Source organism: Pinus tabuliformis, chromosome 9 (assembly GCF_031772625.1).
Source record: "Pinus tabuliformis cultivar Carrire ecotype Pingquan chromosome 9, CPIR1, whole genome shotgun sequence".
Classification (NCBI taxonomy): Eukaryota; Viridiplantae; Streptophyta; class Pinopsida; order Pinales; family Pinaceae; genus Pinus; species Pinus tabuliformis.
Window position 1 is genome coordinate 92146435 of NC_142307.1, and position 144179 is coordinate 92290613.

Consider the following 144179-nt stretch of genomic DNA (forward strand, 5'->3'; position numbering starts at 1 on the left):
ACCTTAGTGGTCAAAGTCAATTTTGATAGAGAGGATTGGATCTCTAGAATTTATCTTTGCTTTAATTATTGTAATAATTAGATCACTATATTATTTTTAGACTAAGAGATAAGCTGTTATTGTAGGTGTGTATCAGAGCTTGAAACTAGGGATTTAATTATCACACTGATAAAAATAGAGATTGAGTTGTCAATGTAGTTAGGATAGGATTTGATTCATAAAAGAGGAAAGAATGTAATGATAGAGAGATGAGATGATCGAGAACAGAGTGAGTAAGCAAGAGGTGTGACAAAGATAGGGTTTGAGATTGAAACAAAGGTCAGATAAAATATTGTAATCGAGTTGAAAGGGACAATACTTTGTAATTTCCATTTTGTTGAATAATTGATTGAAGTGTGGTGTGGATTCACTGTTTTGGTGTAGAAATCCATTTGTAGCTATGTATCAATGTTCTAGATCCTAATCAGGTATTTTTCTCAGTTCATACATTTTATTTATAAATCACAGTCAATAAGTGGTAAGCGTTAATACTGAGTTTAAGTGCTAAACCTTTCCTTAAGCACCTTTATTAAAAGTATGAATTAAGCACGTTGGTGGTATTGATAAGTGGGAAGAGGTATCTCACACACCCTAAAGGTTGTAAATTGTATTCCTAAAATTCACACGATTAACCTTAGTGGGTGACATGTAGCATGGGAAAACCACTTTCCTCACGCGCTCTCGACCTGATATTAGTCGTGCAAGATTTCATGCAAGATTGCATGACAATTGTTTGATTGGACGGGTCACATCGATGGTGGAAATCGTCCAGGTTAGTTGGTGAGCGGACGACACAATATCTATTGGATTTCGAGAAGTGATATCAACGGCGTGGATTGAAACACTTGATAAAAAGAGAAGTCAACGACAGACCGACAGTGATTAATCAGATAAGCGGGACCCTCAACAGGAAAATCCATGTACAAAATATGTTTGTGTGCAGCTGATTGGTTACAAAGTTAACCAATATTCAAATTACAGGCTACCACCTCATTTTCATCAAGAGAAAAAGACAAAAAGAAAAACAAATTTATTTTATTCATTTACATGCACAGTAGTAGAAGATTTGACGGTTTGAATCTGCATGCTTAGGACAATAGGATTGCAAACATGTTAACTTTGCATTCTTTTGAAGCAAAGCCTCTTAGGAGCTATTTATAAAATGGTGGGTTTTAGAATTTTATTTCATTTTCTTTCCTTGTACTTTCTTTCTTGCAATAGGTTAAGGTTCCATTTCGAGAATTTCATTTTATGCCATTAGTTTAGGATTTGACGTCAGTACATGCACTCCCTTATATCATTATAGCAATGGAAGGACACATTGTATGTTGCACATATAGTGTGGATACCTCCTAACCTTGTATGAACCCAGGGTTAATAATTAAAGTCAGTAGCCTTGGGAGTTGCAACATTCTTGTTGCAATACTGAGGCTCATCAAGTGTGAGTCTCAACGAGTTGCCAGAGGACAGGGGTGGAACATGAATAGTCGGCTTTCTTTAGCTAATCCAGCCAACAATGAGATGCTTGATATACAGAATGTCATTCACTAATCCATGCTGACTGCAACTGCTAAGAATTTTAATTTTGGACAGAGCTTTGACATGGTAGTAAGTTCTTCCACAAGTATTGTATCAACTGATCCTCCCAGGTATCTCACCGCAGTGAGTAGGAGAGCACTTAACTCCCCTCTTGAAGAACCTTCCTTTCCTCCCCTTCCCGGGGCATAATAAAATGCTTCGCATAAATCTAGGAACAAAGGAAAGGAATAGTTTTTATGTCCAATTAGAAGGTTAAGATCCTTCTCTCAATGAGGAAGGTGGCTTCAATGTTGTGGACTGATTGTAGAATGCTACAACATTGTCAATTCGATTCTCCCTATTTATTTTATTCTCAAGTTCTATCCTTCATTCAAAAAATTTGATATAAGGCCAGCTTCATTTCTAAGGGCTCTTCTTGGGCTTCTAGGGCAAAAGCATGGATGTCAATGCCTCCTTGCTTGAGAATGTTTCTTCTCTCTATTGTTCTAATCTAGATTATAAAGGAGACTTGTTGGGGTTCTCCTTTATGTCTCTACATGGACCTATAACATTTCCCTCACTAGAGGATCAAATTGAACATTGTGTGAATTCTTTAATTATGCTGTGAAAATCTCAAAGGAAAATACCAAAGGGGTATCAACTGAACACAAGTGTTACCAAGTGGAAAAAAAATGGTCTGTCAAATATGTCACCTTGGTTGAGGACAAGATTGATTGATTTCCTTTCCCTTGAATGTTTTTATGCATAATAAGGTTTTTTATGCTTCAATCTAGAAGAGAATTGTCACTTGTATGCTTCAGCCAATGTGAATCTTCTATAAACTGAGAATAAACGCTGAAATAACATTGATCAAATTCTTCCAAAACTTTTACAATGCATTACAATGCCTGATGTCAAACCATGGAAATGTATGTAATCACGTTAGCTATCAAGAAGCTTCTCCCCGGTTGACCATAATAGTTGCAAAAAACCACAGATGGTATAGTTCCAACATCCCCATACTAGTAATTGATTTGTTGTCAATTTTTTCTTTAAGTTCAAGAATATCTATGGAGTGAATAGTCCTTGATTTTTTTCTAAGTGATCTTCAATTTTAGGTTTGACACTTCTATATAAAATAACATAAGCATTAAATGTCTTTATCCTATCTTCACTAACAGGAGAAATGTGGTTGTCATCAGAGTTATACCACTAGTTCTCCTCTATTAAATTTACATTTTCTATGTAATGGTCACCTACTGTACTTCCATAATGGTTACTCACTGCATACAACTCATAGATATTGGACTCACAAGACACGTTCTTCCCATGAACAATTTTGTTAGGTTGATATCAACTCTAATTTTTTTTCATAAATTGACAATATAAAGACATTTTAACGTGAACAAGTATTAGGTGCTTAGCATAAACCTAATTTGCTAATTAATCCAGAAATTGAAGAAATTTCACTTACAAAACTCCATTTTAACCCATAATAGTCTCATTAAATCTGAGTTCCATAGATATAATTTAAAAGAGAGTATTAAGCCGGAGAATATATAGCATATCGAAGCTGACTTTTAATACAACCAGTATCCCATAAAGTACCTTCCCTCCAATGGAAAGGTATAGAGACAATATGCCAAACTATTGGCTATTAGTGGAGATTGTAAGTGTTTGCAAAACTTACAGTCCTATAATGTGTGGTTAAGTCCTCTTTCTCGTCACACCATATATGAAGCATAAATGGGTTTGGTTCTAGCAAGTGTATGATTGCTAGCTAGTCCTTGAACTGGGAAATGCCATTCAAATTCTTTAAAGCATGGATGCTCAAGGTGATAGCATTATTTTTCCTTGATAGTTTGATTCTCAACGTCCATAACCATATATAAATCTTCTTCTCAGTGGTACCACTCTTGATGATCAACTATTGCAAGGGTTCTCTTAAGTGTTTTTTATGTCTATTATTTCAACGAAGACATACATATACGTGTGTACTAAGATCATTTTTCAAGAATGTTCTTGAAATGTAAATCAATCAACCAAATTCAGATTCAAACAGATCATTCCATTTTTCAAAACCCTTGTCTTAAGAGGAGCATGAAACCTAACCTTGGAACTGAGACGAGAAAGCAATTCAAAGACACCAAAATATTAATTATTACTGATGCCAAGATCTCAACTAACGTCTGGATCACATTAGATCCATCATTCCATATTATAAGAAAATAAACATTTTCCCATCCTTTCTAAATTCTCTTGAGGACAGAGAAACCCTGAAGAGTGAAATCAAACGCTTTGCAAATGATATCCTTTAGAGAAAAGAGGCCATTGATACTAAATATATTCTCAGTAAAGAGAATCCAATGTCTAATCAAAATTTTCCACAAAATATTCCCACTGATTTCCCTAACCGTCTACTTTGAAGCCAACACCAATCATCTGGTCTTCACTGTAAATAATGATTTTACTTGTTTTTCCATAGAGAGAGCACAAACTCTATCACTTTTGGAACTTCACATTTGAATCGATCTCCTCAATTTTGTTCATGGAATTGGTTGTAGATGGTTTGTTTTATATCTTATATGCAATTTATTCTTAACTCTTTCATTAAGCATTTGTGGGATTAACTCTAAACTGAATTAAGTCATGAGACTACAAATTCTCTGCAAATCTTGGTTGTAATAATTTTTTCTTCTTACATTTTTCTCAGTTTATTTCCATTATGTGTGTGTGTTGTAGACATGAAGATATGAGAAATAACACTTTTTCTTCAATCCAAAAGTACTTTCATGTTTTTAAATGTTGGTTTAGAATATAGTATCCTTGGTATTAATCTACATTTAGTAATTGATAGGAAAAAATTTGGTATCAAGCCTCTGCTGCTACAAGTTGAAAGGAAAATTGGTCCTGAATATAATTTGGAATAATATATCTCTTAGAGATCATTTTTTCCCTAGTTTTTTTCATCATTGCTAAACACTTGAAATGTCCAGCCAACAGTTGGAGTTTGAAATTCATAACAATAAAGTGGTTTTGGTTATTTAAGAAATATGGTAGTTTCACAAGTCTCACTTAACTTTTGTGACTTAGCTAACTTAAAATCATTTGGAAACATTATATCTCCTTGCGGGAAGACCCAGGAAGGTCTACAACAAATTATGGACATTTTTCCAGACCGCCAAGTAGAGTTGCTCATGATAGTGAAATTGATCAAATAGCTCCTTATGCTAAGGCATCTTTTGGACATTTGCAAGATGCTTTTCTATCTCCTTTCTTTGCATTTGAAGTAGCAATACTTGAAGGCATGTATTCTTGTTCTTCAACTCCAATTCTTACAAGAGTCCAGGGCCTTAGCGTATAATCTTCACAAACATGTGCATCAACAGTAGGTGCATCTCTTTCAAGAAATCCAACACCATATCCTCAGCTAGTCAAGACAGGGTTAACTAGTCCTTGCTCAACTAAAAAGGTGAGAAAGTTTGGGTTATATGATAATGAAAGAACCGTTAACCATGACTCATTTAATGCATTTTATTCTTATGCCACAAAGTTCTCTACTACTTTGTGAGGCGTTAATTTATCCTCTGATGAAACAACTTCCATTAAGGAGCAAAGCCATGCTAAGTCACAAATACCACAAGAAATTACAGAAACTTAAAAAAACCATTTTCATAACCATGTTTCTTTAAACCAAGATCCACAGCTTTCACATCCCACAAAATCACAAGTTGAGTGAGGAAAGTCATGTATCTTGACAAAGGCAAAATGAAAATCCTTCTCTAGATTCAATTAAAACAATAGAGTACTGGAAAACATGAACATGACCTTAATGACTTCCAAAGATCAAGTTACAGGTACCCAGTTACATTAACAATATGCATCTATTACACCTAAGTTGTATGTTGTCACATTAGTTGTTAGGATTCCCAATGGGAATTTCTCAAATGGGAAATATCAGAGTCCACATATTTCAAATGTATGTACTTCTAATTTTGGTTTGAGTGGATATCCAATTAATGTAACTATTTGCAACCCATGATGTCCAACTTTGCTTCACCTGGTACTTTGGCTCCCACATTTGACAATATTTTTGCAGCTGCTAGCATGGATTCAAGATTTTCTCTTGCTATCCTACCCGGAGGAACATCAAGAGTCAACATAGATCTACAAAACTTATATATATTAAGTGAGACAATGGGAGTTGGAAATCATATGCCAATCATGGATTTGATAAGTGTGCAACAATTGTAGAGAACTGCAAAATATGTTGCATGAATGGCCACATGATAGAGTGATCATTATATATCAAGGAATTACATGGATGCCTCTTATCTTGATTTTCTTGAGTTATAGAAAACTTTCTCGACTGTTTTGCTTGCTCAATAATAGTTGCAATATGGTGTGCCATATTTGGGAAAAGGTTTTCCAGGATGCCATGCTAGTCCTTCCTTTGGCTTTTCCATGCTATGTCCAGCTAGCCAATTGGAAGTCTTGCACTTCCTAGTTCTCCTATGGCATCTATAACTTCACCTATTCGGCATGATGAATGAAACCCTCGTTATTCCTCTAGTTGAAGGACTTCATCCATAGGAGCTTGAAATTCCCTAAAGCCATTTATATCTAGAAATTCCATTGACATGAACTATTATACCAAAATTTTACTGCTTCTTGATATTTTTCTTGAAATGGTTTATAAAACCTTTAGAACTTGTAACAAAAGAACTTTCATGCATTCCCTAAATCCATTTATATGCAGAAATGCCATTGACATTAACAATCATACTTTGTGATTATGATAGATTGGAGCTCTTAGCACAGGCACAAATGTGCTTAGCCAAGTTAGATGAGATACAAAAATCTACTAAAACAAAAGTGCAACTACATGCTGAAAGGGAACGTGAGGAGATGTATTCAAAGTTGAATCCCATGTGCAATAGGCAGAGATAAACAAGATGGCTCTTCTAGAGTTAGAGAAACAACAGAGGGCTTCTATCCAGGGGAGGATGGAACATTCCCTTCTATAATGGATGCTGTAGGAAGATAAAGATAAAAATCACATGGAAACACTTCATGCAACAATATGTCAAAGAATTCCAACTGCAGAGGACAAGATTTTGGGTCTTTTAGAGGTTGAAAAAAATCGTGCACATGTAATAGTTATGTAAGCAAGAAAGGTTAGCAATTTTGTCTATATTCGAGGGAAATGGAGATTAAAAATTTGACGGAGAAGTTGGAAAATCAATTGCAAAGGGTATGTGCATGGTGTAGTTGATTTCAACAATTTTTTTCTTTTTAGTTTCCTGCAACGCATTTGTCCCAATTTAACACTTTCACAGGAAAAACACAAAAGAATAGAACTTTTAAGTAAGATAGGAAGATGTGGAGGCATCAATCATATTAATGACCACAAAATTTACAAGTGTGGGGACTGTCTCTTAAGATAGTTGACTAGGTCATAGTCTAACTTATAAGGGAATTCAAATTTTGATTTTAGAAATGATGATAGACTAATGCAACACTATTTGTTATTTTACGAACCTTACTGAGTTCTTGTTTTATAGGGTTTGGACACAGTTCCAAAATTCAAGATGTACAACATATGCTTTAGCACGAGATTTTGTGGAATGTGAAATCAATCATTCCTATGTTAATTTAGTTCCATTTGAGTAATTTGCAGCTCACATATACTCAACTTCCACCTTATAGGTTGTGAAAGCACTTCTAGTTCACATTGAGCTGATTTTTGGTGTCATAAGCAAGTCAGTGTAATGTTGTGTAGATATATCATTTTCTTAAACTATTATCTCTAGGACATGAAAAAATGTCATCAACTAAAAGTATAGCTACAGATATGGTTGTTTCTCAAGAGTATGTTAAAGGGACAACTAGAGGTCAAAATGTCAAAGGAAAGGAATTGTTAAGGTATCTAGTACATGTCTTTTTGTGTGCCTATATGATTTGGGGTCATCCTGAGTTTGTCTTCAATGGTAGAGGAGACCACAAAATTGCACTTGCAAAAGAAACAACTAGGCTTATTCTAGAATTGTAATCCTTAACAACTATTATTAGATGGGATTTCTTCTAGATCTCTGTCAAGAATTTCTTCTCGAGATGCAACAACTGATGATTGGGGTTCTGAATAACCTCAGACTTTAATTCAACAACTGCCATTTGTAGCTCAACTGGATGCATTTCATGTTACCTCATATTCTTACTTATATCAGTTTGTGTTCTGGAAAGTAAAGGATGCAAAATCCCTTGAAGAGGATTTAGTTAGAGTGGCTTATGCTGCAGAAGTGCAAGATAACATCAAGAGATGAGGATGATGCTAGCCATGGCTCAAAGGCCATTCGCAAGAAGGTCTGAATTACTATTTTATATTCACATGCACTTGATTTTCCCATGTTCATATTAATTGAGTGTATAATTATGATTATTCATCTATGAGGATGCACATGAGTGACTAAAATGTGCATATCTTTTCAATCTTATTTTTTGTGTTGTTGTGCTCTATTTTTTATGATGATTTTTGTCACCTATAATGAGATGATCTTGTTGGCAGATACATATGCAAGATATCTACAAATTTACTAGAAGGATTTATAGGGTCTATTTATATATGTCAATTGGTTTCCATGGAGTTGGGATTGTAAAAGCCACTATCTACTATTAGTACACCTTAGTAACTCAAGGTTATTGGGTTGCTATTAAATTTGGTTTTGGATTTCTTCTTTTGTATTCTAAATTTAAACTTTTGAGAAAACATTGGACTTCTAAAACACACCTCTTCAGATGGTCTTTTTTTATTTGATCTGCCATCAATTAATCCTATTAAGACAAGTTAATATTTTTTCTTAGTATGGAATACCTACTTCAATATCAATAGGTTTTTATTTTGTTATAAAAACCTAATTTGAGTCTTGTTACACAACATTTTGTCATTGTCCCTATACTCCCTATTCCTTGATCCTGGAGGACCTCTATAGTGAAACCCAAATGTTTTTTCTTCATGGAGAAACTCCCATTATGTCCCTCGTCATGAGCAGATCATTTCCCTTTTGCACCATTTCCCTTGAAACTTCTGTTTTGCCCAATTTACAAGACTAACACTGATGGCCTTTGTCTCCCCCACACCGATGTGTAGAGATTAGCACTATTCCCCATGCCAGTCCTGTTATGGAAAGTTTTTAATTAGAGCTAAAGCTTCCATCTCTAGAAGCTTTGTAACGGAAGTCTGGTAAATGGTTTAGACGGATGGGGTTGAGGATGGCAGTTTGGGCCCTTTTCCCCTATAATGATGGAACTACCTCAAGGGATAAGTCCTTCTCCCTTGAGAAGAGGATCCATCTCCCATCCATATTTCCTATATAAACCTCCCTTCTTCCCAAACACAAACTAGTGACTAGTGACTAATGACTAGAGAGAGAGAGTTAGAGTTTTGGCTTAGTGTAAATATACTAAACAAACAATCTATTACTAGTTGTAGCCATCTAGTTGTGCGAGGGAAAAGTGTATTTGGTTTGGAGTGAAGCATAAAGGGAATAACCTTCAAACTATTATTTTTTGAAGCCATCATGAAGTGCTAGCAGAAGTGTGTGGGAACTTGGTCTTGTTAGAGGAAGACTACGATGCCAAGATGAATGGTTGTAATCTCTCTTTGATATTAATATATGCAACTATTGATTGATTTCCTACATATTTTTTAATATTACATATTCGTGCGTTAATGCTTCTTGACTCATTAAGTAGGTTGAATCGCAATTTTTCTATTATCATGTTTGTGTGTTGTTGTTGTTTACTTGTTTCAGGAGCTTGAGGAAAGAAGCGAGAGATTTCTGGAGCAAGCAAGTGAGGACACCATCAAGCAAGATTAGCAACCAAGAGGTAGGCCCTCTTGGTTGATTCTAACCTAAGGAAATCTTCCATAGAATGTATCTGTTGTGGTTAGACCCATCATCAAGCTAGAGGAATTTGTTCGTGTCTACACTTATAAATCTACTTCACCACAAATTGGCGACTATGCTAGGGAGATCCCATCCTTTTGTTTGTTTTGGATTTGTGAGAACTTTAATAGTTTCACGTTTTCCCTTTTTTCTATTTCTTTTCTCTTGCTTACTGGCATAAGTCTAAAATCCATAGTAGTAGATATGGTCCCTGTTTTGAATTTTTTTAATTTTTTTCTTAGTTTTCGTGGACACCACATGTAATCAGCCAACAATCGTTTTGAACAATGTGAATTTCAAAGGAACAATTATGCCGACCCACCTCAGGTTCTTGTTTTTAGTTAGGCAGTTGTGCCAAATATTGTAAGTGAAGATTAGGGCTAGACCCCAATCTTGGCTAGTGTGTTATGCTCTTGTGTTTTTGACCCTATGAGCCTTTTGACTATTTTTCTCCCTGATTAGAAAGATACCTTTCCTTTGGTTTTGCTTTCTTGTAGGCTTGTCGTCTTGTTGTTTGATTGCTTGAGTCATTGAGTGGCTAGCGACACTAGGACATCTAGTTAGTCATGCATTCAGCAGCTTGTGAACTCATCAAGTCAGGTTGTTTGTGTGTCTGCTCCTTCCATTTGTTTTTGTTCCTCTCTATGATTTTGACCTCTTTTGCACAAGTTTTTGAAAAGTTTCGTTTACTAAACTGAACGTCTTTTTTCGACATAGATTACACTGTCGATCTTGTGCTTGGAAAAGTCGACATTTTATTGATTAATGAACTTCTCTTTTCATGTTTTCATCTGCTTGAAGAGCTCATAGTCTTGGAAACTTTTTCATCGAAGGATTATATGTGAAAAGTTTGTTTCATTGTTTCATGAGAAAGTGTGAAATTCTAGCTTGTTGCATCATTGTGATTTGCATCTCTTAAAAAACTAGAATTGCATTAGCATTTGAAAAAAGGAAGATAATTTCTTTTTCATTTGAAAAGGACTAATAGACAAGTACTTGTTAGGAAATTAGGAATTGGAATGCATTTTTCATTTGTTTATTTTTTCTTTGAAAGGTAAAATAGTGAAAAATCATTTCGCTTTCAATTGCTTGATTGTTTGCATTTGATTGAGTAGCTTCTACCCTCTCTAGTGTAAGCATTTCAGGGAATTGAAATGGTATTGTCCCATTTAGTTGCATTTTTAGGTTTTTCGAGTAGCATCGCTAAGACCTAAAAACTGAAACTTAACTCAAGATCAACTCTAAAATGAATTCAATTAACCTAAGGTGCATTTGACATTAACGATCACATCTAGAAGGTCTATGCTAGAGATGTGTTCTGATATCTGTAAACTTAGCAGCTAGCATTAGCTTTGGCATTAGACAATGCTAGCATGGATTTGTGCTTCCTGTACCATCGCGTATATAAATGGAGACACCACTAGGTTGCAATCCTTTTATCCTTAGGAAGTCGAGTCAGTCACCTTGCGAACATGATACACTGAACACAACATTCTAGGAGATCGCCTTCTCATACTTCTTGGTTCACTAGGAGGTATTCTGCAGTTCATGATTGCTTGGTAATCCTATTTACCTAGATCATTTAGAGTAATCATTTGATCCTTTTGACTCATTAAACTTAAAAGATCATTCGAGCACTTTTCCTTTTGAGCTCATTTCCAATCGAAAGCGATAGAGTCATCTTTGTTTCTTTCTCAACTCTTAAAAAATTAAAGAACATCAGTCTTTTATGTGACATAAATAATTGATTTCCCATGATCCAAAACATCCTCTTAGATTTTTGTGACCAAATCATGAGTTCCCTTAAAAGGACATTTTAAAGCCTTGAAGTTATCTATTTTTTCAACTAAGACAAGGTCATCTTGGTTGAACCATCTGGTTCACCCAATTCCTCTTCCTCTCCTCCATCTGAAAGATTGTCCGAGGAGCCACTTCCTAAGTTATCAAATAAATTTGAGGACAAAAATTTTGAACTCATGATTGTTTTGAGTATTCAACCATTATCATCTCTTCCTTCGCCTACTTTCGAATCAGTGTCACCTGCTGATCTTGACCCGTAATCTCTGGATTATCTCATTCGAACTCCAGAGAACTTGCCAACCACTGACAGTCAGCTTGGACTGGTTATATATCCTCTGAAACCTTTATTTGACGCTGTTGAGATATCACCACAATGCCCTTATATTCCGTACGATCAACCTGGTGTTACTTTGGAATTATTCCCCAGTAAACATTCGACTATTTGTCGTTGTTTGTTTTCAGATATGGAACTAGAAGGCGATGCTCCAGTCACCTCTCCGGATGAGTCTGAAGTCTCAAATCCACACATTGTTGAGGGAGAAGAATTGCAGTTGTATTTCCCTCTTGAGGGTTTCCCTTATTCAGAAGGTATTCCTGCTAGCTTGCCACCCAGCGATGTGTCTTTAGGGCACTTAGTTTCAAGAACACCTAGTGCCTCATCACTCTACCATAATCTCGTTTGGGCATCAGGAATCAGACCCACATCAGGTCCATTTGTGATGAACATGACCTCCCAACCAGCTGTTACTTCAGTCCTGGTGCAAACCACCATCCCGAACACTCTTATACCATAATTCCTAGTCACATGTCAGTCGCAACTAGCGGTTTCAAAGATTGTCTCTGCCAGTTCCTCTGTCCTGTTAGGCAGTGGCTATATTTTTCCACCACCTGGGGGGGAAAACCTGAATGTATCCATGGTTTCAGGTGCCTCTACTTTGAGAATTTCACAAGCTCACCTACTTGGTATAAACCATCCCTCTTCTAGTATTGTCTATAACTCTGTTGACCCTACTGGATCAAGTAATGTCTAGTACTAGCAGGTTCAAAATCCCGGTGGTCTGTCTGGATCAGGCAATGTTCAAAATCAACATCCCTATGGGGCCCAGGTCCAGTACCAAAATCCTTGTGTTCCACCTTACACCATCCCATCTGGGCAGTACATCCAGCTTGGCTACAGCCAAATTCAGTTCGGTAATTTCCCTGGCACTGTTCAAGGACCCTTGCAACAACAAGGACAACCTTTACAATAAACAGGGAAGCCTTTGTTACCACAAGGGCAACCCTTGTTGCAGCAAGGGCTCTCCCCGCAACGTCAAGGGAATATTATCCCATAGCAAGGTAACCTGCAACAAACATAAGGTCATCCCTTCCAACAGTTGTAGTAGGTTGCACAACAGTAGATGCAAAATGCTCTGTATACCTCTGAACCCATACCCTCATAGGGCCAACCTTTGCAAACCTAGGGACAAATTTTGTAACTGCAAGGCCACCAGAACCAGCCTGGGCAGCAACAACCCTTGTATACCTATCAACAAGGGCAACCCTTGCAGGGACAGGTTCAAGGTCAAATCCTGTAGTAGTAGGTGCAGAATCCTCTTGTCCAAGGCCAATAGGTTTAGAATCCTGCCGACCAAGGGCACCAGGTACAAAATACTTACGTCCAAGGGCAACAAGCGTATCAATCTCATGCCCAAGGATTGTTGGTCCAGAACCCTCTTGTTCAGGGGCAATAGGCTCAACAACCTTATGTTCCATGAAAACAAGTCCCATATCAGTACATCCAAGGTCAATAGGCTCAGTAGCCTTTTAACCCATACGTTTCCTATCAGCAACCTATTCTTGGACAGTTTTAAGGTGTTCAAGGTACAAACCCTCCTTTTGGTCAAGGTAATCTGCAATGGGGATTACCTCAGATACCCTATCGCCAAAATCCTTACTAGCAAGGATGGCCTCCCCCTTATGGGCCCGCTTATCAACTGCCCATGCCTTTTAACACTTACTTACCATTCTTGGCTACACTTGAGTTGCCAGATGTATCAAATCTTACAAATGACCCGATCCTCCATTTGCCATTTTGGCCTACAGTTCCATCCAAGATATAATCAGATTGCCCAAAGTTCGATGGAAAATCCAAAGAAGATCCTGAGGCCCACGTGATGACATATCACCTCTGGTGCTCATTGAACTCATACGTAGATGATTCAATTCATCTTCATCTTTTCCAACGGACCCTCACGGGTGCCACAACAAAATGGTACATCGAGCTACCTTAGAGTACTTTTCACGACTTCAATTCATTAGCCATGGCCTTTCTCATGCATTTTCAGCTACCGATTCATTATGGAACGGGCATCTATCTGCTCACGTCGCTGAAGCAAGACAATACAATGCACATCTCTAATCATATTGATGAATGGAGACATAGATGTTGATTGATCAAGTCTGAGATAATTGATCAGTTGCTCATTGAATGGTTTACCAAATCGTTCATAGCCCCGATTGTTCGTGATATAGCTATGGGTGGATGCATCATTGAAGAGCAAGCCATCGCTCGTGCCCAGTACTTGGACCTGGTCTACCCTCATTCTGGCACCTTATATGAGTTTTTACCCAATTTTTTGTGACCATCATCTGATCCCACAACATCAAAGTCACCTGCTATCCCTCCCATTGATGGAGTCATTGGTTCGGTATCTGAGGCCCCTGCTAAAAATTCTTCCAAATAGAAGTTGATCTCAAATACTGCTCCCAACAATTCATATGAAAAACGTTTAGGCCGTGGTAAAACCTCAAAGGTCCACATTTTCAAGTCTATCGTAGTGGACAAATCCTCAAAAGGAAAGAAAAAAGGCAAAGGAAAAGCTAAAGCCGATGTCCCGAAACAGGGTCCTCCCAAATCATCTACTGGCAAATCCTCGCAATGGAAACCCAAGTATCCCTACCTCAACATTGAGGAGGATCACTATAGCAAGGATTTCCCATAACGATCTGAAGTTAGTCGTTTGCTTAAAGGGACCCTTGTTGTCCTCAAAGAGCCTTTTCCATCTCAGCAGACTCAGATGGTAAACCAACCCTGATCTGCTTCCTCTAGATCTCAAGTGTTCATGATGAGCACACCCATTAATGTGGCTACTCGATCGAAGGATTATCAAACTCCACCTCCCACAATAAGGAAAGAAAAAGAAGTTCCACCCTCTTCTTCTACCCCAGGTTCTAGCCCTCTGCAAATCAAGTGCCCCAACCCTGATTTCACTCCACGTCCACTCTCTCGAGGTGTGCTACGGAAATCCTCATACAATGCCAATGCTTGAGCCACTCAACACTACAATATTGTTGAAGATTTGGCTCAGGCATCATCAACCATGTCAGCTCTCGAAGTACTCCAAAGCTGCCCATCACAACATAAATATTTGTTTCATTTATCGAGGTTATTGATCCCATCAATTCTAATTTGATCTGTTTCAATCTAGAGAACCATGTTCGAGGACTCCCTCATCATATTTCCTTTCTTGTTCAGGCAATCATTAATGAGAAAACCATCCATCGCACTATCATCGATGAAGGTGCTTCCACTTACATCATGTCAAATGCATCTTGGAAGGCTATTGGTTCCCCTGCAATGAACCAATCTCCAAACACTTTGGAAGATTTCGATGGGCGTGATTCATGACCCTTCAGTGTCTTACCCAACCTTGCCATCACCCTGGAAGGCAAGACAGTGCAAGTCAAAGTAGAGATTGTTGATGCCAATCTCAATTATAATCTTCTACTCGGCCGAAGTTAGACTCATGCCATGCATGCCGTTGCCTCCTCTTTGTTTCGCATGATCCATTTTCCCCATCAAGGGAAGATTGTCAACGTTGATCATATGTCTTTCTTCGCCTCTTCCTCATCAGATGGAAATGTTCCACACATAAAGCACTCTGGTGCTCCCTTTGAGAGTGTGGGGTAGGTCTCTTCAAAGATTCTACCTTCATGGGAATTTTTCCACTCCCACCTCCTCATGCTGCCTCCATCAACATGATCTCAGTAAAATCGGATCCCTAGGTCATACTTGCACCAGATTTGGTTGATGCTTGGGGCGACGTCATGCCGCTTTGTCTCATCGAAGTCAATTACATGGAAATTGTTTCAGCTGCGAACTCTGCATCCTTTGATTCTCATACCTTGAATATTTCTCTCGATATGTATTCTTAATCCCCTTGGCTTGGCACTTTGGAATCATCCGACCCCTTAGCCAAGACCTTCCTTACTGATGAAGGTATCATGGAAATCATGTCTCTCGAAGAACCACCATGGATCGATGCCCATCATCACTCCTCATTCCTACCTCACCCAATGGTGATGTCTACCTATTTAAAAGAGCCTTCTTCTCCATTTCCAAAACCGACTGTTACTCATGAAGTATGGTTGGAAGGAATTTTGGGTAATGTTACCCAAACGATGCCGATTGACATTTCTGTCAAACCCAGTGTCATAGAACATGTTCATATTGGGGTATCTTGTTCTCCGAATGAGATCAAGACATATAGTCATCTTTTTTAGGAATTTCATGATGTGTTTGCATGGTCTTACAAAGAAATTCCTGGTATTGATCCCAACATCGTGGTGCATGAAATACCAACGTATCCAGATGTGAAACCTGTCCGCCAACGGCTTCATCCAGTGCACCCTAGAAAGGCCGCTACTATTAAGGGCAAAGTCAAAAAGCTTCTCAAAGCCGGATTCATTTATCCCATTCCCCTTACAGACTTGGTGTCCAATATCGTCCCAATGAATAAAAAACAAGGCACGATCCGTGTTTGCATGGATTATCGAGATCTTAATCATACGTGTCCTAAAGATAACTATCCAACTCCCCTCATTGATCAAATCATTGATGAATGTGCCGAGAGTGAGATATTTTCCTTTATGGAAAGTTTTTCTAGTTACAACCAGATCAATATCGCACCAGTTGACCAAGAGAAGACAACCTTTATTTTCCCATGGGGTACATTCGTATACAAGAAGCTTCCTTTCGACCTAGAAAAGGTTGGGGCCACCTTTCAGTGGGCAACGTCCTATGCATTTCATGATATTCACAACATTTTCCAACCTTACTTGGATGACCTTGCTGCCTATTCTTGTAAATGACAAGATCACCTAAACCACCTTCAGCAAATTTTTCTACACTACAGGCACTATAACATCTAGTTAAATCCACACAAATGTGTTTTCTGCATGGAAGCAAGATGAATCCCCAGCTTCATCATTTCTAAGGATGGGATTCGCCTAGGTCCACTAAAAGCTGAGGCTATTGTAAACTTACCCCCTCCTTCTTCACTACACCAACTCTAGAGCCTTCAAGGAAAGGCCAATTTTCTTCGTTGTTTTATACCCAACTATGCTGGGCTAGCTACATGATTTACCCGACTGCTCAAACAAGGAACACCCTTTGCATGGGAAAAGATAGCCAAAAAAATATTTCGATGACCTTAAGGTTGTTCTCGTAAATGCTCCTTTGTTGCATCCACCACATTATTATCGAGATTACTTCCTTTACTTAGCTGCAGCCCCTTGCACCATAGCTATGTTGTTGGTTCAAGATGGCGATGAAGCCGCTAAACATGTGATTTACTACCTGATTCGGAATCTCCTCGACACTAAAACACGTTATGCACATGTCGATAAGTTGGCTTTGGCCACCGTCGAGGTTTTTCAACATTTTTGACATTATATTCTCTTACGAATGACTACAGTGATTTCTGAATGCAACCCTATGACCTATATCCTAACTCGTTAGTTGCTAAAGGGAAATTATTCTAAATTTATCATTATCCTGCAAGAATTCGATTTGGTCTTCACTACGGCCAAATCTAAGAAGTCACTTGTTTTTGCGAAATTGATCTGTTCCCTTCCCTCCAAAGCTCTCCCCACTGGTGCAGATGAACAACTCCCAGATGAGACCCTCTTCTTGATTAGCATCCTTGATCCATGGTATGGTGATGTCATCGTGTATCTCGAAACCTCCATGTTTCGGTCTGCGTTGACCAAAGGTGATCGTCGAAGGATTCAGCATCATTCTCAACCCTACCGCATTATTGGTGATACTTTATACTGTGTCGATGTCGATTCTCTTCTTTGTTGATGCATCATGATTGAGGAAGATGAGAGAGTTCTCAATGATTTCCACTCCGGGGCATGTGGTGGTCATATGTCTGGTTATGCTACATCTAAGAAAATCCTTCACACTGGTTATTTCTTTCCGTCCATCTTCAAGGACTACATTCTTGTTGTCCGTAAGTTTCATGAATACCAAATCTACCAATGCAAGATGCGTGCCCCACCTACTCACCTACACCCCATCATTACTATTGGTCCCTTTGCCAAATGGGGCATCAATTATATGACATGTAACCCTTGTTCAGCCAAGGGCATGGCTACATTATCGTTGCTATGGATTACTTGACCAAATGGGCCGAAGCGATGCCTATATATTCGGCAGATGGTAAGATGACAATTCAATTCCTTTTTAACCATGTTATTTCAAGGTTAGGCATACCCCAAGCCATTGTCACAAATCATGGCTCCCATTTCAGATATTACATGATGGTAGAACTGACATCTACATTAGGCTTGTGCCACGATCACTCAACCCCATATTACCCTTGGGCCAATGGCCAAGTTGAAGCTGTGAATAAAGTTTTGGTCACCATAATTCAACATGCTATTGTGATGCACAAGTCAAATTGGCATCTCATGATTTTCTGAGCTCTGTGGGACTACAGAACTTCAACCAAAGACACCACTGGTTTCACACCATTCTAGCTGGTTTATGGCTTGGAAATGACATTTCCAATCGAACATGAGATTCCTTCACATATGTTAGCTATTGAAATCCTCCCTAAAACATCAACTCAAAAGGAGAGCCTCTTATATTTAGAACGATAGGAAGAGACTCATCGTCTCGCTGCCTTGGTCATTGAAGCACAAAAGAAATGGGCCAAATCCCATTTCGACTAGTCGATATCCCCTCACGCTTTCTTTGAGGGTGATTTGTTCCTGCTATACAGCCAAGCTAATGATAAGTTTGGGGCAGGCAAGTTCGAACATATGTGGCACGACCCCTATATTTTAAAATGCATTTTGCAGAAAGGAGCCTATGAACTTATTGATTATGAAGGAAATCCTCTAGATAAGCCTCGAAATAGGATTTGCCTCAAAAATTACTATGCTTAGGTCATCTTTCATGGTTACTTATGTACATTAGTGTGTGATTCATTTCTATATAGCATAGTTTTGTGTGAAAGTTTTCAAACAACCCTCCTGTTTACTATGATTTTCATGCTTTGCAGATGTCTGCAGCTCCTCACGTCGGTTTCGCCGATGGTGCTTGCTGATGTACCCGAAACCTATCATCTATGGCATGGGCTATTTACAACCCTAACAGTGAGTTGATTGAACTTCAAGGTATCTACCTACGTTGTACAACCAACAACATTGTTGAATATAGTGCGGTCATCAAATTGTTATCAGAAGCCATCACTCGAGGCATCAGAGAATTGGTTTTCAACCTGGATTCACATTCTTCATCTCAATGGGAAATATTCCATAAGGAACCCTAAAATATTAAGAATGTATATCCATATCTGTCTGTTGGAAAGAAATTTTGATTATATTACATATCATCATATTCCTAGACGCATGAAGGCATTGACAAATACATTAGCTAATTACATGTTGGATAGATATTTACGAAACATGTAAAAGATTAAAAAAACCACTTGTACCATAATAGACAGGAAAAAATAACATATATACATATATGAGAATGTTTGATACATCAAAACCCCAAAAAATAGCATCGGCGGCTCACAGGCCTCACACATCTATGGCACCCATGCCTCAAAAAATATGTAAGCACTAGACCTAGGAACTACTCTGCATGGTGGTCATGATAGCACGAGAAGGCTCATACTATGCGGCTTAGTAATTGGTAGATCCTATCTGGGACTCCCACTGTGTGTCTCTGGTACTGCTAAGGCATGTCTCCTATTCGAGCATACTCAGGGATACCATGAGTCAACCCTCGAGGTTCCTTGCAATCTCCTCCTCGTTATCACTCCCTTCCTAATAAGGGGTGACAACATTGATAGGATGGGGATAGCGCCAGGCTATCGAGGACATCTCGGTTGACCACTCTGGTGCAACATCTACATAGACAAGAGAAATGTTATAAGCATGCATATACCAAAAACAAATTAAAAAACATCAAAATAAAAAAATTGGTTTACTTTTTACCTTCATCATCAAAGTCCTTCCCATTTGGTGAGGGCATATTCGGGTCTCCATGAAATCAATGCCGTTGTATGACCAGTCCTCCATGACATTTTTTTGTCATCGTAGCCATGAAAAGAATGTTGGTCGGTAGGACATCTGTTGATCCTCAGTGGTCCTAGGTGTCAAATGACTCTAGCGGGCCATCCGTAGATCACGTAGCACAGGAGGATCAACCTCAGTCAACTGATACTAGAACAATGGCACTCGTTCTAGGAAAAAGGTGACAAGTACTGATCTAAAGCCAAATTGCTTAGATTTCCTGCCTTTGCCTTGGACAACTAGTGCTTGATATTCATCTTCATAGCCTCTACCCAGTTGAAGATCGTAGGAGCTGTGTAATCGATAGCGTAAAGGAGGTTCGACTTATTAATCTCATGTTCCACCTAGGACCCCTCCACTCTATTGATAGTCAATAGAAGAACTCTCAGTGTCAAATCCTGCACACTAGAAATCTTGATCTTCCCATTTTTGGATTTCAAGGCCTTCGGACAATGTGTGGCAAGAAGGGAAGATATGCTTGGCCTGACCAGATGTGACCCATACAAATTCACTAGCTCACCTCTGCGAGATAGCCCAGTGATGAAGTAGATGTCTGAAGTTGTCAACTCTAGCTCCTAGTCTCCAATAACAAAAATCTCACAATTGATGTCCTAAAGGCTTATCAAATACCGAAGCAATTCAGGTTGGGCCCGCATCCTGGTGTAAGGAAAACATTGAGGGGCCCACAATCCCTTAAAGCCTCCAGGATATTTGGATCATTCATTGCATGGGTGTCCACATCTTTGTGTTCTATTTCCTTCCAATCCACCATTTTCGGTGATTTCTCTCTTGCAAAAGCCATTTATTTGAGTCAATCATCAATTTTTGCATATAAAAATCAATTTTTAATAGTCAATTCTTGAGAAAATTTGATTTTTCCTTATCGATGGTGCTGGCACACCTGTTTTAGAAATAGTCACACAGAACGATGCGTATGGTCATGCAAATAACCCTCAGCTAGCGCGATCCTATGCCCGAAAATCATGCCGACTGAGAGCGAATTTTTTTTTTCTCAAAAACCTCCCTAAAAATCCAAAAAAACGGTTAAAAGCATAAATAAATAGCATGAAAATGGATCTTAAGGCTTTGGCTATTACCTAGAACTGACAGCTCGTCGATTGACCTCCCAAATCTCCCGCAATCTTCTCTAGAAAAACTAGGGTAAAAGTGGGTAAAGTTCTTCACTGCAAAGATAAAATGGTAAATGGTAAAAATATATTTTTGTTTCCCCTTTCTATTCATATTTTCATGAAAACATCAGGTTTTGTAAATATGTTTGACTTATTTTTCCTCAAGGACTCGATAATACACTTTTCCTTACTTGTGTAGCGACAGGTGATGGATGTTTGATGATGATGATGACTCATATTTCAACTCTTTTCTTGACTCGTTAAACCTGTATGAAAAGATCGCCGAGTATTTTTCCATTTTTTAATCGTTAAAGATAATAAAATGGGGGGTCCGTTTTCACCTCTTTTCTGACCCTTTAGAAATTAAAAGATGGTCGAGCCCTTGTTGTTTCAAACTTGTTAATGTATGTGAAACATCATGCGCCCAGTATAATTTTACCCCTTTTATGGGCTGGGAGGCACTATTTACGAAAAAGGTATTCCTTGATTGACCAAGTGCTTCTCTCAAGTATTATTTTCTACCTTTTTGGGCTCGAGAGACACAAATGTATGAAAAGGGACCATGTGGAGTTTTCTTTTACGTGTATTTTTCAAACTCTCTAAACATGAAAAGGATATCGAGTTACACCTTTGTTGAACTCGTTAAACTATTAAACGACATAGGATTTGTCACCATGATGAACACAAGCTTCTCCTTCCTAGGGCTCGTTAAAATTACTAGGTCGGATTCATCTGAAGGATGAACTTACAGTGCAAGAATATGCTATCCCATTCAAGCTTGCGATTAAAAAATAATTGGGGTACTAGCCAGAAATGGTGGGGGAAAAATTTGGAAATCTATCAGTCATGTCGGCAGTTCACTCTTGAACATGAAACTCTTTTCTTCGTGTCGGGTTGGGACATCCTCCTTTGTATCATTGACCCTCCTAGGTTTGGTCCATTTGTTTTTGCCTTCCATCTGATCTATATTATGTCACCATGACCACCAATCCCATGGATCCAAAACCTGCCAAACTTCTAGTTGTGTCGCCGATATGTTCAAGAGTTGTCCTTTTGTAGTTACAGTTACCTCTGATTCTCTGTATCATCCAAAATCATTTTGCATCCTCTCGTCTCACGTCGATGATGTGGGATTCATTATGGCCCTCCTTTGACATGGTCGCTTTCCGTCAACTTCAACTCATTATTCAAGAAGTTGACCAAGAGACTCCCTTCCAGTACCTTAGAGCTTGCATGCCGTAATGACAAGTTCTTCACACTCGACAACAAGTTCACATCATTGGCTTTCAATCGAGTGATTTCATAGGTGTTTGACTTCAATTTCTGTATTCACATTCAGTGAATTCTGCTGATAGTACGTTAAGTACCATTTTAATTATTGGTGGTTCCTTTTGTGCTTGTTAACAGCTTAAGTCATTGACTAGTAATCAAGTGACTTTCTAGCATGTTCAATGTCAACACATCTATTCACATGCTAGAATTTGTACTTTGATCAGGTCATGTTGAAGTGCAAGACCTTAGACTCAGATCACACAAGTCTAGGTTGCAAAGTGGCGTGACATGTTTTATGATGATATGCATGTCTCTTTGAGATGGTTGGCTGCAACTAGACCATGAGATATAATATGTGATCCTTCTCATTACTGGATGGTTGTGCCCATACCTAGATCCATTTACATGATCATTATTTTGGATGGTTGCATCCATGCCATGATTCATGTATCATTTGGTAGAGATCTCAATTTATGTATATGTATACTTGCTTGCAGGTTTTCCAATGGTAGACCGGTTCACCGCACTAATTTAGAAAGAGTTTCATCCCTCACTCCGATTCGGCCTTCACACTTTGGGGGGCATCTATTACACAATATTTTGTCATTGTCCCTATAGTGCCCATTCCTTGATCTTGGAGGACCTCTACAATGAACCTTGCATGCTTTGTCTTCATGGAGAAACTCCCATTATGTCCCTCTTCATGAGCATATCATTTCCCTTTTACCATTTCCCCTGAAACTTCTATTTTTCCCAATTTACAAGATTGGCACTGATTTCCTTTGTCTCCCCCACGCTGATGTGCAAATATTAACACTATTTCCTATGCTGATTAGTTTGAACGATTTGTGTTCCAGTCGCGCTGGTCCTATTATGGAAGGTTTTTTAAACTAGAGCTGAAGCTTCCATCTCCAAAAGCTCCGTAACAGAAGTTTGGTAAATTGTTTGGCTAGATGGGGTTTAGGATGACAGTTTGGTCTCCTTTCCCCTATAATGATGGAACTACCTCAAGGGATAAATCCTTCTCCCATGAAAGGAGGATCCATCTTCCATCCATATTTCCTATATAAACCTCCCTTCTTCCCAAACACAAACTAGTGACTAGTGGCAGAATTAGAGTATTGGCTAAGTGTAAATATACTAAAAAAGCAAGATATTGCTAGTTGTAGCCATCTAATTCTATAAGGGAGAAGTGTGTTTGGTTTGGAGTGAAGCCTAAAGGGAAGAGACTTCAAACTATTGTTGTTTAAAGCTATCATGAAGTGCTAGCAGAAGTGTGTGGGAACCTAGTCTTGTTAGAGGAAGATTGCGATGTCAAGATGAATGGTTGTAATATCTATTTGATATTAATATACGCAACTATCAATTGATTTCATAAATGTTTTGTAATATTACATATTTGTGTCTTAATGCTTCTTGACTCATTAAGTAGGTTTAATTGCAATTTGTCTATTGTCATGTTTGTATGTTGTTGTTGTTTACTTGTTTCAGGAGCTTGAAGAAAGAAGTGAGAGATTGCTGGAGTGAGCAAGAAGGGACACCATCAAGTAGGATAAGCGACCAAGAGGTATGCCCTCTTGATTGATTATAACCTAAGGAAATCTTCCATAGAATATATCTGTTGTGGCTAGACCCATCATCAGGCTATAAGAATTCGTTCATGTCCGCACTTATAATTTTACATCACCATAATCTAAAATCTCATCATTACATTCATTTGATAAGTTCTAGAAGATCAACAACTTTTGCAAGAAAGGGTTCTTTATTTGAGTGTTAGTGATGGAGCAAAAAGGATGAAAATGGTACTATCAAATGCATGAGTTAAATTTATGGAATCAAAGGAGAATGGATCTCTACCAATGCCATCTCATAGTCCCTCTGATGTCCAAAATAGTGATAATGGAGAACCAAAGAAAGTTTCTCGTCATTATTTAAAATCACTTCAGAATCGAAAACTTCCTTAAGCGCTAAGTCTAACTCCAACAATAGATTGGGAGATGCACTTGAGGAAAAAATGTTAAATGACAATGAAATTATGGTTAATGGTATTCTTCATGATAGAGAAAGATAATTGGTTGATATTATCTATGCAATAAATAAAGGTTCTGATAAAATTAAGGTGAGGATAATTAGAATCTGCTGAAAGGTAAGACTTAGTCCTCTTTTGGATAAGTAGATAATTTATTTCCTTCACATATATTTCACAGGAATAGGTTAAATAAAAAATGGAGAAAGATTTTTGGAATGGTGTTGAAGAGTCCCTTGCATAGGATAATCCTGATTAAAGTTGGTGTAGGTTTTAACCCCCTACATAAATTACCTGCATACGAATTCTAAGACACAAAAAATAAACAATGCGAGAGCATAACACATAAAACACATATACACAAAGATTTTCCCACTGGATCGTAAAATTGGGACTACCAGCTTGATTTTTCAGTATGTTCCTTTCAATGTTACAATACATATTTATACATGTCGAAGAATCCAATACCATGTATTGCAAACCATCACATCCAATACCATGGATCGAAAACCATCGCATCCAATACCATGGACTAAAAACCATCGCATCCAAAAAACATGTGTGAAAATCATGCACAAAACCATAGGTGTGTCCGCCCAACCTAACATAGGTTCTAAAAACAAAATTTTCCGGGGTGCTGCCCCAGACCCCATAAAGTGGGGTCATGGGTAAGCCTCAAACCCCATGTGACCCCCTCTAGCCCCCCAGTTAACTATATGGGCTAGTCATGGAAAAAATATAACACAACCCAACATTCTCTCACTTGTCGTTTTCTTTCCACAGGGGGGCACAAGAAAGCTTAGTCATTTTTCGAGCCTTGAAATGCCCATTGTCTCTCTACACCAAGAGAACCTCTCAGAGCTCACAGATTTTGTCAATGCATCTGCAGTTGATCTGGATTTAAGCAGGAACGCAATAGATTACAGAGATAACCATAAATACAAAGATGTGATAACCATAAAAACAGAGATGTAGCGGAAATAATACTTCATTTCATTAATGGAGAATACTGAAATATGCTTACAAATAGAAATAACCCAGCTAGGGCGATGGTAGCTTATCTCTGAGAAGAGATGTGTCGGCTACATGCCTCTGAACTGTTCCAAACTGTGTTTACAATGAGGCTCAAAGGCCTATTTATTATCGAGAAACAATTGAAAACCCTTCACATTCCAAAACCTAACCCTAGAAGATGAAACGCCAAATTGTGGGCCCCGTTTTGGGGTGAGTTCGACAACCAACTTCCCGGGGTCGCGAATTGGTCATATTATCTCCGTTTGATGCGCATGATAGCCCGTTACAAAGATATCTCCAAGGACTACGACGGAAAAGACAATTTTTATCAAAAAAATTGTTGGCGGTGGATTTCCCAAAAAAAGTCATTTAGGGCCTCAAAATGGCCTCGGAAGTTTAGGACCCGAAAAACTGCTAAAAACAGTAAACTGTGCTATAATTAAGGAAACTAAAAAACTAAAAGAGACATTTGTGGGGGTCCAAATGGGATAGGTGGGTGGCCACCACCATCCACCTGGATCATTCTTCCCCCCTTAGGAAGCAATGGTCCCCATTGCGTTGAGTTCCTCCCTGAGATGAGGAAGCTTCTGCTGAGTTGGGTCTCTGGTGAGCTATTCTGCAATCTCTGATGTGTCCAGAAATGGTGGGGAGCATGGTCAACGACGATCCACATTGAACACTCGGTGCAAGCGAAGGAATGGAGGAATGTTGTGCTTCAAAGGATTATTTCTCATAGCCTTGTTACTGGTGTAAGGACCATATCGAAGTGGTTTGAGTTTCTGATGGGTTCTGGTAAGGCGCTCCCTCTGCAAATGTAACCAAACTTTGTCGCCCACCTGAAACTTGTGCGGTACCCCTCTGGGTAAGGAGAAGTGGTTCATGTGCTCTATCATGACTGTATCCCTCTGTTGCTGCTGCTGCGTGGAGGAACCCTTCGCGAGGGTCATGGATGTAGCAATGATCTTCCCCTTACTTTGGGAGCGAACCAGACAGAAAATAAATTTCCTAGTCTGTGAGATGAGTTTGCTGCCTTTCTTAGCAGTGATCAAAGAGGTGGCGGTAGGTGGAGCTACCTCTGGTATCCTGTATAATTAATTATCCAAAGAAATAATGACAGCACGAGGCCTTGACTCATACACAGCATGTCGCCTCCACAAGTATGGCTGGCCTAATAGTACATCAAAAACATCCAGAGGTGTAACATCACATAATACCTCGTCTGTGAAGGGCTTGATGCTGTAGGGAAGGCGGCACTGCTGGCGAACTTTGAGATCTCGTCCTTCATGAAGCCACCAGATACTGTACGGTTGTGGGTGTGGCATAGTTGGTAGGCCCAACCGCTTCACGACCTCTACTGAAACAAGGTTCTTTTGGCTACCACTGTCGACAATGAATTGCAGCGGTGAACCCTTCACCCACATACGTGAGTGGAAAAGACGTTCTCCCTCCTCTGGCTCTTCGGGCTCATTCTTCCCGATCTTGGCAGTGGCAATAGTGGCACTAGGATCCGCATCAATGATTGACTTCCCTTTGCCATCCCCCTTGTCGGGTTCTGGCTCAGAGTCGGAACATGCATCTGATTCGGAAGCCTTCAACTCGGCCACCAGCGACTGCTTGGTCTGGCACTCACTTGTGTTATGAGTGGGACTCTTGTGGAACTCACACCACTTTCCTGTGTCCTTCTTCGGCTTCATGGTGTTGTTCTTTTGTTGTAGCTTTGAGGGGTTGTCTTGGGTCACCCCGCCTTGGCTTTGTCCTTTGGGCTTTGGATTTGCAGATCCAAAGTCTCGCTTCTTCTGTTTGAACTTTTGCTCGATTTTGACAGTGTATCGGTATGTTGTGCCGAGTGAGGAGATGTTCAAGAACTCCATCTCTTCCTGGATGTATTTATGTAGGCAGCCGCGGTATTTGAGTACCAGATGCAGCTCAGAATCTTTGACATCCAACTGTGTGCGAAGGGTATGAAAAATATTTGTGAACTCTGGTACATCTTGGTCTCGTCCCTGCCGCAGTGTGGTCCATTTGATGTATTTGTCCTCATAGCTTTTGACAGGGTAGTACTGCTCCTTGATGGCATCCCAGAAGTCATTCCAAGTGCGGGCGGCTCAAAACAGTGAGCCTGTACTTTCATCCTTCTGCTCGCAGTATGTTTCCCACCAGTCCTTGACATGGGGGGCTGCTTTGAGAAGAGCGAAAACAATCTTTTCCTGACTTGAAAATTCATGAACAGAAAAATACCCATCTAGCAGATTTAACCATTTATCTACGGCATCTGCGTCTATTTGACCCTCGAAGATGGGGATTTCAAAATTAACTTGTACCTTATACAGTGTGGTGTTTCCAGAGTAGCTGTTGGAAGCTGATGCGTCACCTCTGGGTAGCCGCTGAAGGATCTCCGCAAAGCTATCCATCATCGCGTTCCTTTGTCGCTCGAGGGCTTCTTCGAGCAAGATTCTGATAGGATCTCCTTCCCCCTCGTCTTTCTTCTCATCCGCCATGGGAGGTCGTTGAGATTTGCGAGGCTGGTCTTGCAAAGGTTCGACCAATTCAATCCCTAACTCTTTATATCCCGACCTCGTTGGGGACATGCAAAGAAAAACAGAGAAAAAGCAGACCGCTATGATACCACTAATCCGGATTTAAGTAGGAACACAATAGATTACAGAGATAACCATAAATACAAAGATGCAATAACCATAAAAACAGAGATGTAGTAGAAATAATACTTCATTTCATTAATGGAGAATACTGAAATATGCTTACAAATAGAAATAACCCAGCTAGGGCGATGATAGCTTATCTATGAGAAGAGATGTGTCGGCTACATGCCTCTGAACTATTCCAAACTGTGTTTACAATGAGGCTCGAAGGCCTATTTATTATTGAGAAACAATGGAAAACCCTTCACATTCCAAAACCTAACCCTAGAAGATGAAACGCCAAATTGTGGGCCCCGTTTTGGGGTGAGTTGGACATCCAACTTCCCGGGGTCGCGAATTGGTCATATTATCTCCATTTGACGCACATGATAGCCCGTTGGAAAGATCTCTCCGAGGACTACGACGAAAAAGATGATTTTTATCAAAAATATTGCTGGTGGTGGATTTCCCAAAAAACGTCGTTTAGGACCTCAAAACAGCCCCAGAAGTTTAGGACCCGAAAAAATGCTAAAAACAGTAAACTGTGCTATAATTAAGGAAATTGAAAAACTGAAAGAGACAGTTGTGGGGGTCCAAATGGGATAGGTGGGTGGCCACCACCATCCACCTGGATCAGCAGTATTCTTCCAAGTGTCCACATTTACTAGCAACACCTTTTGTCTTCTATCATATGCCTCACAAAGTGATACTGAACATCAATGTGCTTTGTCTTTGAATGATATGTGGGGTTCTTTGCCAAGAGAATTGCACTTTGGCTGTCACAGTCTATCCTTATAGCTTCCTATACTAACCCCACACTTGAACACAATCTCTGCAACAAAACGGTTTCCTTGCTTGCATGTGTGGCTACCATGTATTCTGCCTCTGTAGTTGATAGTGCCACTACAAATTATTTCCTACTCATCCAACTGACTGCACCTCCAACTAGGTTAAACACATATCCAATTGTAGATCTTCTCTGATCCAGATATCTAGCCCAGTCTGCATCAAAAAAGCCATGAATATCCAACACTCTGTCCAATCCTGGTCTTCCTTGGTAGCACAAACCATAATCACTAGTGCCACACAAATACCTAAAAACCCGCTTCACTACCGTCAATTGCTCCTTCCCTGGTTTTGACATAAACCTGCTCAATACTCCCACTTCATGTGCAATGTCTAGTTTAGTACAGACCATTACATACATTAGGCTACCGACTACACTTGCATATGGAACATGGTACATGTCCTCTTCCTCTTCTTATGTCTTGGGACACTGTTCAGCAGATAACCTCATACCTACAAGAATAGGAACCTTCACCGGTTTGCTATCCTGCATATTAAACCTTTGCAGTATTGTCTCGACATACTTCCTCTGGTTTAACTAGAGCTTCCTCTTTTCCCAATCTCTTTTCCATGCCCAAAATATAGTTTGCAACACCAAGATCTTTCATGTCGAATTTGGAGGACAATTGGGTCTTCAAATCCTGGATAATTTCTTTGTCATTTCCAACCAGCAAGATATCATCCACACACAAGACTAGATAAATAACACGGTCACAAATTTATTTAAAATGTAGGCAATGATTTGCTTTGCATTTGATGAAGCCGAGTCCCCATATAAATGTATCAAATTTCTGATACCAAATCCTTGGTGACTGTTTTAACCCCTAAAAAGACTTCTTTAACTTGCATACTAGCTCTTTCTTACCCTTCACCACAAAACCTTCAGGTTTCTTCATGTAATCTCCTCTTCCAGATCCTGTGAAGAAATCCTATCTTCACATCCATCTATTCTACCTCAAAATCAAAAGTAGTAGCAATAGATCAAATTAATCTAATAGAAGTTACTTTGGCAACAAGAGAAACAATTTCACCAAAATCAATTCTTGGCACCTAGGAATAACCTTTTGCTACCAACCAAGCTTTGTATTTCTCCACTTTTCCTTCTACATTTGTCTTCTTCTTGAACACCCATTTGCTGCTAATGGGTTTCCTTCCAACCGGAAATTCCACCAGATCCCAAGCCTCATTTTTGTGCAAAGATGCCATTTCATCAGCCATGGCCTCTTTCCAAAGTTTTCCATCTACTGCTTCCTTCACAGTTCTAGGATCATCATCTGTAATAGATAAAGTAAAATTTTAACAGAAAGCAGATGGACTATACCTTTCTGGCTGCCTTCTTTCTTGAATTGATCTTCTCACAGCTGGAGTTTATGGCTCTTCATCTTCTGATTCCTCCTCTGCTGTAGAGTCTGATTCTTCCTCCTTTGGCTCAAACTCTATCTTCTTAGGTTCCTTTGGTTGGAATTCATGTTTAATAACATCTTTCACCTTTCTGAACACCACATCTCGGTTGTACACAACCTTCCTTGTTACTGGGTTCCAAAGCTTATAACCCTTTAAACCATCCTTATACCCAATAAAGATGCACTTTTCAAAGTTACTATCCAAGTTGGTTCATTTCTCCTTTGGAACATGTATATATGCATCACATCCAAATACCCTCAGATGTGAAAGAGATGGTTTCTTACCAATCCATACCTCTTGTGGAGTCCTATCCTCCAATGATGATGAAGGTGACCTATTGATTAGGTAACATGCAATCCACTGCCTCTGCCCAGAATTCGTGTCCTAATCTGGCACCACTGAGCATGATTCTTGCCCTTTCCATCAACGTCTTGTTCATTCTTTCTGCTACTCCATTTTTCTGAGGTGTATATGGAATAGTCATATGCCATGCTATACCACACTTCTTATAGAATTCTTCAAATTCCTTGCTGAAAAATTCTCCACCATTATCTGCCCTCAACACCTTTATCTTCTTCTATGTCTGATTTTCCACGAGAGCCTTAAATTCTTTAAACTTTTCAAAGACTTCAGATTTCTTCTTAAGGAAATATATCCATGTATTTCTTGAGAAATCATCTATAAATGATACATAGTACATAGATTTACCCAGTGATGGAACCTTCATAGGTCTAAACACATCACTATGCACAAGCTCTAATATATGTTTCGCCCTCTTACCACCAGAGGGGAAACTCACCTGATTCTGCTTCCCATATACACAATTTTTACAGAAATCAAAATCCAGAGAGCTATTAATCATACCTCCTACCATACCTTTACCATGAAGTATTCAAAGGCCCTTCTCTCCAATATGTCCAAGCCTTTGATGCCACAACATGGTCTTCTCTCCAAAAACCACTAGATTTTCTTCTCCACTTTTAGGAACCACATAATTGTTACACCCATCAACAACAGTGCTAGCTAGCAGCTTGTACATATTTCAAGTTTGAACTCCCTGCATCAATACCAATGCTCCCCGAACCATCTTGCAAGTATCCTTCTCGAACACTGTTTTTACACCTGCATCATCCAACTTGCTTACAGAAATCAAATTTCTAGCTAATGCAGGAATATGTAGAACACCTGGAAGTGTTCTAACCCTTCCACCTTGCAACTTCAACTTTACTTTTCCATGACCAATGATTATAGCCTTCCTGTCATCCCCCAAGAATACATCACCACCATCGTATTTCTCATACTCGCAGAACCACTCTCAATGGGGAGTGAAGTGAAAGGATGCACTTGAGTCAATCAACGATGCCTCATGATCTACATGTGTACTTGAAGAAGCCAAGTACACATCCCCACCTTCATCTGAGGTGGTTTTTACCTCTACAAAAGGAGCATCATAAAATCCTTTTCCTTTATCAGGAGCTTTAGATTTACAGTCCCTTTTGAAGTGCCCTTCCTTTCCACATTTCTAGCACACCACCTTTACAGGTTTTCCTGGAGATTTAGATCTCCCTCTAGATTTAGATCTCCCACTCGATAACTTATTTTTGTTTCTATTCTAGGTCTTTCCTCGTACAGACAAGGCATCATAATTCTAGCTCTCCATATTTTTCTGTACCGTCTCCTCTGTCAGTAAGGATGAGACTATTTCATCAAAATGCAAGGCAGTTTCATTTCTACCTATTGCAATAACTAGACTATCCCACAAATCAGGTAGAGAACACAACAAATTGATGCAGTTATCTTCATTTGAAATTTTAATATCAATAGATGCTAACTGACTTACCAAAGTATTAAATGCGTTCAAATTCTCTGCCAATGAGTCTCCATCTTTCATCCTCAAGTTATACAACTTTTTCCACAAGAACAATTTATTCACTAGAGACTTAGATTGGTACAAAGTCCCTAACTTGTCCCACAAAGCCTTCGCCGTAACTTCCCCTGATACATTCAACAATACTAAATCTGAGACACACAATCGTATTGTGCTCTTTGCCTTTCAATCCAACATCTTCCATTCTTCATCGGACACTCCTGTTGGTTTAGTGCTCAGATCTACCGTGATCCATTGATCTTTATCAACCAATAGATCCTCCATCTTGAGTTTCCACAACTCAAAACTCTGACCATTAAATTTCTCGATCTCTATCTTTCCACTACTCGCCATCTTCTTTTACCACCAAAATCGATCTCGCAGACCTCCCACTAAACAGGGTCTACCACAGGCCCGAGTGAAACCCCTCAGCAACAAAGGCATCCCCTTGAAGCCAAAATATCTCTGATACCAAATGTAGGTTTTAACCCCATACAGAAATTACCTTTATATGAATCCTAAAACACAGAAAGTAAACAATGCAAGAGCATAACACATAAAACACATATACATAGAGATTTTCCCATTGGATCCCAAAATCGGAACTACCAGTTTGATTTTTCATTATGTTCCTTTCAATGTTACAATACATATTTAGACATGCCAAAGTATCCAATACCATGGACTGAAAACCATTGTGTCCAATACCATGGACCGAAAACCATCACATCCAAAAAACATGTGCGAAAATCATGCACAAAACCATAGGTGGGTCCACCCAACCCAACATAGGTTCCAAAACCAAAATTTTCTGGGGCGCGGCCCTAGACCCCATAAAGTGGGGTTACATGTATGCCTCAAACACCATGTGACCCCCCCTCTAACCCCACGGTTAATTATGTGGGCTAGTCATTGAAAGAATATAACACAACCCAACAGTTGGGTTGTCGGACTTGTGAAATAAGTTAGGGATGAGCTTCTTTCAATGATCCCTGAAAGTTGGAAACAAGAACTCCTTGAAAGCATTGATGTGGAGCTCTTGTTTGCTATTTCTTTGGAAGTGATAATGCTTATGTGGCATTGTAATTATTTGTATTCTGATTAACTTCCATATTTTATTTGTTCATCCAGATACTGGAGTCACGAAGCCAAGACATTAAGTATCTTAGCAAACTTTTGGGTTATTCATTAGGTGTTGTATTGAAGCTTTATATTCCAACAAATGGTAAAGTTTCAAAAGCATCCGATGAATTTTTTTCATGAATTATCTAAGATAGTGGTTGGAATGAACAAAAATTCAAACCGTTCCTTTGCACATACATTGGTGAAGGGCTTTCATTTTAAATTTTTCTACCCAATATATCACAATAAGAAAAATATTGATATTGTAGAAATTGTTTGAGGACCTCATTGAGGTCAATTTTTCTAATGTCCTACTTGATTGATACATTATCATATATCAAAAAGGATTTAAATATGAATTAATATGTTTCTAAAACAAATCAGATTCAAATGTTATAAATTAAAAGATAAAAAAAAATGTCAATTCCTTTGTTTGGTTGCTACTTGACTCTACTGTGGGTAGCTTACAATAAATGTGATTGGAAAATGGATGGGGAGACAATGTAGAGCATGTTTTGGATATGATTCATTTGTTTTTAGAGATCCTTAAAGCACCTGAGCTATTGTCTTTGGAAATGTTTCTAGTAGGGATTCCTATGGTTATTAATATTGTGATTCTTTTACCTCATGGTTATTTTGGGCAAACAAATGTTCTAGGAATGCCAGGCACGACATCGGTGGAAAAGTAAACATATTTTTTATAATTGCAATTTCCATTCCATGATATCCTCTCTTTATTGTTTGATTGTATTTTGTACCTTTTTTTAAATTTCGTTTTGTCTTTTAACTATGAAATTGAAAATACTTGGTATCATGTCCATTTAAACGACAACCAATGCTTGAAGATTAAAATAGTATTACATGATATTGATTGGAATCCTTGTAGCTATTTTTTGTTAATGGATTTTCATGACTATCAAAAAAGTTTACTTTCATGTTGTTATTTGAGCACATGTTGTTTATATACTTGACCAAGTTCATATATTAGAAAATGAAATGTTGTTACGAATAAAATGATAAAGATTAAACATCACACCTCAGAGTATTTGTTTTTACAAGTTATCTATAGCTTGAGCTTTTTAGCATTTAATTTAGTTAACATGATTATGATTAAGCTTTCCTTGAAAGTTGAATATTGAGTTACTAAGGTGTTCTTTTTTATGGTGACATTTTATTTTCTTTGTTTATACATGTCATCTGACTACATTATAGTGACAGCTATCGCCTAACTTAAGAAAACTTGTTCGAGTTTCTTACTTGTATGGGGAAAAATGGCTTTGACACTACTAATGCTGAGGAATATGTCATATAAACTCTTTATAGTCTACTTTCGTTTATATTTTCATGTTCAAATTTCTTTCATGTCTTACACTCTGCATTGTATCTTCTTTTGTTTTCAGAAAATGAACTCAATATTGATGGTAAGAAGCGGGAATTGAAGAGGGAGTAGAGTAATAATACTGGAGTGATAAATGCAAAGAGAGAGAGGGAAGAGATCTGGTCTGGCAATACCCTTAGAGCCAATATCCCACATAAGACACACACAAAGATTGATGGTCAAGTTTTCAGAGTTGGTGAATTCACTTGCAATGCCTTGGCAACACAATGATAATGTTTTGAAGTGATGAAACATCATTTTATATGTAAATTGTAGTCCAGTTAAGTTGGAAATATATATTGTAATAATCAAGATTTCATATAATCTAATTTATGTGGTTGAAATTATTTATAATTGCACTTGATATTATTTAGTGTTGTAATTAACATATGCAACTTTGCATTTTCATCTTAGATAAGCATGCACATTGTATGAAATTTTTTAGTTCATACCATTTAATTTATGTTGATTCATAATGAATGCACAAAATCAATATAAACTACTAAATTAGTAGTTTATATATGATTGAATTAGTCATTTATAATGATTATTAGTGAAATTAAATGAAATGAATATAAACTACTAAATTATTCATTTATATAATGAATATGAAACTACCAAAAATTTTAAATGACTACTATAAATGATAAATTTATGAATACAAATGGCGGCTAAATTTTTTATATATATGTCTATTAGTAGCTAATTTACAGTGTATTATAACACGACCAAAATGTAGTCATATTTCTTTGGTCATTAAGTGATTTTCTCAAATGATCATATAGTAATATATTTTGTTATATATTTGGTCATTAATTGTGGCAATTAATGACTAAATCAATGAATAAATTAATAATCAAATTTATGACTAAATATACTACTAGATGATAGAATTGAGACAACAAATTAATGACTAAGCTAAAAATGACTAAAAATTTGTCACGTTATAAGATACTATAAATTAGCTACTACTGGTCACTGACTAAAAAATGGTCATTTCTATGCAAATTTTAGTCATTATTTTAGTAATTAATTAGCCATTTTGTACTAGTGTCCTTTTAAGAATATGTTAAACGTGTTTAAGGATTAATGAGATTATTTTCAAGTTTAAACATGGGGTTTTGAGTGTGTTTATGTAAATTTTATGTGAAAATTAACATAAACAAATGACTAAACAACAACATACAAAAGACATAAACATCACCATAAAACATATCACAGTAGCACATGATGAAGGAGTTCACCCCTCTTGGACTACATCTCCTTGGTCGAACTTCCAATGGCTTGACCTTCTCTATTATGCCAAAAAAATGTGAATACATCAGTGTAAAATGCTCAATACACTCTAAAACATGTTGCAATGGCTCCAAAATGCCAAAAAATCTCTGTGTAGCCTCTTTCTGCTCTTGATTTGGTAAAAAATTGATCAAGTTATGATTTACCCAAATTTGGTTTCTTTTCGCTCTACAAACTCCCCAAAATCTGGCACCTAACACACAATTTTGCCACAGATTGTGCTAACGGAGTGTTGTTTTGCCTAAAATCCAGCACAAATTGTGGGTGCCTTAATTTGGCTTGTAAGGCATTAAGTTCGAAAAATATGGGCACATGGCCACCCACTTGCCCATGGCTAAGGCCAACGCCCTACCTCTGCCGGCCTAGACCCATGCTCCTCTTCGCTGGTGGTTGTGTGCTAGTGGTGCAACCAAGAGCTAGCCACTGTGGGTTGCCCCCTCCTCCGGAATGGCACGCATTCAAATTTAGATAGAACCGATCTTCTATATATATTAGGAGACCATGATATGATGTATTGGTAAACGTATTTGGTCTCTCTTATGAGGTCGCAGGTTCAACTCTCACTGTTGTTGTTCGGACTCAACTCATAATTTTGGTGGATGTTGCACTGCCACCTAGTGGCTTCTAGTTGGTCCACGTGTCAACCCATGGTTGGCCACCAAAAAACCATTAAAAATCCACCAAATTTCCCCATGAGAATGTATCACTTGGCACAACGTGATTCTTCGAGCCTGTTGACCATTCAAAGCACAACATAGACCTGGTTAGTTAGTGCCACGTCAATAGTACAGATTGTTGACTTGGCAATCAATTTTTTTTACAAAAACTCATTTGCTTGGGAATGTGAACAGAACATGATTCTAGGAGAACATGGTGTATGTTTCGCGTGAAATACATTGTGTCAAATTCTAGATGACGAGCACTACGCGATCATCCAGGTTCCACACCGATCCGACAACTTTTAATTTTGAGCTATTTTTTTGAGCACTTGATCACATGACCATGCTATTTGTTTTCAATCAAGAAGTGCACCACCAAACATTAAGCATTATGGTTACCCATATGCATAAAATGATGAGACCCATATTGTGATTAAAGAAACCCTAAAATTCAACATCATCAATCTAGCCAATGTGCTTTTTTTTTCACTAGTGGACATGGTTATAGTCAAGGAAGGTTCATGGGATATGTGTCAATAATATTTTCAAATAGAAATATCTTTATATTCCATATAAGGAATATACATGTTGATTTTCTCAACAAAATATTTATTTTCAACCCCAGCCACCTGAGAAAAACCCAATGGGAAATATGTCAACTATATTAGAGAAACTAATTCCAACCACTTGCTAGGTCTTATAACTATCCATCCATGTGTCATATTTACTTTGACAATAGTCCAGTTCAGTTAAGTTTAGTTGAGAGTTTCACTCCAATGATTAATTACTATTGTCCCTTGTAAAATCTTATTTAACTTTTAGATAATATTGAAAAGAACACTTCACTCTATGTTTTTCATTCTCTAACATGGTATCAAAGCATAGCCTATGTAAGACTCCTTGAGAGCACCAGAAAGCACAATTTCATTTTGCATAATACTCCTTGAGAGAGAAACAAATAATGTGAGAAAATATGAGATAACCATGAAAAAATTTCGTGATGTGAAGAAGTCACTGTTGCAAAGTGTTAGCCTCCTGTTGCAGTAGGTTAATCATCTTTCATGATCGATATTTTTACATGCCAAATATATCGGACTATGCATGCTACACTGCTCCATATTTGCTATAGATGGCCAAAGGAGTGTCCATGAGAGTGTGCTAGTCTCAGTGCCACTGCTGTGCTCCAATTTTGATAAGCAATTCATTTTTAGTTTGAGGCAATTTTCATTTGGAGGACTTCAAGCAAGGCATGTCTAACTCCCCTTCTTCCCCTTTCCCCAAATCACTCACTAACTTCCCCTAAAGAGGTCAATATCTGCTTGATGTCTCTTAGTCTCATCATTCTCCATATCATTTACCTTGGTGAAAATCTGCCTCACTCAAGGAATGTCCATACTGCTTCTATAAGTCATTTTCCCTCTTAATAGCCTAAGATTCACATACTTAGCGCTTTCTCATCACATTTCATATTAACTACTAACTTTATTATGTAGCTCCCTATCTATCACCCCTTCCCCTACTAAAACTATGTATATAACTCCCCTATATACTTCTCCCCTCCCCTGGTTGAAAAATAACCATATACATCCTCGGGAATTCCTAAGTTTATCCGAAACTTAGCAAGAGCCCTCAATACCCTCTCTAACCATCTCCCAAATGCATAAGGACTCATTCCTTTGCATAGTTTCCCTTCATATATATAAAAATCATCCCTTTGGCCTTGGTTTGCCTTTTTAAGGCATAAATCCCTTGTTTGGCCTTAAAACCCTTCTCAAACCGCATAAAATTCCTCTTAAGTGCCTTAGGACTCCTTCCAAGGCATGAAAATCCCTCATATGCATGAAAATTCCTCTTTTTTGGGCTATCAGACCCCCTCCGATGCCTTATAATCCATGCTAAACCCTAAAGGAAGCCCCTCCGAATTCACAAAACTTGCCTTCTTACAAAAACATGGGTCCGATTGGTAATGGGCTTCATTTGGGCCCCTTCCGATGCGATATCGCTATCGGAAGGGGGCAGGCATATGTTTTTTGACTCCTCTGATTGCATAAAAGCCCCTTTGGGCCCTCCCTCTGACGCGATATTGCTGTCGGAGGTCGGGCAGTGTTAAATATTGGCATTATTTACATAAGCGATGGTAAAGCGCCGATTGAATCACAGCTGTCCATCGCCCTCGCCCATTCAATGGCCCTGATCTTGTCGGCGATCACCCATTTCGGCGGTCGCATATATGAGAAACCATGTCCCCGCCGATAGCGAAATGCCGATCTCATCGCAGCCGTCCATTCGGACCCCAAGATCAATGGCCCAGGATTAATCACATCGCTCCTATATGGCTCCGACTAGCGGAGCCGAAAATGATATAAAGCAACACTTAAAGGGTTTCGGGTTCGCAGACTCGTTTCAATTATAAATCCGCCGATATGCGGGTCCCGATGGGTCGAACCCGAAAAGAGATAAAGTGGGCCTGTAATGCATTTTGGGTCCGCCATAATTCGACGATCACATAGATGCTACCCTTCGGTCCCGCCGATCTCCGATATGCCGACGAATCCAGGGCTGTTGGATCAGGCCCAGATTTGACGGTCCAGATCTCATCGCGCGCCTCCATTTCGTTGTGTATGTATATCATATGTTTGCCTGATGGGTGATCGCCGATGCGATATCGGCGATCGGCCCATCGATGGTCCCGAATATCTATTAAGTGCTACTCCAATGGTCCGCCCCGATGCGATATAGCGATATGATCTAGGCCGTTGGATTGGCCTACGCCGGATCCAACGGCAAGGACTTAATCTCAGCTACAGTGTTGCGCCCGCCCAATTTTTCAAAGATTTTCTATGAAAACAGAGCTTTTCGCTCTACAAAGGAAAGGTGACTCTTTTACATTTTATCAGTTCGCTTCCATGTGCTCCTTCTACAAAGGCAGCCCAAAGAATTTTTCGATGGTTTTTCATTGCTCCTAGCTTGATTTATGCCAAAATGCATGGTTTTGCCTCAATCTATCAACATGCATTTATCCTCCATTTCGTAGCATTTTTGAGGATTTAAGCATCATTTTTTATCGACCAATGCCGATAGCATTCGAAAGGCCACAGAGAGCATCAACAGTAGTTATTTCTGCCTTGAAAGGATAGAAAAGGGGCAATTTGACACTTGCAAGCATATCAAGGGAGAGAAAGTGGCCCGATTCAAGTATTAAAGAGTATCAATGTTGCGGCGGAGAGTATCAGTTAAGTGTTTTAGTGGAAATCTTTATTTCCCAAAGCAGGTGAACATTGAATGGCCTCCAGTAAAGTCAAAGAAAGCAGTGAAAGCCCATCAAGGATCCCCGATCATAGTTAAAGCATTTAAAGCCACATAACATCAATGGATCAGAGGCCAATGCGCAGTTATGGCCAAGTAAACAGCACAGAGCCACCAGGACAGATTTCAGCTCATTTTTGAGGCAGCTGCCCAGTGCAGCACTTAGATAGATCATCATTACGCATTTATTTCAGGATAACTTAGATTAGAAAGCACTCATTTCCCTCAGATCTGTTTAAGATATGCTGTAATAAATATTTTGAGATATTTTCCTTATATAAACCACCCTCTGCACTGTTTTATGGGTTGGTTGTATTGTTTTCTCATTCCAGTCTTGCGCTGTAAGCCTGAGAGGTTCTATAATCAAAGATGCTGGAATGCTTGTTTCTGAACTACTGGTTGTGGATTTGATGGCTTAAGAGTATGCTACAGAATTCTGGTGTTTCTACATGACTCAATAAGTCCTTGTTCTTTCTGTTATCAGTTTATATGTGTTTATTCCATACTTGTTTCACCATCTAAATAGCAGGAAAGAAGAATAGCTTAGAATTTGCTTAGCAGCACTCTATGCTCAATTCTTGTGATTTATCTATGTTTTCCTCTGGCTTAGTAATGGATATGAATACTTTATTGATCATGTTTAAGCTAGTTCTCTCATCTCTGAATGTTGTTTAGGAATCCTTCATTGCTCCTATTTAGCCTTCATCCACTTTCCCTCTTTGGCTGGATAAGAGATCCTTAATTGCCTCTCATCCCTTGACCTCCATTTCATCCTTGTTCCAACATTTATCATTGTGCCATGTGTAGCCACTCTATTCTGTATTCGTCTCTTCTACCAAAGAAAACAGACCCATCAGTTCACATTCATTGACTCCATGCCCAATGGTCTGAACTTCTCACCCTTTGCATGCCAACTCTGTCTGAAGCATCAACCATCCCACCAAACATCAAACAAAACCCCTGAACTCAATAACTAGCCTAATATCATCTTCAACAAAGCTAAATCATAAAGAGAGAGCCCTCTCTGACTGCAGGTAGGCTAGGACCTGCAGTCAAAAGCTTGGTTTGTGGTTACCTTGGCCATATCCCTTTAGGAGTCAAAAGGGACAACTTGAGTGATAACATAATGGCGACTCCACTAGGGACCTGAATCATTTGTTTATTACTGTAAACCCCCAATTTTGATCAGTTTTCCTTATTTTTTGGAGAAAGTGTTCCTTTTCTTCAGGGCTATTTTCATGTTCAGCATTGATCTGTGACGGTGGACAGAGATCAGGCACTTCAAGGTTAATTCATCCACCTGGTGACTCCACATCATCCTCATAATAAAGACTCCACTGGAGAAATGAACCCGAAGGAATTATATAAGCAGATCAGGCTTTTGACTTGGATTATCATCCAAGAGATCATGTTCTTTCTCTTCCATAAGATTTTGTTGTGCATATTTGTTATAGACATTTTTGTGCCTTACAGCATGAAGCATGAAATGTCAATAATCTGAGGGATCCAAAGTCCCTAAACATGTTGTTCCTACCCCTAGAGGAACAAGGTCAGCAAACCACAGCACTGAAAATCAGTTCTCCACCTGAAAACACTCAAAAACAAGCTAATTCTGGATCATGTCAACTGCTCCACTGAGCATCTGTGCTGAATGTCAACTGCTCCACTCTGTACCTGCGCTGAATGTCAACTCTAATGAAGGCCACCTACGCTGGGCGAGATTGGCCAAGTGGCACAGTCATTCTGCAAGGTGTCAAATGCCCAGGAAGCTTCCAAAATGACACTTGGATCAGGGAATTCGCCTTGTGATGAGTAAGAGGATCTAGATCTCCAAGTGGAAGCAAGAAACTCCAAGTGGACTCAAGAACTGAAGTGGGAGAGGACACTAGTCAGCTTCATGCCAGCCTCAAGCTGACTCATCCTTTCTCCAAATCTCCTATATATAGAGCTCTCTCATGAGGTCTAGGGAGGCTGGAATTTTGTGAATGTAAGGAAGTGTTGTTGGTTTGTGCATAGAACTATTGGGTGATTTCTTTGAAGGAGGTGAAGAGGAGATTTCTTTCTACTGGGAGGTGTTGCTGGATTGGGCCTCTTATGGTTGTAACACTCTTAGAACTTTACTTCTTCCATTAATAAAGCATTTGAGGTTCTTCTATATGCATGTGTGTATATGGCGAATTGATGCTTGTATATTTGATTTATTCTAATCCTTGAATCAGTTATGGATGTATGCTTCTTGTAGTTTCCCTTTCTTGTGCTTTTGCAGGATCTCTGTGTAGCTGGGCCAGTGAAAGAGCAAGGAGTTGGGAGCAAGCAGCAAAGAGGGAAGATTGGACCAACCATTAGCGGAAGATAACGGTTAGTGGATTTCCTTCTCCTCTCTCTTACATCTCATAAAGAAGTAATCTTGAATAGCTTTGCATTTAGTTGTTGCTGAGGTACTATCACCCTTAGAGTGGGATAGGGTCATTTCGTATTGGATATTTTTCCCTACAACAAATTGGCGACTCCGCTGGGGATCAATCTTGTTGGTTGTTTGTGTTTTTTCTATTCATTTCATAAACAAAGGGAGTACCGAATCGAACTGTATTTGAATCTTTCAAATGCAAAGTAGAGGGCAGCTACTCTAGCTCAGTTTCTGGGCAAGTTTATGATTTGAAGAGCTGATCCACAAGGACTCTAATAAGCTCTTAGTGATAGCTTTTCATCCTCCTTGTCATCCCTTAGTGTGTCCTTGACTGATAGCTTCTGATTTGAGCAAAAACTGTGAATTTTTGAGCAATCTGTGACCCGGAAACCAAGAGAAACGAAAGTTTCGTTCTTCAGTGCAGGCTGTACAAAGGCTGTTTGCATTTCAGCGCAGTTCCCAAAGGGGCTACCTGTGCTGAAGGTGAAACAGACAGTGTCCCACCTACGCTGGACCAATCTTGCCTTGTGCTACTGGGGTTTCCTGCTGTTTCTTGCCCTGTTTTCACTCTTGTTTTTGCTGCCTGTTACCAGTCAATGTGCCTATCTGAAACCAACTTCCCTTGTCACTATTCCGCCTCGGTTGTATAAAGAAACTGTGTTTGTTCTTTGTGTATTTCTTGTACCATTTACAGTTTCCCATAACGAAAGTGAACCAGTCTTGTTGTGGCCTCTTAGATCTAGACCTGTGATAAAGTGTCGTGTTGATCTTAAGAGTTAGTTTGTTTGCTGTTCATAGCTGGTTGAGCTTTTTCTTTCGTCATTTGGTTTGGATTTATATATTTATAGTGTCGAAACAAGTAAATCTTAAGGTGTCTTTCGATTTTGGACAAGCTTGTTTGTTTTCACTTGAAATTGAATTCAAAGTTATACAACAGCTTTCTTTTTGTGTCGCACAAACATTAAGGAAGAGAAAAGAAATACCTGCATTTTTGCATTTTGCATATAAGTTTGTATGTTGATTTAGGGAAAAAGTGCATTAGCGAGTGCTCTTTGATCTGTGTGAAAAGATTTTATCTCTCTTTTCCCTCAGTAGTTAAGATTTTCATAAGTCAAAAAGATTGAAAAAGCTTGCTTCTCATCTTAGACTGCATTCAGGAATTTGTATCAAACATCTCGTGGTGAACCTTGAAAGGCAAACTTTAAAAAGATCAACTTAAAATATACTGAATGAACCTAACAACACTTTGAAACATAACGCAAACATCTAGAGGTCTAAGCTAGAGACGTGTTCCGGCGTCGTTAAACGTAGTGACTGTCGATCTCGACGAAGGTGGGTGATTCCTCCTGAGAGTCGGTGGCACTAATACGGACTTGTGCTCCCACGTACCGTCGCGTATATATTGGGAGACCCCTATAGGCATATATCTTTTATCCTTAGGAAGCCGTGTCGGCCGCCCTACTGATCGCAATGCAGTGAACACAGCATTCACGAAGATCGACCACCCGTACCGTAAAACGTATTCTGTGGTTTTGCGAAAGGTTTGGCACACCCTCTGCCTAGATCTCCAGAGCAGTTTCTTTTGGCCTTTTTCAAACTCTATAACTGAAAAAGTCCAACCGAGCATTTGTCACTTCGGGCTCGTTAATACATCGAAGGAGACTAGAGTCATCTTTAGCTTTTTCTCGACTCTTAAAAAGTGAAAAAGCAAGTTGTGTCTAAAAGCGTCTAATAAAATTCATTCAGTTCGGAAACACCAATTTCCCCTTTTAATATTTTGGTTGATCGAGTAATCCGCAATCGTGGAAGAAAGTCAATTGAAACCCCATCGTTCGCGGAGGCTTACAAGTCAACCGTCTTTGTCTCCGGAATCGAAAACAGTATGGGCAAAGCGAACTCGTTTAACCGGTTCAAAATCTCCTTTGAAAGTTAGAACAAGTGTTCCAACTGCATCTGAGGTTCCGGTTACTCCTAACATTTCTGGAAACCCTGCCTCTATAGAAGAAGTTCAACAGCAACAGAAGGACAGTAATACTGATCCTAGTCTGGGGGCAAATACTTGCATAACTGAACCAGTTCCATCTATAACCGGTCCAGAGAGTTTTGTTCCTCAAACAACTGTCGCTGTCGAAGCAACCACTTCTTTGGCACCAGAAATATTTTACGGACCTGACTGTCTTCCTCTTCCACTGGGTTTGATTGCGATAGAGGAAATTGCAGAGGATCCGCAAGCAAGTACTCCAACTCATTTTGGAGTCGGGGTCACTCTATTTACTTCATCAAAAGTTAATCCACCGCAAGTGGAAGTCCCTGTAGAATCGCTAGGCAATCTATTGGATAGACTTAAGATGTCTGAACAACCGTCATCATCTAGGACTGTGTCAAATGACACAGCGACAGCGGAAGTCCCTGCCGTCACTTCGACGATGTTTGCCGGTATACCAGCTGTCCCAACTAGTTCTCAACAACTAGAAGGAGTCCACCAAGGGACTATTTCGACAGTATGGTCTGTTCCAGTTTGTTCATCCGGAGTAATACCCGGTAATTCTTATGTTGAAACTCGACAGATTGATCCTCATGGAAGTCAATTTGGGCCATCCAGTCCTCAAGGACTAACAATCCCTCTGAGTTCTGGATTGCTACCGTATGGGGGGCAGTATGCCCTTTCATTACCTCCTCCGGGAGGATATCCATATGGCAGTTCTCAATAGTATTCAGGTTATACGGGAATTGCATCAAGTAGTTGGGTACCAATGCTACCTCAACAACCGAGGATTGTATATTCTATGCAACAGTGTGTACCTGTGACGAACATCCCAACCACACCGGCTATTGTAACCGTGTCGCAAGTTCAAGCGATACTTGTTACATGTCAACCTCATATTTCTCAGGTTGTAATGCAACAGTCGCTTGACCATGGGTCACAACCACAATCGCCAACTGGAGGGACGACACAAGTACAAACGGGTACAATTACCCCACACCTTGGTCCAATGGTTAGCATGGCGCAACAGAACATGGCGTCACAACCATGGCTTGTGCAATACCAACAACCGCAGTTCCAGCAAGTGTACCAAGGTTCTGAGCAGCAGATCTTTGCGAACAGTGGACAACCGTATATCCAAAACAGTCAAAACCAACCACTTTACAGTGGTCAAGTCCACCAACCGTATCAGTCATACCAACATCAATTACATTATGCTGCTATGCAAAGGCCCACTACTCAAGCGATTCCATCGTACCCTGGTTACGCTTCGCCTAACCTGAATCAACAGTTACCATTCGTGGCAACTTTAGAGTTACCCGATTTACACCGGTTAACCAACGATCCGATTGCTTATGCCCCTTGGTGGCCAGCGATTCCTCATAAACTTCCATCTGACATTCCTAAATTCAATGGAAATCCAGGTGAAGACCCATCGAATCACGTGATGACTTTTCATCTGTGGTGTTCGTCGAACACCCTAAATGACGACTCGATAAGGCTTCGCCTTTTTCAGAGGACATTGACAGGTCCAGCGGCTAAATGGTATATTGAATTGCCAAGAGCCTCTTTCGACAATTTTAGTTCCCTAGCCACGACTTTCTTAACCCACTTTCAATTACCAATAAGGTATGAAACGGGAACAGAAATATTAACCAACTTCAAACAGACAACTGCTACCCATATATCTGATCATATACATGAGTGGCGTCGTCGTCGTAGGATGGTGAAAACATATGTTCCCGATCAGCTATTAGCTGAATGGTTTATAAAGTCGTTACTTCCGGCTATTACGGAAGATGTGGCCAAGGGGGGAGTCGTAACAGAGGAGCAAGTGATTGCTCGTGCACAATATTTGGACTTAGTTTATACTCAGTCCGGCACACTCTATGACAAAATACCTGACGCCCCTAGACCGGAGTTTTCAATTCCTCCCCCTCCTAAATCAAATAGTGACTCTCATGCCGGTGACGGTGTGATTGGCACGGCAAACGCGAAATCGATAAAGGCTTCGTCAAAGAAAGCCCGTAAGAATTCGGATCAAAATGCAAAAGAGGAAATTCTTGCTTCGGAAGTAAATGCCGTATCGGAAGATAAAGGCAAAGAAACAAATCAACCAGGAAGCAAGAAGAAACAAAACAAAGGGAAGAAGAAGAAACAGGGTGAGTCATCCCCTGGAAAGAATTCTTCAAACCCTCCTGGCAAAGGGAAACAAAATTATCCATGTCTAATATGTGATGATAAGGATCATACCACAAAGAATTTCCCATTCAAAGCTGAGTTAAAGAGGTTCTTTAAAAGTTCCCAAACCTCAGCTGTGTTAACTGATCCATTTCCCAACCCAGGTCGAAATCTGGTTGATAGTGGAAATGCTTCCCCGTCTCAAGTGCTTATGTTGTCGGTTTCGAAACAGCAGGATGATGCTTTGATTTCGACGAGGAACAAAGATTATGGGAATCCTCAGCTGTCGAACGAAAAAGGTAAAGATCAACCAAGTAGTTCGACAACAACTTCATCAGAAGTTGTAACACCTACCATCCCTGAATTAACAATAAAACCGCCAAAGGGTGTAGTCCACAAGTCGACATTTAATCCTCGCGCCAAAGCGGTGCAACATTATAACATAGTGGAAGATTTGGCACAATCGCCATCCGCTATGTCGACTCTTGAGGTACTACAAAATTGTCCAACCCAAAGGCAGGCTTTGTTATCAGCTATTGGTGGGGTTGACCCTAAGGATTCCAATCTTGTATCCTTTGATCACAAGGGATATGATCCTCAGTTACCAGCTCAGCTAGTTTTCCTTATACAAGTGAAAGCACTCAACAAAACTGTTCACAGAACAATAATTGATGAGGGAGCCTCGACATGTATTATGTCAATGAGTTGTTGGAAAACTTTAGGATCTCCAACCTTGTCGCGATCTTCGACGACATTAAAAGCTTTCGACGGAAGGACTTATACCCCTTACGGTATCCTTAGTAACTTGAAAGTTGAACTAGGAGGAAAAACAGTGGAAATTGATGTTGAGGTCATTGATGGAAATCTTGACTATAACATCCTACTAGGTAGACCATGGATTTATGCCATGGCAGCTGTCGTGTCGACTTACTTTAGGAAGATCGCATTCCCATTTGAAGGAGGGATTACGATCGTCGACCAACATAATTTCCTCCCTAATGGTTCACAAGTTACAGGAAGCATTCCCATGATCCATGAGAGCAACCATTCAATTCAAGATATCGGAGTAGGATTATTGAAAGACCCCACATTGATGGGAACTTTCGCGCTACCACCTCCTATTTATATAGGAAATGTACCATTTTTAGAAACCTGCAACATGATATCTTCCACGAAGGTCAACATGGATCATACAATGGTTTTGCCCCCAAGCCCTTTAGAAGTATTGTAGCAATCAATGTTTCAAGCATGGGAGGCGAACCCAAATCAACGCTCGTCAAGCGTTTGGGTAGATAGGTCTACAAAATATGGAACCCCATTAGATCTTTGGTCAAAAGTACATGGGACTGACGAAGGAATCTTACAATCAATGATGATTGAGGGGGCACCATGGAATGATCACCACCATCGTTCCCTTCTTCCGGAATATGGAGAAGATACTCAAAGTGACCTTTATCACCCTTCAGTATTTGAATTCCTAACAAATACTGTAAATACGGTGGATTCCGAGCGAAACTTATCCAATATTGAAGAGACTATAGCCATAAATATCTCGACTAAAACAGATGTTGTAGAGAATATTTATGTCGGCAAAGGTTGTTCCCCTTCAGAACTGGAAATATATAACGCTATTTTTCGCGAATTTAGAGATGTCTTTGCTTGGTCATATGATGAAATGCCAGGCATTGACTCGAGTATCGTTGAACATGAAATTAAAATGTATCCTGATGTCAAACCAGTAAGACAGCGACTTCGGCAAAAGACTACATGATCGTCGGTGATGCACTTTACCATCGTGGTGTCGATACAGTTCTGAGGAGGTTCCTTACCCATGAGGAGGCCGAAAAAGCCCTGAATGATTGTCATTCAGGCGCGTGTGGGGGGCATCAGTCTGGATATGCAACAGCACAAAGAATCTTACGAGCAGGATACTTCTGGCGAACCATGTTCAAAGATTGCATAACCGCAGTCAGAAGTTGCCATGCTTGTCAAATTTTTGATAGCAAAACCAGACGACCACCCGCACCTTTACAGCCGATAGTTGCTGTTGGGCCCTTCGCCAAGTGGGGCATCGATTTCATGCAATGTAACCCCACCTCGACCGAGGGGCATGGGTATATTATAGTCGCTATTGACTATTTTACCAAATGGGCTGAGGCGATGCCTACATTGGATAACACTGGTGAAACAGCTGCCCTTTTCTTTTTCAATCATGTAGTCGCCAGGTTCGGCGTACCACAGGCTATAGTTACAGATCATGGGTCGCATTTTCGCAATCACATGATGGTCGAATTAGCTGCCAAGCTAGGGCTATCTCACGACAGCTCTACCCCATATTATCTGCAAGCCAACGAACAAGTTGAGGCAATCAACAAGGTCCTGAAGCGTATGTTGCAAAGGATGATTGGGGTTCATAAAAGAAGGTGGCACCTAATCCTGTACTCAGCCTTGTGGGCTTACCGAACGTCGGTAAAGAACGCAACCGGGTTCACACCTTTTCAACTGGTGTATGGCCTGGAAGCAGTCTTGCCAATCCAGTGCGAAATTTCGTCGCTTAAACTCGCAATTGATCTTCTCCCCGGAACTTCAGAAGAAGAGGCTCGTTTCTTGGAATTAATCCAGTTGGATGAAACCCGTCGTGATGCCGCCTTGGCTAACGAGGCCCATAAGAAATGAGTCAAGGCTCAGTTCGACAAAAATGTCAAACCCCGTGTCTTCTCAGAAGGTGATTTGGTCTTGCTTTATGACCAAGAATCCGATAAATTGGGAGCAGGAAAATTCAAGTCCTTATGGATGGGCCCCTATATTGTTAAGAGGGTGTTAGCAAAAGGAGCCTACGAGTTAATGGATTACGACGGAATTCCGCTGGCGCAGCCCCGCAACGGGCTGTACCTCAAGCGTTACTATGCTTAAGTAGTAACCTGTATGCTTTTGTTGTATTTTGTTTTCGCTAAAGTGTTTGTTCTGGTCGAGTGATCCACCTTTTTTCGTTCATTGCAGATGTCGAACCTTATGGAGACATGTGTTGGATATTCCGACGGAGCGAGTCGTAGTTCGCGGAACCTATCCTCCGCAGCCTGGGCCATTTTTTACCCAAGCGGCGAGTTAGTAAGTTTCAGAGGTGTATGTCTTGGGCAATCAAAGAATAACATCGCTGAGTATAGCGCGTTGATAGAACTACTCTCTGATGCCATCACACGTGGCATACGCCGACTAATTGTCAGGCTAGACTCACAGCTCGTAATACTACAACTCAATGGTATATATTCTGTTCGCAATCCAGCTATTTATCGCATGTTCCTAAGGGTTAAGATCTTGGAAAGACGATTTGATTCAATTCAATATCAACATATTTCAAGAAACTTAAACACATTAACTGACTCATTAGCAAACTATGTGTTAGATAGACATTTGCAACATTTATAAAAAAGGACACATCATCAAAGATTGTACATATGGATCACGCAAATCAACCAGAATAAAACTCGAAAATCAAAATATATATAAGTTGTTTATAAAGTTCATACATAATGTTCTGTAACCAAGACAAAATTGGTCATATGACCTAAAACTCAAAAAGATGCTAGGGGGCACCCTAGCCTAGTGGTGCTCATGATAGTATGTCACGGCCTGTGCAATCATGCGCAAGAGACGAGTCCATCGTCTAGGCACACCAATAGTATGCCGCTGCAGCTGTAAAGGTAGCTCGTCAATCTGTACATCCGAAAGACCACGAGTAAGGCTCTCAACCTGCTCCTGCACAGCTGTAAGGGTCTCAGTATCGTCAAGATCGCGAATAACAACTCTCCTAGCAGGCTCTGCTGCCGGGGCAGCAACTGGCGATCTCGGACGAACTGCGGGACGAACAGGACCAATATCTGCATGCACCCAAGAGTACAATTAAAAGTCTTGATAGAATAAAGCACAACAACATTATGAATAAGAACAGTAAACAGTAATATGGTCAAGGAATTTACCAATGGCACCCCACTGTTCGCCATCCGGTAACACCAAATCCGGATCACCTCGGAAATCCATACCCACATATGGATACTCGGAAAACGCCATCTCCTGGCGCTCGAACCACCTAAAGAAGGCCTCAGTAAAAGTAATCTGAGGTTGACCAGCATGCCTAGACATGTGATCGACCCACCTCTGCATGTGTGGCTCGGTCGGAGAAGGCAAGTCGAGTATGATGTACTGAGGCTGCATCAGTGGGATTTTCTCCAAGGCGAAGGCAGTCAGAATAGAACCAAATCCAAAGTTCTTCAGCTTCCCGTCCTTTACCTTTTTCAATTGACTTTTCATCTGAACAAGTACTGCATCACACCAGTTGAATACTTTCGGTTGGAGACATTCCAAGGCGTGCTACATATAAGATCTGTTGGCAACATGTAAAGCTGCGCTGCCGGCCATCCTACCAATAGTGAACAGAATGGACCTGAGAGCCCGATCAGTAATCTCACGGATAACAATCTTGCCGTCTCTGCTCGGCTGAGAACCTTCCCTGCAATACTGGCGGACATAATCTCTGGTGGAATTAGTCCCCCGGGCCGTACCTGACAAGGAAATGGGGGCACCTCGCCTTGACAGTCCAGTCAAGAAGTACATGTCCTCTATGATCAAGGGGATGGCCTTTCCTCTAATCTGGAACACTTGGTTAACAGGATCCCAAGTGTCAAGCATGTACTTCAACAAAGAAATCTGTGCTCTCATACTAGAGATACGGAAGAACTTCAGCAGGCCACAGTTTCGCAGCGCGTTCACCGTGACAGGGTCATGGAGGGCAATCATGTCCTCTTCTTCATGTTCTCGTTCTCGCCATGTAAGGGACATTTTGTTCAAAATTCCCTGCAAAGCAAACAAGAGAAGGAGTAAGTTCCTGATTTTGATGAAAAACTGGCGAAAAAATCATCAAAAAATGACCTTAAAAACTCAGTTTTTGAGCCCAGTGCAGGCAGAGAGTCTCCCACTTGCGCTGAGGGTCAGGCTGCCTTAAGGCAGCTTGACCTTCAGCGCAGGTTTCGAAAGGGGAACCTGCGTTGATCCTAGGGTGCCCTGGCAAAACCCCAGGGGCTCAGAAACACTGGAAAACAGGCATGAAACAGGAAAAAGAAACCATGAAAAGAAAGAGCTAGGGTTTAGCTCCTACCTGGTCCAGACGGCGCCGAAAATCGTCCGCAGAATCTCCCAGAATCAGCTGGTGAAAATCAAGGGGGAAGAGGCACCTCCAGAGCTCCAACAAACCAAATGCAAATGAAATGGTAAATGAGAGGTAAAAACACCTTTTAATGGCTTTTTACACAGTTTAAAGTGAAATATTAGGGTTATAATCTCATTTTCATGCAAATATTATTCATTTCTAACAAAGTTTGTTGTAGCAATTGAAAAAGCAGTACTATATTTGAAAAGAGAAAAGCTAATAATGGTAAAAAATCAAAATTTGACCATATGATCGAGCAGTTTTACCGCGGAATTTATGCTCGTTAAAAAATAGAAAAGCGAGATCTGAGCAGTTTTAGCACATAGTTCATGCTCGTTAAAAAATAAACATAAGATCGAGCAGTTTTACCGTGGAATTTATGCTCGTTAAAAAATAGAAAAGCGTGAGAAAGAGTTTCCTCCAGAGTTTAAGCTCATTAAAAAATGAACCTATTCCGGTAAATAACCATTGTGATCGTAAATTTATTAGCCATAAAAGCCTTGGTCGTGTTTGCACCCGCCACCTCCATTCCATTTGGCCAATCGTTCACCTCCATATGATTGTTTACCTATTTTGAGGAACTGCTGCGAAGAGTGATTTCACTTAGCCATCCTTGTGACACTGCCGTGATTGGAAAATTCCAACCTGTACCTGGAATCTGTTGCTATCCCCGTTTATCACTCGTTCCTCAAAAGACGAGTCTTCTTTGAGCTCTTTTCATCTGACTCGTAAAATATGAAAAGTTTGCCGAGTTTTGGCCTTCCAACTCGTTAAATTGACCGGAAGAGCTATCCCTCCTCTAGACTTTAATCTTTTTGGACCTGAGGGATTATTGCACAAAAAGGTCGAGCGCTTGTTTTATTCGGCTCGTTAAAATTATCGAAAACTCATCCCTTCTGTATTGTTTTATACTTTTTCGGACTTAAGGGATTAGATGACGAAAAAGGAATTTTGGAGTTAACTTTCTGTACCTTTTCAGACTCTCTAAAATTGAAAAGGACCGAGTTTTCCTTGTCGTTAGACTCGTTAAAATGATTAAATAGCGACAAACTTGTCTTTAGACGAGAACGAGTTTCCCAATCGCTAAGCTCGTTAAAACATAGCGATGGGCTTGCCCGAAGGGTAGGTTATAGAACAAGCATATGTTATCCTCCTCAAGCTTGACAAAAATAAAGAGGTACTGGTCAGAAATGACTGGGGAAAAATTGGGAGAACCTCAAAGCTTTAATGGTAGCAAGTCGCTCTTGAACATGACACTTTGTCCTCCGTATCACTTCGGGTTGGGTTGTTTCATTCACCGGTCTCATCACCATGGTCCTCGCCAAACCATCCACATTTGGGGTAATGCTACCGATCCATCACATCAGTGTCGTTATATGTTCAAGAGATGTTGTTCAGAAAGAGTCAACCGTGTCCCATCCACTGCCATACATTATCCTTCATCCACCCATGATCGCCACCCTGAATCATATTTCACAGATTGTTTTCACCTCCACTAAAATCATTAGCTCCGTTCCGTGTCACTGATGTGGGATTCATTAAGGCCCTCCTTTGACGGATCGCTTCTTGTCGACTTCAGCTCATTATCCAAGAAGTTGATCTAGGAACAACCCCCTCAGTACTTTGAAGCTTGCATGCCTCAATGGCAAGTTTCTCACTTCCGGCGACAGGTATACATCAATGACCTTCGACCAGAAGATTTTGCGTGGTGTTCGACGCCAAGTCCTTTATTCACACCACGTGAATTGTACTGCAGTACCTTGAGGGTCATTGTCATTATTGGTGATTCCTCTTGCGCTTGTTAACGGTTTACATTATTGACCGGTAAGCAAGCGATGTCTTTCCATGTTCGACTTCAGCGCAATTCTCACATGGATCGACTTGTACTTAGAGTGAAGATTGAACGAGTTTGAAGACCCCGGATCTAGTTTCATCCATCCAGGCTGCGATATATATTCAGGAAATATAAAGACATTTGTTATGTACATCATTGCAGCAGATGATCATCCTACTCAAAGGATGATAATTTCAGCAGAGAATTATCAGTCTACCATCAGACGATCGTCTGTTCTATGTACCAAAATGAATTCATAAAGTTGAGCATGGGAATGCCCGCCTCAGCTAGATCATGAAAGCAGAATGAAAAATAATGTATTGTATTGTATTTTATTACAGGGCACCTCTCAGCGATTGAATGAACTTCGGATCCTCCTGATAAAGCATTTCACCCGATAAACGACCTCATACTTTAGGGGGCAACTGTTATAGACATTTTTGTGCCTTACAGCATGAAGCATGAAATGTCAATAATCTGAGGGATCCAAAGTCCCTAAACATGTTGTTCCTACCCCTAGAGGAACAAGGTCAGCAAACCACAGCACTGAAAATCAGTTCTCCACCTGAAAACACTCAAAAACAAGCTAATTCTGGATCATGTCAACTGCTCCACTGAATGTCAACTGCTCCACTCTGTACCTGCGCTGAATGTCAACTCTAATGAAGGCTACCTGCGCTGGGCGAGATTGGCCAAGTGGCACAGTCATTCTGCAAGGTGTCAAATGCCCAGGAAGCTTCCAAAATGACACTTGGATCAGGAAATTCGCCTTGTGATGAGTAAGAGGATCTATATCTCCAAGTGGAAGCAAGAAACTCCAAGTGGACTCAAGAACTGAAGTATAACTGAAGTGGGAGAGGACACTAGTCAGCTTCATGCCAGCCTCAAGCTGACTCATCCTTTCTCCAAATCTCCTATATATAGAGCTCTCTCATGAGGTCTAGGGAGGCTGGAATTTTGTGAATGTAAGGAAGTGTTGTTGGTTTGTGCATAGAACTATTGGGTGATTGCTTTGAAGGAGGTGAAGAGGAGATTTCTTTCTGCTGGGAGGTGTTGCTAGATTGGGCCTCTTATGGTTGTAACACTCTCAGAACTTTACTTCTTCCATTAATAAATCATTTGAGGTTCTTCTATATGCATGTGTCTATATGGCGAATTGATGCTTGTATATTTGATTTATTCTAATCCTTGAATCAGTTATGGATGTATGCTTCTTGTAGTTTCCCTTTCTTGTGCTTTTGTAGGATCTCTGTGTAGCTGGGCCAGTGAAAGAGCAAGTAGTTGGGAGCAAGCAGCAAAGAGGGAAGATTGGACCAACCATTAGCGGAAGATAACGGTTAGTGTATTTCCTTCTCCTCTCTCTTACATCTCATAAAGAAGTAATCTTGAATAGCTTTGCATTCAGTTGTTGCTGAGGTACTATCACCCTTAGAGTGGGATAGGGTCATTCCGTATTGGATACTTTTCCCTACAACAATATTGTATTTTAAAGATGATTTTATATTAGATTTTTATGATTTTCCTTTGGAAAATGTTGTTGAAAAGCCTCCTTGCACATTAGAACAACAGTCTTCAAATGTTGTTGAAGATAATCATATAGCCAAGGAGGAACCAAAAATAGAGCCCAGTCTTACAGTTCCTGTATATACTCCTGCATCTCGTAAAGTTCCTAATAGATATAAGCCTCTTGTTTTGCCTCCCGTGCTCAATCCTTTACCTAAAAATCATCTTGAGTATCTCCCTAGATTTGATGGAGAGAATGGTATTACTGCCCAAAAACATATCCAGGCTTTTGAAGACTATCTTAATATCTTTGAAGTGGAAGAGGAAGATGTCCGTCTCAGGCTGTTTGCCTTTTCTTTGCTAAGCGAAGCTAGGATTTGGTTTAAAGCATTACCTGAGGCCAGCATCTCGAATCTTCAGCAGTGTCCCAAGATCTTCCTTGATAGATGGATGATCAAAGTTAGTTTCCTCTCGCTCATTCAAGATTATGATGAGTTAAAAAGGCTTCCAAATGAATCTGTTCAGCAATTTTCTGATCGATTCAATCAAGTTTATCTTTCTATGCCTTTGAATATAAGACCTCCCCCTGATTTGGATCTATTGCAGTATCCTAGAGCATTTGACCCAGAGATGGAATTCCGTTTGAGAGAAAGATGCCCGTCCACTTTGAAACAGATGTAGGACGTAGTCGTGGACGTGGAGGCAAATCTAAAGAGGAGGGAAGAACAGCACAAAGCAGAGCGAGAAGAAAGACTTCATAGTGTGCTACAAAAGACAGAGGAAATGATGCAGCTGATCACAATGAAAGTAGAAAGTTTAGAGCACCAGGACACATCTGTTGTGCAAGAGGAAAGTAGTGACATTCACGAACAAACCTGCCACAAAACAGATGATGTATTCATATAGCCATATGTGAAGGAGCAGTCTCCTGATATACTATATGAATATAATAGCTTCCCCTCTTTCAGCTGCTTGCCAAAATACGATGAGTATGATGATGATTATGAGCCTAACGACCAAATCAGCCTTGCAGAGGAATCAGATCCTATTTTGGCAGGAAGCGAAGTTCAGGCTCAACAGCTTGAATGTAATGATCAGCTTGCCCAATTCAGCTATGAAGTAAAGAAGGAAAGCGCAAAGTGCTTCGATTTCAGTGAAGGAACTTTACCTTTTTGTTTCAAATCTTTTCAATTTATTAAGGAGAACTATCATGCAATTAATAAGCAAGTGTCAGCAAGTGTTGATATTGACCGTCTGGAGGATGATCAAATCATTGTTCAAAATGTATTGCCTCTAGTTTTGCAGCCCCAAAGAGCCGTCGAATATCAGATTGAGGAAGACTTAGAAACAGTAGCATATGATCAAATGATCCAAGTGGATCCCTTGCCTCTTTGTTTTCAGCCATCTGAGTTGTTCGAAGAACAAGAAGAGGAGTAGCCTGCATAGATCAGTCAAGTCCTATTCGAGCCAGATTGTAATAAATTGCAAGCACCACTGCAAGTTTTGAATGACCCACCTATTGGTAGGCAGAATGATGAAAGAGATTAGCACTCTTCTCCATTAGTAGGCTGCAAGGCTCAGTATCAAGTTGTTGATGATCTCCCGACTCAAAGGCATGGTAGCAATCCTGAACCTTTGTATAGTTCTTTATTTCAGCCTAGCAATTGTATATATATGTTTTAGGACAGTTTTGTACAGTGTTTAAACACAGCGAAGGAGGTCAATAGCTTCCTGATATTCTCAAAGATTAACAAAGGCACATCAGATTGCAAGATCTCAGTTTTTCTCACCAGCAAGCACAAGCAGCAAAGCCCACTCATGTTTTTATTGCTTAAGTGGCTGCATTGGTTATTTCACTACACCTAACAGCAAAGTAAGTGCTGGTTAGGGTAGGTAGGTAGGTAGGATCAATAAGGCAGCCAGCCAAAGGAAATTTTGCAGAGCACAACAACAACTAAATACAAGGCATTCTGACCTGCTGTTCTTGGATTTTCGCAAGGAAAAGCCATCCCCAAGTGGAGCCACTGTTAGCCTCCTGCTGCAGCAGGTTAATCATCTTTCATAACCAACATTTTTACATGCCAAATATATCAGACTATGCATGCTGCAATGCTCCATATTTGCTACAGATGGCCAAAGGAGTGTCCATGAGAGTGTGCTAGTCTCAGTGCCACTGCTGTGTTCCAATTTTGATAAGCAATTCATTTTTGGTTTGAGGCAATTTTAATTTGGAGGAATTCAAGCGAGGCATGTCTAACTCCCCTTCTTCCTCTTTCCCCAAATCATTCACTAACTTCCCCTAAAGAGGTCAAGATCTGCTTGATGTCTCTTAGTCTCATCATTCTCCATATCGTTTGCCTTGGTGAAAATCTGCTTCACTCAAGGAATGTCCATACTGCTTCTATAAGTCATTTTCCCTCTTAATAGCCTAAGATTCACATACTTAGCGCTTTCTCATCACATTTCATATTAACTACTAAATTTATTATGTAGCTCCCTACCTATCACCCCTTCCCCTACTAAAACTATGTATATAGCTCCCCTATATACTTATCCCATCCCCTGGTTGAAAAATAACCATATACATCCTCGAGAATTGCTAAGTTTATCCGAAACTTAGCAAGAGACCTCAATACCCCCTTTAACCATCTCCCAAATGCATAAGGACTCATTCCTTTGCATAGTTTCCCTTCATATATATAAAAATCATCCCTTTGGCCTTGGTTTTCCTTTTTAAGGCATAAATCCCTTGTTTGGCCTTAAAACCCTTCTCAAACCCCATAAAATTCCTCTTAAGTGCCTTAGGACTCCTTCCAAGGCATGAAAATCCCTCATATGCATGAAAATTCCTCCTTTTTGGGCTATTGGACCCCCTCCGATGCCTTATAATCCATGCCAAACCCTAAAGGAAGCCCCTCCGAATTCACAAAACTTGCCTTTTTACAAAAACATGGGTCCGATTGGTAATGGGCTTCATTTGGGCCCCCTCCAATGTGATATCGCTATTGGAAGGGGGCGAGCATATGTTTTTTGACTCTTCCAATTTCATAAAAGCCCCTTTGGGTCCTCCCTCCGACGCGATATCCCCGACCTCCGACAGCGATATCGCTGTCGGAGGTCGGGCAGTGTTAAATATTGGCATTATTTACATAAGCGATGGTAAAGCGCCTATTGAATCATAGTCGTCCATCGCCCTCGCCCATTCAACGACCCTGATCTTGTCGGTGATCGCCCATTTCGACGGTCGCATATATGAGAAACCATGTCCCTGCCAATAGCGAAATGCTGATCTCATCGCAGCCATCCATTCGGACCCCAAGGTCAACGGCCCAGGATTAATCACATCGCTCCTATATGGCTCCGACTGGCGGAGCCGAAAATGATATAAAGCAACACTTAAAGGGTTTCGGGTTTGCGGACCTGTTTCAATTATAAATCCTCCGATATGCGGGTTCCAATGGGTCAGACCCGAAAAGAGATAAAGTGGGCCTGTAATGCATTTCAGGTCCGCCATATTTCAGCGATCACATAGATGCTGCCCCCCGGTCCCACCGATCTCCGATATGCCGACGAATCTAGGGCCGTTGGATCGGGCCCAGATTTACCGGTCTAGATCTCGTCGCGCGCCCCCTTTTTGTTGTGTATGTATATCATATGTTTGCCCGATTGGCGATAGTCAATGCGATATCGGCGATCAGCCCTTCGATGGTCCCGAATATGTATTAAGTGTTGCTCCGATGGTCCGCCCCGATGCGATATAGCGATATGGTCTGGACCGTTGGATCAGCCCGCGCCGGATCCAACGACCAGGACTTAATCTCAGCTACAGTGCCGCGCCCACCCAATTTTTCAAAGTTTTTCTATGAAAACAGAGCTTTTCGCTCTACAAAGGAAAGGTAGCCTCTTTTACATTTTATCAGTTCGCCTCCATGCGCTCCTTCTACAAAGGCGGCCCAAAGCATTTTTCGATGGTTTTTCATCGCTCCTAGCTCGATTTACGCCAAAACGCATGGTTTTGCCTCAACAATCTATCAGCATGCATTTCTCCTCCGTTTCACAGCATTTTTGAGGATTTAAGCATCATTCTTGATCGGCCAGCGCCAATAGCATTCCAAAGGCCACAGAGAGCATCAGCAGCAGTTATTTCTGCCTTGAAAGGGCAGAAAAGGGGCGATTTGACACTTGCAAGCATATCAAGGGAGAGAAAGTGGCCTGATTCAAATATTAAAGAGTATCAATGTTGCGGCAGAGAGTATCAGTTAAGTGTTTTAGTGGAAATCTTTATTTCCCAAAGCAGGTGAACATTGAATGGCCTCCAGTAAAGTCAAAGAAATCAGTGAAAGCCCATCAAGGATACCCGATCACAGTTAAAGCATTTAAAGCCACATAACATCAATGGATCAGATGCCAATGCGCAGTTATGGCCAAGTAAACAACACAGAGCCACAGGACATATTTCAGCTCATTTTTGAGGCAGCTGCCCAACGCAACACTTAGATAGATCATCATTACGCATTTATTTCAGGATAACTTAGATTAGAAAGCACTCATTTCCCTTAGATCTGTTTAAGATCTGCTGTAATAAATATTTTGAGATATTTTCCCTATATAAACCACCCTCTGCACTGTTTTATGGGTTGGTTGTATTGTTTTCTCATTCCAGACTTGCGCTGTAAGCCTGAGAGGTTCTATAATCAAAGATGCTGGAATGCTTGTTTCTGAACTGCTGGTTGTGGATTTGATGGCTTAAGAGTATGCTACAGAATTTTGGTGTTTCTACATGACTCAATAAGTCCTTGTTCTTTCTGTTATCGGTTTATATGTGTTTATGCCATTCTTGTTTCACCATCTAAATAGCAGGAAAGAAGAATAGCTAAGAATTTGCTTAGCAGCACTCTCTGCTCAATTCCTATGATTTATCTATGTTTTCCTCTGAATTAGTAATGGATATGAATACTTTATTGATCATGTTTAAGCTAGTTCTCTCAATTCTAAATGCTGTTTAGGAATCCTTCATTGCTCCTATTTAGCCTTCATCCACTTTCCCTCTTTGGCTAGATAAGAGATCCTTAATTGCCTCTCATCCCCTGACCTCCATTTCATCCTTGTTCCAGCATGTATCATTGTGCCATGTGTAGCCACTCTGCTCTGTATTCGTCTCTTCTACCAAAGAAAACACACCCATCAGTTCACATTCATTGACTCCATGCCCAATGGTCTGAACTTCTCACCCTTTGCATGCCAACTCTGTTTGAAGCATCAACCATCCTACCAAACATCAAACAAAACCCTTGAACTCAATAACTCGCCTAATATCATCTTCAACAAAGCCAAATCATAAAGAGAGAGCCCTCTCTGACTGCAGGTAGGCTAGGACCTGCAGTCAAAAGCTTGGTTTGTGGTTACCTCGGCCGTATCCCTTTAGGAGTCAAAAGGGACAACCTGAGTGATAACACAAAGAAGACAACTCAAAGAAGTTTAGAAGACATAATCCATCCCTCAAAGCAAGGGTGAAAAATAAGATTAATTTCTAGAATTTGTGAGGAGGATTAGAATGACATAGACCCTAATTTTATAGAGCGGTGTTACTATTGCATTTCACTACCTCAATAAATCACATCGCTGATACCAATTTTTCTCAGCAACAAGTAAGTGAGTTTAGATAATCTTCGGCAAAATCACATAACCAATCTTTTGTCGACGTGTTTCAAACCAACCAGTGTGGTTCATCGTCAGGACAAGTTGAAGAACCAATCCGGCTTAGCTTGTTTAAATAGGGTGTGCAGAGACTCCAACGGCTATATTGCCAACGGCTAATTTAGACCTAATAGTCCTAGTCAAACCTCTAATATTCTTGTTATATCATTAAATTAATAAATTATATTCATATTTATTAAATAATCTCTATATATTATTATTCCAATATTATTTAAAAACAAATAGTATTAAATTACCATTTAGTTACATTAGGTAATTGTATATTTATTTAATGATAATTAATTAAATCTAATGGTCCCTTGGTAAACTAAATATATCATTTTTTTATTTATTATTTAAATATAATGGCCCATTCGAAATCAATAAGTTATATATAATAATTAATATTAATTAAATAATCTATATTTACTTAATAATTCCACCATTATTAAGACTCAAACAAATAGTATTTAGTAAATAACATAGTTAAGGATTGTTAAAGTACAAGATTTTTAATAATTGTATATCTGTAAAAAGAAACTAACACAAACTAACTAATACTACTGGTATATCATATATTTATCAATAATTTTTTCTTATTTATCATTTAAGTCTAATGGTCCAATGGTAAAATTAGATCTCATCTCACAATTTTATAATAAATTTAATAAATAATATTCGTTAATTAATCACTATTTATTCGATACAAATTATTAACTATGTAATTAGGTAAATATATTATTACTTATAAGGTTTAAAAAGGGTTTTTTACTAATCAAATATATAAGAAATTAATTAAAGGGAATTTCAATTCTAAAGGTATAGTAGAAATAAATATAAATGCATAAATAATGAAATTATGGAAACAAAAATCTAATCTAATTATAATATACCCAAATTAACCTATTAATAATACAAAAACCCCATAATAATAGGACTAAACCGTACTAATACTATAGGATGCAGGGATTAACGGGGAGAAAACCCGGGAAAAAAGGGGGACCAACCGCCTACAACAAATCTTAAGGAGAGGGAAGACGGAAACCCTAAGACCTAACAAAAGGGGAATGAGGAGGCTAGGAAGACAAGGCTGGGACCCAGCAACTGCTAATCTTCCAGCCATCATCCCTATTAAGATTGTTCAAGTGAGTGTTAGCCAAGAAAATCTAAAACATGTATGAGTTTGTTTGAAAAAAGTTGTTCAAAGTCTTTTACTTTTTGTGGCTCCTTCTTGTTACTTTTCAGATTTTGAAAGATCTGACTCAGTGCATTCAACCAAAGGAGCAAGTGCGATGAAGATAACGGACTTCAGAAACTAGCAATTTCACCGACCCATCGGAACGCCTATGTCGAAAATCGCGATAACGAGGTTTCAAAGGTTAGTGTTTTCTTAACAATTTTTAGATAGTCCTCATACGAAAGGAGATCACTAAATGATTCTCATAAGTGAGGAGAAGGAGACACAAAATATTCAAAGGCAGAAGGCAACCATGGATTCTACAAGTCAAGATATTGGAGCGCACACAACATAAAGTTTCCAATCTTTCTGTCATGGTATTTCATAAAGAAAAAGATGAAATATTTTTAAAATGCCTTATGAATACTTGAATTAATTATTTTTTAATGCGAAGTGGGATTGGTATAATTTATAAAGGACAAGAATTTATTTACAAACAAAAGGTTTTTCATTGATATTTCTTTTAAAATGGGAACTTTATTCAAGGTTTTTTACAAAGGAATTTTTCTTATTAAAAGAAAATAAGCACTAATTTATTTTCATTAAAGACAACCACTATGTCTACAAGTTGATTTTGTTGTTGAGCCATATTCATCCAGTGCTCAACAAATGGGAAAAATCAAGAGGCTAACAGAGTTAAACTACAATAAGAGTTGTATGAAGTATTTCTGAAATATTTGGAAGTGAAAAGGCAAACTAAGGGCCCCTTCGCATTGAAATTCGTAAAACAATGTGTATATGACAACACTCTTCCCCTCATAGCAAATACAAAGGTGACCAAGGAGGCTTAGTGTACCCTTGAGAGGAGTTTTGGTGTAAGGGGGAGTAATCAAATAGAAGATGAAGAGTTTGGTGAATCCCACTATGCTAAGCCACAAGTGGGTGATGACTGTGAAGGATTTGTAGAAGAACAAAATAGATATCACACATATTCTCTTGAATCTCACTGTGCAGAGCCATAAGTTGATGACAATTTGGTGAATCTAGTAACAATGTTTTTTTTATGAAAATGAAGCTGTCATTGGAGCACTAGTGTTATGGTGAATCCAACAATGAAATTTGTTGATGTTAATCTTGATCAAGAATAGGTAGCCAAAAATGAATGCTTGTAGATGATGCAACAAAAAATTCATATCTACATGATCCTATTTGGTGAGAGAAGCAGACTTGAGACTAAAAACCAAGTTGAAGACAATCTATTTATAGAAACATGGGATAATAAAGAAATGGAAGCTATAGAGACAAAGGAAAAGAATGAAACGAAGGAGGATAAATCTAATATTGCATAGAAGAGAGGAACAAAATTGATGTGGTTCATGTTTTTAAACCTAACATTTATTTTTAGCACATCGAAACATCATGAAGAAGCAAGTTTGAATAATAATTAAAGTTCTTGGAAGAATGGCTTACAACAACATGTTTTGATGAAGTATGTATAGAAGTTGCAACAATGAATGTTGAATACATCATGGATGATGAAATGTTAATGAAATGTTCATGAATTGGAGTCTTGAAGAGATAACTTTTTATTATAGACTTATGTTGCAGCAAAAGATTGATGATGATAAGCACACTATAGAAGATGACACGTGGAAGCACTCCACATACAAGCTGATGTTTGGACAAATCTATAACATGCTAGACAACGTGGAACAATGAGAGAGCTTCAACAACAAATGAAGAATATAAACTTTGAAGCCGACAAAAAAAAGAAAGAGATGAAACATTTGGAGGATATAGGAATTGAAATAAAAAAGGAAAAGGAAATCCAAGTCATGTCAATTTTTTTAAATTGTAAGACTAGTTGAGACTTAGACAAGGAAGCATCTTAGTTTAATTTTTGTGGTTGTAATTAAGGGGAAGTGTTGGAGGAACTAATTCCAACTGCGTATTAGGTGTCATAACTATCCATCCAAGTATCATAGTGACTTTAAGTTTAGTCTACTTCAGTTAAGTTTAGTTGACAATTTCGCTCCAGTCATTAATAATCGTTGTCTCTTGTATAATTTTGTTTAACTGTTTGATAATGGATTTCAGAGATCTGTGGTTTGAGGTTTTTGAATTTTTGACCGGAGAACCCACAGTAATGGAATTTTTACACCAACGTTTTGATTCCCAAATGGGATCCATCATCAGGGCAAGAGAAAGATGAGCACTTCCCTCCAAGTTTTTCATTCTCTAACAAAGAACCAAAGAAAATTTTAAGGATGGAAACTTATCTCAAAGTTTCAAAATATTAGTGAATATTATTAGTCCCTAATATGAAAACAACAAAATGTCTCGTGATGTTTTTGTATAAATATTCAAGTTTATAATGATTTTATATAGTATATATAAATTTTTGTTAAGATAAATTAATTTTATATTATAAAAATTGAGTGAATGATTTAAAAGAATGGATATTAGTGATTTTTTTTGTTTGGAAATGAAGGAAGATTAGCCCATATACAAATAATACCCCCTAAAATATTCCCTATTAACAACAACATAATCTAGAAAAATTAATCAAGTACTGTTGTAAATGATGATTTACATAGAGAAATTTTATTAGTAAGCTAGATCTATGTTGAAGATATCCTGAAATCATGATGAGGTAAGAAGACATTTCTAAAATAACATTTAGAACATATGAAGGTTATTATGAGTTTTTGGTTATGTCATTTTAGATTACCAATATACATTCAACATTTCAAATTTTGATGAGTTTATTTTCAATTTCATGCTTAGAAGATTTACAATAATATTTATTGATGGCATATTAATCAATAATAAATCTTAAGAAGAGCATATACATCATGTTTTTAAAACTATGGGAAGAAAAAAAACTAAAGTCCAAGTGTACTTTTGAAATTTAAGAAATGAAATATTTGAGTCACACTATATCCATTGAAGGTATCAAAGTACCACTGTCAAACCTAAAGCTATTATGTGATGATGAATCCAAAAAAAATGAAGAATCTTAGACGATGAAAAAACACTAATAAAATTATTAGCTTCATGTATGGTAATTAACGGAAAAGAAAATTAAAAGGAAATCTGTGCGTCGAGAGGGCAGATTGGCGCCTAGGGAAATCAAACATGAAGATGTCAAAAGAGCGGAATCTGTGCGAGTTCTTAGTTGAAGAAACCATATAATACCTAATGTTGATAAACCTAGAGACAGTGAAAACCAGGTACTAGGAACATGAATGGAGAGAAACTAGAGACCATAGAGGCATGGACGGTAAGTTGATAATAAATCTAATTAATCTTTCTTGTACAATTTTTTTATCTTTTCCGTTGAAGTATTGCGTAAAACAGAGAGATTAAAGGTTAACTTAGCTGAGGCATCAAGACTATAGGGAAGAATTTGGTTCCCGAGGTTTCAGGTTCAAGTTTTCTTGAACAATGCAAACTAGGTTTAGGGTTTAAGTTCTTTTGAACAATGCATTTACAGGTAAATATTGTATTAACTTTTAAAAAATATTAAGTGATTTGTATATTTTAGTCATCAATGATGCATACATATAATATTTTAATGTGTGTGTATATCTAAAAAAATAACAAATAATAACTTAACCTTAGTATGAAATCATGCACAAGAAAGCTCAAAAAATCATAATGTAAAAATATTCCAACTAGGTCAAGAAGATGATTTTAGTAAATGAGAAAGTGAAGTAAAGGTGAATGCATTGTAAACAAGCAAAATGAGTACATAATATCACATATATATGAAAAGTACAAAAACCTTAGATAAAAATTATATCACTTGAATTTTGTTAAAGTGTTTCAAACCATTTAGTATCCTTGCTATGAACCATACACCATCTAGTGTCTTGTTCGAAAAAGCCTCCACAAGACTCTGATGATGTGATTTTTACAATAAATCTTCTTACTTTTCATAATATGTATGACATAAATGTAACTTCAATTACCACATATATATCTTAATAAAATAGCAGGAAAAAAATTAATATAATATAATATATTTAACTTAATACAAACCAAACTTATTAAGATATTAAGGCTTTCATTATTATATTTTGTACAGGAAATTAATGTTGTTTTAATTGAAAATTAGACTGTTTTCAAAATAGAAAAAATTATAAATAAAAAAATTTATATAAATTCTGAGATATTTTTGAATTGACTCATTAAAAAATAATGTAGTTGAGAAATTTAGAAACCATATTAAAAGAAGCATAGAAATCCAACCAAAACTATCCTTAAATATAGGCTCAACATCTACACCAAACCAAGTCAACCTCTTAGAGTTAGGCAAAATTTATAGTGAGACTAGGTGTCCTCTAAATAAAGCGATTGAGGCTATAATTTTCATTATCCAAACAACATACTGCATGAGTCTTAACAATATTACACTAAAATAAAACAAAATAGAAATCAATATCTACAGTTAATTACTTCTTGGAAAAATAAGAATATGATTAAAGATACCAGAAATCTGAATGGTTCTTTAAGAATTTTGACAGCAAGTGTCAATAATAAGTTGAAAAAATACTTGCAAGTGTATGCAAAAGTATATACTATCTCTCCAACAGAAAATAAATAAAAATCCTTAACGTAAAATTTCTTATCAAGAAGCAAATCTTCTAGCACAGTCCACAGTTTATTGTTGATATTGTCAAATAACACCCCATCAGGCTTAGAAAGTGAAGAAAAGATGATGTTGGAATACTATTGAAATGAATTACATTATTGCGGATGATGTTGACATCCATTTTAAATTTTTCTATAATATTCACTATCCAAAATCCTCCGAAGCTAGCATAAATAACATTTTGAAAAGAAACTAATAAAGGAATTATTTTCCTAAAAATGATCACAAATTTTTGGCATCAATATACTTTTCAAAATGTCGTCAAAATTTTCGAGAAACTGTATGAACCAGAGTTCAACCCTAAAGTGTGTGAGCTAATTAAGTTTTTCCTATTTTATAAGGGTTCATATTTTACTATTTTCATATTTTACTATTTTGCCATTTTTTTTCGGGTTTTCTGATAGATGGATATTTGGGTCTCGGAAGAGCAATGAACCCTAGCTACCTTGTAGCTTTTATTTTAATGCCTCCCTTGGTCTTCTGGTCGACATTTTTTTGCAAGTGATTTAGTGGTGTGTTTTCATGGTTTACTCAGTGATGGATGGTGTACTTTTGGACACCGAGGGTTTCTCTTATGCTAATTTGTTCAAGCTTAGTAGTAGCCTTATTTCTCTCGTTGTTCATAGGGTTCTTACTAGTACTTATGGTGTTTTTGGTGATGAGGTGGCCATGCTTTTCCTTGTATAGCCTTATTTTTCTCGTTGTTCATAGGGTTCTTACTAGTGCTTATGGTGTTTTTGGTGATGAGGTGGCCCTGCTTTTCCTTGTGCCCAATAACCCTATTTTTACTCGGCAGTTTTTTACTTCGTTGTTACGGGTGTCGTTGTCACTCGTCAATGTTTCAGGGATGTCATCGAAGATGATGATTTTATTTGGCAACATAGCCATCCGGGACACTCCTGGCTCTGTTCAGGGTTTCACCCTATTGTTTGCCCCTTTAGGGTTTCAATGGCATAACTTCGCACCTTTTTTTGTTTTTCTTTATATTTCTTTGATAGGGTTTTTTACCTTGCATTATAATGGGGTTCTTTCCTACAAGCCCAAATTTCTTCTGTTTTTAACAAGTCTATTGGAGCATATCTAGGCTTTCCTTTCCAGTCAAGGTATCTTCTAGCACTATTATATGGATAAGCGGTTTCCCATTGTTTGGACTATATATGAGTTTCCCTCTCGGGGATCTTTGAGGGCCTACATTCACGTATCTTGATATCAGTCACATGTAATATGGAGATTATTCTAGCAAATATGATATATCCATGTTTACGTAAACATATTATATCTAATTTAAAATTTTTGTTTTTTCTTTCCTTCAAAAAAAAACTTAATATTTTACCCTGTTAAATTTGGAAAATGAGCGAGAAGGACATTATTCTATAAAATGATCCAGTGAATTTGAATAACACATTTAATCACCTAACTTCACAAAAAAATTTGGGATCGCTACCATTTCAATCCCGTCTTTTCCTGAAATGAAGATAAAAATACATCTTAATATATTTCATATAAACTCACTTTCATATCTCGAGAAAAAAAGCTAAAATTACACTGGAAATTGTAGTAATAATAAGAGTAACTATTCTTACTCCTTAACATCTCATCCACTATTTAGCATCTCGTCATGATTCTTAGGACATCCTCCCTCTCTAAATAAACATTAGGAACAATTAATTGTTGAAATTGAGAAAACAATGAGCAAGAACCAAATTCACTGTAACCAAAGACCTTTAACAACATTAGAAACAATCCATTTCCAAAAGTTAGAAAAAACTAAACAAGAATCAATATTATTAAATACTTATAAAAATTGAACACAATCAAAGACATGTATGTGATGTAACATGTTCCTGCATTAAATATCGATTACAAAGATGATAAAAAATCAGATGGCTTGCAACAAATTTTTTAATTTCTTAAGATGTTAGTTCTTTAATGGTTGCTAATGCACTACTAATTGCTTTTTCCATCCATCACAACAATTTTCTTAGACAAGCCTACTTTAGAAAGCTAATTAGGGTCGAATCCCATTCATTCTTCTACTATTTTAGGTGTATCATTGTTGGCTTGAGAGGTCTTAACCCAGGTTCAGAGTTAGCTCTGCCAACCAACAAAACCATAAATCGCTGGCCCTTTCAGCAACAACCCGCGTAGCACGAGCTAGAGTCTCACCCAAAGCAGTATTAGGGAATGACAAAGCTAGGTTTTTGCATCCAGAGGTCAGTGTGATTGGTTTAAGTGACTCCTAGGGATTGTTTCGACCTTCACGAACCCTAACCCTTAAAATACAGATAATTATGGTAACATGCAGAAATAGAATCTAACCCTTCACTGATTGACTTAAACATTCATGATATCAAGTAAATAAGTAGATATATTACTTTCGTGCATTAATTAAAAATTTCTTTGTATAAATGCAGATAATAGAGTGAATATACAAAAATTGCATAAGTAAATATAAAGGCACAAATAGTCATTATTAGATTCAATTCCTTTTGTTAGAGACTGTTGTTCCCTACACATATAGTTGCAAGGCTTGCGTACTCAGTCTGCAGACTGACTAAGTTCTCCGTGCACATAGCAGTAGGAGCCTTCCCCTTTGCCTAAGTATAGGAAACAGATTTTCCTGCCTTAGACTACTTTCCCATACAATTATCTTCAATTATTAGTTGACTTCCTATACTTGCTATGAATCCTTTATATAACTTCCACTTTTACAATACATGGTTCGTGAACCATGGGAAGGTCACAAAACATCCTATATTTTAACAAGCTAAGGGACTAAAGCCCCTTTTGACTCCTATGAACTTCACACTCTGCTCCCTTAAAATGTGGATAATTTACAACCATAACAAAATTAGCTGCAAAATTTACCCCATGAGACCCTGTCCCAATAGGTCCCCAACACAAATTCGTGATCCGTTCTCCAGTCATTCTGTTGGTGGTGCCTCGATCTTCGCATGCAGCTCACTAAACTCAACCTTTAGCACCAGCAGATCTGTTGTTCCATGCGCAATAGCTTGGTGCACTTCCTCAACCATTTTTCCAGTAGTGGGGCCTTCAACTACAAGGCCCATGGTCCTCTATATTTGTTGCATTCCTTTGAGCTTGCTTTGCATGGACAGAGCCAACTCACTAGCCTCATCTTCCCACGACTGTGTCCTTCAAGAAATGACTACTTCCTTGTGACGCAACTCATCAATCGTGTTTTGAATAAGATTTCCTTCCTGCAATTGGGTGAACCTTTACACTGGTGCTAAGGTTTGCGGTGTTGACCCGATCTCATCAAATTGTCTCTGCTTTTCCCTAATGTCCACTTCGATATTTTGTAGAGTTGGATCCTCCTATAACAAGGTCCATAATTCCATGACTTGTTCGAATAATTCAGTGTAGTGTTTGACTGTAGCTTGTAGGGTGGTCATTTCCTCTTTTATAACATCCTCGTGCTACTCTCGAACTTCTGAGGGCATAGTGGGTTGCAACTTAAGTTGTAACTCTGAAATTTGCCGCTACAACTAAAACTTAACTCTGCCAATTTCATCCTTCAATTCTTTGTCTACAATGACCAACTTTTGAATCTTTTAAGAGGCCACTTCTACTAGGATCTTGAGCTTTGGAAGCTCATTGTAGGCCTATGCAATTGTTGATTCTAGTTGTTCGCTTCTTGTTGTTATCTCTTCCTTTTCTTTGAGTGCTTGTGCATTTACCTAAAAAATATATTGGTTATTAGTCTTGACCTCACTGATGACCAACAATGCGTGTTGCTCCCAAATCCTTAATTCGTCTTACACCCCTTGGTGCAACTCATGTAGAGTCTAAATGGGAAGTTCCATGAGACCAGGGCTTCATTTCTTCATTTTTATCAGGTGTGCCCTTACTTCTGTTGTGTCGACACGTAGAGATCCTTCTGGCAGTTGAACAGTGTGGAGATCCAAGGTCATTTCTGTGTCCAAAACTGACCCACTCACTTGATTCAATCTCGCTTTCTTCCCGCTCACTTATCCCATGCTCGCCTGAAGAATACCTATTTGGACCTACAACTCTTGTAGGTCTTGTTGTACCTTACGCAGGGTCTGTTAGTACTATTCCTCAAAATTGCCCCATAGGTCTGTCATAGCATTGCGGACCACATCCCCAATTTTTTCTAAGTCCCCTTTTGTGAGGAACAAAGCTGTCACACCCGCTAATTTATTGGATTTCTATTTTTTGTGTAGCCCTATGGAAGTCTGCTTCTTCCTCTTCTTGACAATAAAGGGGGATTCCAACTCTGCACCTCCTTCATCTTCCACCTTTGTCTCTTCCTCCACCTGTGTTCTCTCAGTGTCTGACTCGTCGACACCAATTTTTGCATGCGACGTAGTTTTATCCTATTATGTTGCTTTTCCCTTGGCCGATGCTTGTTTCTCCCTTTCAGCAGCTTCTTTCTTCTGCGCAGCCTTTTCCCGAGTGGAATCCTTCTGTGCTTCCTTCTTCTTTTCTGTTGCCATGGTTTGTGACATCGAAACGTCAACAACCTTACTTGTACCTGTACTGACATCTGAAGGGACAAGCTAGTCACTTGGCCACTTGCTAACAACCCCTGCTATATCCTCTTCGACCACCAAGTAAGGCAACCTGTGCCATAGGCCCATGACATCCTTCTTCACGTTAATGTGTAGATTATTGAAATCTGCCTTAAAGTCAACAATACTCTCATAGTGTGCGTGCAATTTCGATGATAACCTTGGTCCTTGGTTGATTACCATCTGTAGTTATGTCTCAGAAAAGGCCCAAAATATCTTGGTCTCTGTTATGTGCGCGGGGTCTTTGGTGGTCCATAGCGAAGAAAACTTCACAGCCTTCGGTAGGTCTGATTCGTGTTGAGGAAATTGATTGTCCTTGGGTGTCCTTCAGGCCACCAATGTTATCAATAGTAGCATTCAGGTGTAGTGGAACGCCTTGCCCTCATCCTGGTCCTCCCTATAATCTTCCAAAAATTCTTTTCACAAATATTGAGCCCAGTTATGCTGATTCCTTTGGCACACTGTGAAATCAGAGAAATACCAGGTGCTAGTATTTCATTCGCATGACACTTTCTCATGATATTACTAGCTAAGATATGCGCAAAAAAATGCATTGTGACATCTGAAATAGATTGGATGGAGTATCCGCAAGAATTCTTCACCAAACCAAAATCACTCTTCATTTGGTCTACAAACTTCTTTTCCTGCGATTTACCTACAAATTCCTTTAGAGGGTCTACTCCTTGGTATGGTAGTAGTGTTATTCAGTGGATCAACATATCAATGATGGGGATGGGTTCTCCCAGCCAGAGACACGCATCACATACCAATGTCAACAATTGGCACACACATATAATTCTGATATTAGTGCGACTCAAGTGTCGTACCCATAGCATATTCAGGAGCCCCGTGGCCCAAATGATAGCCACCCATTTCATTGGCTCCAAACACGTGACATCTGACTCTTAAAAATAAAATTTTGATAGGTATTTGTCCGATGCAAAATTTGGGAACTTCTCATGGTCCCTTAGGTCCCAATCCTCCATCTTTAGAGTCGATATAGAGGTCAGCAAAGCACCCTCAAACAACACATTCTCTGGTAATAATGGCGTGTTGACCATGAACTTCGTGTTGTCTAGATCTTTCGACACTTTAGCAGTGGCCTTTCAGAGTGGGATATACTTCAGCAACTGAGTGATCAACTCAACCTCCTCTGCATCAATCTCTTCTATGCCTTTACGCAATTCTTCCTCATCCAGATCTAGTGTCTTTGTCAGCTATTCTAACCGATCTATCTTCCCTTTCTCATGGATTTCCATCTAACCGATCTATCTTCCCTTTCTCGTGGACTTGCTAAGGCTTTTTTTGCTTCCTATCTCCCACCATGGAAGCAGAAGGCTTAGGCCTTGGAAAGCTAGGTGCAGTATTCAGAAACCTTACAAGTACAAGTTGGGTTGGCTCTGTCTCAGGGCAAGTTGTATTCATTCTCTCAAGGAAGACGTTATGGTTCTAATGAGGGAAGTTTATGAACCTTGGTTGTGAAAGAAGTTCCTCCCAATCTGTCTTATACATACAACCCTTTACTTGGCGCATAACAAGGTGAGAAAACTTAAGCAAAGCTATCATGAAGCAAAGTGTTTGAATACGAAGCTCTATGCCATATTTATTAAATAATTTGAATTCAAATCCAACTGTTCCCTCAAATTCCTAGTCATCAGTGCACCTTTGGTGGAAAATTTCCAAAGATATGCTCCATAAATGCTTTTACCCCGCTCCTCTAAATGGAAACATTTCCATCCAATCAGCTATAGTGCTTTCAACGGTCACGTTTTCACTAGGATGTGTGGGATCCATCCTTCTGGCATAGCTCCCATCGACGCCTCCCTTCAATTTGTCACGCGGCCCCCTCACTTCTAATTTCCAACTTTCGAGTATTGTAGTTTATATTCTCACACTTCCTTGCAGCTGACTAGAGTACTAAGACTATCCCACAATCATATAATTATTGTGCAAGAGTGGGATCACCCCTATACAACTTCAACTAAATTTGTTATGAAACCATCTCACAAAAAGATAGAAAAGAGAGATCCACGCCTTAGAATTCAGCCTCTTCGAGGGGGCAACCTCCTTTACATTACATAAATGAACAATTCTTGGATGATACAAATGACAAAACCTCCTTTCTATATATAGGAGTCTAAGGAGTCACAATATAATCCAGCCGACCTAACAATAATAATATAAAGCCACAAAAATAACAATAGAGGGATTCTATGGGGCACAGAAATAACAATATGGGGGTAATAGGGGCACAAAAATATAAATAAGGGGTATAACTACAATAGTAATGGGGTAATCACTAGTATTATAGGGACCCAACATGCCCCTCTCCTTCAAAAAAGTGTTGTCCTCAACGCTTGAGTAGTTCTGGATACTTCTGCATAAAATTCTCATCCTCCCATGTGGAATCTTCAGCGGATAAGTTCTTCCACTTGATAAGATACTCTGAAATTGATCGATTTCGTAGCTGTCGAGTTCTTGTTTTGTGACTGCTTCCGGTTCCAATATAATTTTTCCTTCCTCGTCAAGTTCTGGAAATATTGTTTGAACTGGGAGCTTGTCGCCTATAACCTTCTTTAAACATGAAACATGGAAAACTGGGTGCAATCGAGAAGCTGCAGGAAGCTCCAATTTGTATGCCATAGTACCAATCTTTTGCAACACCTTGTACGGACCATAATACTTTGGTGATAATTTATTATCCTTCTTAGCTTGCTTTAGGGACATTTGCTTATATGGTTGTAGCCGTAGGAATACCCAATCACCTACATCAAAACTTCTTTCACTGCGATGTTGATCTGCCTGTTGTTTCATTCTATTTTGTGCCAACACGAGGTTATCCTTTAAGAGTTGGAGGACTTGTTGTTGATGTTCGATGTGATGTTCCACTGCCTGAACCTTAGAATTTTCTCTTAAATATGATGTGATGGATGGTGGTTGATACCCATAAAGTGCCATAAATGGGGTCATTTTTGTTGCTGTATGGAAGGAAGTGTTATACCACCATTCAGCCAGAGGCAACCATTTGACCCATTGTGTCTGTTTATCAGATACAAAGCAACGAAGATATCCTTCCAAACATTTGTTTACTATCTCAGTTTGCCCATCAGATTGAGGATGATAAGATGAGCTATGAGCTAACTGAGTACCAAGACAAGAAAATAATTCTGTCCAAAAATTTCCAGTGAAAATGGGATCTCTGTCACTTACAATAATCTTTGGGTTTCCATGTAGCTTTTGAATTGTTTCCATAAATGCAGTAGAAACTGTACTGGCTTTAAATGGATGTGATAATGCACAAAAGTGTGCATACTTGGTAAGTCTGTCAACTACCACCATGATGACACTCTTTCCCTCAGACTTGGGTAAACCTGTGATAAAATCCATTGAAACCTCCTCCCAACGTTGGCTTGGAATGGATAAAGGTTGTAATAGACCCGGTGTCTTAATTGTTTCAACTTTATTTTGTTGGCAAACCAAACATTCTGCCACAAACTTTTGAATATCTGATTTAAGGCCATCCCAAAAAAATTCCTTCTTAACCCTGTGGTAAGTTTTTAAAAATCCTGAGTGCCCTCCTAAGGGAGAAGTGTGCAATTCCATAAGAATCTTTTGTTTTAGCTGGGAATTCTTACAGAGGTATAAGCGATCTTTGTACCATAACGAATCATTTTGCCAGCTAAATGTATCAGACATACTGGAATCTTGTTGTAGCTTTCGAATAAGTGCCCACACTTCTTCGTCATTCTTCCATTCCTCCCTTGCTTCGTTTATCCAATCTGGTTGGATAATAGAAATGGCGCACAACAATGCTTCCACATCCTCATCCTTTCTTGAGAGTGCATCTGCCACCACATTTTGCTTCCCTTTTTTGTAGATGATTTCAAAGTCATAACCCAACATCTTTGTGACCCACTTTTGTTGCTCTTCAGAGGATAATCTTTGTTCTAAAAAGTATTTAAGGCTATCATGATCCGTTTTTACCTTGAAGTGTCTTCCCATTAGGTAGGGTCGCCATTTCTTAAGTGCATGGAGTATTGCCAACATTTCCTTCTCATAAATAGCTTTGCTTAAAAACTTTCCCTTGATTGGACGACTTTCAAAAGCAATGGGTCTTTCATCTTGCATTAGAACAGCACCAATTCCATTTCCTGAAGCATCACATTCCACAATAAAGGTTTTTGTGAAGTTCGGTGTAGCTAAGACCGGTGCTTGGCACATTGCCTCTTTAAGATGTTCAAAGGCCTTTGTTGCTTCCGGAGTCCATGAAAATGCATCTTTCTTCAATAATGTTGTTAGAGGTGCTGCTATTCTCCCATAATTCTTAACAAACTTGCGATAATACCCTGTCAACCCAAGAAATCCTCGCAGATGCTTTATGGATGTGGGGATTTTCCATTCCTTAATGGCTTTAATTTTGCTAGGGTCTACCTTAACTCCTTCATGAGATACAATATGACCCAAATATTCCACCTCCTGGACTCCAAAGAAACATTTGGATCTTTTTGCATATAATTGTTTCTCCTCCAATAGTTGTAGCACCCTGTCAACATGTTCAACATGATCCTTCCAAGACTTGTTGTAGATTAGTATATCATCAAAAAATACTAACACAAATTTTCTAAGGAATGGTTTGAAAATTGAATTCATCAAACCTTGAAATGTTGAAGGTGCATTGGTAAGGCCAAAAGGCATGACCAAAAATTCATAATGACCCTCATGAGTTCTAAATGCCGTTTTGGAATGTCTTCAATCTTCATTCTGATTTGATGATATCCCGAACGAAGATCCAACTTGGTGAAGTAAATTGATCCATGCAATTCATCCAGTAATTCATCAATGACAGGAATGGGGAACTTATCTTTAATAGTGAGCTTGTTGAGCTCCCTATAATCTGGACACATGCGCCATGATCCATCCTTCTTGTGCACCAATACTACTGGAGCAGAGAAAGAACTTTGACTTGGTTGAATTATACCAGCCTCTAGCATTTCTGCAACCATACGTTCAATTTCACTTTTTTGGACATAGGGATATCTGTACGGCCTGATGTTTGGAGGAACACTTCCTGGAATCAGATGAATAGCATGATCATGATCACGCATAGGTGGGAGACCTTTGGGAGTCTCAAATACCTTGGAATGATTGTCCAGGACTTTTTGGAGATCTGGAGAAATAGATGATTCCAATGTGGAAACATCTAGCGAACATAATTGTGCAATTACACCTCTTTGCTCCTTTTTTAGAAGCTTTGTCATACCATTAGAGCTGATTATCTTTCCTGGTTTCCCTGCAATACCCCTTAATTCAACTTCCTTTCCTTCCGTAGAAAATTTGATGAAAAGTTCTTGAAAATTAAAAGCTATTGTACCCAAGGATTGTAGCCATTGGACTCCTAGTACAACATCAACACCTCCCATTGGAATGGAAAGCATTGGGCTAGTCAATACATATTCTCCCATGGATAGCTTGATATTATGGCACTTTCCAGAGCAATTTATTGTTCCTCCATTTGCAATCATCACTTGACACTCTGGTGCTGGATATAGGAAGCAATTCAATTCTTTTGCTACCCTACAATGAATAAAATTGTGGGTGCTTCCTGAATCAATCAACACTATTACCTTTTTCTTCTTGATTTGTCCTTCTATCTTGATGGTTTGAGGAGTGGTAATTCCCGCCAATGCATTACAAGATATGGTCGGATTTATTTGTTCTTCATCTAGGCTTTGTTCCTGGAGTATATCTTCTTCTTTTGACCTTTCTTGCTCCTTTTCTTCTTCCTCTTCACAATCTATGTAGAATAATTTCTTCTCAGCACACTTATGACCTTTAGTGTATTTGCTATCACAACTGTAACAAAGCCCTTTTGCTCTTTTTTCTTCCAATTTTTGTGGTGTCAACCTTATAGGTTGTGGAAGACTAGGGGCAACAACACTTCCGTCTTTATAGTTGTGAGTGGTATGCTTCCTGGTTGCCATAATTTTGCTTTCCATTTTTCTTGCTAACCTGAATGCCTTCTCTAATGAATCAGGTTCCCAAAGGCAAACATCATGTTGGATATTATCCTTTAAAGACCCTATGAACACATCAATCCTATGCTCCTCTGGAATATCTTTTACCCTTATGTTCAATTTTTGGAACTCCTCAATGTGCTCCATTACTGAACCCTTTTGTTTGAGACTTATCAATTGGCTAAAAAAAGTGTTGCTTTTTGTATCTTCATAATGTGCTATCAATTCTTCCGTAAAAATTGCCCAAGTGATAAATTTTTTACGAGAGCAAAGCCATTGATACCATACAAACTGATTTGGTTCCAAATATACAGTTGCCATACGTACCTTTTGTGTGTTTTGCACATTATTGAGATCGAAGAATTGCTCCATCTGTAATATCCATGTGGCGGGATCCTTGCCATCAAACTTCCTCATATCGATTTTTGGAATATGGTGGGTCTTCGATCCAACATTAGAATCTATGGAATCATGATTAACATTACTTTTGTTCACATCATGAGTTTCCTTTACAACCTTTTCACCATTAGTAAGTATTTCTTGTAGAAAATTTGTCAAATCTGTCTTCAAATCTGCCATGTCTGTCTTCAAATCTGTCTTCAAATTTGCCATGTCTTTCTTCAAATTTGTCTTCAAATCTATCTTCAAATCATCCATCTTATCTTCCACGCCATTTATCTTAGATTCCACGCCACTTATCTTAGCTTCTGTTAGCTTTTGTGAGCGTGACATTTGTTGCACTTGTTCTTGTAATTTTGATATATCATGTAGCATTTCTTCCTCTTCTTCATGAGTCATGCTAGAGCTTTCAGGTTCCTTACTAGGTGTTTGCATTTTCTTTCCTCGGGGCATCAGTTACCGATAATAATGCTTTACTATGCCCTTTGAATTCCGTTAAACCAAGCTTACACAAAAATTTAAAAAAAAACTACACACCTTTTTTTCACTTTATAGAAGCTTGATATTGAATCTGATGTATCTCTGTAATTTTGGATCATCCAGTTTTGAAATTGCAACCTATAGTAGCCTTCTGTGTCCTCTTTCCAATGCCACAAGTCTGACCCAAATTGGATTCTCCAAGGAAGAGTTATGTGAAATCTCCCACAGTGACTTGCTTTTAGACTAGTTCAATAGAGCGAACTTGTACGACGTGCCACGAGTCACTGTTTCAACCTTTGAATATGAAACATGCATACAAGAAACTACAGTCCATCCTCTTTCTTTACCTTCTTACGAAATTTCAATCCGATCCCCAGAGAGAAAGTTATGACAATTTTCCCCAGGTCACCTGTTTTGAATGTAATTCAGGAGTCTGCAAAAAGACCAACTTCCTCAGATCATATCTCCGCAAATATCGCGCGAAAAGCTCTGAAATTCGGACCCAAGGTTCAGTACGATCTCTTATCATATGGGTTTCTTTTTCGACTTCTGAAACATCACAGAAAAAAAGTTATAGCGAAAATTCCACGATGACCTGTTTGGAGCAGCGAAACCCTAGAATCCAAAGCTCTGATACCAAATGTTATGAAACCAGCTCACAAAAAGATAGAAAAGAGAGATCCACGCCTTAGAATTCAGCCTCTTCGAGGGGGCAACCTCCTTTACATTACATAAATGAAAAATTCTTGGATGATACAAATGACAAAACCTCCTTTCTATATATAGGAGTCTAAGGAGTCACAATATAATCCAGCCGACCTAACAATAATAATATAAAGCCACAAAAATAACAATAGAGGGATTCTATGGGGCACAGAAATAACAACATGGGGGTAATAGGGGCACAAAAATATAAATAAGGGGTATAACTACAATAGTAATGGGGTAATCACTAGTATTATAGGGACCCAACAAAATTCCATAAGCTTTTCCATGAAATAATTCCCCATTCATCTTTGAGAGCTAAATTTTTCCTATATTTGTAATTTCCTTAACAACATAAGGCCCCTGCCAATGCATTTGAAATTTTCCAGGGAAATGTGTGAACTCACTGTCATATAGAAACATTAAATCTTCATTCTTGAAGGAGCGTTGTTTAATATGGCAATCATGACATGCCCGTTCACGGTCCTTCTACACTTGCTGTTGAAATCCCTCCAAGAAGCGACCCTCTTCTAATTCTACTAGTTGCATGAGTCGTTCCTCCATGATATCACAATCAACCATGTCTGTAACTATTGCAATCCAGAAATTTTTACAATATATTCCATGGGCATTACAACCTCTTGCCCATATACCAATATGAACGGTGTTTGGCATGTCAACGTTTTGCAGGTAGTCCTGTATGACCAAAGGACCGTCGAAATGTGGATATCCTAGTAATTCTGCTTCCCATTTCAAATCTTTGTCAAGACGCTCTCCAAAATTTTGTTGAAGGCCTCCACTGTGCCATTCCCTTAAGGGTGGTAAGGCGTACTCTTCTGATGATATATCTAGAATTCCTCAAGTAGTGCAACAATTGTTTCATTTAAGAAGTGTGTGCCCCTATCACTCATTAAAATCTTAGGGTAGTTGAACCAAGACAAAATATACTCAAAGATAGAATTTGTGGCTATAGTTTCACTACAATATTTTACAGGTTGTGTATCAACCCACTTGGTCAAGTATTCAGTTGTTGTAATGATATATCTAACCCCTGTGTTTTTCCCTAATGGTTGTATTGGTCTCACAAATTCTATCTCCCACTTATCAAACGCCTTGACAATGTCACTTGCAGATTTAGTGGCAATTCATATCTTGGCAATGGTCTTCCCATCCTTTGAAAAACATCACACACCCTACAATGAGTCTTTGAGTCCTTATGCGCAGTAGGCCATCAAAGTATTGCACGTAGGGTTTTCTGCACAATTTCTCTTCCTGCATAATATCCTCCTGCTACTCCTCCATGTGCTTCTACAAGCATACTTGGCCGCTCATACTTAGGGACATATCTACGTAATATCTCATCAGCGCCCATTTTGTACAAGTGTTCAACAATCATAGATAAATCAGCAACCCCGACCGCAAGTTCTTTCTGTTGTTGTGTCGAATACCCTTTAGGAGTTGTACATGTAGATAAGAATTAAATTATATCTGTGAAATGATCATCTGCAACGTGAACAACGAAGAGATTCACATCATGCAACCCTTCCTCCAAATTTGTAGGTTCATCACCATTCTCAATTTGCGAGAGGTGATCTGGAGTAGCATTTAGTCACCCTGGCTTCATAATTACCTTGAAATCATATTCCTAGAACAGAAGAAACCACTTGCAAATCTGCCCCCCCAACACAAGCTTGTTGACCAAGTATTTCAGAGAAGAATGATCTGTATATATTTTAAAGTGCACACCTAATAGATAGTGCCTAAATTTTTGCAGCATGTACACCATGGCTAACCCTTCGCGCTCTATGGTTGAGTAATTCTTTTCCACCTTTGACAAATTTCTACTTGCAAATGTTATGGGATGGTCAATATATCCTTTGCTTGGTTGAGTCAGTACATCACCTAGCACAATGTAGGAAGCATCTACATGAATGTGGAACTCCTTCTTCTAGTCAGGGAACACTAATATGGGCGTGGTAACCATTTTCTCCTTTAAGACATCCAAACTTTTCTAGAAATCCTTGTACCAACAAAATGCCACATCCTTTTTCAAGAATTTTCCATCAGCATAGTTATTTGTGCATACACTCTGATGAACATCATGTAATACCCTGTATGGCTCGACATTGCACACAATTGTTTAACGTTCTTCGGGGTCTCCAAATTAATGATTACTGCAATCTTGGTAGGGTCTACCATCAATCCCTACTTACAAACAACTTTGCCCAAGAGTATCCCCTAAGGTACATAGAATATGCATTTCTTTGGGTTAAGGGATATTTGATCCTTTCAAAAAGTATCCAGCATGAGTCACAAACTAGCAACATGGCACTTTACCAATCCAAACACTATCCAGTCATCAAAGTAGATCTCCAAATATTTATGGATAAATTCCTTGAAGGCCGCAATTACCACCCTTGAGAAGATTGCAGGTGCATTCTTAAGTCCAAAATGCATTACTATATATTGAAAACAACCCCACTCTTCGAAGATGGTCATACTATGATCCTCCAGTGTTATCTTGATTTGATAGTACCCTGAGAACCCGTCCATGAACGAGTAGGCTTCTTGCCTCCTAACATTCTCCTGTACCTCATCTATGAATGTCGTAGGGAATGGATCATGGACACATGTGTCAATCTACTTCCTTATGTCTACGCATATCCGAATTTCACCCTATGTTTTCTTTTCTTGAACCACCATTCGACTAACCCAGTGTGATTCCTCAACAAGTTAAATGATCCTCACTTCAAGAATTTTATCAAATTCCTTACGCGCCTTTTCCTTATACGTGGGATTTAATTGGTAGCGACGTTGCTTTATTGGCTTTGCATCTGGCTTCAAAATGATCTTCTTGACACCTAGATCCCCTACTATCCCTTTTAGATCAGAGAACTTGGTGGGAAACAACTCCTGATACTTGAACAATAGCTCTGCGACTTTATCAATTATATCTTCATCCCAATAGTCACCTATGTTTGTGAACTTCGGCTATGATTTTGATCCAATATTCACCTGCTTGGTCCTTAAAGGATCTGATATATCAGGGATTTCTGCCTTAGGTCCCTCGACTCTACGTTGTCCTTCAGACTCAGGAATATGGATGCTCCTAGGATCTCCTTTGCCATCATCTGTAGTCACATTATACCATTTGAGCGCATGGTGCAGTTGCGTACTCCAATCTAGTTGTACCCATTCAATCAACTCTTCAGGAATTTTGAATATTGCAACATTGACCTCCTTGAGTGCTTCATCTATACATTCAAACCCATCTTCAAAGCTAAAGTTAGTGGAAAACATTCTTTCAAGACATCCCATTCTATGATTCCATGTCGCAACCCAGTTTCTAAATACAAGTTCATCGGGATGGTATCCAAAGTATCATAAAATATATGAGGCCACTCCATCTATGGTTCTTCTCCCCATGCTTTCATCCATTGAGCCAAATTCTCACGCATATTGTCCTTCCCTATGTATTTCTCCATAATGTGGGTATTGGCATACCCAAACCTTAAGTTCATCATTCTTTGGTACTCTTTCCAATCAGAAAAGTTATTTTTATGTGTACCCCACCATTGGGCAAGCATAGCTCACAGTGCAATATCTAAATCTTGGAACCAATGTTCCTATGTTACATCCCTTTCAAATTTATCCAAAAGAAAATTGACATCTTCTAAACCATCATAATAAGGAAGGTCTAGTACCTCAGTGGATATACATCTAATCAACTTGGCAAGCTTGTTGCAGTGTAGTGATTATACTTCATGTAATTGGTTCTACCAATGCTTGAGCTTCTCATCAGAATCTGAAGTGCAGGAACTATCCCTTTCCCATGCGATCCATCCACCTATAGTAGGGTTAATCTAGTCCTCATCTCGTGTAATGATCTTGTAGAACCGATCAATGTTGTCCTCTTCCTCATAATCTCAGATCAGTTCAGTATATCTCACCCCTTTGGCCAGATCCACTGGGAAAATAAACCTTATATCATTCCTTTCGAATGCCATTCTATGATTTTTGAGGTTGATGATCACATTCATATCAAAGGCCCAATCAATGCCCAGTAGCACTAGGTATGTGTTACTATCATCAACTATCTCAATCACTTCAAAATTAGCTATGGCGCTTGCTCCTTCAATATCTACCGTCACCCCATATAGGCACCCATAGGAATAATCTTTTGTTGGTTCACCATTCATAGCTGGATTTGGGACCATTGTAGTGCGGGTCTCCCCATTCTCTCCCATGTTTTTTTAAATAAAATGTTCTCATCAGACCCCAAATCGAGAATTACCTGGTCCATTCTGTATTCTCTGATTTGCGCAGCCAACCTCATTCCATGACCGATTCTCTTCTTGCTTTTGTCCACCTTGTGTAACACACATTGTTCATGCAGGGGTTTATTCTTTCCAGTATAATTATCTATCACTTCCTGTAGCCCTTATACCACGTTTTTATCCCTTAGAAGCTTCATGCAGGTCTTCAAAATTGATGCTAATAATGAGGGTTTTGCGTCCTACATAGATTTCTTCCCCCATAATTCTCTATGTGCATACCTTGGGTTCCTAAAGTAGAAACTTTTTATGAAGCTCTTCTTATCCTCCATAAAAGTCTCCTTTGCTTTACCTAAATCAAACCCAACTTCTCTATTAACACCCTTGCATACCCATCAATTTGCTTCTGGTTGCTTCCCCTTATCTTCTCCGATAGTTATACCACTTCGCGTAATGATATTGACACTAGGCTCAACTTCGCAAGGCTCTGACCTCATCATTTGGATGTTCTGCATAGGTAGCTGGGTCTGAGTCTTCTTTTCTTACATCTTCGCAATAAGTATTGGGAAATATTCTATGATATGGTCAAACTGCCTACAATATTGACAAGAGGGGTGTGTTGGATTCTAAAAATCACACGAAAAATGACCTACTTCCCCACAGTTGTAATAGATTATTTGTCCACAACCACTTCGAGATCCTCCTCCTCACCCTCTTCCTGGGCCTTAGAATCCTCCACACACTGCAGTTGTACCCTGGTCTTGAGGATGAGTCTTTGCCTCGACTCTATATGTAGGCATCCTCTCCATCATCAGTTCATAACTCCGACAATGGCTCTGATCATGGCCTACATATTTGCATAAAGTGAAAAACAACTACTATGGAGTTTGTACGAACTTCTGCAGTCAATGACAATTATCTATTGCATGTTGTTCAGAAATATGACAAATAACACACCATAGTAATACTCCCGTGCTTGGCCTAGCTATATTTTTTGTCTTTAGGAGGAAAGGGCCTCCCCCAATAATATAATTTTGATATACTAGGGAATGGTCTGTATTGTGACCATGGCCTTTGCATTTCTGATGAGGCGCAGTATTGAAAGAAGTATACTACAACTCCCAAGGTTATCGACTTTAATTATCAACCCGAGGTTTGTATAACCTTAAGAGGTATCATCACTATATGTGCAACATACAATGTGTCCTTCCTTTGCTATCATGATGTAATGGCGTTCATGTACTGAAGTCAAATCATAAACTAATTTTAGAAAATGAAATGTTCAAAATGGAACCTTAACCTATTGCAAGAAAGAAAGTACAAGGAAAGAGACTGAAATCAAATGATAAAACACACCATTTTCTAACTAACTGCTAAGAGACTCTACTTCAAAATAATTCCAATTTAACATGTATGAAATCCTACTATCCTAAGCATGTAGATTCAAACCATCAAACCTTCTACTTCTATGCATGCAAATGAATAAAATAAATATGCTTTTCTTTTTGTCTTTTTTCATGTGAGAGTGTGAAAGATAATCTCTTTTGGTGATGTGGAAGGTGTCTTGGATATTATGGTGGATGGTTGGAAGTCTTGGGATACCCTTAGGTGACCTTGTGTGCCTTCCTAGAGGTTTTCCCTCAATTCGGCCTCAAAATAGGCCACTACAAGAAAACCCAGAGGACATACTAAAAACCTACAAGATCCCCTGAAAACCTACATGATACAATCGAGAGAAAAAGGATGGATGTTGAAGGTGATGGAAATTTTATGGAAGGTGGTTGGTGGATTGAATGAGGCAAGGGAGTGCCTAGGAATTTTTTAGAACTCAAAACCAAAGTTGGGAGATGGATGGATTTGCTCAAAAATCTTGGAGAAGTTTCCTTGTGAAATGATGAAATTGGTGAGGGTTTAATGACCAACCAAATCAAATCCAAATTAAATGGGACGAATTTTTTTATTAACTAGGATGCCTTAGATCCCTATTCCAAGTGGAATCACTCAAAAATACATCTATTAACCCATGCAATAAAAATAAAAAACATTACTAATCAGAAATCTAGAAATTCGACAACTAGTGAGCTAGTAAATCTAAAAAATGCCTAACCAAATCAAGTGCAAATGCAATGGGGTAGTTTTTGTTATGAACTAGAATGTTTTTTTGATCTAATGTAAGTGGAAACAACTCGATTGAAGCTTGTTATCATGCTCTAAGAAATAGCAGAAATTTATTGTTCTTTGCTAAAAAGGAGGTCCAACAATCTAGATTAGGGAATAAGAAGACTAATCCAAGCAGCTCAATGATTACTATGAACTTCCAAAGCTTTTCAAAGGATGAAATAATGCTTGTGATCCTACAAATAACTTACATCAACCATTTAACTCAATCATACACCAAGAAATCATTAATACTAAATGCAGAAATAGAAAGAAATAAAAACTAGAGATGCATGTGAATAAGCAATGAAAAGAAGGAAAGAAAATGATACAAAAGGGCTCTAAGGTTCCTGGAATGGCCAAGCCCAAGGAAACTTATATACGTATGGAGCAGAAAAAGATCTAATAGCTGAAAATGACACCACTCTTCATTATTTTGTCAATAGAATTACGTCCTTGCAAGAAAATACAGTGGAGCTGCAAAAATACATGGTCTCTCCACAATAACACTAATGAAAAATCTATCTCTAGAGGAAAATTCGACATGGTACTTATACAAAATGATTAGGAATCATTCCCCATGAATGGAGGAAGATTTCCCCACCAAAATTCCTTGATTAGTGGATATGGTCCCTTGATTAGTGGAACACATTCCTATATTTTCTCAATCAATGGAGTTCCACAATCTGTGCCATAATTCCATAATATCCTGTTGATTTATTATTTATATTAGTCCTCCTCTAGTAGGGAGAAAGTCCCTAAATTATATCCTCCTCCAAATCTTCATAATCTGCCCAATATTCTCATAATATTCTACAAAAATAAATAATATTAGGCACAAATATCCAATTATTCATAAACCTTCCTAATGAATATATTAAAGTTAAAAATAAATTATCTAATGCAGGAAGAGAGATTTAATATGATGAAGGATGGTTAGATGGACTTAATTTATGTTTAATTTATAAGCATGGGCCTTAATTTACGTCTAATTTAGAGACCGATCATACTTCCCTGCTAAAAGTGTTGCTCATCCTCTAAGAAACTTAGTGACCTCATTGTGCCTCATCCATGGCCCTGGTGGCCTCTCTCTTGTGCATTAAGAATCTTGGCTATAATTTCTGTAAGGAAAAGCCCAAAAACATGCTTGTGCAAAGAAAAATCATTGTTTCTTGAGACCAGTAGCTTGCTTCCTTCACCTTCAGTTTGGCAAGGTCTTCCACATTCTTATCATCCTTCTGCTACCTTGTTCCACCATTTGGACACCTCTAAAATCTTCAAACTGCATTGAGATGAGAACTAAGACATCGTGTATTAATTCGTATCAAAATTACAGGAAACCTACAAGAAACCCTGTTAAAACTAAATGATACCAGTTTTGAGCATAAATGATAGTCTGAGGTTAGGGTAGGCCCTCAACTTTACTCCCATGGCTTTTTCCCTTTTTTAGGCGTTGGACAAAAGCTAGAAAGAGATTTGAGACCTCTTGGAAAACATGTTTTCATCACTGCAGTTTGAGTTTTGTTTTGATGGTGAATGCCTCATTTCCTTCTGTTGCCTTCTTCTTCTCTCTTGTCGCCTAGCTGATTGACTAATGGCCTTGGAGTTCTCTATTTTGATTAGGTCTCTTTTAGGCACTATTATTTTTGGGTTTAGCAAATTTTTTTTTCTTTCTTCCTTCTTGTAGCAGCATTCTACCTTCCTGTAGTAGTCATTCCTTCCTCCTTCAGAGTCTTCTAACTGTATGGGAGTGTTTAGAAATGATGAAGAAGGATTGGATGATGATGTTAGGGCTCAAAGGGAGTAGTGTAGGTTTGTGAAAATGGAGATGATGCTCTATTTTTTCTTTTCCAAGAATGAAATGGGATGGATGAATGATGAATAGATACTGAATATGAAGTATATGGATGGCTTGGAGTGTTGTGGTGACTTGGCCTTTGAAGATATTTCTTCTTTTAATTGTTGTCCTCATTTCTTGAAATCATCACCCTTCATAATTTGACTTTTCAACATTACATGAGTGAAGGAGTGAGCTGCAACTAATTAGTTGAAGGCAGTTGAGATTTCTAACCCATCCTTTGTTTATAAAACCTCATCTCTCATGCATTGAAAACAAATTTCTAACTATAATATGCTCAAGAGAAGAGGTCAAGAATATTGCATACCTGTACCTACCAGATGGTTGTTGGAGAGACCTACATATTGTTGCTGAGTTGATGTTGATGTATAGGTGTTGGATAGTGATGCTGATAATCTTGATGTTGTTGTTAAGCTCTGAAGGAGCTTCTTTTACCTATGGATCTCCATGCTGAAGCTGATTGCAAATCTTTGGCTATTTCATCATCATATTCCCTCAATTTTTCAAAGAAACCCATCCAATTATGCCTTGTGAATATCTCTAGTATAGGAGAGTGCTAATGAATCCTCACTATGTTGATGGGTTCCCCCTGTCATTTTTCTCTGATGGATGGAGGTTTGCATAGGTCTGATACCAAATTTAAAATTTTTGTGTATACAATTCCCTTATGTTGCAATCACTTTCAACAAACTAGAAGGGTCTTTTATGTTCCTCTTACTTAGAAAAATGTGGGGAAATGTAGAGCCTACCTCCTTAAAACTTCTTGATGAAACCAACCTCTGTTTTTCACTTTTAAAACTGGTCACTTCCAATCTTGTAGGTGTTGTTTTGTATCTTGTAGGATCTCAGGGAATCTTGTACGTTTTCAGGACAACAAATTGTTTTGTACATATCTCCCAAATGGTAGAATGGATTGACCTGAAACTTTTTGAGCATGTTTCCATCATCATTATGCACCTCCCCATAAAAAAAATTGGTCAATGGATCCACAGATCTTGAGAAAAAACTAAAAATGGCTGAATGTGATGGAGGTTGGTGTCTTGGAAACCATGCACTAGAATTTTTTGAAATTTCTTGGACATGTTACCATCATCCATATGCATCTCCCCATGAAACAAATTTTTAAATGGATGCACAAATATCTATAAAATGCAAAAATGGTAGTAGGTGATGGAGGCTAATTTCTCAAAAATTATGCAATGGAATTTGCTGAAATTAATTGAGCATGTCACCATCATCCATATGCATCTCCCCTTGAAACAAATTGGCAAATGGATGCATGGTTTTCAATTTATGGAAAAACAAATTTCTGCTCTATGTATTTTTGTATCATGCAGTAAAACAAAGCATCCTGTAATTTTTTAGGACAACAAGAAAACTGCATGGTAGAAGCTTGAGAATGATGGGTGGATGGTGAAAATAGATGAGGGTGATGGATTGGCATGGCCTTGGCCTTGTTGGACCATTTGAGAAAAGGAGAAGAAAGTCTAAATTTGACCTCTTTTGACTAGGCTTGACCAATTTTCCTTTTGGTACCAACTTGTTCTTGTTACTTGCAGATGTTGGAGAGTACATGCATTCATCAGAGAGATACATGAAGATTTCTTCTTCTTCTTCTTCTAGGCCTACTAGCTGCCTCGAGGAGGTTTTCAACTAGTAGGTTTTCCTAGGCGTCTCAAAGGAGGTTTTCACCTAGGATCCTTTTTTCCATCTTTTTCCTTTTTTCCAACCCATTCACTGCCTCATGGAGGTTTTCAACAAATGAGCCAATCTGAGGTGCCTCAAAGGAGGTTTTCACCTGATATTGTTATTTTATTTTTTTCTCTTATTTTTAAATTTATTTTTTTACCCTACCCTACTTAAAAAACAAAATCACTTTCAAGTATAATAATACTTCCAATGGAGCCATGTGCACATCAGGATGACAAACAAAATGATGTGTAGGCTTGAAATGTATGTTTTGATAGTTACCTAAATTTGAGTGATCAAATGCTTTGACTTTGATGAATACAAGCACAAATGAAGAAGAGAGTATTGTTGCAACTTAGTGATTGTTTGGAATCATATTTCAATATAGTTGTGATGTGCCTGGTCCTTTTGCTAATCTGGATCATTCTTCATGTCTTCTTCTACCATGACCTTCAAATCTTCCTGTTTTTTCCAATTTTTCTCTTGAATACATGGAGGATTTGATGGTAACCATGAGGGAGCTTTCTCAATCTCTAATTTTCATGTTTTTTCTTCATCAATTGTAGCCCATGGTTCTTTGTTATTCTCTTTCGAATCTTCTTCTTTTGGACGCAGTCCTTCAATGATATTAAGAGAATCTCTTTTTTGCAATTCTCTTCCTGAGCTATGGTGAATACCATTGAGCTCAAGAGGATATGTTTGGAAATGTTGTACCTTAGCATTGTAAGTGGGCTGAGCTACTTCAATGTGTGGGTTTGAAATGGTGGTACAAGTATTTGAGTGGGAGTGTAAATTTGAGATGCATGTGGATGGGGTTGTGGTCGTGGTCGAGGTGAATGGTAAGGATAACATAGAGTTTGGTATGGAAGATATTGAGGAAGATATTGAGGATATTGTGGATGTCTCCCATAAGTTCTTTGCCAACCTTGTTGCCAAGATTGGTTTTGGGGTTGAGATGGCCAATGTTGCCAAGGAAAGAGTGTGTTCCAATTACTTTGAGGTGGATATGCATAACATTGAAATTTTGAATTAGGCTCTTGCATCATATCAAGTTGAATAGGCTGCCATGGTCCTCTTAGAGCTACATAACATAGCTGCATTGGCAATTGAATTACTCCATTATCCTCTTTGTAAACTTCCTTCAACCTTCGTAATGATGGAGAATGTTTAACATCATGTGATTCTACAACACAAATATCAGCATTTTCTTTTCCTTCATCTTGAATTCTTAACATTTCTACTTGTTTTGTTAGATTGCTAAGATTTTCTATTTTAAAATCATCAAACAAATTGTCAAGTTTAGTGTGACTTACCGATCTTGATGCTGATTTACCTACTCTTGTCTTTCCTCTTAATATGTGTTTGCATGTTTCACAAATTTCTTCAAATGATAATTGATATACATCACCTTTACTCACGAGATCAAGGAGATCAATCCACTCATCCCTAATTGTTCTAAGTAAGAGGGTTTTTAGTGTGTTAGATCCTAAATGATGTAGTTTTCCCCTCTTAACATTATACATGAACCTCTCTATTAGATCCTCAAGTCTCTCATCTTGTCTTTGATTCATTCTAAATATTTCTTCCTTAAGATCATGATCTTTATATTTTTCTAAAAATATCTTTTGCATATCATTCCATGATTTTATTGAATTAGTCCCTAAACTCATGAACCATTTAAGAGCTCTATTCTTCAATTTTGCCAGAAACAATCTCAATTTTTGAGTTTTTAATAAGTAACCATAAGATCTACAAACAATTTCAAATTCAAAGAGAAAGGTTTATGGATCCTCTAACCTTAGACCCTGAAATTTTGGAAGAAAAGATGGAGAAATGTTCTTCATATGCACACTGATGTTAGGATCTTGAATGGGGAATCCAAGAAGATATTCCTCATTGTCATAATCTCCATCCATTTCTTCTACATTCTTTGTCAAATCGTTTTCTTCTACCTGTAAAAGTTAATGGTGATGTGGCTCTTATTGCACCATGTGATCAAATGGGGGGGTGGGTTGGTGTTGGAAGTTTTTTTGTTTTTATGATTGAATGAAAACACTAATGCAATGCACTTTTCTGTTTTTGAAATGAATTTTTCCTAACAAAACTATTTTTTTGTTTTTGCAAAAAGTAAAAAGAAATGAATCAACTAGGGAAGAAAACAATGCATACTTTGACACCTCCCTGTCAATGGTGTTAAAAAGTGATGAGCATCGGTATTGCAACAAGAATACTGCAACTCCGAAGGCTACCAACTTTAATTATCAGCCTGGGGTTCGTAGAAACTTAAGAGGTATTGGAACTATATGTGCAACATACAATGTGTCCTTCCTTTGATGTCATGATGTAATGGAGTGCATGTACTAAAGTCAAATCCTAAACTAATTGCAAAAAATGAAATGTTCAAAATGGAACCTTAAGCTATTGCAAGAAAGAAAGTACAAGGAAAGAGACTGAAATCAAATGATAACACACACCATTTTCTAAATAACTGCTAAGAGGCTCTGCTTCAAAATAATTCTAATTTAACATGTATGAAATCCTACTATCCTAAGCCTGCAGATTCAAACCGTCAAACCTTCTACTGCTATGCATGTAAATGAATAAAATAAATATGCTTTTCTTTTTGTCTTTTTTCATGTGAGAGTGTGAAAGCTAATCTATTTTGGTGATGTGGAAGGTGGCTTGGAGATGATGGTGGATGTTTGTAAGGCTTGGGAGACCCTTAGGTGACCTTTTGTGTCTTCCTGGAGGTTTTCCCTCAATTCAACCTCAAAACAGGCAACTACAAGAAAACCTAGAGGATGTACTAAAAACCTACAGGATCCCCTCAAAACCTACATGATACAGCCAATAGAAAAAGGATGGATGTTTAAGGTGATGGAAAGCTTACGAAAGGTGGTTGGTGGAGGGAATGAGGCAAGGGAGTTCCTAGGACCTCTTCGTAACTCAAAACCAAAGTTGGGAGATGGATGGATTTGCTCAAAAATCTTGGAGAAGTTTCCTTGTGAAATGATGAAATTGGTGAGGGTTTAATGACCAAGCAAATCAAATCCAAATTCGATGGGAATTTTATTTTTTATTAAATAGGATGTCTTAGGCCCATATTCCAAGTGGAACCACTCAGAAAGACCTAAGACCTCTGTTAACCCATGCAAAAAAATAAAAAACATTACTAGTCGAAAAGATAGAAATTTGAGAACTAGTGAGTTCGTAAATCTAAAAAATGGCTAACCAAATAAAGTGCAAATGCAATCGGGTAATTTTTGTTAATAACTAGAATGTTTTTTTCTATCTAATGCAAGTGGAACGAAAAGATAGAAATTTGAGAACTAGTGAGCTAGTAAATCTAAAAAATCGCTAACCAAATAAAGTGCAAATGCAATCAGGTAATTTTTGGTAATAACTAGAATGTTTTTTTTTTATCTAATGCAAGTGGAGCCAACCCAATTGAAGCTTTTTAGCATGCTTTAAAAAATAGCAGAAATTTATTGTTCTTTGTTAAAAAGGAGGTCCAACAATCTAGATTTGGGAATAAGAAGACTAATCCAAGTAGCTCAATGACTACTATGAACTTACAAAGATTTTCCAAGAATGAAATAATGCTTTTGATCCTGAAAAAGAACTTAAATCAACCATTTAACTCAATCATACAATAAGAAATTATTAATACTAAATGCAAAATTAGAAAGAAATAAAAACTAGAGATGCATGTGAATAAGCAGTGAAAAGAAGGAAAAAAATGATACAAAAGGGCTCTGAGGTTCTTGGGATGGCCAAGCCCAAGGAAACTCAGAGACCTATGAAGGAGAACAAGATCCAAAAGATGAAAATGACACCAATATTCATTATTTTCATCAATAGAATTACATTCCTACAAGAAAATACAATGGAGCTACCAAAATACAAGCTCTCTCCACAATAACACTAATGAAAAATCTATCTCTAGAGGAAAATTCGACTTGGTATTTATACAAAATGATTAGGAATCATTGCCCATGAATGGAGGAAGCTTTCCCTAGCAAAATCCATTTATTAATGGATCTGGTCCCTTGATCATTGGAACACATTCCTAGATTTTCTCAATCACTGGAATTCCATAATCTATGCCATAATACCATAATATATTGTTGATTTATTATTTATTATTGATCCTTCTATAGTAGGGAAAAAGTCCCTAAATTATATCCTTCTCCAAATCTTCATAATCTGCCCAATATTCTCATAATATTCCACAAAAATAAGTAATATTAGGCACAAATATCCAATTATTCATAAACATTCCTAATGAATATTTTAAAGTTAAAAATAAATTATCTAATGCAAGAAGAGAGATTTAATATGTTGAAGGATGGTTAGATGAACCTTAATTTATGTTCAATTTATAGGCAGGGGCCTTAATTTATGTCTACTTTAGAGGCCCATCAATTTCAAGCACCAAACTTCTAGGCGAACCTCAGTCTGGACTTCCTTTCCCTTTTTGAGGCTCTACAACTCCATATGTAGGCTAGCCAACTGCGACTGAATCTATTTCACTCCCAGCTTCGTATCCTGAATGGATGAAGCTTCCAACCTCATATCAATCTCTAATGCTTCAGCTTGCATCCCTATTTTTTATTGTGACAGTGGAAATCTTAGATGAGGCAATAATGAAGCAATGTACCAATCCCTGGGTTGATCATCCGCGATATGCATATTAGCCTGTTGTAGCAGACACTTAAACCTTTGATCAAAGTCCTGTCCAAACTCATTTTCCTTCTATTAGATCTCTTTGAATTCTGTCACTAACTGGGATTGCGATTTAGGCATCTTAAATTTAATTTTTAGCACTTCTTGTGTTTCCTTCAGAGTTGCATTTGGATGAGTCAAACAATACTTGATATACCAGCTCAATGCTCTATCTTGTAGTGCTGTAACTAGTTGTGCTTTGTTCATGTCATCATCTGTAATCTGTTGTTCCTTCCATATAGTATTTTTAGCAAACCAAAATTTTTCAGGGTTTTCAGTTCCCAGACCCTTAAATACAAGAATCTTCATTGTGTTTTCCATGTTGAATGGTGGAGGTGGAGGTGGAGGCGAAGGTGTAGATGTGTGAGGCAGAGGTGGAGGTGGAGGTGGAGTGGATGGAAGTCATTTTCCTGTGATACCCTAACTTACAATCTACAATGCACCTCATGGTGTCTTCAAAATACCACTTTTGTCATCACTATTAGACGATCCCAACAAAAGACTGTATTGAGCACTTGAATCTAGGTTCCTTCTAAACGATCTTCCACTTCGTGTAGTCCCAAACATCAATTTAATGGCATAAATGTTTTTCACACAATAACATTTTAATCCAGGTATTCAAGGATTTTAGATACTTACCTCTGGTTCCTTTGAAAAACTAGCGTTTAGCTTCGCTATAACTAGTGGATGTATCGATCGCGAATTCAATAACAAATCCTCCAAGAATACTATCGATCCATTAATCAACAACCCACATGATGTTGTTTTCTGAATCCTCCAAGCGCTTCATCAGTTCTAGAGTCCGCCCAATAGGGTTATCTATCTTCCACATACCCTGAGTGTCCGCTAATTTAGATAGCCACTCATGTAGTTCACACGGAAAAGAATAGAATAATATCTCATGTTCACCTGTGACTATGTATCTATTCATCCACACTTCCTTTGAGAGGTGTGGATTCCTGTTTTCCTAGGCTGCAAATTCGTGTAGTTTTTTATCTATCCACTTTTCGATCTCTTTCTTTGTTGGAAACTAGTTATTCAACATCACACATTCCTCGAATAGATCCCAGTCCTAGAAACATAACCATTTATTGGCTTGAGGGGTCCTGACCTAGGATCGGACTTAGTTTCTCCAACCAACAAAACCCTAAACTGTTGGATGTTTTGGTGCAGGCTACAGTCTTACCTGAACTAGTATTGGGGGATGACATAACTAGGTTTCTGCATTCAGAGGGCCATGGACATAGCATTTGCCAAAGAAATCCATGATTTCCTAGTAGTCTACCTTGATGACTTAACCCCTTTCTCAAAATCTGATCAAGAGCATTTAAAACATCTAAGACAAGTGTTCCTAACATGTAGAAAATATGGCATATCCTTGAATCCTAAGAAGTCCCTTTTTGGTCTAGAGGAAGGTAAGTTGTTAGGCCATATCATTTCAAAAGATGGTATCAGAATTGATCCAGACAAAATTCAAGCCATTCTTCAAGTACCCCATCCAAGAAACATTAAAGAATTGCAAGCCTTTTTAGGAAAAATCAACTTCCTAAGAAGATTTATCCCAAACCTAGCTGAGCTGATAAGATTGTTAAACAACATGTTAAAAAAGGATTCCAAAGTAAAATGGACTCTAGAGGCCAAGCAAGCCTTTGAGGGCATAAAAACTGCCTTGACTCAAACACCAATCCTCACGAGTCCCCAATTTGACAGAGATTTTATCATTTTCTCTTTTGCTTCCCAACACACCATTGCTGCTATTTTATTACAAAAGGATGATCAAGGAAATGAAAAGCCCATTTCTTTTTTCAGCAGAGCACTTAGAGATGCCCCCTTGAACTACCAAATCATGGAAAAACAGGCCTATGCCCTTGTTAAGGCTATCAAAGACTTTAGAGTTTAGATTCTATACTCCCATGTGATTGCTTATGTCCCAAACTCTGTTGTAAAAGATATATTAACCCAGGAAGGGATAGAAGGCAAAAGAGGCAAGTGGATTGCCAGCATTCTTGAATATGACATTGAGATAAAACCCACCAAGCTGATAAAGGGACAAGGTTTAGCCAAACTGATGTCCGAAACAAATTTTCAAGTCTTAGACATTAATGAACTGGACAATGAACAGGAGCTGGCGACTCCACAAATCAGTGAAGCCTTTTTACAATCCCCTTGGTATGCTGATATCTATTTTATATTGCTAAACCTGTGTGCTCCCCCAGGGTTGTCCAGAACCAAGAAGAGATTTTTAAAGATGAAAGCTTCAAAATTTTGTGTCTTAGATGGTACCCTGTTTTGGAAAAATCATGAAGGCATATTGCTTAATTGTTTAACTATGAATGAAACTGACAGTGTTATGAAAGAGTTTCATGCAGGAGACTGTGGAGGACATTTGTATTGGAAATCCACTGTTGACAAGATATTAAGGGTTGGTTACTATTGGCCTTCTCTCTTTGCAGATGTCAAGAAGTTTGTTGTCTCATGTCACAGGTGCCAGATCTTTGAAGGCAAAAGGAAGCTGTTGCCCTTGCCCCTTAGACCCATTTCAACAGAGAAGCCTTCTTCAAGCCAGCATAAATGGATTTTAACAGCCACAGATTACTTTACCAAGTGTATTGAGGCCATCCCATGTAGACAGGCAAATGACTGCACCATTATTCAATTCCTTGAAACCAATATCTTATCCAGATTTGGCTGCCCTGAAAAAATCATTACAGACAATGCTGCTACCTTCAGATCCAAGAAAATGATCAGTTTTTGCCATAAATTTCACATCACCTTAGGTCACTCCACAACCTACTACCCTCAAGGCAACGGCCTAGCTGAATCATCTAATAAGAGCCTCATTAACATCATCAAAAAAATCTTAGAGCAAAACAAGAAAAATTGGCATAAAAAGCTTGTAAATGCCTTATGGGCAGACAGATTAACAACCAAGAGATCCATTGGGACAAGTCCATATGAGTTAGTTTATGGAATGGAGGCCAAGTTCCCTTCATCTCTGGGAATCCCTGTTATCAAGTTGCTGCAAGAAATTCAGGCTGAGCCCAATGATATCCAAAGAAGAATCAATCAGACTATCTATCTACAGCAGACCAGAGAGCAAGTATATAACAGAGTTCAGATTTTGCAGGAAAAGCTCAAGAAAATGTTTGACAAAAGAACCAAAGCAGAAGATTTCTTCATAGGCAATAAAGTTCTTAAATGGGATTCAAGAAGAGAGGACAAAGGAAAACATGGCAAGTTTGATTTCCTGTGGAGAGGACCCTTTGTTATTCAAGTAGTACAGGGAAATAACACATATTTTCTGAAGAATCTGGATGGCACTGAGGCTGAGGAGGGCCCTGTTAATGGCCGAATGCTAAAGCACTATTTTGATCCCTCTCCATGTATATAACTCAGTATTGTTTTGTACATTAGTTGTTGTATTTTCAGCAGATTGTTTCAGCAGTTAGATAAGGATCTAGAACAACAAATTTTGGACAAAGGATCAAAGCAAATGCACCATTTCAGATTTTTGTTTTACCTTGCAAAGTTCCAGCCATTAGCATAAAAAGAGGGAAGTTTTCAGATTATAGCAAAAGTTGAAGACCAAGGCATTCTGACCTGTTGTTCTTGGCCTTTCACAAGGAAAAACCATCCCCAAGTGGAGCCATTGTTAGCCTCCTATACCAATAGGTTTCATGTTTCATGATTGACATGGGAAGTTCCAAATATGTTCAGCTTTGATGCTGCAAAGGTTCCATATTTTGGTGTACAAACACATGTGTAAATATTGTAAATACTGTTCTTCATATTGATGGGTGGTCCAACAGTTCAATCTGGATCATGCCATGTTTAAATTGTTGTTGTAGAATAGAGAAAGAAAATCTGTCCAAACAGTTTAAGCTTGGCAGATTAGTAGCTAGGTAGAGAATGAAGGTGCCCAACTGTCTAATCTGGGCCCTTGGAAGCAATAAGGGTAGTTTTTAGATAGGAGGGCAGTTGAAAAGAAAAAAGCAATCAGGGTTTGCAAGTTTAAGTGCACCCTACCTGAAGTAACAAAAAATGCTAGGTGTATTAGGCTGGGTAGGTAGCCTGGGGTTGCAGAAGCAAGATCATCTTCAGTTTTGGCCTAGACAAAGAAAGCTCATCCTATCAATGGCAGAAGTACCAAGGCATTGTTTTGATGGCAAAGTTTGGAAGCATGTCTAACTCCCCTTCTCTCCCCCTAAAAGTCTCTTACTAACATTCCCCTAATGGACCTTGGGATCTGCCCAACAAGTCCTAGTTTCATTTTATTTTTGTGGAACATTTAAGTCAAAGGTTTGACTTTCTCCATGAAAAGAAGCCACATTTCTTGTGCAAAAATCATTTTCTCATCTTCTATGCAATTCCTATGTCTATCATCACTTCATAGACTGATCATTGTTCCCCTTCCATTTCCACTCCACCAAGTCATATTAACTCCTAATTCTACTATGTAGCTCCCTAACTACTTTCCCATCCCTATTTACCACTAAAACTATAAAAATCCCCAAAAAATAAATAGCCCTTCCCCTTGGCACTATAGCCATATTTTTCTAAGTCTGGGAAATAGTAGTCCATTTGGGACTCCTATTAACCCTTCCGTGTCCTAACCTGGAGTTAGTTTGACATCTGGTTAGACTAACAGCTATTCCCCTCTAATCCTAACCCTATAAAACCCATTTTCCGCCCTTATCCTAAAGTCATGCATGTAAAACATTTAACCCCGCCTGCGCATAACCCATAAAACCCACTTTATTAAAGTTTCCCCCTGCCGGATTAAAACAATTAATAAAATAATGCCGCGGGCCCCGTCCCTAACCATCCCCCGTGTTGATTGTACCGCCAGCCGTTAGATCTGGCGCGCCCAAGATCTACGGTGGGCGGGTCTTTTCATATTCGGAGGTGTCGAAGGTTAGTGTCTGGGAGATGGGCAGTTTTCCCGTCGTACTCCCGCCACGCGTCGCCCTCCCAGCTGTGTCGGGTCCCCCTCCGCCGAAACCGCCTATGTACAAAAGCGGTGCGATAACCGGATACCGCCTTCCCCTGTGTGACGTCGGCGCCACGTCCCCCCCATGACGTTACCTCCACGCCTCCGCTGTTGTGCCACGATTGCCGCCACCTTATCCCTTTCCTGCCCACGCCCTGCCACTGTGTCATTGCCACGTCACCACCCTGTCAGCTGCCACGTCACCCGTCCATACCGGGACTCACCGGTGACGTCATGCTGATGTCATCTAGAAAAAGCGCCAAAAGCGCTAGAATGTCATTTTTATACAAAAAGCACGCAAACGACCGTTTTTTTTCATTTCTATTGGTCCATTTGTAAAGCACTGGTTCGTCATTTTTACTGTTTTTTACGCCCGAACCTCGGATTCAACCAATCAAGTCATTGCAGCCTGCAAATCAACTCAGTAGCTTGCCATTGCACCACCTCGTCCACCCTCGGCGTCATTTTAAACAGGTATTTGCAGAATTTCCCCTCTTCGCCCCTGTTCTTCCCTTTTTTCTCAGTTTTTCACGCTGCAAACCTGCTAAATTACTCAATTAACAACTCTGTCACACCTCAGACTTCACCAAAATCAACAGGTAAACCTTCACCTCAGAAAGCACCCTGTAAACCCCTGCCCGGTTGCAAATTCACCATTGAAGTTCCTTTGAAAGCTCAGAACCCACCCAAAATCCTGCAATAGCTCGGCATTGTTCAATTTCGCCTCATTCCATTACAAATGCCACTCCATTGAGCTATTGCAATCCTTATCCCCTCTGCATTTATCCCCACAGTCCTTGAACCCAGTGAAATGGTCAAGAAAAAGTAAAAAAAGTCCAAAACTCTGCAAAGTTTACCTCCTTCATCACAGTTTCAAGCAATCAAGATTTTTAAGTTCAGTCCCAAGGTCCTTTGCTATTCTCACAAGAAAATTTGTTCAACCTGCTGTTGCCTTGATCCTCCTTTCAAGCTCAAACATTGAAAAGTGTCATAATGGCTACTCCATCAGCTCTTAACATCACTCCCATGAATCCACCAAGCAAAGAGCTTGAGTCAATGGACTTGGCTGATAGAGACTATCTTATTCAAGACCTAGTTGGGGACAGGAATCATCTACATACCTACTGCCAGCTAAGAAACAGCTTCATAAACAACTCTGACATATATGGCATATGGGAGTCCAATTTGCCACATTATTTCCTCCCCTCTGTTAATATTTTTCCAGAGATTATTCACCTCTGTGCTGTAAACTATGAGCCAAGTCAGAGGGCTGTCAAGTCTCCATCTGGGAGCATACTTTTTTACATCACTCCTGACTCCATCAACCAGATGTTGAATTTCAAATAGACTCAGCTGCTGTTTCCTTTCTCCATGAAGAATTTACTGGAAGAAGCCTCCTGGCTCCCTGGCCCCAAAATTGAGAAGATTGCTAAGACATTTATGAGGGCAGATTGTCAACCTAAGGAGCCACCTCCATTCCTGTATAGCCATTTCAATGAGGTTGGCAAGCTGCTAGTAGACATGATATCCTATGTTTTAGGCTTCAAAACAAGTGAACATGTGGATGAGACAGTGCTGGTTTTGTTGTCTTCATTCAACCAAGGGCAACCTCCTGCTGTCAAGTATAATTATGCCAAGTTCATAGCAAACAAAATTCATGACCAGCTCATAAAGCTAGATAGGGAAGGAGTCTTTAAATATTCCTCATACATTTACCATTTGTTCATGTATTATCAGTCTGAAAGCTTCCAGTGTCCCATCAAAAAATTGGATTCAAAGGGAGAAAGAAGGTTTGTTGTCCTCTGGTCATCAGTATTCCATCAAGTCCAGCATTCTCCTTACTCCTACTGTGAATTCATAGACCAGTTTGTCTATCCAGTCTCATGCCTCTTAATGAAAGCTCCTCCTCCCAGAATATCTTATGAGATGCAGAAGACATTGCAGCTATCTAAGAACTACAAATTAGGTGATTGGTATCTATACCAGGATCACACTGTCATCAGAATATATGGCTGTGAGCTCTGTCCTTACAGGCTCCCAAGATATGTACCAATGAGGCTGTTTTCCTTGGAATACTACAGGCAGCTAATCAATTCAGATCTTACTCATTTTCACAGCACCAAGAAGAAGGCTCGCCTGAAATTCAAAGACCACCTAGGCCCCTTCATCATGAACAAGAAGGAAGGTTGGCAAGATGCTGACCTAATACTGAAGGATCAACTTAAGTTGAAAAGAAGTTTCTGGTGGGTCCCTTATGACCCACTTGGCTTTATTAGTGCCAGAAGAGTCAAATATAGATTGACACCCTATACACACTGCAAAATCCCACACATTGAACAATATGCTAATCAAGATGCGTGGGCACAAGGCACTTTAGTTGAGGAATTCACTCAGGAGGAAATTATGGAACAAAATGTTAAAGATCTTGAAAAGACTCTTGACTTAGATTCTTGTGAGCAGGTAACATTCAAGTTTCCACAGCAAATTGGAGAGGGCACATCAGCTGCTGCAGCTGCCCCACTCAGCCAAGCACCATCTTCATCAACAACAGGTACAACAAAGGGCAAAGAGCCAATGGACACAGAACAGGTGACTACAGAGCTGCCTGCTACTTCAATGGAGCAGTCCCAAGAACAGGCTCCCCCACAGCAAACAGAGGCACCCCAAATGCCTATTTTACAGACTCCTGCCCATGAGGAAAGAGGCAGAAAACGTGACAGAGAAGATTCCACACCTGCCAGTGGATCTACACAACAGCCTGAATCTAAGAGGCAAAAAGTTGATTCTCCATTTGAGGAGGAAATCAGTGAAGAAATCCCTGAAAGCCCAAGGAGAGACAGAGAGGGAAGCCAACCAACTCCTACCAGCTCTTTCCAGCAAGAGCTAGACAGACAGCAGGCCATGGAGGTGTCTTCCTCCACACAACGAAGCAAGAAGGCAGCCAGCGTTAAAGCCAGCTTCAAAGAGATCAAAGCTCAAAATGAGCTGTTGAGGGTACAATTGTATGACCAGTTCCTAAAGGCAACACCTGCCAAGCAGGAAAGATTGATGGCGGCCTATGATATCAAAGAAGAGAAAATGATTCTCAGCCATTTCAAGCCCAAAGTTCAGCAGCCTCAGTCAGCTGCAGACTATGTCAGGACAAATTTACAGGTCATGGCCAAAGACATCCACCCAATGGACCAGATTGAGCTACATAAGCAAACTGGTGAGATGGTCTATGCCACATTGGCAGACAGGGCTACACTAGCCCATGAATTGAAGGAATCGTTGAAGAACACTAACACTCAGCTGGATTTAGAAAGAATGTCCTCCACAGCTAAAGACAACAGAATTAAAACATTGGAGGAAATCATAATTGACTTAGGACATGATCCTAAGGATCCTAAGGGTGTAAGGGCCCTTATGAAAAAGAAAGATGATGATATTGCTGCATTGAAAAAGAGATTGAGGTTGCCTCCTACTGAGCATCCTCAAACTGCAGAGTTAGTGCAAGAGAAAGAAACTGAGGATACATTGGATTTGCTGATGAAAATGAATCAAAGAGTAATCCAGATGGAGGAAGAATTAGAAAGAGCAGCCCAGAGTAAGCAGGGAGAGTCATCCTCCCAGCCTCCTCCAGCAGTTCAGACTAATGTCCCTGTTCCTCCTATACAGCCAACAGCAATCCCAGAAGCCACATCAGCAACAACAGCAGTAGCAACTACAACACCATCTGAATCAAGCATGAGTATGGAGGAAATGATGAAAGCTGTCAAGGAGCTTGAGCTTCAGACTACAGAGATAAAGGAGGCCAGAGAGAAATTGGCCAATCTTGAAGGAAAGTATGATAAATCCAAAATGACAGTAGCTGAAAAAACAAGGGAAATTAAGGCCTTGAATGACAAAATTAAAGCCTTGGAGAAAGAGCTAGCTTTAGACAAGACCTTGGCTGAAATAAAGAAAATTTTATGGGGCAAAATAAATCAATCAATAACTGGCCAGTGGAGGTCAATTCAGGCAATGTATGAACAGGTAGAACTAATTGGCCCGGCTCAGTTTGAAACTCAGAGAGCCAAAGCAGCATTGGGAAACATGCCTGAGCAGGCTAACAAGATGATCAATTTCTTAAATCATCAGACTAAGGAAGAGCTGGCAGCATTACAAATCATGAACAGAACTGAGGCCATACTGACAGCTAAGAAGGTGCTGACACTAAGAGGCTTTGTTGAAACTCTAGAAGCAACATGCAGAGAAATGCAAAGGGATGTAGACAATTTTGAAATAAAGCTTGCAGCACTACAGACTAAAGGGTTGCCCAGCTTGCTGACCAGCGCTGGAAGGTTGTTAACAAGTGAGCAGTATGCATCTAGGCTTAATAACTATGTGACAAATCAGCTCACTTCTTCATCAAGTTCTCCAGCACAGGTAGGACCTCCTTCAAGGCAGACTCTCTATGACAAGTTGGAAAACTTGTTTTACATGGAACATGAAGTCAACCACCTATTTGAAATGCCACCTAACTATTACAAGTATACTGAGGCTGATGAGACTCTCATCAAGATACAAAGGCATCAACTTCCTCCTGAAGATTGGTGGCAGGCAATGCTGGCCATTTTACCCAGGTGATATCAGTCTTTGGCACCTTTTTCAAATTTTCAAATTTCATGTCAGCTACAGGACAACAACAAGCACCGCATAAAGCAAAGAAACAACAGGTGGAGCAAGTCAAATCATTGACAAGGCAAAGAGCTGGCACAACAAGCCTAAAAAGCACGGATTTCTGAAAGCGCAGCTCCAACCGACTCAGATGGGCTAAAAAGTCAACATTCACTGACAGAAAAGAACAGCTGTTACTTTTGTCTTTACTTCTGCATTTACTTTCTCATCAGCCGCTCCTTAGGAGTTGGTGAAAGAATTTATGAGTTAATAACTCATCCGCTAGATATTTTGTATCTTCTTTTTGTATATATATCCCCTCGTAGAATGTATTAGGGGTTGGTTGATTAGTTTACTTCATGAGAGACTCGCTCTGTATATTTGAGAATTTCTTTAATCAAAGACTGCTGAAAAGCTTGGAGGACTGACTGTCTGCTGTGTTCAATGGTTGAAGGGTGACTATGGAATTCTTGTGCTACTACATGAGACAATAAGTTTTTCCTCATTGTATTTTCATTCTATTTTCAGTTTATGTATGTGTTTATCCACCATCGCATCACCATCTAAGTAACAGGAAAAATGAATAGCCTAGACTTTGCTTAACTGCACTCTATGCTCAATTTCTGTTGTTTCTATATGTTTTCCTCTGAAATAGCTGTGAATATGAATTCCTATTGGCTCATATTTCCCCTAATTCACTCATGAAGAATAGTTATCTAGGAATTCTTGACTGCTCCTAGATAGAGTTTATTCACCTTCCCTCTGTTAAGCTGAATGAGAGATTCTTAGTTGCCTCTCATTCCTTAGCCTTCATTCCATCCTTATTCAGCTTGAATGTTGTTTCATGTGTAGCTACCCTGCTCTACAGTCCTCTTGTGACCAAGAAAACGCACCAGCAGCCTTACTTCATGACTCCATGCCCAATGGTTTGAACCTCTTACATTATGCATGCCTCCCTGCTTGAAGACATTAATCATCCCACCAAAATTTAAACAAAACACAAAGAATTTCATAACTAGCCTAAAATCTTTCAAAACAAAGCTATATCCTAAAGAGAGAGCCCTCTCTGATTGCAGGTAGGCTAGAACCTGCATTCCAAAGATTGGTTTGTGATTACCTCGGTCGTATTCCCTTGGGAGTCAAAGGGAACAGCCTGAGTGTTAACATATTACAGAATCTTCTTCCATGCACACACAACTGAAGGTGCATGCGCACTCAACTTGTGTACTTACCAAGGTCTTTGTGCACATGGCAGTAGGAGCCTTCCCCCTCACCTAAGTACAGGAAACAGACTTTCCTGCCTCCGACTAGTTGTCAGTACAATGATCTTCAATTATTGGTTGACTTCCTAGACTCACTATGAACCCTTTGTATAACTTCCTCTTTTACAATACCATGGTTCACGAACCATGGGAGGGTCAATAAACATCCTATTTTTTAACAAACTAAGGGAGTAAATCCCCTTTTGACACCTATGACCTTCTCACTCTGCTCCCTCAAAATGCTGAGACTTTACAACTATAACAAAATTTACCCTAGGGGACCCTGTCCCAACAATCATGAAGGACAAGATAATAGAGAGAAATCACAAAATCATCTAAAATGTTCGATTATTGAGAAGCTCCCATGGATTTAATAGAAGAAGTGGGATCAGGTAGGCCATTTAGCATAGGAATAGGAAGAAGATTTTGCTCAACTATTACCCACTACTACTATCAAATCTCTAAAACTCCAATAGTTTTCCATGCTCCAAGATTTCCATTCCTTAATTGTCACATTCCCACATTGAATGTATGTAATTTGAGTCGTTGTTGTAGTTTTTGAATTTAATTATGTTATGCAACCTACGCACGAATAGATAAATCAGTGACTTAAAGATTATTCTCTTCAAAGTAGAAATCTCCTTTACATTACATAATTGAATAATTCCTAGATGATTGAAATGAAAAAAACTCCTCTCTATATATAGGATTCTAAGGGGCCACAATATAATCAGAGCCCATAAAAATAGCAATGTAAGGGCACACCAATAACAATAATGGCTTTCTATGGGGCATAATAATAACAATATGAAGACTACATGGGAAAATAATAACAATAAGTGGGGCACACTAATAATAACAATGAGGGAATACACTAGTATTATAGGGACCTAACATGCCCTTCTCCTCCAAAAAAGTGTTTTCTTAAACGCTTGAGTGGTTCTGGATGCTTCAGTATAAAATTCTCATCCTTCCATGTCAAATATTTAGCAGGTAAGTTCTTTAACTGTATGAGATACTCTAATATTGATAGATTTCGTAGTTGTCAAGTTCTTATTTCCATGACTGATTCAAGTTCCGATATGATTTTTCCTTATTCATAAAGTTCTCGCAATATTGTTAGAGCTGGGAGCTTGTGACCTATAACCTTCTTTAACCATGAAACATGGAAAACTAGGTGCACTCAGGAAGATGCAGGAAGCTCCAATTTTATGTCATAGTACCAATATTTTGCAACACCTTGTAAGGACCCTAATACTTTGGTGATAATTTATTATCCTTCATATCTTACTTCACAAGCATTTGTTTATATTGTTGTAGTCGTAAAAATACCCAATTGCCTACATCAAAACTTCTTTTGCTGTGATGTTTATTTGCCTGTTGTTTCATTCTATTCCCCACCAAAGTGAGGTTATCCTTTAAGAGTTGGAGAACTTATTGTTAATGCTCTACGTTATCTTCCCCTTCTTGAACCTTTAAATTTTATCTTAAATATAATGTTATAGATAGTGGATGATATCCATAAAGTGCCATAAATGGGGTCATTTTTGCTACAATATGGAAGGATGTGTTATACCACCATTCAGCCAAAGGTTATCACTTGACCCATTGGGTTTGTTTATCATATACAAAGAGACAGATATATCCTTCCAAACATTTGTTCACTATCTCAGTTTTCTCATCAGATTGAGGATGATAAGATGATATATGAGCTAATTAAGTACCCAGACAAGAAAATAATTTTGTCCAAAAATTTCTAGTGAAAATGGGATATTTGCCACTTACAATAAGCTTTGGGTTCCATGTAGCTTTTGAATTGTTTCCATAAATGTAATAGCAACTGTACTATATTTAAATGGAAGATATAATGCACGACAGTGTGCAACTTGGTAAGCCTATCAACTAGCACTGTGATGAAACTCTTTCCTTCGGACTTGGGTAAACCTAAGATAAAATCCATTGAAACCACCTCCCAACATTGACTTGGAATGGATAAAGGTTGTAACAGACTCGGGGTCTTAATTGTGTTAACTTTATTTTTTTGGAAGACAAAACATTCCACCAGAAAATTTGAATATCATATTTAGGGCCACCCCAAAAAAAATCCTTCTTAACCCTGTGGTAATTTTTAAAAATCTTGAGTACCCTCCTAAGGGAGAGGTGCGCAATTCCAAAAGAATATTTTTTTATAGTAGGGAATTTCTACAAAGGTATAAGCAATCTGTGTACCATAATGAATCATTTTTCTAGCTAAATGTATCATATGTACTGGTATCTTGGTGCAACTGTTGAATGAGTTCCCACACTTATTCGTCATTCTTCCATTTGTCCTTTGCTTTGGTTATCCAATCTGGCTGGATAATAGAAATGGCACAAAGCAATGCTTTCACATCCTCATCCTTTATTGAGAGTGCATCTGCAAAAAAAAATTGCTTCCATTTTTTGTAGATTATTTCAAAGTCATAACCCTACACCATTGTGACCCATTTTTACTACTCTTCTGAAGGTAATATTTGTTCTAAAAATCATTTATGACTATCATGATCCATTTTTAGCTTGAAGTGTATTCCCATTAGGTAAGGTCACCATTTCTTAAGTGCATGCATTATTTCCAACATTTCCTTCTCATAAATAGCTTTGTGTAAATACTTTCATTTCATTGGATGACTTTCAAAAGAAATGAATCTTCCTTCTTGCATTAAAACAACACCAATTCCATTTCTTGAGGCATCACATTCAATAATAAAGGTTTTTGTGAAGTCGAGTGTAGCTAGGACCAATGCTTTGCACATTTCCTCTTTAAGATGTTCAAAGGCCTTAGTTGCTTCTTGAGCTGAAGAAAATGCATATTTATTCAGTAATGTTGCTAGACGTACTGCTATTCTCCCATAATGACTAACAAACTTTCAATAATACCCTGTCAACTTCTTGCAGACGCTATGGATGTGTGGATTTTCCATTCCTTAATGGATGTAATTTTTTTAGGTCCTACCTTAACACCCTGATGAGATACCATATGATCTAGATATTCCTCCTGTACTCCAAAGAAACAATTTTGCATACAATTGTTTCTCCTCCAATAGTTTGAGCACCCTTTGAACATGTTGAGCATGATCCTTCTAAGACTTGTTGTAGATTAGTCAAAAAATACTACCACGGCTTTTCTATGGAAGGGTTTCAAAATGGAATTCATCAAACCTTGAAATTTAGATGGTGCATTGGTAAGGCCAAAAGGCATGACCAAAAATTCATAATGGTCGTCATGAGTTATAAATGTTGTTTTTGAAATGTATTCATTCTTCATTTTTATTTGATGATATCTTGAATGCAGATCCAACTTGGTGAAGTAAATTTATCCATGTAATTCATCTAATAATCCATTAATGAAGTGAATGGTAAATTTACTTTTGATAGTGAGCTTGTTGAGCTCCCTATAATTCGGACACATGCACCATGATCCATCCTTCTTGTGCACCAATACTATTGGAGCAGAGAAAGGACTTTGACTAGGTTGAATTATACTAGCCTCTAAAATGTTTGCAACCATACGTGCAATTTCACTCTTTAAGGCATAGGGGTATTTGTAAGGCTTGATGTTTGGAGGAAAACTTCCTAGAATCAGATGAAATGATGATCATGATCATGAATAGGTGGGAGGCCCTTGGGAGTCTCAAATACCTTAGAATGATTGTCTCGTACTTTTTGGAGATGTGGAGAAATATATGATTTTGATGTTTAAACCTCTAGTGAATATAATTGTCCAATTACGCCCCATTTTTCTTTCTTTAGAATCTTTTTCATTCCATTAGATTTTATTACCTTTCCTAGTTTCCTTGTTATACCCCTTAATTCAACTTCCTTTCCTTCCAAAAAAAATTAAATAAATGTTCTTGAAAATTAAAAGCTATCATACCCAAAGATTGTAACCATTGGACTCCTAGTACCACATAAACATCACCCATTGGAATGGAAAGCATTGGACTATTCAATACATATTCTCTCATGGATAGATGGATATTATGGCACTTTCCAGAGAAATTTATGGTTCCTCCATTTGTAACCATCACTTGAAACTCTGGTGCTAGATATAGGAAGCAATTCAATTCCTTGGATATCTTACAATGAATAAAATTATGGGTACAAAAACTCCCCTAGTTAGATAAACTTAGTCTATTTTTATCTGAAAATGTAAGAAATTAAATTAACGGATCCATAATTATGCATTAATCATTTTTTCACACATGTGGAGATGAACAAAAAATTACAAATTCTAATTTAAGGATGGTAGTTAGCACAATGTCATGGGAAAGGCTATTACCATATATTTTACCATATATTGGTCCTTAATACTTCCAACCTCCCAAGTTTATGGAAGATCTTATAGTGAGACTCGAATAAATGACATAATTTTTTTGTCCAATCAAGTGTTTAAAAATTATTATTTTTAATTATAGTAAAAAAATACGTTATTTATTTATGAAGTTTGACAATATGTTTTGCAAAAGTGAAAGACAAAGTAATAATACGAATTGAAAAATGATTGCTAGATTCCTTCCTAGAAAAGGACTAGTAATATTGTGTCATGTATGCTCTGACATACACTGGTTTATGAATAACAATATCATATGATGTATCCTTTGGAATACATTTGGTCTTTGCAAGATAGGGAAAATGTCATCTTTTCGCATGTCGGTTGTTGCATCATGTATATAGTTTTGTTCTAGTAGTTTCAAGAGGTCACCCTTGCACAAATGTTTTTTTCTAACCATGTAAAAAATTGTTGAACTCATTTCAAAATTTTTAATCATTGTCACACAAGTGTCGTCACATAGGTCACGAAGTGTATCTAAATTGTTGCACTTATCGTAAATTCATCACATGGAGGGATATGCATTATCATGTGTCTTGGATTACCTATGTTATTGTGTCATCAAGTATTCTATGTGTCTGATAACAATTGAAGTTTTATCACTTTTCACATCAGCCTCACTGATCTTGCACTTAGTCATTTTCAAGAAAGCTTCCCTACCAAGAAACCTAGCTTCACCCGACCTCCCTGAACTCTGAACTATGCAGTATCAGTCCTCACTTGTGATCTGACCTCTTGCCACTACACATTACGCAATTCCTGCCTCTTAGGACTGTTGCGTTGCACATTTTCTTTTCCCAAGCCTCGACCTTGACTCCCATAATGGTGCAATATTTCCTCCAAGAATTGTCTTAATTGCGCACTGCAAAGTATATATCCTGAAGATCATACTTGAGCTCCTGAACTGGGTAGTTGAGTGATGCCCCAACCTCTCTTGTCTCCCATAATTATGAAATGTTCCCACCTAGTGCTCATCCTCCCAGCCTCTCACATTGACCCTGGGAATTGTGCAATTCTTCTACTCATCCCAACCTGAAATACGCATTGCATAGTCTCAAGGCTTAAGGCTCCCCTTTCCTGCTTCAACTACACAACTGCACAGTTACTCAGACATTTTCCCAACCTTCTATCTGGTTCCAACTTAGTCAATGGATTAATATTCTCAATCTTAGGCTAGGGGTTTTCTTGGATTGATGTCGTCTCGTCGTGAGTGAATTGCAAGAACACGTACCTTATTATGCCCTGGTAAGATGATGAAGAAGGAGATGAAGGAGTGAAACATGATAAAATACCATCTTGTAGCTAAATATGCAAGTTGATCAAACAAGATAAATCAAAGGGAAACCATTTTGCGATCACCCTTCAAGACTTGAGATCATTGAAGATCCCTTATCACCAAGTAATGAGGAGGTGAAAGAAGAAGACCTATAACAAAGAGTGACAGGAGTTTATTTAAATTTCCATAGCATAAACCAATTCTATGTCATTAGTGGCATGTCTTGTCATGTCATGAATTGTAGCATGCCACACTTTTGTGGTTAATGATGTAAATTATGTTTCAAAAATGTATTGTGATGCGGAATTCCAAAGGACATGTGTGGAATATGAAGAGTCATGTAAAGTTGAAAAATCATAGGAAGTCAAATAAACATGAGGGTAGATGAAGAGTCATAAGGAAGGTGAAGCATCACTTCCTGATTGTTATATATACACCCTCATTATAAGAGAAAATTATTTTTCACCGTGGCTCCTCCCACAAGGCATTAGAGAGATAAGCTAGTTCTTTCAAGGAGAAAGGATTGGCTTTAAGTCTCCACTATTTGAGCTACTAGTGTTCATTTTACACATGTTGCTTCAAACTTTTAATTCATATAAGAAGCCCTATGGTCCAACACATTCTTCATGCATCGATTACGAATATTTGTAAGACTATTATGCGAATGTTTGTAATTCATGTTTGCTTTCATCTATGCTAAAGTAGTTGAACTATTACGATTATTTTGGTACTTATCATATTGATAATGTGTTGTAATTGATATTAATGTTGTCACATCCTTGTGGACTATTTCATTGGATATTAGATAGATCTTCCTTATTACATTTGTTGCACCAACCGTCAAATCTCTATGGACTATTCGGCTTGATGATGTATGGACCATTCTCATTTATGTGTGTCTCTACTTGGGTGGTACTACTATCTGTCTCATACAAGCTCAATTTTCTTTCCCTTCATAGTGAAAAGAATTTGACAAAAATATGATTGAACACTCACCAAGCACACCCCCTTTGCGTTTCGAAGGCACATGTACGTTCCTCTCTCTTCCTGAGAAATAGAGCGAAGTCATATCTTTAGGATAACAGATAATCAAGCCATATTACGAATAGGGCTACTATCCCAAATGGTGTGAGGTCTAATTGGGACCACATATTTGGGATACCCCTTAAATTTTGTTGGGTCTAGCACAATCAACATTTCTAGCACTAGAAGGAGGGAAACAAGACTTTTATGTCTAATAACATCGCTAACCCCAAACTTACTTCCTCTAGTGAAGGTAGTAACATTATTAGTAGCTCCCTAGCACATATTCTTGAAGTTGGTAATTCTTCTTATCCTGGAACTATGCAAGATTAAGAAAGATCTTACGATCAGATCCAGGCCATACGCCCCATTAGCCAAAAGTTTACAAGAGCTAATGGATTGATACCCAAAGGAGAAACTCTTCCATAGTTTATGAAGAAGAACCAAACAACCCCCACTATGATAGTGGTCTCAACAGTTGTAGAATTGATTCTCTTGACCCTTGAAGAGTTAGCAGTTTTTGGAGAAGAGGTAGAAAAACTAGAAGAACATCCAAACTTAAACAATAATGAAGCTGATAACATAGTTCTCTCGGACGATACTTTCCGCGGGTTGGATAGAGAAGAATAAGAAGAATAAAATCAATCAAATTCTACAGAATGAGGGGAAGACAATGATGAATACATTGTAGACCAAGATTTGGAATGGATAAATCAGGGCCCACTTGCACTGTCGAGTGTGTTACATAATATACCAAGGGAATCAGAGAAGATACTAATGAAGTATAACCGTGACAAAGCAATAAAAGAGAAGGACCATCTAGAGAACTTCTACCTACACGTGCAAACACTTGAGGTACATTGTGATAACGTTGCATGTAAGCTGCTTCCATGTACCTTATATGGAAAAGGAGCTATATGGTATCTTAGCCTTCCTCTGAACTCAATCCAAAATTGGAGGGGTTTTAAGAAATTATTTCTTTGAAAATTCATTGATGATAAAACCACCACCAATATTTTGAAAGAGATGGGCAATATTAATATGGAGTAGAAAGAAAAGATGAAAGATTTAAATTAGAGGTTTAACCATATCTTGAATAGATTTCCACCAAACTCAAACCCTTATGATTCCATAAGAATTTACTATTTCACATCTTCCTTACCATCAAACATTGAGAAATTCATGAAAAGAACTACGAAACCAATCTTGGTTGAAACTTTTGAAGCAGAAATCACAATTGAGATTGATCTACATTCGATTGGAGTCATCATAGATAATGGAGTAATAAAGGACTCCAAAGGTATGGGGAAAAGGTCTCAAGACTCCATAAGAAAGGTGAAAGAAAATAACTAATTGATCTCTTGAACTTGACCCACACTATCAAGTCTATTTCCAATGAGTTGGCAGAATTGAAACAAATTCCAAGAAAGACCACCGTGAGTAGAAAGCACCCTAAATCTTTATAAGAAGGACTTACAACTATGGAAGCCACAATAACCAATTGGCCAAGTCTGGGCAAAGCTCGAACATTCTGTTGAATATAAAAAGCAAGGGCATGGATTAGTATTGTTCATTTCATCATGAATAACACTCAGAGAAAACATGTCCACAGTGCAACTACATCATGAACACTCTGATTGCATACTTTATTGATGCAATTCTTACTGATGAGATGCTAGATTCTGCAGAAGAAAAGGAAGAAATTTTTGTGGTCGAGGAGACTCCAAGAATGGTGCATGCAGTGAACACGTCCAGTTGTGTACTCACAACTAGAAAAAACAATGCCTAAAAGAAACCATTCAATAATAACCTAGCCTAAAATCAAACCGCTCAATATAAACTATGAAGCCAAGGGCCAACTACTACATAAGAGTTGGCAAAGAAGAAATTGAAGTAACATTTGTTGACAAAGATTAGTTCTCTCATCAACTTAACGCAGAATACTCAAAATAAGTCTAGGAATGAATTCACATCGAAAAGTAGTTCCGCAAGAAACAAAATCAAGTCCACCATTCTGGAAGTAGCATATAATTCAACTCCCTTGGACACTTTAGAAATCTCTCCCACACTAGATTACAACATTTTCAATCAAATGAAGAAGGCTCATGTGAACATATCACTATCTGAACTAAAAAATATCACGATACAGAGGGACATGCTCCTACACGCACTTGGATAACCCATCTCAGTAATGATGCTTCTTCACAAAAGGGAGTCAAATCTCATAAGTACCCTAGTTCAGGGGAGTGCATACTTAGTACTTTAACTTTCAATGTAAATCCTCTCTGCCCCCGGTTTTTGTTAACATTTGAAATTTTCAACTACAGTATACACAGTTTCTTAGTTATTTTTGTGCATCGGTAAACATAATAACCTTATATGTTGCAAATGAAAATAATGCAAAATGGGATAAAATGGATGCATAGATCATTCATCTTCACAGGACTCTTGTCCATGCAATTGGTGAGCTCAAAAATGTTCTTATTCACTTATCATCTGATCACTGAGTTCTCCAGTGTATAAAAATAGTAATTATGGACATTAGGAAGCATAAAGTGTGTGATTGAGTAGATATTTGTCTAACAAGTTACATGGGTACTTTTCCATGAACTAGTTACATTTTTGGATTCTGTATAAGTGCAGAAATAATTAAATATGAGTGAACTTAAGCGGTATTGAAACATACGGTAACTCCCTTAGAAAGCAAGAATGAGCCAATGGATTTCATAGATCTTACCTTTGGAAATTTCTTTTTGGAAATTGAACTTGGTCGTTATCTTTCTCATCCATCCCTAGTTCCACTAGATACACAGTTGGAGCTCTTTCTTATTCCAATTGGTGAAAATGATGTTTGTACAGTTAGTAGTGTAACAATAATAATACTAGTGTAGTATGTATCCATTGTACATATGATATGTTGAATTTGTATTTTGATGGTTCCAAAATGCGAAAGGGATTTGGAGTTGGTTCTATTTTAGTAGACCTGCGACAAAGAAAACATCAAATCTCTAGCCACTCGGAATTTGAGTGCATGAACAACATTGTGGAATATGAAGCACTCATCCTAGGTTTGCAAAGAATTATCAACCTCAACATTGTGGTTCTCAAAGAAATAAGTGACTCATAAATTATCGTTCGACATGTACATGATATCATACATTGTGTGTCACCTCATATCAAAAGTTACCAACAAGAATAATGTTGATTTAGGTTGATTAATGTTGGTCTAACATTTCTATGTGCCATAGACATTGCATTCCATAGATTAATTGGACAAATTATGGTGGTCTACCTCGATGATATCACAATATGTTATAAGAAGATATCTGACCACATATGCCATTTGTAGAAAATATTTGAGGAATGTCGCAAATACAGGATATCCCTTAATCCCAAGAAGAGTATTTTCACAATGTCCGAGGGTAACCTCTTGGGCCACATTATTTCCAAAGGTGGGATTAAAGTATACCTTGATAGGGTCAAAGAAATCATGCAAATTCCCTTCCCATTGAAGAAGAAAGCTATCTAGTCCTTCCAAATGAAAATCACCTTCCTCTGAAAGTTCATCTTCGATTATGCTGAGATTTTCAAGTGAATACATGAGATGGTAAAGAATGATGCAATATATAGATGGGATAAAGGAAAAATTATGCATTTTATTGTATCAAGCAATATATCGTAGAAGCACCTCCTCTATACGTCATAAATTTCACTAAAGATTTTATGCTCTACATCTTTGCTTCTGACACTTATCTCATTGTTTTGGTTATGAAAAATGACGATAAAAATAATGAGTGATGAATATATTTTATGAGTTCTAGTCTTCAAGGACCTGAACTCAACTGTACCACCATTGATAAATAAGCATACGTAGTATACAAGGCTATGAATTACTTCTTGCCCTATCTTTCGAAACGTCACTGTATTATTTTTTCTCTGTACCCAACATTCATATCATTGTTTGTTCAATAAGAGATGGGTGAGAGAAGAGAGAACTAGATGACCGAATTATAAGAATATAATCTAGAGTTTAAACCAGTTCACACCATTAAGGGCCACAATCTATGACGACTAGCAGCAGAAGGAGTGGAAGAAAAAGAAGAAGAATATCCTTTTGGATGGGAACAAGAAATAAAAAAGTACAATGTAGAGTGAACTTCTCCCATTATTATCACAAACTCTTGGTACACATATGTGCACCAATACTTTGAGCATGGCAACATGCCCTCCCATTTATCTGCATGACAGAAGAGGTCATTTAGACTCAGATCATTATCTTACTAGTTGGTGCATGTGGTGATTTTTAGAAAGCACCATAATGGAGAACTGCTCAGGTCTTTGGAAGCACACAATTCAGAGGAGGCATTGTGTGACCTCCACGATGGACCAGTCGGGGGACATTTTGTAGGAAACACAATTGTGCATAAAATCATCCAAGGCGATATCTATTGGCCCACATTTTTCAAATATTCTCACTCTTATGTCCACAATTTTCTGGTCTTTCAAAGGTTTTCCAACCAAAATAATAATTCAATTGCCCCATTGGAGCCTATCACAGTGGAAGAACCCTTTCAATAGTGGGGCTTGGATATTATTGGAGAATATTTCCACATTCATCAAAGAAACACCACTATATTCTCATGCTACATACTGATTTAGGTGGTGGATATAAGAATATTCAATTAAACACGTGAATGATCAGGAATTCATCAGTTTCCTTCAGTAGAATATCATCCCTAGGTTTGATGTTTCTACTTCACTTTTTTTTCAATAATGAAACATATTTCTCATTGCTAAAACTCTATGATTTTGGACTATATAATGGAATTTCATTGAAGAACTCTATAATTATTATTCACATGGGAATGGTCTTGTTGAGTCCACAAATAAGAATTGTGTATGTCATCAAAAATACCATATTATTTGAATAGAGGAAGTAGCATTCCACTTTGGTAAATGCTTTGTGGGCTGACTGAGTCATGCAAAAGACCCCTCTAAATACCTCCCCTTACATCCTAGTGTATGGAAAATAATCCATCCTCCCTCCTAACATTTATTTTCCTACTCTATAAATTTCACAAGAATCCCAAGGAAATCCATGCTTATTAGTGGATCATAGGATGAGAACTCTTCACAATTTGCAGGAAGAAAGGTTGAAAGCAAAAGAAATATTTTCACTTCATTAGAACTATATTAAGAGGTGGTTCGACAAGAAGTATGCAGGGTAGAATAAATTTAGTTTGGGCGAATTAGTGTTTATGTGGTACAAATACCATGAGGAAAAATGAAAATACACCAAGTTTTAATCCCTGTGGGCTAGAGCATTCATAATTCACAAAAATATTGGAAAACACATGTATCATCTACAATAACTTGACTGGAGGATTAACTCTCTCTCCGTTAATTGCCAAGACATAAAGCATTATTTTAAATGAAGATCTGGGGTTGTGCCCTAAACTATGTACATAATATTTTCTTATTTGTTTGATTTTGGCTTTTGTTTTCTGTGTGTGTCATGTAAATAAATGTTGTGTATCAATGTGCTTCTTGGCTTCCTTATGTGTTCCTAAGTTAAAAGAGAGTCTTGTGACACATAAGCATTTTGGTAACCTTCTATCCATATTCCTTTTGTTGGTTATATGTTTTGGTTGATGAAGTTCTGATGGAAAATACGATCCGTTTGTAAGGATATTTTTGGTTAAACCATGAACTTGTGTATATTCACAAAAACCTCGTGCCCACACTCGATTTCTATGTTTTCATATTTTCATGCCTGTCCAATTAGTAGAGGATGAGGAAGGGAAAAAGATAAAGGACAAAATCTAAATTAGAGGTCTCTATATGCTTCTCTGAAGGAACAAATTCTTCTACTCTCAATAAGTTAGATCCCTCTTTGATGGATAAAATGAATAAGTTCCAAGGCATAGTCCTATAAAATAAATAAATAAAGGAAAAAAGGTTTCCTACAAAAAGATATGAAGAAAGAAACTCCACCGGGGTACTGTCCAAGCTCTCTGGGAGCGAAGCAATGTTTGTGTTCCTATAGTGACTCCGCAAGATAATTTTCGAGCCTGCTGGTAGTGGAGCAACACCATAGATGAAAAACCATATTTTGAAAATATTAAGCTTGTGAACTTCACTACACTTGCCAACTTGAAACTTTACAATATCACTGAATCTTATGTGTTCAACAAAGAAAGGTTTAGAGGGGACCATGCTTATTCATGGGGTAAGTGGAGAGACCAAGGTAATCCACATGATGAATCAATACTCTCCAAAGAACCAAGAACATGCACAAAAGAGTTAACCAAGGTAGAGAAGATGGAATTCTACCAGTGTGTCACCAAGTGTTGTCACTTGTACAAATCCCTCAAAAAAATTTATTTCTGCTCAATTTCAGAGCCTTATTTGGTCTTCTACATTGTCTTCACAAACATCAAAACTCTTTCCATATGTTTTCTTCAGGAGGTTTTTTCCCATTTACAATATAGGCAAAATGTCATCTTTTCACATGTCTGTTGTCACATCATGTACATAAGCTTGTTTTGGTAGTGTCAAGAGGTCACCATTCTGTAAATAATTTTAGTGTTGAATTTATTGGAAGTGTTAGACTCGGTCTAGTAGCCCTCCACCAGAGATCAAAGCTCTTTGCATTGTATGATTAGGTGTCTCATCAGTGTGATCATGTTGCATTCCGTTAGGCATGCCATAATCCTGGTGGAGGGAGTTTGTGTCTTTTTATTCCCCTCCTGTTTGGCACTGCTGGTTCAGGTTTGCTTAAGTTAATAAAATCTTCAAAGGGTCATTCATTTTCTTTTAAATTTCGAGGTCTTAGGTCTAGGGTTGAGTCAATTTTTGTCTTGAGAGGTCATAAAGGACCAGCAAGACAGAGGGATGTCCTTCATTAAACATCTTTTTCAATAATTCTGACTATTGTACAGCTAAATTTTTACCTCGTCTTCAAAAACTCTGTTTTTGGAAAACAAGGGTCATTATCTCATTTTTGTAAAAATTGTCAAAATTTCAAATTCTTTAAATGTTGAAGCGCAGCCTTGGTATCCTTTGCCAAAGCATCTTAGAAGCTATCCCTGCAAAAATTTTCAGAAGAAATCATCATTTCAATCAATATTTTCAAAGAAAGGAAACCAGAAGTCAGAGCCAATTAATTCAAAAAAGTGTCAACACTCAAACATTATAAAGTGGGTTTTGGGCAAATAAAAATCTAAAGGAAGCCTATAAAAGCACATCACTCTTCATTAGCAACTCATTTGCCTCTCACAAGCTAAGAGAATCCTTGCAAAGGCGATTTTAGGAGTTATTGAGCAAATTGGGTAGTTTCAGAGGCGCGCTACGCATCAGGGAGTGCACGCTACGCGTCAGGGGCGCACTACGCATCAGGCTGCCTTTCTCAGAACAAATTTTCACATGCGCTACGCATCAGAGGGGCGCTACGCATTGGGCGAGGGGCGCTACGCGTTGGGTTTTTCGCCCAACAAACTATCAGCAAGCTATCAAATCGTCTTTTCTCTCAAGCAATTGCAGGTAGGCCTCTCCTCCATGGCTAAATTTGGTTTTTCAAGTTGAATGAGATATTAATATGCTTGAATGCCATGAAAATGAAAAGTAAAAACCCTTCTTTGATGTGGAAGCTTTAAAGTCTTAATGGTGCTAGGGTTTCAATTTTTTTTTTCCTGTCCAAGGTTGCCCATTTGTAATCCCTCTTTTCCCTTATTTCCATCAACATTCTCCTTCAAATTTTCCCAAAAAGTCTCATAATTCTTCTCTCTAAAATTCCTAAAACCTACTAAATTCCCAAACCCCACTTCACCTTAAAATCCCACAATTTTGTGATTTCCCATGTTGCCTTCCCTAAATTCCTTCTTTATGTTTATTGTCCCTAATTCCCTCACGTTCCCCTTTCCCTAACAATCCCCTTGTATTTATGTCCCCTTGGTGACAGCATTTGACAAAGTCAAACAGTAGTTAATTGATGCAAAGTTAGCATTACATTTCAGCTATCTTGCCTTCAAAACCATGTCAGAAACCGAATCAGATTATCAGCAGAGTTATGAGAGTGAATCAACATCTGAGGTAGAAGTGCCAAGGAGGCATCACAAGGGTGGTAAGGGTGGTCGGCATGTCAGGGAGGAGCCCACTTCTCTGGCTCATTTGCAAGCTTGTCCACTTGCAATGACATGTTTTCAGTATCAATCATGCCTTGGATATTGTGAGCGAATCTCACAAATTCAACATCACAGAGAACTAGTCCGCTTGTTTGTCCTACATTTGCACAATGGTCATGTGAACCTTGCAGGAGTGGACTTCACTCTATCACCTGAAATTGTTGCTCAAGCCACCGGGATACCAAATGTTGGGGAGGAGTGCACCAAGCGCAAGCAGCTAGACAGATTTCATTATCAACCATACATCAAACCCGGATGCATGAGACACCTAACTTCTTTTTTTCCTTTCAGATTCCTAAGGGATGAGTATGCACCCTTGATGAGGCTCATTATGCGCTATTTCACTTGTGAGGGCAGATTTTCATGTTTATATTCGTACCATATCCATTTGTTGATGCATTTCACCCGGGTACGAATGATGAACATACCATTTTTCATGTGCCGAAATATAGAGAAGATGGTGCCCATAGTGCAAAGGAAGAACCCCGCACAGCAACACAAAAGTATATATCATTATGCACTAATCGAGATCACAGTGATGCATCAGTTGGCATAGCAGGGTATTGCTTGGGAGGATTTCATTTCTCGTGACTTCTTCATGGTGCCACAGCCACCTCCTGAGATTGTCCATGATGAGGGAGGTCCTTCATAGCAGTTTCACATTCCAGAGCCCGAGCATGTCAGCACTCCAGCATGTGTTACATATCAGAGAGGCCACAGGGCCTTGTTTGCATCTGCACGGCGAGTATTATCTCCACATCAGGTGGAAGGGGTATCGCCTTCTTCATCAGCACAGCGAGTGTTATCTCCACATCAGGTGGAAGGGGCCTCGCTTTCGACAGCAGCATAGGTACAAGAGAGGGGCAAGCAGCCCATGATTGATAAGGGGCCATCAGGTGATCCGAACATAGATATCATTGACCTTGATATCAGTTCTCCTAGCTCGGAGCCAAAGGAGATCATTCAACAACTAAAGGCTAAAATCACGTGTTGCAGCAAAAGTTGGAAATGGAAAATTGGACAATCACATACTTAGAGCAGCGCAACAAGCACTTAGAGGATGAACACACTCTTGATGAGTTGCGGAGGATCCGAGAAGACCGGAACTTGGCTCGCAAGAGACCAGGTGATTTGACACCTATTGAGCAAGGGTCTATGCTCATTCAGGTGAACACTCATTTAGAGAAGTTGATAACCAAGGCAAATAGGGACAAAGATATGCTCTGCCACATGAAAAATCACTATTGGGCCCGCATGCATGTGTGCAAAGCGAAAATGAAGGTACTCAAAGCACGCTTGGCCAAGGCACTAAAACGGAGAAAAAGGCCCGATCCACTTCAGATTTTGGCTGAAGCCACCTTGAAGGAGCATGGTGCTCAATAATACACCCTCCGCTCAAAAATCAGAAAATTTGGAGCAATTTTGGTCAATTTTGAATTTTTTTTGCTAAAAACAGGTTTTTTCCCTCAACGCATAGCGTGCCGCGTGCTACCATTAAGTTGGGGAGGTCAATTTCAGAAAAACTCAGCATTTTTGGATTTTTCATGAAAAATTACACTTGCTCAGCCACTGCCAAGACATTTCATGAAGATTTGGGCCCCCAAAAGGTCAAAAACATGAAAAAAATGACCTTTTGCCACTTTTTGGACACACAGGAAGAAGTCTTGGGGGATTGCATTTTTGGAGGGGCAAATGGCCACCAGATTGACAAATTCCACTTGGGCTGGCGAGTAGACATCCCGAACTTTCCAACAAGCCCACTTGTGCCTCATTTGGATGCCGGGAAGTTCCCCAAACGTGGGCTCAAAAGCGCGCTACGCATTGAGAAATGGCGCGCTATGCATCAGGACATTTTCTCAATTTTTCACCTTCAGGTCAGGAAAACGCAGCATTTGACTAGTTTTGACTTTTTGGTGGGATTTTTCATCCTCCTTGATGTAATTGATGTAGTTTCATGTTGACATGACACTTTTTTACCTATTCTATAAGATTCATTCATAAAATGGCAAAAAATTAATGAATGAATTGGTTTCCTAACTTATAGAGGCAAGTTGTTTTGATTGCCTAGATTGTAGTGCTCAGTTTAGAATTGGTTGAAACAGCTCCTAGGATGATGAGCTCGACCCCTAGAGGAAAGGGAATGTGTTAGCTTGCCTATATTATGTACTTTCTTAGTGATTTTCATGGTTGGACTCTTGAGGGATAAGCTTAGACTGTATTACACATTGTATCCCTGCAATTTTGGCAAAGGAAAGACCAGGGTTTTGCAGCACTATTTGGGATTCCTGTGGTGATTTGTGTTGATGGTGTGTTTCTCTCATGTACTTGTAAGTTTGTTATGTGTACCATTTTCCTACTCTTCTCTTCTGCAAATTAAGTAAATGAAGTGTTAAGGTAGAATTCATGGTTTCTATGCTCTGCCTTTAAGTTTGCTTAATATCTCTGTTTTCATTTGTTTAAGGAGAACTCTCGATGGTTTCTTGCTCTCCTTAACTCCTCACCAGTCATATCTATCCATTCACTTATTTCAAAGACATCAAGAAAATCTCCTACCTTGCCCCAACAAGACCTCTGCAAAAACTGTGTCTCATCCCCGCACCCAAAATTGCCGTGCTCAGTTTTCCAACAAAACCCTAAAATTTAAAATCAAACTTTCCCTATCAGTTTACTAGCCTAAAATCAGTGTTCTTTATTGGTCATATCAACCCTTTGAAGACCTTTTGCCGAGATAGACCCGGAGAGAGCCCTCTCCTGTCCCCGTAGGGCTAGCTACGAGGCTAAGTGGTTTGATGTTGCCTTGAATTTTGTCTTTTTTAGCCTGAGGCCAAATTCAAGCCCTAACATATTGGCGACCATACTGGGGAGAACAACTTGTTTGTTGGTTGACGTGTTTATTCATAATTCTTAGACGGAGCCTGAAGTTATGCCCGGTAGCCTTCAAAACGCTTTTGCTTTCCATAAGCGGAAGTAGATAAACGCTGCTTCAGTCAATCTCCGTGAGCTTGTGAATACAACACTTCGATTGCATTTTACCCCAGTACATTTGTAAACTCTGAACTTTTGATGATAAGTTGAGGGTTTTCACAGGCTGATTGGCTATTTGTTCCTTGATATCCAAACTAGCTTCAGATTCTAGTCATATATTCAAATCTCATTCATGTCCAGTTGTTTTTGAGTATCTCGAAGACATTGATTTTGACGAGAGCTTTGAGTTGTCTCTGTTCAAAACCAAATCCAAAAGTGCACTTGATTCTCTAGTTCCCAACCCTGATTTTGCTACTGCCCTTGAAATCGAGAGACACAATAAATTGGTCGAAAATTTTATCCTAAGACACCTTCAGACAGATATCCAAGTCACTAATCTTGCTGATTTCCTCGAAACTATATCTGGCAATATTGGATCTACTATCACGGCTTTAGTTCCGCACGAACAAACCAATCCTCCTTTTATTTCTATATCCCCTATAGTTACACATCCTGAATCTACAGTCAATTCTCCCTCTTCATCTCATATCGCTTCTCCTCTCCCTACACCTCCCTATACCCCCCATACTACAACTACACCTACTCCACCTACTACTCCTAGACCCAATCTACCTAAAGCAATGGCTGCCCGGTTTGCCCCTCTTGCTCTTCCTCAAAATCTACATGATATGCCAGCTGATTATCAGAGTAAAATTCCCATGTTTGATGGCACTCCTCAGGGTGTTTCCGCTCAGCAGCATATAGAAAAAATGGCAACTTTCTTTGATCTATATGAGATAGATGAAGAAGATGTAACTATGCGTTTGTTTGTGCAAACATTCGGAGGAGAAGTAAGAAAATGGTTCAGAGGTTTGACAGCAAGAAGCATACCCACATTGGAAGAACTTCAAAAGCAGTTTTTAGATCGATGGGAAATCAGAAAGGATCCACTTCAGATCAATGCCAAGTACAACAATCTCAAACGTAATCATGGTGAGTCTATCCAAGATTACATTATTAGATTAAACACAGTTTACAATGCTATTCCAGATGATTTAATACCATCTAGAAAATCAGCTCTTCTCAAATTCCCGGATGGCTTTGATCCGGAGATGGCTTATTCATTGCGAGATAGAGATCCGCCTACCTTGGAGGATATGCAGAAGATCACTGTTTGTGTTGAAGCGAATTTGAATGATAAAAGAGCAAGGATGAAAGCCGAAAAACGAGTGACAATCAAAGAAGAAGCTTCTACATCAGATCAGCTCCTTCGCAAGGTAGAAAGGGTAGAAAGGCTGCTCGAAAAGACGCATCTAGACAAGCCGGAACCGCAGATTCGCAATCCTAATTTCCGAGGTCTGCAGAAGCCACAATACAGAATTAAGCAGCGTGAAACAAGGGCACAAGAATCAGCAGTTCAGCAGCAAATAAAACCTCCACTTCAGCAGAATTTTGTTAGTCAAGAATCCGAGGATGAATGTGATACTCTCAGGGAGGAAAATCATTTTTTCACTCCTGATGATCTGCCTACCTATATTACAGAAGAAGAAGAATATGTGAGAAATTCCATCATCCATCAGGATGAGAGTTATATCTTATCAAATGATGCAGCACTTGAGGAAGAATCAGAGGAGTACCAAAGAGGATATCTCAATGCTTTGTCCGCTCAGCAGAAACAATTAAGAAATCGAGTTGTTCCCATAAATCCCATTCAGAAGAAGAAAGATACTTCAGCAAAAATTGACTTAGCTTCCCCACAGAGAAAAGGAAAAGAGATAATTGATCCCCCAGCAAGTCAATTGTCTTCAGCAGATAAGGTAAATCAGCCACCAAGCACAATGAGGGATAAAGTTGAAAGAAAAGAAGTTCCGGCCAAAGAAGGTGAAAAGGTTACATCATTTAGTTTGGAGAATGAAATTTCAAAGTTAAAAGTGTCTATTCCATTGACCGAAATCATGAAAAACACCGCCTACCGAGGACAAATTTCCAAATTCTGAATATTGATCCAATGCTTGACACGGTAAATGTAGAAGATGATCAGCCAGAATTAATTTTTGGGCCTGCTTTAGATGGTGAGTCTCCTGAAAGTGATGTTCCTCCCTTCTATATCAGTTTGAGGTTGCATGAGTATGTTTTGCATAATGCTATGTTTGACTCGGGTGCTTTGCATAATTTGATGCCGAAAGCAATTATGGAAGATATCATGATTTTTATTCATTTGATTCCAGTCGGGTAAAGTGTATCGGATTGATCAAGGACTTGGTGGTAAGCCTAGATCAGATTCCAACTAAGAATGTCTTGATGGATGTGGTTGTGGCAGATATTACTCCGCGTTTTGGTATGTTACTTTCAAGGTCTTGGGGAGCTAAGTTGAAAGGTACACTTCAGCTAGATTTTTCTTATGCTACAATTCCAGTCTTCGGTCAAATGAGAAAGTTATATCGGGAGCAAAAGATGAAATACATGATAACTAGCAAAGAAAAGCTAATAAATCATCCTGTAAATTATGTACATACAGATTTGGAGTCGTTTGTTTTGTTTGCTGATAATTTTAGTGAGATAGATAGTCAGTTAGTTCAGGCAGAAGATATACAGAGATTACTGAAAATTTTAGAGAATTTCTACAAAAGGAAAGAGAAGAAAAGCCAGCTGCCATGAAGCAAACAGCTGAAGCTAAGGGGCAGCAAACAGAGAAAACCGAGGTGACACAGTTTCAGCAGTTGGAAGAAGATGAAGATGGTCTTTGGACCATGGATTTTGATGGCGCTAGGGGCAGCGATGGTGCTGGTATTGGTGTGTGGATTCGAAGTCCCTTTTTTGCCCGAGACAAAGTCCCAAGCAAGGTGAGAGTGTGTTCTTATAAACTAGCATTCGATTTTTCAAACAATGAGGCAAAATATGAGGCTCTCATTGTTGGCCTTAAAATTCTTCGCAAGCTGAAAGCAAAGAAGATTGCAGTTTATGGTGACTCCGAGTTGGTGATAAAGCAAGTTAAAGGTGAGTTTCAGGCCAAGCATCCTCGCATGAGGGCATATCGAAATGCTGTCCTAGATATTTTAAAACTATTTTCTGAACATACTTTGACATGTGTGCCCCGCATACAAAATGGTGTTGCTGATGCATTGGCCAAGGCAGCAAGTAACTTAAAAATTCCAATGAATTCCAGCAACAAATTTGAGATTTATGTGAAACACCGCCCCACAGTTCCAGATAATCAACGATGTTGGCAAGTCTTCCAGGATGATGAAGAAATCAAAGATTTTCTGCAACTTGAAGGTGAGTTTAAAGACATTTCCATAGATACTGAACCAGATGAAGTAAATCAAATGGATGTGCTGGAACTTAAGGACAATTTTCTTCCTAAAGGATTGATTCCTTTGGAAGAGCTGTTTGATCAAGATGATGTGGCCCGCAAACCGACATTGAGACCAACTGAAGAAGGTGTTGAAGAGGTAAACATTGGAGCAGCTGAGAATCCCAAGATGGTAAAGCTATCAAAGTCATTGTCACCAAAGGTAAAAAAGGAGTATGTTAGATTGTTATCTTCATTTTCTAATGTCTTTGCATGGGATTATTCAGATCTAAAAACATATGACACCAATATCATTCAGCATACTATTCCTATAAAACCAAATCAAAAACCTTTTCGTCAAAAGTTGAGGAGAATCAATCCTAAATTGCTGCCATTGATAGAAAAAGAAGTGGATAGGTTATACAAGTCTGGGATCATAGTACCTATCAGATTTTCCGATTGGATATCAAATTTGGTGCCCGTAAGAAAGAAGACCGGTGAGATCCGTTTATGCATTGACTTCAGAAATTTGAATAAGGTGTCTTTAAAGGACAATTATCCGCTGCCCAAAATGGATCATATATTGCAGCGAGTAGTTGGAGCATCAAGGATGTCGCTACTCGATGGCTATTCCGGGTACAATCAGATTTTGGTACATGAGGATGATCGTGAAAAAACTGCATTCACTACTCCATGGGGAACATTTCATTATGCAAAAATGCCATTGGGTTTGAAAAATGCAGGTGCCACTTTTCAGCGTGCGATGGACATGGCCTTTGCCAACGAGAAAGATGTCTTTTTAGTTGTTTACCTTGATGATTTGACTGTATTTTTGAAATCTGATGAAGAACATTTATATCACTTGAAAATTGTTTTTCAAAAGTGTAGAAAATATGGTATTTCGTTGAATCCAAAGAAAAGTCTTTTCGCCATGAGTGAAGGCAAGCTCTTGGGCCACATCATTTCCAAAGACGGCATCCGTATAGATCCTGCACGTGTTGAAGCTATTCAGCAACTTGAGCAGCCTCAGAACAAAAAAGAAATACAGTCCTTTAATGGTAAACTGAATTTTCTGCGTCACTTCATTCCAAATCTTGCTGAGCATCTTAGAGAAATCACAAACATGCTGAAAAAGGATAGCCAACTAAAGTGGACCGAAGAGGCGGTAAAATCTTTCAATTTGGTAAAGTTGGTTCTATCTTCAGCCCCTACTCTAATCAGTCTGGATTACACACAAGACTTTATTTTATTTTCATTTGCTTCTAAGCACACATTGGCAGCTGTACTAATGCAAAAAAGAGATGGAGTTGAGAAGCCTATTGCTTCTTTTAGCCGTATTATAAGGGACGGAGCATTAAAGTATAACATCATTGAAAAACAAGCACTTGTGCTTGTGAAGGCCTTGAAGGATTTCCGTGTGTATATATTGCATTCTCACATTATAACATATGTTCCTAACGCGGCAGTAAAGGATGTTTTGGTACAGGCAGAATCAGAAGGAAGGCGGGGTAAGTGGATTGCTGCATTATTGGAGTATGATGTGGAAATTAAACCCACTAAGCTGATCAAAGGGCAAGGTCTTGCCAAATGATGGATGAAACAAATCTACATGTCCTAGACATCAATTTGATAGCTGCCATGTCCGATGAAGATGAGGAGAATTCAGAACAACAAGTATCTGACATCTTTATTTCTTCTCCTTGGTATGCTGATATTATATATGTACTTCAAAATTTGTCATCACCTCCCAGGATGCCTCGAAATAAAAGTAGGACATTGAAGTTGAATGCAGCCAAGTTTTGCATCCTTAAATCTGCACTATATTGGAAAGACCCCGGTGGAATATTGCTGAATTGTTTGGTCGAGGAGGAAGCCAAAACAGTTGTGGAAGATTTTCATAAAAGTGACTACGGGGACCATTTGTTTTGGAAGACTACAGCAAATAAGATCCTAAGGGCAGGTTTTTATTGGCCTTCATTATTTTTAGATGTATATAAAGCTGTTAAGAATTGTCATGCGTGCCAAATTTTCAAGGGAAACAGAAATTACAGCCATTGCCTCTCAAACCAATTGAAGTCAGCGCACCATTTCAGCAGTGGGGCTTGGATTTTATCGGCGAAATTCATCCGGCATCATCAGAACAGCATAGATGGATATTGACAGCTACATATTACTTCACAAAATGGATTGAAGCCATTCCCACCCGGCAGGCCATGGATGCGGTAATTATTTCTTTCCTTGAAAATAATATACTGTCACGTTTTGGCTGTCCAAGTAAGTTAATTACAGATAATGCAGCATCATTCAAATCAAAGAGAATGGTTGACTTTTGCTACAAATACAATATCAGCTTGGGGCATTCTACCACCTACCATCCGCAAGGAAATGGGTTGGCAGAATCTTCAAATAAGTCCTTGGTAAATATCATTAAAAAGTTGCTGGAAATAAATAAGAAGAGCTGGCATAAAAAGTTAGTGAATGCACTGTGGGCTGATAGGGTAAGTTAGAAAAAGTCAATTGGCATGTCTCCTTTTGAGTTGGTGTACGGGACAGATGCAGTGTTTCCTACTTCGCTTGCTATCCCGGTAGTCAAATTGCTTCAAGAAGCTGATAGTGAGGAAGATCCCATGCAAAGGCGGATTAATCAAATGATTCATTTATAGTAGACACGGGAGGAGGTTCTTCATAATACTCTCAAGTTGCAAGAGTGCATAAAGAATATTTATGATAGGAAAGAAAAAGCAGATGACTTCCAAATAGATGATGTGGTTTTGAAGTGGGATGCTCGGAATGAAGACAAAGGGAAGCACGACAAATTTGATAATTTATGGAAGGGTCCCTATAAGATCGCAGCATATCGTGGCCAAAATGATTTTCTTCTCAAGGAAATGAACGGAGATGATTATCTCGAAGGGTCGATCAATGGTCGGCTGCTAAAGAGGTACCATGTCTGAGCATTTTCTGTTCTTGTCACCATCATTGTATATACCGTTTTACTTCTATTTTATCGCATGTTTGTACTAATATTTCATCCTCAGTCTGGGGCCCGCGGTGAAGGCTATAATTCTGAAGATGAAGATTGGTTGGTTTGAGGTTTGTCAAGGTGTTTTTATCAGTCCATTTTCTGTCCACAATTGAGTTAGTTTGGGTCAAAGTTCTATCCAATTTTCAGTCAATCTGCAGTCACTAAAGCTGTCAGAGTTTGTGTCAAAAGAGTAAATAATGACTCCATTGCCCAATGGTTGAACGAACTGATCTGCTCTCCCAGAGGTCTGAGGTTCTTGGCATCTCCAAGGAGCTACCATCCCCATTGGAGCCAATGTTAGAGTCGGTCTAGTAGCTCTCCACCAGAGATCAAAGCTCTTTGCATTGCATGATTAGGTGTCTCATCAGTGTGATCATGTTGCATTCCGTTAGGCATGCCATAATCCTGGTGGAGGGAGTTTGTGTCTTTTTATTCCCCTCCTGTTTGGCACTGCTGGTTCAGGTTTGCTTAAGTTAATAAAATCTTCAAAGGGTCATTCATTTTGTTTTAAATTTCGAGGTCTTAGGTCTAGGGTTGAGTCAATTTTTGTCTTGAGAGGTCATAAAGGACCAGCAGGCCAGAGGGATGTCCTTCATTAAACATCACTTTCAATAATTCTCACTATTGTACAGCTAAATTTTTACCTTGTCCTCAAAAACTCTGTTTTTGAAAAACAAGGGTCATTATCTCATTTTTGTAAAAATTGTCAAAATTTCAAATTCTTCAAATGTTGAAGTGCATCCTTGGTCTCCTTTTCCAAAGCATCTTAGAAGCTATCCCTGCAAAAATTTTCAGAAGAAATCATCATTTCAATCAATTTTTTCAAAGAAAGGAAACCAGAAGTCAGAGCCAATTAATTCAAAAAAGTGTCAACGCTCAAACATTATAAAGTGGATTTTGGGAAAATAAAAATCTAAAGGAAGCCTATAAAAGCACATCACTCTTCATTAGCAACTCATTTGCCTCTCACAAGCTAAGAGAATCCTTGCAAAGGCGATTTTAGGAGTTATTGAGAAAATTGGGCAGTTTCAGAGGTGCGCTACGCATCAGGGAGGGCGCACTACGCGTCAGGGGCGCGCTACGCATCAGGCTGCCTTTCTTAGAACAAATTTGCACGTGCGCTACGCGTCAGAGGGGCGCTACGCATTGGGCGAGGGGCGCTACGCGTTGGGTTTTTTGCCCAACAAACTGTCAGCAAGCTATCAAATCGTCTTTTCTCTCAAGCAATTGCAGGTAGGCCTCTCCTCCATGGCTAAATTTGGTTTTGCAAGTTGAATGAGATATTAATATGCTTGAATGCCATGAAAATGAAAAGTCAAAACCCTTCTTTGATGTGGAAGCTTTAAAGTCTTAATGGTGCTAGGGTTTCAAATTTTTTTTTGCTGTCCAAGTTGCCCATTTGTAATCCCTCTTTTCCCTTATTTCCATCAACATTCTCCCTCAAATTTTCCCAAAACGTCTCATAATTCTTCTCTCTAAAATTCCTAAAACCTACTAAATTCCCAAACCCCACTTCACCTTAAAATCCCATAATTTTGTGATTTCCCACGTTGCCTTCCCTAAATTCCTTCTTTATGTTTATTGTCCCTAATTCCCTCATGTTCCCCTCTCCCTAACAATCCCCTTGTATTTATGTCCCCTTGGTGACAGCATTTGACAAAGTCAAACAACAGTTAATTGAGTGCAAAGTCAGCATTACATTCAGCTATCTTGCCTTCAAAACCATGTCAGAAACCGAATCAGATTATCAGCAGAGTTATGACAGTGAATCAACACCGGAGGTAGAAGTGCCAAGGAGGCATCACAAGGGTGGTAAGGGTGGTCGGCATGTCAGGGAGGAGCCCACTTCTCTGGCTCATTTTCAAGCTTGTCCACTTGCAATGACATGTTTTCAGTATCAATCATGCCTTGGATATTGTGAGCGAATCTCACAAATTCAACATCACAGAGAACTAGTCCACTTGTTTGTCCTACATTTGCACAATGGTCATGTGAACCTTGCAGGAGTGGACTTCACTCTGTCACCTGAAATTGTTGCTCAAGCCACCGGGATACCAAATGTTGGGGAGGAGTGGACCAAGCACAAGCAGCTAGACAAATTTCATTATCAACCATACATCAAACCCGGATGCATGAGACACCTAACTTCTGTTTTTCCTCTCAGATTCCTAAGGGATGAGTATGCACCCTTGATGAGGCTCATTATGCGCTATTTCACTTGTGAGGGCAGATTTTCACGTTTATATTCGTACCATATCCATTGGTTGATGCATTTCACCCAGGTATGATGAACATTCCATTTTTCATGTGCCGAAATATAGAGAAGATGGTGCCCGTAGTGCAAAGGAAGAACCCCGCACAGCAACACAAAAGTATATATCATTATGCACTGATTGAGATCATAGTGATGCATCAGTTGGCACAGCAGGGTATTGCTTGGGAGGATTTCATTTCTCGCGACTTCTTCATGGTGCCACAACCACCTCCTGAGATTGTCCATGATGAGGGAGGTCCTTCACAGCAGTTTCACATTCCAGAGCCCGAGCATGTCAGCACTCCAGCATGTGTTACATATCAGAGAGGCCACAGGGCCTTTTTTGCATCTGTGCGGCGAGTATTATCTCCACATCAGGTGGAAGGGGTCTCGCCTTCTTCATCAGCACAGCGAGTGTTATCTCCACATCAGGTGGAAGGGGCCTCACTTTTGACAGCAGCACAGGTACAAGAGAGGGGCAAGCAGCCCATGATTGATGAGGGGCCATCAGGTGATCTGGACATAGATATCATTGACCTTGATATCAGTTCTCCTAGCTCGAAGCCAAAGGAGATCATTCAGCAACTAAAGGTTGAAAATCACTTGTTGCAGCAAAAGTTGGAAATGGAAAATTGGACAATCACATACTTAGAGCAGCGCAACAAGTAGTTAGAGGATGAACACACTCTTGATGAGTTGCGGAGGATCCGAGAAGACCGGAACTTGGCTCGCAAGAGACCAGGTGATTTGACACCTATTGAGTAAGGGTCTATGGTCATTCAGGTGAACACTCATTTAGAGAAGTTGATAGCCAAGGCAAACAGGGACAAAGATATGCTCCGCCAGATGAAAAATCACTATTAGGCCCGCATGCATGTGTGCAAAGCGAAAATGAAGGTACTCAAAGCACGCTTGGCCAAGGCACTAAAACGAAGAAAAAGGCCCGATCCACTTCAGATTTTGGTTGAAGCCACCTTGAAGGAGCATGGTGCTCAATAATACACCCTCAGCTCAAAAATCAGAAAATTTGGAGCAATTTTGGTCAATTTTGATTTTTTTTTGCTAAAAACAGGTTTTTGCCCTCAATGTGTAGCGCACCGCGCGTTACCCTTAATTTGGGGAGGTCCATTTCAGAAAAACTCAGCATTTTTGGATTTTTCATGACAAATTACACTTACTCAGCCACTGCCAAGACATTACATGAATATTTGGGCCCCCAAAAGGTCAAAAAACATGAAAAAAATGACCTTCTGCCACTTTTTGGACACGCAGGAAGCAGTCTTGGGAGATTGCATTTTTGGAGGCGCAAATGGCCACCAAATTGTGAAATTCGACTTGGGCTGGAGAGTAGACGTCCCGAAATTTCCAACAAGCCCACTTGTGCCTCATTTGGATGTCGGGAAGTGCCCCAAATGTGGGCTCAAAAGTGCGCTACGCGTTGAGAAATGGCGCGCTACGCATCAGGACATTTTCTCAATTTTTCACCTTCAGCTCAGGAAAACGCAGCATTTGACTAGTTTTGACTTTTTGGTGGGATTTTTCATCCTCCTTGATGTAATTGATGTAATTTCATGTTGACATGACACTTTTTTACCTATTCTAGAAGATTCATTCATAAAATGGCAAAAAAATAATGAATGAATTGGTTTCCTAACTTATAGAGGCAAGTTGTTTTGATTGCCTAGATTGTAGTGCTCAGTTTAGAATTGGTTGAAACAGCTCCTAGGATGATGAGCTCGACCCCTAGAGGCAAGGGAATGTGTTAGCTTGCCTATATTATGTACTTTCTTAGTCATTTTCATGGTTGGACTCTTGAGGGATAAGCTTAGACTGTATTACACATTGTATCTCTGCAATTTTGGCAAAGGAAATACCAGGGTTTTGCAGCACTATTTGGGATTCCTGTGGTGATTTGTGTTGATGGTGTGTTTCTCTCATGTACTTGTAAGTTTTTTATGTGTACCATTTTCCTACTCTTCTCTTCTGCAAATTAAGTAAATGAAGTGTTAAGGTAGAATTCATGGTTTCTATGCTCTGCCTTTAAGTTTGCTTAATATCTATGTTTTCATCTATTTAAGGAGAACTCTCGATGGTTCTTGCTCTCCTTAACTCCTCATCGGTCATATCTATCCATTCACTTATTTCAAAGACATCAAGACAATCTCCTACCTTGCCCCAAAAATACCTCTGCAAAAACTGTGTCTCATCCCCGCACCCAAAATTGTCGTGCTCAGTTTTCCAACAAAACGCTAAAATTTAAAATCAAACTTTCCCTATCAGTTTACTAGCCTAAAATCAGTGTTCTTTATTGGTCATATCAGCCCTTTGAAGACCTTTTTCCGAGATAGACCCGGAGAGATCCCTCTCCTGTCCCCATTGTTGGATACCTATATCAATAGGTTTCATATTTCATGATTGGCAAATGCAAGTGCCAAATATGCTCTGCTTTGCTGATACAAAGATCCCATATTTCCAAGAGAAGACAAGGTATGTACATAGCTTGATGTTGACTCAATTTTGGTGGATGGTCCAATAGCCTAATCTGGATCATGCCATGTTTCAATTTTCTGTTGTAGAATAGAGAAAGAATTCTATCCAAACTGTTTAATCTTGGCAGACCAGTAGCTAGGTAGAGAAATAAGGTTCCCAACTGCTTAATCTGGGACCTAGGAAGCAATAAGGGTAGCATTAGATAGAAAATCAAAAGGAAAGAGCCAAGGAAAAGAAAAGGCATATAAGGGTCTGCAAGTCTAAGTGCACCCTCCCTGAAGAAACAAAAAATGCTAGGCAAATAGATGGGTAGGGAGTTGGGGTTGCAGAAATCTCATGCCTTCCTAAGTGAGTGTTTGATAAATTGTTTACAAAGGAATATCAGTGGATTGAGAAGGTCCTCTTCTCCATATGTTGCAGCAAGGCAAGGGAGCATGTCTGACTTCCTAGTTTCCCCTTTCACTCTCATTACTAACATCCCTTCATCAGTTGAGATTCATGGAAGAATTTGAGGTTTTATGCTGGTTCTTATGCCTTTAAAAGCCACATTTCCTGTGTAAAATTCTTTTCATTTTGATCTACTCCCTAAGCTAAGTGATCTTCAAATAAACTTAGTGATATCACTCCTCATTCACCTGTTCATCCATATTAACCCCTAACTTCTACTATCTAAATCCCCTATGTTACCCTTTCCCTACTATTATAACACTATGGTGTATAAACCCCAAGCATTGTATAAATATCCCTCCCCTTGGCATTATAGTCATATGTTCACTATCAGGGATTAAATTGACATCTGGTCAGTTTAAGAGCCCTAAGCTTTACCCTTTTCTCCCCCTTCAAAAGTTATCCAAGCCATTAATCCTTCATTCGTTGAAAGACCTTGTAAAAACCCCATTTTTACCCCTAACCCGCTCTATTCGCAAAAATACACAAAAAACCCACTTTTTCCGACTTATCCAAAGTATGGGCGCAATATACATTTTCATTTGAAAAATACAATGAAAACTATATAACTCCGCCGAAACCCAAAGTCCCGCCGGGCGTGTTTTTCAAAGGAAATAATATTTCATTACTCCACCCGCTATCGTATCGTCCGCACGATTTAGCGATCCGTCAACCGTCGGATCGAACACCTTTGATCGGACGGCATGTATGCATATCGGGTTGGGCCCGACGTCCGTAAGATAGCACCCGAGAAACTGTCAGAGGGTGACGTCAGGCCTCTGCCACGCGTCGCCCTCACAATTTTCTCGGGTCGCCCTCTGACAAAACAGCGACCGTATCTAAGGCGGTCTGAGAAAAACCATTACCGCTTCTGGTTTACCGCCGGTCCTGCTATGCCTACGTCATCACCACGTCAGGCCCACGTCAGTGCCACCTCACCGCCGCGTTGGCACCCTTGTCCGCCACTGCTCTGATCTGTCCGCCACCTCACCATCCCCGTGGACCACTCATAGCTTGCCACATCACCCGGTGACGTCATGCTGACGTCATCCAACCTTGACCCCACCTGATGACGTCATGCTGACGTCATCCAAAAAACGCACCAATATTCCAAAAAATCCATATTTTGGCCGAAATGTCGCGTTTTTTGCACTTTTTGCAAAAAAACGCTACTGTATCCTCTGCATGCATTTCACGACCAAACCAGTGCCAACCTACAGAACTCGACTCAGAAACCATGGGTGCATCTGTCATACCTGCATTTGCAACTGTTACCGGCAATTCACAAGGTATTTCTCAAAAACATTTCCCGCACCTGGTTTTATCCATATTTGTACAAGAAACTGGCTTAAGAGAGTGTAAAGCACAAAATTCACCAGAAAGCATCCAGTGACCTGTATCCATTTCCAACTGGCGGGGCAAAAACCTTCTGCAGAGCCTGCATTTAGCAGAATTTACATAAATTCACAGGTAGTTCGCACAGTCGTGAACTAAAAACCTCAATTGCATAAATTCATCGTAGAAACAATTTTCTCAATCCTGGTACTGGCTTCATCAGTCCTCTGAGTAGTATTTCAATTGCTGCTTTCACAATTTACCCTCTGTTCCTTGCAACTCACCTCTCTATTGCAAAGAAACCCCTCTGTGTTGCTCTGCTCACTCAAAACCAGTTTAAATACAAGTCAGAAGCCTTATTAGCTATGGAAACACCAATAGCCCTGAATATTCAGCCTCTGAATGCCCCTCAAAGGGAGTTAGAATGGAAAGCCCTAGGAGATGTAGATTATCAGATGATAGACTCTTTCCCAATGAATTGAAAGCCCAACACCTTACTAGAGCTGATATTTTAGGGATTTGGGACTCAAATTTGCCCATTTACAACCTCCCTCAAGTCAATGCCCTTCCAGACTTGATCCATAGATGCCAGGAGTGCTATGACCCATGCCAGAGAGCTATTCTCAGTCCTACAGGCTCAGTCTTGTTCCATATCACCCCAGAAACCATAAATGAGATGCTGCATTTTCACACTGCAAGACCATTGACCCCTCTCTCCATGTTCGACTTAGTCAAGAAGGGGAGCAATTTGTCAAGTGCCCAGATCATCAAAATCAATGAGTTATTCATACAACCAAGCTCTGAAACTACGAGAACTCCTCCTATTGGATATCATTACCTGAATGACTTGGGCAGAATGCTGGTGGATTTGATCAGCTACGTCCTGGGGTACAGGGGAGTTGAGGATGTTGATGACACCATAATGGCAATGCTATCTATATTTTCTCCTGGAAAGCCCCCAGCTGTACACTATGACTATGCCACATATATTGCAGAAAAGATTCATGAACAGCTAATGAATCTACAAAGGGAAAGGGTGTTCAGATACACCTCATACATCTACCATCTGTTCTTATTTTATCAACCAGACAGCTTCTCCGTTCCCCTCAAGAAACTTAATGCCCAGGGAAATCCAAGGTCAGTTGTGTTTTGGTCTTCAGTTTTTCATTATACTTCTGAATCACCATACACATACTGTGAATTCATAGACCTGTTCATTCACCCAGCTATGACATTGCTGTATGGTGTGCCTCCTCCAAGGTTGACTGATGACATGCAAAGAGTTCTCCATCTCTCCAAGGTCTACAGCATTGGTGATTGGTACTTTTACCAACACCACACAGTAATCAGAATATATGGCTGTGAGTTGAACCCTTATAGGCTGCCAAGATATGTCCCTATGAGACTTTTTGCCTTAGAATACTTCAGGCAGTTTGGAAATGCCGACTGCTTCCATTTCCAAAGTAAGAACAAGAAGGTGCAGCTGAAGGTAAGGAACCAGCTAGGCCCTTTTCTATACAATAAAAGAGAGGAGGGATGGAAGGAAGCAGATATGATCCTAGAGGGCTTCAAATTGCAAACCAGTTTCAAATGGACACCTTATGACCCTAATCATTTTATTTCCCTCAGGAGGATAAGATACAAATTGGGTAATTATGCACATGTAAGGCTGCCTGAGGTTGAAAAGTATGCCAATTCTTTGAGCTGGAAAGAGGGCACTCTAGAAGAGCCAATTACTAGAGAGCAAATGCTAGAAAGAGAGGCTAGGAATATTCAAAAAGAGGCTGACTTGGAAACTTGTGGACAGGTTTCCTTCTCATATCAAAGGCATCTTGGAGCAGTTGCCTCATCTTCAACAGCACATCAGCAAGCTGCCATGGACACTCAACAGGAACAACCACCTCCCATGATTGAAGAGAAAACAGAAAAAGAGGTGGAACAAAAAGAAGAAGTACAGCAGCAGGAAGTGCATCAACAACAACAACACCAACAGCAAGAAGAACAAAGAGAGGAGCAGCCTGTGCAACAAAAGCAAATAGTGGAAGCCCCAAAATCCACTGAGCAACAGCCCCAACAAATTGTGCCTCCTAGGCAAGAGACAACAGTGGAGGCCTCAGTCCTCCAAACCCCACAAAAGGAAGATATAAGCAGGAAGAGGGACAAGGAGACTCCCCTCACAACATCGACAACTCATTGGGAGAAAAGACATAGAATGAATCCCTTCTCAGAGGAAGAAGTGCCTATAGGGAAATCTTTGGGCATGGGCCCACCTAGCAGGGAGGCATCTGGGAGTTCCTTCCAGCAGGAACAAGACAGAACAGTGGGAGGAGAAGTCAGCTCCTCAAGCCACCAAAGAGAAGGTGAACTAGGCATCAAACAACAGTTCATTGACATAAAGAGGAGAAGTGAGCCATTAAAAATACAGCTATATAATCATTTGTTGAAGATGGCTCCTACTAACCAAGAAAGACTTATGTCCGCATATGATGTAAATGAGGGCAAGATGATCATGATTCACTTCATGCCAACTGCATTACAACCACAGTCCCCTTCATACTACTTGAGGACCAATCTTGAGGTCCTTGCCAAGGACATCCACCCAATGGACAAAATCGAATTACACAAGCAAACGGGTGAGATGGTATATGCCTCCTTGGCAGACAAGACATTGGATAATTATAGGCTAGTGAATAGCCTAAATAATACAGCTGCTCAACTTGAGTTGGAAAGAGCATCCTCTCAAGCAAAGGACAACATGATCAGGTCCTTAGAAGATATAATCATAGAAATTGGGTATGATCCCAAGGACATCAAGGGCATACAAGAAATATTGAAATTGAGGGATGCAGACATGGCAGCTTTGAGGAGAAAGATCAAAATCCCAGCAACAGTTCACCCTCAAACAGATGAAGTTGCCCAGCAGAGGCATGACCAAGATGCAGCAGCAATACTAGTCTCCCTATATAAACAGCTGATCCAAACCCAAGAAAAGCTAGGAGAATCAGAGGCTGCACAGGCAGAATTGCAGGCATCATTATAGCAAAAGGAAGGAGTTTAAACATCTCAGCCTCCTCCTGAAATAATTAATCTTGAAGAGCCTCCTCAAACTACTGCCCCTCCCATGCAGCAAACAGAACAGGCAGCACCTTCTACCTCAGCACCAGCACCAACAACAGAGCAGGCCCCAAGCCTGGACATGCAAAAGCTGAGGAATGAGATTCAGGCCTTGGAAGCACAAATGTCAGAACTGAATGAGGCCAGGGAAAACCTTGCCAAGGTGAATGAAAGGTATGATAAATCCAAGCAGAGTGTTGCTGAGAAAGGGAGGGAGATCAAAGCACTCAAGGAGAGGATAAAGGAGCTGGAAAAGGAGCTCACACTAGACAAAGTAGTAGCTGAGCTCAAAACAGTCTTATGGGCAAATATTGGCCAGTCCATCACTGACCAATGGCAATATATTGAAACAATTCATGAGCAGATGGAGCTCATTGCAAAAGCACACAGAGAGATCCAAAGAGCTAGGGCATCTCTAGGCAATATGCCTGAAGTTGCCAACAGAATGATCAACGTGCTTAACAATAGAACAAGTGCTCAGTTGGAAACTATGGGAATCTCTAACAGGACTGAGACTATTTTGGAAATAAAGAGGGTCCTAACACTGAGAAATCTAGTGCAGACACTAGAGAGAAGGACCCAGGATATGCAGACCGAGGTTAATAGGTTCATGGATAAATTTGTGGCATTGCAGAACAGAGGTCTTCCAGGCTTATTGAACAGCACAGGAAGATTGCTTTCGCATGAAAGCTATGCCAAAAGGGTAAATACCTTTGCCACAAATCAGATCACAGAAAAGGCCAGTACCTCAGAGGAAACAGGGCCAGCAACAGGTCAAACTCTCTACAACAGGGTAGAGAACTTATTTTTTTATCATGAATGAGCTCAAACATCTGTTTGAAGTGCCTCCCAATTTCTATAAATACACAGAGGTAGATGAGACTGTGGATGCAATTCTTAGACATCAACTGCCCACACAGGAATGGTGGACCAAGGAAATACAGATGATCTTATAGACCAGGAAGCCATTCACAAAGTTTTTTCATCATAAAATACAAGTTGGCATGCATAGGAAAACTTAGTAAAATCAGCATGCATGAAAAGGGAAGGGCTGAGCCAACTCAGCAGAACTATTCGGCCAGCAAAGCAAGATGCACAGCTACAGGTGACAGGGCCAAGAAGTTATAGCACGGCAGCCGTAAAGGCACATTTTCCAGCATTAAAGCAGAATGTTCCAACCGACTCAGTGGCCTCCAAAGGCCAAAATATCTTCTGACAGGCATAAAGATGCATTTACTTTGTATTCAATGATGTAATAACTTTCTTATCTAATATCTTGAAAAGTTGGTGAACGTATTCATTTCTGAGATAACTTAGCACTCAGATATTTTGTATAACCAATTGTATATATTCCCCCCTCGCATAAGCTTGCAGGGGTTGTTGTTTTTTGATTGCTCTTCAAGAGTTTCTTATGCTGTAACTTTCCAGATTATTAATACAAAGGCTGATGGAATTTCCAAAGCTCTGTGTTTTCTGAGTCTTTGTGGAGTGTTGCTGAATGTTACAGGATTCCTGCGTACTCTCATGGCACAATAAGTCTTCTATAAACTTTCGTTATGTGTTTTTGTTATCTTTTCATGGCTCAATCATGCTACTATATTCTATAGTTGATAGCATAGAAAAAGAATAGTTTCAGGACTTATTCATAGAATACCCTGAACTCAATCTATGCTGTTATGAATGTTTTCTTCAGTTATAGACATAAGGTGTAATTCTTAATTGCTGCACTTTCAAACTATAGCTTCAACAGTGATTGTTGTTTTAGGAATTCAAGTTTGCTCCTGTGCAACATATCCCTTTCTCACACCCCAGCTTAGTGGAAAATTCTTAATTTCTTTTCACTGGTTGAACACACCTCATAACCACAATTTCAAAACTGTTCTCTGAGATATCTAAATGGCCCTGCAGTATCAGCAAATCTACACAAGATTCCAGACAACCTTTAGCTATAGACTCCATCACCCAATGGACTAATACTCTTTGAAAATGTACACCTTTGATGCAGAAGACATCCCTCAACCAAATACAAAAACAAATCTTGAACATCATAACTAGCCTGAAATCTCAGCACAAACAGAGCTAAACCTTAAAGAGAGAGCCCTCTCTGATTACAGCCTGGCTAGAAGCTGCAATCCAAAGATTGGTTAGTGGTTACCCCGGCCGTATTCCCTTGGGAGTCATAGGGAACAACCTGGGTGTTAACATAAATGGCGACTCCACTGGGGAACTCCTTAGGATTTTCTAATTACTGTATATCTCCTAAAGCTACATATGAAGCCTGAATACCAGCCAGGAAACCTTCAAAATTGTTTCTGTTTTACATTAACAGCTTTAGGGAAGAGCTGCTTCAGTCAATCTTCATACTAGCTTTGAGATCTATATAGCCATTCCAAAATCTTATCCAGTCCTTGCAGATATAAAATTTTTTCCTAAAAAATATTCAAAAACTAGTTAGAAGCTGGCTCCCAAGAAGAATCCACGGTACACTAGGTCAAATCCTGACCCAAATCCACCCCCTGTTTTTGAAAATCCTAACACCATCCCTAGAATCATTAGGAAGCAGCAAGAGCAGGAAAATCTTGCTGATTTGAGTCCAGAGATAGTTCATCCTAACCCTGTCTCTACCCCAATCAAGGTTCTTTTTTGGTCTACCCCCAATTCCCCCAGTTCATCATCTACATCTCAAAGCTCTCCTTTCACACCTCCATTCACTGCACATACTCCCTTGACCAACACTCTAGTTTCTACTGTTCCAACCACCCCTGTTGTACCAGTCGTTCATGCTATCCTAGTTGTCCCAATCAACCCTATAAACCCTGCAAATATGGCCAATAGGTATGCACCCTTGCAGTTACCTGCTAATGCTGCAGCTCTACCTCAAGACTATCAATCCAAGATCTCGTATTTTGACTCCACTGGCCCTTTCACAGCTATTCAGCATGCCAGAAGAATGCAAGACCATTTTGAGAACTATGAAATAGATGATGACAGCGTGAGAATGAGGATTTTTGTTCAGAGTTTGACAGGGGATGTAAGGACTTGGTTTAGATCACTGGCTGCAAATACCATCACAACTCCTGATGAGCTCTATCAAGCCTTTACTAACAGATGGGAGAAGAAGAAAGATCCCTTGCACATACTTGGTGAATATGATACAATCAAAAGGGGTCCCCAAGAGACTGTCTTGGAGTATTGTGCAAGATTCAACAATGTATATAATGCAATACCACATAATTTAAGACCTCCTCCTGATTTAGCCTTGTACAAATTTCTTGATGGTTTTGACCCTGATATTGCATATCAATTAAAAGAAAGGGCACCTGAAACCCTTGAAGAAGCCCAGAAGGTTGTTGTCACCATAGAGGCTAACCTGATTGCCAAAAGAAACAGGGCAAGATTGGAAAAGAGAACCACCTCCAAAGATGAACCCTCAGCCTTTGATAAAAAATTGGATTCAATAATCACTGGTATGAAGAGGTTGGGGGATAGAGTAGAATCAGTTGAGAGAAAATCATCATGGGAAGAACCACAAAACAACCCTAACAGGAATCCAAATTTTAGGAGAAATCAAAACCCAAACGTTGGCAAGACCGGTACTGACCCAGACATAAGACCTCCTTTTCAGGAAAACTATACTGAGGCATCCACTTCAGATGAACAAATAGATGACACCCACATCAACCTAATGGGCCTGAATGATGAGCAGCAAGTTTTTCTAAGTCAAGAGGATCATAAGGATGATGACATTCAACAATTCCAAACCAGGTCAGGTGAGTCATTTGATTTTAAACAAGGCTATGACACAGCTGTTTATGAAGTTCATAAACAATATAAGCTAAGGAGTAGAACTATAAATGTATCACAGCCTGAAAAAACAAAGGATAGCCAGCAGCCTAAGAAAGCCATTGTCATGGAACCAAGTGTCAAAACTGGTCCAAGTACAGATGAGGTAACCGTTGAGGAAATAGCTGAAACTTCTTCCTCAAAATAGCAACTAGTAGATCCCTCACCCTTGGAGCCCAATCCAAGCAACACTTCTCAAGAAATGAGTAAGAAGGAGAAGCTTCTAGACCAAGAAAAGAAGCAAGAGGAAGACTTGGTAAACAAGGAAAAGGCTGCCACTCACAACACTAAGATCCAATCTGAAATACCCTTTGACTTAGAAGCTGAGATTGGCAAATTAAAGGTAGCTGTTCCCCTTTCAGAACTAGCCAAGCATGACATTTATAGACAACAAATCAAGAAGTCCCTTCAGCTAACTCGTAATAAAGATAATGTGAATGTGTTAGATGACACCCCAGAATTGCTTTTCGGCCCAAAAGTTGATGGAAAAACAGCTGTTGCAGGTATCCTACCTTTTTATGTCAGTTTACATGTCCATGATAAGATATTACACAATGCAATGTTTGATTCAGGTGCCTCTCACAACTTGATGCCCAAATCAGTCATGGAAAGGTTGAATCTAGATATTACAAGACCATATAAGGACCTATTCTCATTTGACTCCAGCCAAGTTAAGTGTTTAGGTCTCATAAAAGATCTTTGTGTCTCACTCGTCCAATATCCCAATAAGACAATCCTGATGGATGTTGTAGTTGCTGATATCCCACCCAAATATGGGATGCTATTATCAAGGTCATGGGGGGCTAAACTCCAAGGTTCCTTGCAGTTAGACATGTCATATGCCACTATCTCTGTCTTTGGGCAACCAAAAAGACTATACAGAGAAACACTTATGAAATACATGGTCAGCAGTGAAGAAAAACCTCAAAATTTTCCCATATATGTTGTTCATTCTGATATAGACTCATACATTCTCTTCAATGATAATTCAGGTCTTACAAATAATGATGAAACCAAGACACTCAAACAAGAGCAGGACATTAATGAACAAACTGCTACCCCAGAAATAATGGCTGATCAATCATTAAACAAAGTTGCTGCTCTAGAAATCAAACTGATCCAATCAAGAGATGAGACAGTCCTAAAAGACAAACCAAATGAAAAACCAGAGCTTCAACTCATAATCCCAGATCACAGAGAAGTGATTAAGTCTCCCCTACAACAAGAGATCCTATGGTTCCTTGAATTTGATGGATCAGTCAACAAGTTAGGGGCAGGAGCAGGGGTTTGGCTACATAATAAACAAAACAGCCATGCAGAGGGCCGAGCCTATAGGTTAAACTTTAGATGCACCAACAATATGGTAGAATATGAAGCTCTCTTGTTAGGCCTTAAGCTAGTAAAATCCTTACAAGCCATAAAGGTTTCAATTATGGGAGATTCAGACTTGATCATCCAACAAGTAAAGGGAAATTTTGTTACTAATGATAAAAGACTGAGATCTTATAGATCTGCTGCTGCTGAACTACTACAGTCCTTCACTGAATTTCAGATTACTATGATTCCCAGAACCCATAACCTGCATGCCCATAGCTTGGCCACATTTGCAAGTACCTGCAAGCTACCTTTTGAGCCCCACCATTGCTTTACAGCTGAGGTAAAACATAGACCTTCTGTCCCAAACAATGTCAAGGACTGGCAAGTATTTGAAGATGATGCACAAATCAATAATTTCTTGACCTTGCAACAAGAATTTGTAGGACTAAATATTGACACGGAAAGAGCAAGTCAATCACAAATACTTGAAAGAGCAAGTCAATCACAAATACCTGATAGAGCAAGTCAATCACAAATACCTGATCAACAGAATCATAAGCCAATATCACCTAAAACAACTAACCAAATCATACATCCAACAATTTTCAACAAAGACAATATACTAGAAATTCAACAAATCGGTTGTGAAGAAATGGTTGATGCTGAGGCCGAAGTTATACAACTGAAAGATAACTTTCTTCCAACAGGCCTAACTCCACTAGAGGATATTTTTGATTCAAATGATGTCCCAAGGAAACCAAAAATGCAGCCCCTTAACTCTGCCATTGAGGAATGCAACATTGGAACCATGGAAAAGACCAAGATAATAAAATTGTCTGCATTCCTACCTCCTGATCAGAAGCCCAAATATATTGACCTTTTCAAATAATTCCAGGATGTCTTTGCATGGAGTTATGAGGACTTAAAATCCTATGACACCTCTGTCATTCAACACACAATCCCTCTCAAGCCAAATCAAAAGCCATTTAAGCAAAAATTGAGAAGAATAAACCCTATGCTCCTCCCAGCAATTGAGAAAGAGGTACAAAAAATGTTTAAGGCTGGTATCATAGCACCAATCAGGTTTTCCGATTGGATCTCAAATTTGGTGCCCACAAGAAAGAAAACTGGTGAAATAAGACTTTGTGTTGATCTTAGAAATCTAAACCAAGTGTCCCTCAAAGACAATTATCCCTTACCTAAGATGGATCACATTCTCCAAAGAGTGGTAGGAGCA